At 40.2% G+C, this 122,299-nt stretch overlaps 3 protein-coding genes across 8 annotated transcripts in view; 2 read left to right on the top strand and 1 right to left on the bottom strand.

Annotated features, from left to right (window-relative positions):
* Window positions 1-970: 970 nt before the first annotated feature.
* Window positions 971-80,255, top strand: LOC135209158 (F-box/WD repeat-containing protein 5-like). 6 transcript variants are annotated; one of them, XM_064241824.1, is made up of 16 exons: window positions 971-991; window positions 13,819-13,956; window positions 14,324-14,415; window positions 14,837-14,994; window positions 15,416-15,593; window positions 16,896-17,005; window positions 36,045-36,263; window positions 36,578-36,769; window positions 38,233-38,307; window positions 39,319-39,490; window positions 60,526-60,655; window positions 62,059-62,157; window positions 68,621-68,741; window positions 69,588-69,679; window positions 70,769-70,919; window positions 80,076-80,255. In XM_064241824.1, the coding sequence occupies exons 2-16, from the start codon at window positions 13,835-13,837 to the stop codon at window positions 80,217-80,219; spliced, it is 2,055 nt and encodes a 684-aa protein (XP_064097894.1). In that variant the 5' UTR covers window positions 971-991; window positions 13,819-13,834; the 3' UTR covers window positions 80,220-80,255. The 6 variants fall into 6 exon arrangements, with proteins under 6 accessions (XP_064097894.1, XP_064097891.1, XP_064097893.1 ...); XM_064241821.1 differs by lacking the exon at window positions 971-991 and adding an exon at window positions 10,090-10,265; XM_064241823.1 differs by lacking the exon at window positions 971-991 and adding an exon at window positions 10,090-10,284.
* Window positions 80,256-80,712: 457 nt separating this feature from the next.
* LOC135209160 (alpha-aminoadipic semialdehyde dehydrogenase-like) lies at window positions 80,713-102,694 on the bottom strand. The gene is made up of 9 exons (XM_064241826.1): window positions 102,455-102,694; window positions 99,663-99,770; window positions 97,462-97,570; window positions 96,896-97,113; window positions 84,263-84,478; window positions 83,615-83,794; window positions 82,517-82,676; window positions 81,896-82,125; window positions 80,713-81,056 (listed from the first exon to the last, which is right to left on the bottom strand). The coding sequence occupies exons 1-9, from the start codon at window positions 102,632-102,634 to the stop codon at window positions 80,844-80,846; spliced, it is 1,614 nt and encodes a 537-aa protein (XP_064097896.1). The 5' UTR covers window positions 102,635-102,694; the 3' UTR covers window positions 80,713-80,843.
* Window positions 102,695-111,258: 8,564 nt separating this feature from the next.
* The window catches only part of LOC135209162 (glyoxalase domain-containing protein 4-like), a 12,237-nt gene continuing 1,196 nt past the window's right edge, over window positions 111,259-122,299 (top strand). Inside the window, exons 1-7 of the mRNA XM_064241827.1 lie at window positions 111,259-111,736; window positions 117,150-117,199; window positions 118,339-118,445; window positions 118,791-118,949; window positions 119,432-119,587; window positions 119,991-120,166; window positions 121,338-122,299. The exon at window positions 121,338-122,299 is cut by the window's right edge and continues 1,196 nt beyond it. Coding sequence (XP_064097897.1) covers window positions 111,647-111,736; window positions 117,150-117,199; window positions 118,339-118,445; window positions 118,791-118,949; window positions 119,432-119,587; window positions 119,991-120,166; window positions 121,338-121,487 — 888 coding nt within the window. The 5' untranslated portion in view covers window positions 111,259-111,646 and the 3' untranslated portion in view covers window positions 121,488-122,299. The remainder of the gene's footprint in view (window positions 111,737-117,149; window positions 117,200-118,338; window positions 118,446-118,790; window positions 118,950-119,431; window positions 119,588-119,990; window positions 120,167-121,337) is intronic.

Here is a 122,299-nt window from a genome sequence, read left to right as displayed (position 1 = left end):
CATAGTACTTTCGTATTTCATATATATATATATATATATATATATATATATATATATATATATATATGTGTGTGTGTGTGTGTGTGTGTGTGTGTGTGTGTGTGTGTGTGTGTGTGTGTGTGTGTGTGTGTACATATATAGATGGGAATGTGCAGTTATCTATTTTCTCATCAGACCTTTGGTCATTGGCAGTATCGAAGCGGTTTTGTTCATCTCATCTGAAGACCGAAAAAAAAAAAAAAGGAGATATTTGAAGCCTTGCCAGAGTGTTGTAAAGCCAAGGATGCATTGGCGCCTGAAGAATATGCAGAGAAGGTTCTGCCAGAAAAAAAATATGTATGTATATATGTATATGTATGTTTTTCCTGACCAGTTAACGGCTATAAAACTGTATATATGTACACATACGTATGTGTTGTCTGTGTATATATATATATTATATATATATATATATATATATATATATATATATATACATATATTTATTATTATATTTATATATATATATATATATCTATATATATATATATATATATATATATATATATATATATATATATATATATATATTAATATTTCTAACTAACTTATATCTCTTCAATCTTTAACACTAAGAGCAAAATTGACAGTTGTACCCACCCCTTCAAAATCTATTACATAAACCATACGTGACCTGAAATGACATCTTCGACTTAGAAACCAATAAAAAAAATAGTTAAAAAACAAAAAAAACCTATTTCCTCATTCACCTCAAGATCACCAATCCGGTTTCACAGACTTTCGGCTGCGTCGTAACTCCTCGCAATGGGCGCGTGTCACCTGCAAAGTAGGACAATTAGGGCGATTGCAATCAACAAGGGGAATTGCATCGATACCCGGCAAGGATCCTGGAGTCAGGATTTGTCAGACGACGCTGCCGTTAAGGAGTGGATCTCTCTGCGATCCTTGATTTTGCCAGAACTTCCGTGAGGTCATTGGATCCTTTATATCAGTAAGAATGTACTGGAAGTGATAATAGTTATTATTATTATTATTATTATTATTATTATTATTATTATTATTATTATTATTATTATTATTTGAGAACCTTTGTGCTTTTATATATATATATATATAGATATATATATATATATATATATATATATATATGTGTGTGGTGTGTGTGTGTGTGTGTGTGTGTGTGTGTGTGTGTGTGTGTGTGTTATGTAAATAAATTCCTTGTGTTGAAAACAGGATACGTCTCGAAGTATAAAAGGCCCATTGTAACGCTCTGGTTTAAAGCTAATTGCTATATTTTCGGTGGAAGTTAGTCCACCGAAATATAGTCTTTAGCTTTAAAACAGAGTGTTTGAGTGGGCCTTTTATACTTAAGATATACATATATATATATATACTATATATATAATATATATATATATATATATATTATATATGTAATATATATATATATAATATAATATATATATATATATATATATATCGTCTTCTTCTTCTTCTTCTTCTTCTTCTTCTTCTTCTTCTTCTTCTTCTTGCTCTGAATTGATGAAATTAAAAGAACCTCAACAAGCAATACATACTGAGAAAATTTAACGGATGTCATTATGACAAGGCTATCAACAATGAGCAATAACCTCGCTCAAAACCTATCAAGGATTAGGTGGGAACTTAAGGTATAGGCAGTTCTGTTACATATCACGTGATTTACCTCTGAGATAAATCTTAAATAGATAGATATCTTTTCCTTCCATTCCTATCCTTTGTTTCCCAGCGGTCCCGATAATACGCTCTTATCAGACGCTCTGCGGGCGCTCTCGTACACCTGACGAGAATCCGCGCAGGCGCAGTTTAGAGATAAACAAACCACTCGTCGGTGACATGAAAGCGCCGGGTATTTTTTTTATCGGGAGATCGGAGTGTGTTTTCCTCGAATCGCCTCTCTCGTGTTGGTTCGGAGTTTTATCATCTGCGAAGGGGTTGTTTTCATTCACATTTAGGGGCTTTCCGTTGTTTTCAAAGGGCATTTTCAGAACACTGCAAAATCTACGTAATTCTTAGTTCAGTCATCTAGTTTTATGGTGTTACTGCTTGGAATTATACTCTTGTTTTTCTGGATTTTTCTTCTTTTTTCTTTGAGGTTTTGCAAGTGTTCGTGTCATATTCCGTAATGTTCATATCAAAATTTGTTTTTTCGAGTACTGTTCATACACATTGCCCACGTTAGGCTTATGTGTCATGCTAGGTATTTAATCTCATACATAGATTTTGTGGATTTACTTTTCCTTCTGTAGATTACTTTTACTTTTGTAGATTACTTTTACTTTTGAGGATTACGGCAATTTTCTAGATTACTTTTACGGACAGCTTTTCGTATCGGTTTTCGGTACGTTGTCTTGTTCTTATGGAATATATGGGAGTCTTCTTTGACATATTTGTATAAGATATACTGCTGACGAAACATTTTCATGGTTTTTACATATTGTGACAGGGATCCTCCTCTGAATAATAATAATAATTATTATTATTATTAATTATTCTTATTATTATTATTATTATTATTATGTAATATATTATTATATTATATTATTATTATTATTATTATTATTATTATTATATTTTTATTATCATTATATTATTATTATATTTATTATTTAGTATTATTATCATTATTTTATTGTTATTATTATTAATTTATCAATATTATTATTATTATTATTATTATTATTATTATTATTATTATTATTATTATTATTATTATTATTATTATAATATATATATAATTATATATTTTTTTTTTTTTTTTTGCTCTATCACAGTCCTCTAATTCGACTGGGTGATATTTATAGTGTGGGGTTCCGGGTTGCATCCTGCCTCCTTAGGAGTCCATCACTTTTCTTACTATTTGCGCCGTTTCTAGGATCACACTCTTCTGCATGAGTCCTGGAGCTACTTCAGCCTCTAGTTTTTCTAGATTCCTTTTCAGGGATCTTGGGATCGTGCCTAGTGCTCCTATGATTATGGGTACAATTTCCACTGGCATATCCCATATCCTTCTTATTTCTATTTTCAGATCTTAATACTTATCCATTTTTCCCTCTCTTTCTCTTCAACTCTGGTGTCCCATGGTATTGCGACATCAATGAGTGATACTTTCCTCTTGACTTTGTCAATCAACGTCACGTCTGGTCTGTTTGCACGTATCACCCTATCCGTTCTGATACCATAGCCCCAGAGGATCTTTGCCTGATCGTTTTCTATCGCTCCCTCAGGTTGGTGCTCGTACCACTTATTACTGCAAGGTAGCTGATGTTTCTTGCACAGGCTCCAGTGGAGGGCTTTTGCCACTGAATCATGCCTCTTTTTGTACTGGTTCTGTGCAAGTGCCGGGCATTCGCTTGCTATGTGGTTTATGGTTTCATTTTTCGTATTGCACTTCCTACATATGGGAGAGATGTTATTTCCGTCTATCGTTCTTTGAACATATTTGGTTCTTAGGGCCTGATCTTGTGCCGCTGTTATCATTCCTTCAGTTTCCTTCTTTAGCTCTCCCCTCTGTAGCCATTGCCAATTGTCATCGCTGGCTAGTTCTTTAGTCTGTCTCATGTATTGTCCGTGCATTGGTTTGTTGTGCCAGTCCTCTTTTCTGTCTGTCATTCTCCTGTCTCTGTATATTTCTGGGTCTTCGTCTACTTTTATCAGTCCTTCTTCCCATGCACTCTTTAGCCACTCGTCTTCACTGGTTTTCAGATATTGCCCCAGTGCTCTGTTCTCGATGTTGACGCAGTCCTCTATACTTAGTAGTCCTCTCCCTCCTTCTTTTCGTGTTATGTATAGTCTGTCCGTATTTGCTCTTGGGTGTAGTGCTTTGTGTATTGTCATATGTTTTATGGTTTTCTGATCTATGCTGCGGAGTTCTGCCTTCGTCCATTCCACTATTCCTGCGCTGTATCTGATTACTGGCACTGCCCGTGTGTTTATGGCTTTTACCATATTTCCGGCATTGAGTTTTGACTTGAGTATCGCCTTGAGTCTCTGCATATATTCTTTCCTGATCGTGTCCTTCATCTCTTGGTGTTTTATATCCCCTCCTTCCATTATTCCCAGGTATTTGTATCCTGTCTCATCTATGTGTTTGATGTTGCTCCCATCTGGTAGCTTTATCCCTTCAGTTCTCGTTACTTTGCCTTTTTGTATGTTGACTAAGGCGCATTTTTCTATTCCAAACTCCATCCTGATGTTCCCAGATACAATCCTTACAGTCTGGATTAGGGTATCTATTTCCTTGATGCTCTTACCATACAGCTTGATGTCGTCCATGAACATCAGATGGTTGATTCTGTTGCCTCTTTTCTTGAGTTGGTACCCAGCATCCATCTTCTGTAGTACTTTTGTCATGGGAATCATGGCTACTATGAGGAGTAGTGGGGACAGTGAGTCGCCCTGGAAGATCCCTTTCCTGATATTAACCTCTGCTAGTCTTATTCCAGAGCTTGTAAGTATTGTATTCCAGTTGAGCATTGTATTTTTGAGGAAGCTGATAGTGTTTTCCTCTGCCCCATATATTTTCAGGCATTCTATTAGCCATGTGTGTGGTATCATGTCGAAGGCTTTCTTATAGTCTATCCATGCCATGCTTAGGTTGGTTTTCCTTCTCCTACTGTTCTTCATTACCATTTTGTCTATCAGGAGCTGGTCTTTTGTGCCCCTACACTTCCTTCTGCAGCCTTTCTGTTGGTGGGGATGGTGTTTGTCTCCTCTAAGTAGTTGTATAGCCTTTCACTGATGATACCTGTTAGTAACTTCCACATTATTGGTAGGCAGGTGATAGGCCTGTAGTTACTGGCTATATTTCCCTTACTCTTGTCTTTTTGTACTAAGGATGTTCTTCCTGTGGTCATCCATTTGGGTGCATGGTGATTTGAGATACAATGCTGGAGTTGTTCTGTTATTCGTGGGTGTAGGGCCTTGAAGTTTTTGAGCCAGTATCCATGGACTTCATCGGGACCTGGGGCTTTCCCGTTTGGCATTTTCTTTAGTTGGTGTCTGACTGTGTCTGTCGTGATCTCTGTGAATCTTTGTTTTATTCTCTCTGTTTCTTCTTCCTTGACTTCCTGGAGCCATGTTGCATGTTTGTTGTGTGATACCGGATTGCTCCATATGTTTTCCCAGAGTCTCTTACTTGGTTCGGCTTCAGGAATTTCTGGGTGGTTGTCTTCCCCTCTTAGTTGGCTGTATAGTCTTTTCTGGTCGGTTCCGAATAGTTTGTTCTGTTGGTATCCCTTATTCCTGTTCATTATTATTATTATTATTATTATTATTATTATTATTATTATTATTATTATTATTATTATTATTATTATTATTATCATACTTTCGTAGGAAAGTTGCCAAATGTTTCCAGGTGAAATATTCTTCCATTGTCTGATCCTTGGCAAAGACAATCATCTCCCTGAAATTAGTACGGTACAAATGGTTTACGAAACACCAGAGAAAACTTTATAACTTACAGTTGTTCCATAAACATTACCTGTAACAGTGACTTCAGTTTAGTAAAGTGTATAGGTGACCAGTTGATCCTAGAAATATGTAAGATTAAAAGACATAGGCCTATACTCATTTCTCCAGAATTTTACCAAAACCCCCAAACAACGTAAAGACATCACCTTACTTTCTCTCTCTCTCTCTCTCTCTCTCTCTCTCTCTCTCTCTCTCTCTCTCTCTCTCTCTCTGCCACCAGAAGTTGTAAGCAGCAACAGTGTGGAAGAGTTTAAAAGAAAGCTAGACAAAATCGTCAGGACACTGTGAATGAACAGTAAAACCTGCTCCTACAGATGAGTGAGCACATGATGTCTCCTTGGATGGACTAACAAGTCTTTGAAACTTCCTAATCCTTGTAACTCCTTGTAACTGTAACTCTCCTTGTAATTCCTTGATATTTCTTGTCCCTGCTAGGAACTTTTTTTCGTATTCAGTTTTATCTTTTAATATTTATCATTATTCAAAGCCTACTGACCTAGTAGTTACTAAAAGCAAAATGCTGTTTTTTTTTCTTTACTCTACATAAACAAAGAAGAATAGGCAGGCCCTTTGAACCGGCAGACAAGAGAGACAAAATTTTCTTGAAAGTCGTCTTAGAGGGGCAGGTTTTTCTTAAGCATCTTTTTTTAATGTATGTCATATAATCTCAACATTTCTTTGGCCGTTCCCACAACATTTCAAGAAACCGCTGAGGTACAGAAAACCAAAAAAAACTATTCTACAAAAAAAGGAGAATAGCAAAAACATAGGAGAAGAAGAAGTAGGAGAAGAAACTGAACCACCAAGAGATGAATAAATAAAGACTCGAAAGAACTGGGGAAAAAAAAAAGAATGACCTGAATAATAAGGAGAAGGAAAAAACAATGGAGGGTATATAAAAAAGGATATTCTTAGGCCAGCGTTTTTAATCACCGTGATGCTGCTTCGAGGTAACATCCTTTACGTTAACTTATGCTTCATCAACTAGCTGAGAACAAGTAGCCCTGTTGAGGGTTTCAAAACAGGGACAGAGACGAGAGAGAGAGAGAGAGAGAGAGAGAGAGAGAGAGAGAGTTGCAGGACAATGGAGAGATGAGGGTAGGGGCGGGGAGACTCACGGGATAGGGAGGAGGTAAGATGTACAGAAAGGAAGAAGAAGCAGGAAATGGAGGGACAGCAGAAGAGAGAGAGAAGAAGAAAAGTAGAAAATAGAGGGACAGCTGAAGAGAAAAGAAGAAGAAGAAGAAGATGAAGAAGAAGAAGAAGACTCAGAAAATGGAGGGACAGCAGAAGAGAGAGGAGTAGAAGAAGAAGAAGAAGAAGAAGCAGAAAATAGAGGGACAGCAGAAGAGAAGAAGAAGAAGAAGAAGAAGAAGCAGAAAATAGAGGGACAGCAGAAGAGAGTGAGAGAAAGAAGAGAGAAAGAGGAAAGGTAGATATAGGGTCTTAGAGCTGGAGCTAAAAATAAAAAAAAGCATACATACATAGGGAAATACCCCCATACCCTAGAGATCGAGAGAGAGAGAGAGAAATAGAGAGAGAAAGAGGTGGAGGGGATCGGGGAGAAGGGACAGGAATATACTCTAGTCTCCAAGAGAGAGAGAGAGAGAGAGAGAGAGAGAGAGAGAGAGAGAGAGAGAGAAAGGCGTAAGGGCCCGTGACAGGCAGGAGGCCAAGCACGGGAGAGGTCATCTAGGAAAAAGGTTCTTCTGGAGACGGAGGGAGGGTGGGGACGGGGGAGGGGGTGGAGGGCGAGGGTGACCGTCCGTGGTTCCCTGACACCTTAACAACGAGACTTGTCTTCGTCGCTCCACTTTGGCCCTAGACGATTTTTCTCTTCCACTTTTACTATTCTTTTTCCATACCCCCCTCCCCCTCCCCCTCCCCTCTCCCTCTCCCCCACCCCGCAACCACCCCCGTTTGCTACAGCTATATATATATATATATATATATATATATATATTATAATATATATTTATTATATATAGCATTTATATATATATGTACACTCGTTCATACACTATGTCCCGGATTAGTATGTGTATGTGTACGTGTGTATGTACCTACCTGTCTGTCTGTTTATCTTTGCGTAAGATGGACAACGGGGTATTACAAAAAAAAAAAAAAAAAACTACGTCTTACGTTAATACATCATGACTTCATTGACGTATTTCTGTTTTATTGTCTTTTACTTAACATTTCTCTTATTTTATTTTATTCCGGTGGTAGGAACGAAAGAAAGACAAATTAATGCAAAAAGGCGTCAAATACGTCTATTAGGAGAAGAAATAGTACTTATAGAAAACAGAACGCATAAAAGCATCTATAAAGATTTTCAAAATTTTACCTTTATTTATTTATTTATTTATTTATTTATTTATTTATTTATTTATTTATTTATTTATTTATTTATTTACCTTTGCGTACATCATCAGTCTGTTGATAATTCCCTTTGCAATGCATTATCTCGTCTACTCTTTTACACCCTTTGTGTCCATCTTCATGTGCATTAGCACGTTCCAGTACTTTCCAGTTCTTTCCAGTACTTCCCTCTGTTCACTTTAAATAAATAAGTCATCATTGTCCTTCTTCACCCTTTATCAGCAGCCCCTAATCAATTTCATTAACGTCAGCATTCTTCCTATTCTTTAGGCGTTATGTTATTCGGCCACCATACTTCATTATACGACAGCAATCTCCATAGAATTCATTATACGTCAGCATTCTCCATATTCTTTAGGAATAGTGTCAGCATTTTCCTTAATCGTCAGCATTATCCTTAATCCGTCAGTATCCTTCATTATACGTCAGCAATCTCCATATTCTTTAGGCATGGTGTCAGCATTATCCTTAATCCGTCAGTATCCTTCATAATACGTCAGCAATATCCATATTCTTTAGGCATAGTGTCAGCATTATCCTAATCGGTCAGTATCCTTCATAATACGTTCATAATACGTCAGCATTCTCCATATTCTTTAGGCATAGAGTCAGCATTATCCTTATTCAGTCAGTATTATACGTCAGCACTCTCCATATTCCTTAAGCATAGAGTCAGCATGATCCCTATTCTGTCAGCATTCTTCATTTACATTGTGGTGTGTCAGCATTCTCCCCAGCCAACTGTAAGGAAGAGGTCGTCATGCACTAGGTAAGTAAGAGTCCTGGAATAAGATCTAAAACGCTGATTAATTATTATTTGTCCAGGAAGTGTGGCTCTCAGAGTGCCGTACGGAATGGAAACGGTGCTTTATTCCATTAAATGTCGTCCTGACATGACAAAAGATTAAAAAAGAATAAAAGGAAGATACCAAATTTCCAGACACCTTTTCTACTTTTCCTGTGCATATAATTATGGCAACTAAATGCCTCCTGCGGATTTGGTTGATTTCAGAAGTACTGGAGATCAATTCAGCTCTAAAATTCATTATTTATTTCAATTACACATAAGACTAAATCACGGAGCTTTTCCTAAAATGCAGAACTTTTGCAAAACAAAGTTAACTATCCATTTACAAAGCGCTCCAGGCCAACTTCTCTCCCTGGAGTTATATATATTGATGGTTCCAACCTTTTATTCAAGGCTGAGAATGAAGACGCCCACTTAGGACTCGTGTAAAGGTAAGAGAACAGAAGTCTGACACCTTCCCTATATATAAAAAAGAAAGTGAGTCGCAGGATAGGCGAAAAATTTAAGTCAACAAGGCGTATACGAAAGATATATATATATATATATATATATATATATATATATATATATATATATATATATATATTATAATATATATATATATATATAGAGATAGAGAGAGATGATGAGAGAGAGAGAGAGAGAGAGAGAGAGAGAGAGAGAGTATGTATGTGTGTGGGCCGACAGCCTCTACAGATATAAATATAGTATATATTATATATATATCATCATATATATATATATATATATATATATAGATATATATATATATATATATATTATATATATATAGAGATGTATATATATATATATATATATATATATATATATATATATAGAGAGAGAGAGAGAGAGAGAGATGAGAGAGAGAGAGAGAGAGAGAGAGAGTATGTATGTGTGTGTGGGCCGACAGCCTCTGCAGAATACGGATATCTGATGTAAATAAACAGATATCCCGTAAACAGAAAGTGCCTCACCCAGAATGTGAAAGAGATTCAGAGATGTTTCGTGGCTAAAGAGACGCAAGATTATACTCAAAGTCTGTAGTAAGTTTCCGAAAGATGATCTGGAGCTGAGAAACGATAAGCAGGTGATAAAAAAAGAAACGACAAAAAAGCGCCAAGCCGATAATGAAATCTCTCCTAACGATTTCACATTAAATACAAGTGAGAGTCACTGTGTGACATTCGCGATGCCAAATGTCTCCTGAAAATAAAAAAGAGAGACGGGGATTCTTCTGCAGTGGGTAAACACCATTTATTTTCAATCTAATCACGAATTTCGTTCGTTAACGAACGTTCTGCCATTTTTATGCGCATAAACACGAAGGGAAGAAAATGCGTGATGCACTGAGCATGACAGATTGTTTTAAAGGAGGCCAAACGAATCCAACCGAAGACCAGGTCATTGGGGATGTGTGTCCCTTACCACTCCAAGATCGGAGGAGAAGTCATTTAACATACTTGCGTCTTTATTCGTTTAAAGAAGTTTGCAGCGCTTATAAAGCAGTCTCCACGGTCATCAGAAGTTCGCAAATGCACAAGAAAAACCTGCAACACCGGTAAATTGTAAAGATATCTGCAAGTCCTGACTCGCAGATGGCATCTCGTTTTGTGGCTGACATTCGAGCGCACAATATCCCCGGGGGCAAATTGTGCGCACCTTGTATATTTTACAACGATTACCTGTGTGATACTACATCCTTCACCCATACATAAACACCACATCATGTTACTGATATTGATGAGTGCCTTTAAAAATGTCACACTGGGCGAAAGAACAACAATTTCCGCGCATTCTCTCGTCAAATTCCCGACGAAGCAGAACGGAAATTCCGCCATCTAGATGTTTTGCAGATCGGTTGAATAGGCCCAGGGACAGAAATATCAGCTGTTGACTGTCTAATGTCCAACTAGTGTTTATTCCGCAGCAGTGTCCCGAATATCTGCGGATTTCGACGTTATATGAGTGAGTTGAAGGCCACGGGTGCTGTGAGGATATTCTGTTAGGACGTGAGGAAGGTATTAGGTCATTTTACGCGTCGTAAATTCGATGACAAGGGAACTGTGGAATATGTTGAATCGAGAACTGAGGAAAACAAAGCCACCTTAGGCCAGAGCCTTAATTGGAAAAAGGAAACATTCGCTCCTTCCGTCTGGCCTCTTTTCGCCTCGTATCCTTAGGACATTATTGAATAAATGATTCCTCTCATTTATGGCAGGAATGGTAATGTCATTTCTCGTCTTTATAGCGTAGCGTAACTCCATTTTCCAGGACGTCTGTGATTTTCCAGGACGTTACAGCTCGCACGTAGCAGCTATCATTTCGATGTTACTTGATTTTCTTAATTTATGGAGGACATATCGTTTTGTTTTTATTGAGGATATATCGTTTTGTTTTTTTCAAAAATACTTATAATGCGCATAGCCAACCCTCTTACCTACTGTATGTGTAATTAGGTAGGTATACTGTACCTGTATAAAGTCATAGCCTCTACTAAGGCTTTCTGCTATACTATTCACACGGACGTTTACCAGGCAAGAAGTGCCTCCACCTGTCCGTGTACGTGACTGGCAACTGTAATCTCACGAAATCACAAGGAGAGAAAATAGATGATTAGATTAGATAGGTTACACACACACAAAAAAAACAGATTAGGGCTAGCCTACCTAGCTAATGACAATTACCTGTTAGGGATATTATAGCCCTTACATCCTACCCTAACCTGACGTAGGGCCCAATATCCTATACCTGGCTTAGTTATGTAGTGGCAGCTTTATCTTTGCCCACCTAGAATTCCCTCTCCCCCGCCCTCCCTGCCCTATCCCAGCTATAACCTTAACTATTGCTAAATTGTGGCAGTAGCTGTTGAATTTAAGGAATGTATCTTAAGTATTCAATACTGAGTCAATCTGTGCTGTGTTTATATCCCATGCAGCTCTGGCCCATAGACTAAGCATCATACTAAAGAGGTTTTTCATCATATCATAGTGTCTTGGAACCATTACAATTGGTTGTGTCCTCTGATAACTGAACTGTATCGTATGGAAGACATGTTAACTGCTTTTATGATATATCTTTTCAAATTTCACTTCGTTCAGTTCAATGTACATACAGTATAGCCCTCCACAGAGATGATTCCCTCTCTGGCGGACCTAAGTACGTATTCAAAATAAGTTGCTTCATATATTTTATAATTGTCTTTTAGTGTTTTCTCATTAGTATCATAGCTCCTGCGGAATGAGAGTCTTTAGTTCATTTTTAAATTTGCTTTCTTCTTGTATGATCTTCACTTCAGGCTGTATTTTGTTGCATAATCTTGGTGCGCAATGTTCAAATGCTCTCTCACCTGACTTACAATTTGTTCTAGGTTCAAATAGCATACTGTTTATGCTTCATTTTCATGTCTGATCACAATATTCATTTCAGGTCTAAAGAAGCTTAAGCAGTTTCTCAGATATGTTGGTTCACCATATTTTATTGCTTTAAAGACTAAGAAGTATTTTGTATTTTATTCTTGCATGTAGTGGGAGCCAATGTAGCTGGGGTTATTCTGTCATGGTAACATAATCCTTTTATTAATCTGGCTGCTCTATTTTGTACTCTTGGCAATTATCTTAGTAAGTAGGTAGGTAGGGAGACCGTAGTATATAATGTTACAGTAGTTAAGCCTCGAAAGTATTTGGTTACAAATTGCTGTTTTGAGAGTATAATTTTTTAAATATTTTCCAATAAATGCAATGTTTCTAATAGGATAGTTACAGGTTTTTACAATATGCAATACAGTGTCCCCCCCCCCCCCCCCCCCCCCCCCCCCCCCCCCCCCCCGATAGTTGGAACCCCCTATAAAAACGTTTAAAACTGCCTATTTTTTAGTTAAAACTCGAGAAAAACCCACTGAAAATTTTTACACCTGGTTTTTATAAAGTTTTATCTCAAAAAGTACATTTTATGATAAAATTGTTAAGAAAAAAAAACAGGAATTTGTGGATATTTCTCATAGAAAAATACAGCGAATAGGCAAATTTCCCACAAGTAATGGGGGGATATCTTCCAGAGAGAAATCCGCGAATGCATAAATCAGCAAAATGTGTGAGTCTGCGAATCCGGAGAACATGAATACAGGGAACCCACTGTAAATTATTTTTCATCAACAATTTACTATCAATAATTACTCCTAAGTTCCTTACTGCTGCTACAATGTTTATGAATGATGAGCCATTAGTTATTCTTATGAAGTGTTCATATTAATGTAGTGCACTATCAGATCCAAATAGCATATACTCAATTTTGTCATCAAATTGGAATGGGTCAGATTCCCTTCAAAAGGTGTCCATCCTAACATACTCAGACCTACCATTCTTTAATGCAGCTTAGGGTAAAGGGACCGAAGTGACGTAGGTGCTTTCTTCCTTTCTTGCAATCCCATAAATTTTCTGAATAAATAGGTTTATTAAAAATAGATTTAAATAACCCTGTTGCAACAAAAGGGATTCATCCTAACTTAACAAAACCAAGGATGTTGCATCTTATTTGACTTTATAGGTTCCCTCATTCTCAGATATTTCATGGTGGTAAGTGTTGTGAGAAGAAACTCGTTTTACACCCTTCCATATCTGTTATGACTTTTCAGGTTTTACATTACTGTACCTTCACAATTTACTGTACCTTCACAACTTCTTGGGTGGCAACTTACTCCTACAGGAAAATAAGATTTGAAACACTTACCGATGAACAGGACATTAGGTCTCTGGTCTTAAATTTGGATTGTTTTTAAAGAACATATGAGAAATTCTGTTGTACTCAACAGAAAAATATGGTCATTAAATATGAATTGAGACATCCATTTTCCTACCACTCTAAGTTACAGATATGTATGCCTGTACTGCTCATTATTATTTACAGTAATTCTGTTCTGGTGCTTTTGGTAGACAGTCATAGAAACACAGTATGCAATCATTTTTAAGATTAGGTTTTTTCTTTTTTGGTATTGGGCTTTGTGAGATTTTATTTTAAAAAAAGAATTTAACAGTTTTTATGTTTTTCACTTATTTAAACAGCTGTACATTTTTTTCTGTGAAATGTTAGTAAAATGTTATTGATTTCCTCATCAGGTGACTAGGGACAAAAATGCCAAAGGTGTTCAGAAGGGCAAGGGGGCCAAACTGGAGCTTGCTCCCCGACAGCATTCTCCTTCATATCTTCACATTTTTGGATTATTCAGACATACCATATGTGGCCCGTGTATGCAAGTAAGTTGTTGTTCTCTGGTAAATTAACTTTTGTACACACATGGAAGGTAATGTTATTGTGGGTTTTTGTAATTACATCAGTTATGAAACTTCAACTTTTCATGATATCTGTTAGTTTCAAGATGTTTATTGTTGTAAGGGATTGAGTAGTAAACAGTATACAGCTTTAGTTACTGTATTAATTATTTTAGTATGGATTTGAGTACTAAGGATTCTACTTGCACTGGGAGACAGATTCATATTTTGTGTAGATGTATGGTTCACATGTTGGGTATCTAGTGGTATTGAAATAATCTTCTTGAAAATCCAGAAAATCTTCAGATGTATGATTAGTTGACATTTTATTTTGACTTTTGTTTCATAACAGGTCATGGATGCAGGTATCGTATGATGAATTCCTCTGGAGACACTATTTTTATAAAGATTTCCAGGTTGATCCAAGTGTTCCCATTATGCCAGGTGAGCTTATACTTAAGCCACATTCTTCACTGATATCTTGCAGGTTGTTTTTCATTATTGTACTTACTGAAAGCCTTTTTGTGTACTATATCATTCATGAATGCGTTGTGTTGTTACTTTTGCCTTTGGTAGTACATTTTACATAAGATTTTCAAAATCTTAGCTTTGAGTGATGGAATAATAGCTAGCCTTTCAAAAGCCACAGTAATTGTCAGTTGTTTTAAAAATCTGAATATCATTGTCCATTCTAAGCACAACTAGACTTCTAGGACACCTCTTGATGTCTGCAACTTACGTATGTTTAAACGAAAGGTAAATGAAATTTGATATGTTGGAATAAAGGTCTTGCTTTTAGACCTTCACATTTATTCATTCCTTTGGCACAAGTTTGTAAGCAGTAACTGGGTCTCTTAACCAACAGGTGCTGTGTCTTGGCGTGCAGAATATGAACGTTTAGTTGAAGAGACACCTGTAGTTTTAATGCAGGAGATATCAGAACACAATCACCAAGTTCTTCATGTGTCATTTTCGCATAAAGGGGACGTATTTGCCACTTCTTCCAAGGATGGATATATCATTGTAAGTTGCTGTGTTTAGTAAGGAGAATATTTTTTATATCTTTGCTTTCAAATAAAATTATGTAAAAGTAGGGAGAGCATTTGAAGTTTTCATCTTTGTTGTAGCTCAAGCTATGATTAGATTAAAACAATGAGTAGGCATAACTTGAATTTCATTTGGTTCAAAAATTTTAAAGAAATTGTGAATAACAAGAGAAGTTGCACTTATCCTGATAAAGGTGTTTCATATGTAGCATAAGAATATTATTTTTCATAATGAAAAAAGTCTGATTTATGGGTTCAACAGCCATGTTTCGTGGATGTTATTTTTATGATGTACTTAACTGACCGAAGAGTACAGTCTAACATTTTGTCGGTCCAAACAGTGATTCTCCAATAGAATTAGTATATATTGTTCTCCTCCGGTATCTCTTACTCTTCAGGTATGGACCAGCACACACCCAGCCGAAGTCAAATACTATAGGGATATGAAACTACATTCTTGGAAATACACTCAATTTTCACAGTTTAACAGTTCAGACACTTTGCTGTTGGTGTCAGGTGTTCATTTCGGAAACTACAACAGCACATCTGGAGAAATAGCAGTCTTCAATCTAGAAAGTTAGTAGTTTAATTTTTTTGCATGCTTTCAATACTTAAGCCCATGAAATTCTTTTGAGAAAATCATATTTTCTTCTTTGCTGTACTTGAATGAGATATGCAGAATGTCTGAAAATAAGGCAAAACTGCAGCATAGTATTTCAGTAGTCTTCATTTCTCAAAGGAAGTCAAACAATAGTAGTAGAAGTATTGGCTTAGAATTGGATACACTTTGATGCTTAGCCCCCATCTGCATTGCTTTATGCCCTTCACCTCTTGCGCAATTTCTTGAACTTACATTGTTCCTTTCTTTGGTTCTCCTGAATGATCATTTCTGTTGGACGAGCCACGTGAAAGTCTAGAAATGGGATGAAATGGTCATGTTAAATTGGTCGCATTCCTAACTCATATATTTAGTCTGAACAGGTCTTTGCAATGATCATTGCAAAGACCTGTTTGTATTGTTGACAGTATAGCACTTACTCATATCTTTCATGGAGGAATTGAAATATTATTATGGCAAAGTTACATATCTATGCTCAGTTTTTTCCATCTGTCCACCCGCCTGTGGTGTTTGCGTATGGTAACACTGCGTCCCGGGCTTTAGATAGTTACATTCAACAATAATAACAATATCCTATTTTGAATATTAACGATGTAATTCGCATACAGTAAATTATTAAAACACTTTTCAGTTGCAAATGTACAACCAGATGTCCTTTTATTTACCTAAAACTTGTACATAGCGTAACTATCTAAAGCCCGTGACGCAGTGTTACCATACGCAAACACCACAGGCGGGTGGACAGATGGAAAAATACCAAGTATGTATAGTCATTTATTGTAGATCAAGAATGGTATAGGTGAATTTCTCTCTCTCTCTCTCTCTCTCTCTCTCTCTCTCTCTCTCTCTCTCTCTCTCTCTCTCTCTCTCTCTCTCTCTCTCACACACAATAAACACAAAGCTTTCAACTTAAATACTACATTCTCTCTCTCACTCTCTCTCTCTACTATCTTCACTGTCAAAATGAAAAAAGTTATGTATTAACACTCTCTCTCTCTCTCTCTCTCTCTCTCTCTCTCTCTCTCTCTCTCCTCTCTCTCTCTCTCGTCTCTATCCTCACTCTCAAAATAAAAGATCTATTCACTCTCTCTTCTCTTCCTCTCTCTCTCTCTCTCTCTCTCTCTCTCTCTCTCTCTGTAAAGGCAAATAGCCCTTTAAAAGTCAAGAACTGACTCTGTGATTTGAGTGACCTACTCTTAATATTAATCAAGTATTTTTTATGTTTGAAATGACTGAATTTCATGCTCTCATTTCCACAGAGGACTTTCAGCTGCAATGCCGCGTACTCAACAAGCCGTACGATATTTTTGGTACTTGGTACAATGATCAATATTTAATCTCTGGTGACCTTCATTGGCTAGCACACCTGGTAAGATGTGTTGGTTTTTACTTCTCTTTTTTGTTCATGAAACTTACCTGTCAGATATATATATAGCTGTATTTTTCCGAATCCGACAGAAATTTAAACACTTACGACACACGCAGTGGGAGTCAGGTGGTTAGTACCCATTCCCGCCGCTGGGAGGCGGGTATCAGGAATCATTCCCATTTTCTATTCATAATTTTTCTGTCGCCGGTGCTGAAAACACCTGTTTTCAGTACCTCCGTCTTAGGATTTTGGAAACTTCATTGCCGCTAAGTATCCTAATTGTCTTTTGATTTATTTACTTGGATTTGTGGCTAGGCATACGCTATCTTAAATTGATTTGAATTTGATTCATTTTTGCATAAAATATCTGAATCTAGTTAGGCTAGTTTCAGACGGGGTTGTCTGCAAAGATAGGGTGTGGCTACCGAAAGCTTCGGTAGATTCGCACTTGGTATGTACGAGGGGTATGGGTCTTGCTTCTTTGTTGAGATTTTGTCTATTCCGTAAGGAAGACGTATGATTCGTATGTACGCAATTAATCAGTAAACATGTCTAATTCCGTAAGGAAGACGTATGATTCGTATGTACGCAATTAATCAGTAACAAAAGTCAGGGTAGTGAACCTGCTAACCTTCCTGTAGACTTTATTTTGCATAACCCTGTAGTATGGCCTACGGGCTATGTATATGTCTACGAGAGATGCTCGCTCTCCTTCATTGCTGTGAAGTGCTACTTCTGTAATTGTTACTCCTAACCCTGCAGTGTTGCCTTCGGGCCCTAAGCAGTGTCTGTAGAGAAATTGCCCTTTCTCTGATACTCCTTCGATTCGTAACTTAGAATCGAAAGTGCTTGCTTTAGAGTAAAAGTGAAGTGCAGAGTGCAGTGATACCCCTTGTGTAGTGGAGGGTGCGTCAGATCGGCCTCGTTTTCGCCTCTAGGCCGGGATCTCTGCTTGACTCCCCAGAACCAGGGAGAGAGCATGTCGAAAGCCGAAGGAGGGTTACGAGGAACCCCCACCGATCTGGCGTGCCTTCGGCAGTTTCTGATGAAAATCCCCAGACTGCCTAAGTGCGTGCACGTGCACGAATCCTGAAGGATTGCTTCTCGTCCTCCGAAGAAGTCCTCCCCGCGCAGGGGTTGGAGCTTTCGGATGGACTCGCGCCCTCTAAATAGAAGCTTTATAGAAGAGGACGCTTCACGTCTCTCTCTCTCTCTCGTTATGCGTTTCAGTGAGAAGTAAAAAGGCGAACGTCGCCTGAACTCATGTCGTCTTTCCACCGAGAAATACGTAAAAGAAGTTCCATAGTAGCAGTAAGCTTTTGAGAGCGGACGCCCAAGCCAGGGGCGGGGCGCGCGGGTGCACGCCAAGCGCGCGCGCAGTGGACGCCGAGCGTGCGCGCCAGTGGGAACGCCCCGAGCGCGCTCCAGTGGACGCCGAGCGCGCTCCAGTGGGACGCCGAGCGCGCTCCAGTGACTCCGAGCGCGCTCCAGTGACGCCGAGCGTGCACCAGCGCACGCCAGTGTGTCCCCGCCGGCTGACGTTTCTGTTGAACTCTTCAAGCTCTTGTTTTCAGATTTGGGCTTAAAGAATTTTTAACCTCTACCTTCGATGATACCTTCTACCTCACCTGCAAAGAATGTGAAGTAGGCAGTGCTTCGGAGTAAGCTTAAAGTGAACAGACAACTTCTTCTTCGAAACCCAGCAAGACATCGGGTTTCGTGAATTCAAGAGGTCTCTGTCAATTAATATTGCGTTTCGCATAGGTGGATGGAGTTAAGGAAAGCTCAAGGGAAATTCTCGTTTGCTCTACCGCAAGCTTTGCCATTCTGCCAATAAATTTAAGTTGCCACTACCGCAGTCAAGACTTTGCGATAAGGCAGTTACGGGTTATAAAGGCTCGATTTCCTGCACGTCAGGACTCTCGGCAACGTTCAGTAGGATTCTTGCAAAGGCACTCATCAAAGTACGCTCTTCAGGAAAGCGCAAGACAGGACTAGGACGCCTTTGCCATACTGCCAATAAATTTTAAGCTTTAGCAGGCATTAGTTGTGATACGGGAGAGGAAGCTGGTTGGAGAGTTTCTTCCTCTTCAGGATAATTTTGCCAGCTTTTTAGCCCATCTGAAAGGGCTTTTCAGATGATAGATTTTGTTAGTTCCTAGTCGGGACTACGCTGCCGAATTGAACATCGTCGTTCTACCTGACGTAAGCCCAGTCTCTTAACAGATTTTGCCCCTTCCTCGTTTGAGACGGGAATCGGAAAATAAAATGCTCGACTTCCTGGATTACGTTTTGTCAATTCAGTGACTTTCCCCCATTGACAATATACTATCGTTTTGTCAAGTAAGTGGGTATCCCCCCTCATTGACAAAAATATCTCTTTGTCCCGTAATGGGTTAGTTCTCATGACAAACATCTCATTAACTTGATATTGCGTAGCGAATAAGCTCTTATTGACAAGATTCGGAAGAGCTCTCATTCGTCATTCGCAGACTCGTACAAAAGAAATAGACTTGTAGACTACGTTCAATGAACCCTTATGTTCCAATAACATAAGAAGCTTGAGCTGATGCTGATCAGATTCTCCTAAGTTTTGTTCATGAAACTTGCCTGTCAGATATGTATGTAGCTGTATTTCCGAATTCAGCTATATATATGTCTGCCAGGTAAGTATGAACAAACTTTATTGTGATATAATTTCATATTTTGCCTTGCGTTATTTTATTTCTGGTTGGTTCAAGTCATATACGCTTGCTGTAGTTACCTCTTCGGATGGCAACCGAGAGGTCTATGGTCCATTTTTAAGGACATTTAATCGTTACTCCCTGCAGCCTTCCAGGAGTTTCCGATTTATCTTTTACCGTTGTATGGTAGTGTTCTGACGACACAAACGCATCTATATATTTAGCGTTTTCTGTTTCGCTTAAATATACCAGCTTGAGAGTCTCTTTATGCTAAAAATAACGGACCTTTTTCTTCATAGAATAGGGTAGCTGGCAACCCAGGCATAAAGTTAAGAGACGACTATGACGGACGATCGTAAGCTGCTGCTGTCACTGTCTTCTCCTCCAGTCCAAACGAGCCAGTACCAACTCGTTCGCTGTCATGCGCGGTAGGTTAAGTCTCTCTCTCCTGCGGGATTGACTGACTAACCGTATCTCTGTGCTGGCAGTTACGTCTCTCTCTCTCCTGCGGGATTGACTGACGAACTGTATCTCTGCCCTACAATCACGGACTTTAGCCTAAGATTGAGGGGATTTCTTACATGAATGAATAAACATTGCATTTATTTGCCTTAATATGTTCTACAGAGATATCTTACTCCTTTCGGTGTCTCGTTACCGCACGGTATAGGACTACGAGTCTACCACAACATTGCACTATTATATGCTCTCTTGCTTAGGCAAAGCGCAGCCTTATTAGGGAAGTAAACATACTGTGAGGGAATGGATGAGCTTGCTGGGGACCATTTCCTTCCTAAAGAAGTTTGTTTCCCTGAATAGACTGCAATTCAGACCTCTACAGTTTTTTCCTACCGGGAAACTGAAATTTTATTAAAGATCTAGGAATGATTCTGAACATCTCTCGGTGCGTTAAGTATCTCTTGAGGTGATAGAAAGAAGGTGCCGGACATCTGGAGAGGGTTTCAGATGTCCTGGATCATAATCTGAAAGAAGTGGAAGCAATTCAGTCGTCCCTCCAGTCCTCGAAACGAGTTTTTGGAACCATGGTCCATATCAACTCTGATCTTCCACAGCTCTCTCATATCTTAGGAAGTATCTTCTCTCGGTCCCGGTTCGGATTTACGAGAAAGAGCCTATTATAACAACAGGCGTAGAAATGGAACGATCCTCTAGAGTCTAGAGGTTCGTTACAGGATTGCAAAAGTCCGTTCGAATCGTCTCGATCGAAGGCAGCAACTACTGACTTCCGAGTGGAAATCTTTCTTTAGAAGTATGTTTGAGAGTTGTGGAGACTTTAGGGACGTCCTTTCATTCATCTCTTCGCTAGGTTGAGGACGAAGAGGCTTCTTCTTCTCTGCTCCCTTATTCTCGATCCGGAAGCGGTAACATTAAACGCCATCCTTATGATATTGAACGGGGATGGATGTTTAGTCTCTTTTCCCCTTTTTCAATCGCTTAGGGAAATGTAATAAGATGATTTATATCATCACAGGGAGCGACAATGACGCTAATCGCCCCATGTTGGCCTTCAAGACCCTAGATTCACAGAGGTCACGTCCTTCCAAGGACCTTTTCCGAGAGAGTCGGTCTCCTTTAACACGAAAGGTACCTATAACCTCTCCGCTCTGAGTCTGACTACGTTCAGACTATCGAGATGTTGACAGCATAAGATTGCAGTCTTCCCTTTCCGTTGAAGAATGGGATAAGCTGGCAGTCACAACTATTAAAGAATACGCAAATATGTTGTTGACGGCCTTTGGGCTCAGAGATTTGCTTCTGTCAAACAACAAAGCCCTTCACGATCTTTGAGTTCTGTGAAATCTCGAAACTCGCTCACCATCTACTTTTTGTCTCACCTGTTTTCTCGGAGTCAGACACTCGTGCGAGATCAGGAGACATATAGTAGCCCTGAGTTTCTTGTTGACGAAGTCGGTTGCGTTTATACACCCCCGATGATCGTTTAACATGAGACCAGGTTGACTGTCAGGCATTCGTCCTTCGGGACTGAATGCGCCTTTTTGCTCCTCGCTCCTTTCTCCTGGCACCAGAAGCTCGAGTCAGGAGTGGCTCAGGAGTTGATTCGCTAACGACGTTGGGTTGCGTGATACACCCCCCAAGGTTTGCTTAGCTTGAATCGCCCAGGCAGTCCAGACATCATCCTTCAGCGAAGAATAGTGCCTTATGGTCTTCAGGGTACAGCCTTGCTGTCCTTGATTCGTCTGACTGGTCAACTGGTCGGTCACCTGACGTTAGTACAGACGGACTGACTGTGCATAGTCCAGATCGAAGCTTTCAAGATGGAACTTAGACATAGTCTGAAGTTCTTGATGTCAAAGCATTCGAACATCTCCTACCTGTTAACTTCTTGCATGTGATCAGGAAGGCATTTTTCTAACCACCCTAGATACGACAAAGAGGGTCAAGTGAGATTTTAAGCCATCGTCACAAGTTTTGCTTTAGAGACAAGGCGTGTGCTCTCTAAGCTTTTCGTTATGGCCTAAGAATGGAAACCCGTTTTGTCCTTGGGCCGGAGCTTGGAAGCAAGGATGGCACAAGTTAGGGGGCAGGAGCCAGAGAGAGTCCTGTGCCCTGTCAGGTCTCTCAAGTTTTATCTACATAAAACTCAAGAAAGTCGAAGTCGTACGGACATCTGCAGTGTTCTGAAAAGACCAGACTTGCCCATATCGAAGAACACCCCTGGCTTTATTGTTAAGGAGGATCTCTTTCAAAAAAGCTCCTTCTTTGTGTTGCACAAAGATTTGAAATCTTTTGATTTGAATGCTCACGACGGTGAGGGCGCGGCCCTCGGAAGCATTTTCAACAGAGCATGGCACTCAGCAACATCCTGAGTACCATGTTTTAGCGAAGCAACTCTGTGTTCAATTCACACTCCCTGCGAGATGTGAAGATGGCATATGAGATCTGCTGCTCGCTAGGGCCATACGTGTCTGCAGACACAATCTTGGGGGCAAGAAGTACCACTCATCCTATCCTGTAGAAAATGGTTAGGAAGAGCTCTTAATTTAGTAGTTGAGTCGCCGACAACGGTGACTTCTTAACTCTTAAGCCTTAGTTAACACACCTTAACTTTGGCTAGGTGGGTCAGGTGATGATATATATTTTTATATATATTTATTTATTTTACTTCTTAGCCCTCATGGTATGGTCAATATGGTCTAGTCACGTCGTGGTCTCGCCCCTGTTGACAGATCATCTGGCGTGCACCAGCTATATAGGTCTCTACCTCGCTGGCAACTCTAGTAGCACAAGCAGACTTACGCGGCAGTAACCACGAAGTCAGCTATGCTAACAGGTAAGGAATCAAGATATCAATTATCTGCATATATATGTTTCCTAAAATCTTCTATTCTGTCTACTCCCACCACCAAAGGTGGGATTCAGCTATATATATATCTGACAGGTAAGTTTCATGAACAAAATGATATTGTAATGATACAATTAAGTTTGTTCATACTTACCTGGCAGATATATATAATCAAGTACCCACCCACCTCCCCTCAGGAGACAGTGGAAATAAAAATTATGAATAGAAAATGGGAATGATTCCTGATACCCGCCTCCCAGCGGCGGGAATGGGTACTAACCACCTGACTCCCACTGCGTGTCTCGTAAGTGTTTAAATTTCTGTCGGATTCGGAAAAATACAGCTATATATATATCTGCCAGGTAAGTATGAACAAACTTAATTGTATCATTACAATATCATTTTTTTTCTTTCTTTCTTTTTTAAGAATAGCTAGACATGCCATTTTTTAAAAAAAAAAAAGGCAAGAATTTTTTTCATCTTTTAAGTGACTTTTGAAATTGTCATTGATTCAGATTTTTTTTATCGAGTATTATATTTTCTTAACAGGTTCACATTCCCTTATCCGAAATCCTTGGCATCAGCTGTGTTTTGGTATTTTTATTTTTTGGGATTTCAAAATGAAGGTTGCTCGGTAAATACAGTTACATTTCATTAGCAACAAAGCAGCATCAAAAGGAACTATAATTTGCGTGTATATGTACTTGTGCATTATCCAATTTTGTGTACCAAGCAGTCCATAAAATTTTGTCACAAAACATGATTTCATCACATATATTTATGTATAGTGTGAGATGGTTTTTCAGTCGATTACACGAGGCTATGTGCAAGTTTCTTGTTCCATATTGTATATCAAGTTAGCTTATAACTAATTAATAGGTTTGAAGCAAAAAATTTTTGGGTTAAATGCAAGACTTTATTCCTTAGATTAAACATAAATTTTCATACATTCAACTTACCTGTCAGGATATACATAGCTATCGACTCCGTCGTTCCCGACAGAATTTCAAATTTCGCGGCACTCGCTACAGGTAGGTCAGGTGATCTACCGCCCTGCTCTGGGTGGCAGGGCTAGGAACTATTCCCGTTTTAATAATCATAATCTCTCTGTCGCCGGCTGTATCAACATTGTTGTTACTTCCTCCTGACTAGATTTCGTTTTTTCGCAAGCTTTTGATCATCTCTCGCTGATATTTGGTGACGTACTTGGATCGTTGTTTGGCATTCGCTATCGTGGACTGTTTTTTGGACTTGGTTTTTGGAATTTGTGAATATGTCTGATTCTAGTGTTAGTTTCAGAGTGTGTGTGAATGAGGGCTGTAAGGTGAGGATTCCGAAAGCTTCGTAGATCCTCACACTAGTTTGTAGGGGTGTAGAATGGTTAAATGTTCGATTGAGAATACGTGTAATGAGTGTGAGAATCTGAGTGCACAAGAGTGGAAGAATCTAACTTCTTACTTGAAGAAGTTAGAGAGAGATAGAGAGAGGAACGGCTTATAAACCCGCAGAATGTCTGCCTCTCATGATTTACTGTCTAGCTCTGTAGCTTCTTCCTATGATGATAATAACCATTCTGTTTCAGCCCGTTCACAACTTGCTAATCCCTCTAGTTCTGCTTCGAAATAGCAGAACTTAGAGCTTCCCTTCAGAAAATGCAGGAAAAAGTCGCAGCATTGGAAGGTAAGGAAAGTGAGTGCAGTGATATTAGTGTCCCCAGTGTAGTGGAGGGGGCGTCTGGTCGTCTCTGCGACGCTCCCAGGCCTAGACCTCTTCCAAGCTCCCTGGCCCGGAGGAGAAGGAAAGTCGAAAGCCGTACGGGGGTTGTGGAGAATCCCCAACGATCAGGCGTCCCTTCGGCAGAATCGATCGTATCGACTGCCAAGGACCGCTATAAAGAAAGCATCCTTAGAGAGTGCTTTTCGTCGTCGAGTTCGCCTTCGCCGAGAAGAGGATGGAGGAGTCGAATCTTTCCCGTCCTTTGCCAAGAAGGAGGGTAAGAAAGAGCATGAGCTCAATTCGAGTCCAGTCCCGAGCGCTTCTCAGAAGGAGGAGCGCCTTCGGTAATAAAGAGGGCGAGAATACAGTCAGACTCTGGGTCTGGAAGAGATCCTAGAGCGCCTTCCAGATCTCCCTCTCCTAATGCGGAAGATTCCTCAACCAAGAAAATTTTGAAGAATATGCAAGAGCAATTAGCCTTGTTAGTAGGAACTCGTGATAAGGAGCCTACTCGTAAGAAGGATGATAGGCTTCCTATTAAAAGATCTAAATACCTATCTCCTGCCAGGCGCGACGCATCCTTCAGGGGAGTTGTCGCACAGGCGGCCATCTCTGGGGGGGGGCGGTGCGCTAGACAGGAGAGAGGTAAGAAAGGAAGCTACTCCTGTCAAGAGTAGGGCGCCAACCAGAAGCCAGACTCCGAGTAGGCGCAAGAGCCAGTACAAGATTCAAGATCTTCAATCAAGCGCCAAGAGTTAGCTGAAGAGGAAGATCCTGTTAGAAGTAGAGCACTTGTGAGACGGAAAGCGCCTACTAAACATCAGACGCATGCTAAGGATCAGGAGTATTCGGAACGACGTACTCCTACAAGACACCAGGAGTTTGTCGTCGGGCCTAGATACTCCTCCCAGGCGCCAGGATGTATTCTGAACTAAATACTCCTCCCAGGCGCCAGGAGTATTCGAAGCTTATACTCCTCACAGGCGCCAGGAGTACTCTCACTTAATCTCCTACCACACGCCAGGAGTATTCTGAACAAAATGCGCCCTACTAAAAGCCAGGAGTATAGGGCGCTTTGCGCCTGCCAGGCGCCAGGAGTATTCCAGGCGCGTTACTCCTCCCAGGCGCCAGGAGTATTCCGAAGCTTATACTCCTCCCAGGCGCCAGGAGTATTCGGAACTTAATACTCCTACCACGCGCCAGGAGTATTCTGAACAAAATGCGCCTGATAAAAAGCCAGGAGTATTCGATTTTTGCCTGCTTGCGCCTGCCAGGCGCCAGGAGTATTCCAGGCGCGCTACTCCTTCCAGGCGCCAGGAGTATTCGAAGCTTATACTCCTCCCAGGGCGCCAGGATGTACTCGGAACTTAATACTCCTACAACGCGCCAGGAGGATTCTAAACAAATGCGCCTACTGAAAGCCAGGAGTATTCGAGGCGCTTTGCGCCTGCCAGGCGCCAGGAGTATTCCAAGCACGTTACTCCTCCCAGGCGAGATACTCCTACTGTACACCAGGCGCATTCCTCGTATGAAGAGCCTGACACTCGTAAGAGAGTGAAGAAGAGTCAGTAGAAAGAAGAGAGCCTTCTCCTTCGAGCCTATCAACCCAGAAGATGCCTCGGAGGACGAAATGAAGGAAGGATCTTCTAATTATAAAGTTCTTTCGTCCCTTCTGTTGGAGGAATATGGAGACTCTTTGACGCCAGCTGCTCCCCCTTCGCCACGATCGCAGTTTTCAAGCACGAAAACACTCAAGTCTTCCTCTTTCCTTAAAATGAAGCCTGCCATTTCTATGAGGAGAGCTCTACAATCTCTTGACTCCTGGTTCAAGAAGAAGAAGGAGTTAGGAAGGACGGTCTTTTGTATGCCTCCCGCTAAACTTACAGGGAGGAGAGGAATTTGGTACGAAACGGGAGAGGATATGGGATTATCTCTGTCCGTTTCAGCTGAGTCAGACTTCTCGAGTTTGGTGGATTCGTCGAGAAGGCACGCCTTGAATGCAGCGAAGGTTACATGGGGGCTTTCGGAAACGGACCACCTCATCAAGGGACTTTTTCATACTTTAGAAGTTTTTAACTTCTTAGATTGGTCCCTTGGGTTCTGGCCAAGAAATCTCAAGAAAATGAACAACTCGACCCAGAAACCCTGAATTGCATCCTCGCCTGCATTGATAAGGCTGTTCAGGATGGATCGGCTGAGGTATGCTCTCTATATGGTGCAGGAGTTTTAAAGAAAAGGGCGGTGCACAGTGCTTTCCTCACGAAGGCCGTCTCTCATTCACAGAGAGCCGCCTTATTGTTTGCGCCTCTCTCTGAAAACCTTTTTCCCGCGCAGTTGGTGAAGGACATCGCGCATTCTCTGACGGAAAAGGCCACCCAGGATCTCCTTAAACAATCCTCAAGGAAGAATAGGCCTGTGGCTAGTGAGGAAAAGAAAGTGGCTCGCCCAGCTCAGAAACAGCCCTTTCGAGGAGGTCTTCCAACTAGACCGATCGCCAGAAGGAAGTCAACCGATAAGAGGGGCAGGTCTTCCTTCCGTTCCTTTAAGAAAGGGAAGTGAAAATTCTGTCCTCCAGACACCCGTAGGAGCCAGGCTACATTATTTTGCGAAAGCCTGGGAAGACATAGGAGCCAACACTTGGACGATGTCGATTATCAAGAAGGGGTATCGCATCCCATTCAAGGACATTCCTCCCTTGACAACATCTCCGAGGGAATTGTCCGCCAGATACAGGGACCCTATTCTGAGGGATACTCTTCGTCAGATGGTGGAACAGATGTGGGACAAAAGAGCAATAGAACTTGTGCTGGATTGCAACTCCCCGGGGTTTTACAATCGCTTGTTTCTTGTAACAAAAGCCTCGGGGGGATGGAGACCGGTACTGGAAGTAAGTGCGCTGAACAAATTCGTCGAACAAACACGTTTCAGCATGGAAAAACGTCTGCCTCAGTCCTTGCAGCACTGCGGCAAGGGGATTGGATGGTGTCCCTAGACCTTCAGGACGCATACTTTCCACATCCGATCCACCATTCGTCGAGGAAGTACCTTCGATTTATGTTCGAAGGAAGAAATTATCAGTTCAGGGCCCTGTGTTTCGGCCTGTCCACGGCTCCTCAAGTCTTCACAGACGTATGAAAAATGTAGCAAGGCACTTCATTTGAAAGGGATAAAATGTCTCCCTGTACCTGGACGACTGGCTCATCAGAGCCAGTCTCAAAAGCAGTGTTTGGAGGACCTGCGACAACACTGGAATTGACAAAGTCTTTGGGATTGATCGTGAACCTCGAGAAGTCTCAGATGATCCCCAGCCAGAACGTGGTTTATCTGGGGATTCAGATGGATTCTCGGGGTTTTCGAGTTTTTCCATCTCAAGAGAGAATAAAGAAAGGCTGTGCCACAGTATCGAACTTTCTAGGGAAGGAGCGCACTTCAGCGAGGGCAATGGCTGAGCCTTCTGGGAACCTTTCCTCGCTCGAACAGTTCTTTCTCCTAGGAAGATTACATCTTTCGACCGCTTCAGTTCTTCCTAAGAAGAAGTTGGAGTTGGAAGACAGGTCAGCTCTCGGACACGTTTCCAATCTCGGAAGAGATAAAACATCATTTGAAGTGGTGGTTGGTTCCATTAAAGGAAAACAAAGGAGTGTCCCTGCAAGTACGGAACCCAAGCCTGACATTGTTTTCAGACGCCTCGGAGGCGGGCTGGGTGCAACATTGGGACCCGGCCCAGAAGTGTCAGGCACCTGGTCGGCAGAACAGGTGTCATGGCACATAAATTGCAAAGAGCTCTTAGCCGATTTCACCTGGCGCTAAAGAGCTTCGAACACTTAGTAAGAGGCAAAGTCGTGCAGATAAAAGTTCAGACAATACGACAGCTCTGGCTTATGTCAAGAAGCAAGGAGGGACGCACTCTTTTGCGCTGTACGAGCTGGCACGGGATCTACTGATTTGAGGGCGAACCAAAGGAAGGTAATTCTCCTAACAAGGTTTGTTCAAGGGGAGAGGAATGTGAGAGCGGACAGATTGAGCAGGAGATTCCAGGTCCTTCCCACAGAATGGGACACTCCACTCAGAAGTCTGTCAGAGCCTTTGGCTCCTTTGGGGGAAGCCTCAAATAGATCTTTTCGCCACATTCCTCTCCAAACGGATAGATACATTTTGCTTGCCCTGGTGGAGGATACCCCGGGCTTAAATGCAAGCAGACGCCTTTCTCCTCCTGAGATGGTCAGGAATAGACGTTTACGCTTTTCCCCCGTTCAAGATACTGGGGAAGTAGTCAGAAAATTCGTGGCATCCGAAGGAACCAAGATGACTCTGATCGCTCCGTATTGGCCAGCTCAAATTTTGGTTCCACAGAATGGTGATGAACTGGACAGGGGTACCTTCCCCAGATCTCTTCCAAACAGAATAGATCTGCTCAAACAACCCCACTTCGAGAGGTACCATCAAAATCTACCCGCTCTTGCTCTGACTGCCTTTCGCTATCGAAAGACTTGTCAGAGCGAGAGGGTTTTCTCGCCAGGCAGCAAACGCAATTGCTAGAGCCCGCAGATCATCTACGAGGCGAGTGTACCAATCGAAGTGGGAAGTTTTCAGAAACTGGTGTAGGTCGAAGAAGCTGTCCTCTTCCAGTACCTCTGTGACCGAAATTTGCAGATTTCCTTCTGTTTCTTAGACAAAAGTCGCATCTCTCAGTACCAACTATTAAGGGGTACAGGAGTATGCTCTCAGCAGTCTTTAGAAACAGAGGATTAGATCTAACGAATGATAAGGATTTGCACGACCTCATTCGTTCATTCGAAACATCTAAATCACTTGTACCTAAGGTTCCAAGCTGGAACTTAGATGTGGTTCTTAAATTTCTTTCATCAAATGAATTCGAACCACTTCACACTGCTTCGTTCCGTAATATCACTAGAAAAGTGTTTGTTTCTGATCTCTCTTGCAACGGCAAAAAGAATCAGTGAGTTGCACGCCCTTGAATCAAGAGTTGGCTTCAAAGAGACTCCGCAATTTGTTCATTTCGGTCCCTTTTTCTGGCCAAAAATGAAAACCCTTCGAATCCCTGGCCCAGGAGCTTCGAAGTGAAAGGACTTTCTAGTTTGGTGGGCGGAAAGGAGAGAGCAAGAAAGATCCTTTGCCCAGTTTAGAGCTCTAAAATTTTATCTGGACAGGAAGAAGCAGTTGGGGGTGGGGGGTTCGCAGAAAGGTCTTTGGTGCTCAGTGAAAGACCCCAAGAGAGCAATGTCCAAGAACGCTTTAGCCTTCTTTGTTAGAAGTGTTTATCACGGAAGCTCATAAGAAGTGTCCAGATGATTCTTTTAATCTTCTAAGAGTGGGAGCCCACGAAGTTAGAGCATCGCAACTTCGGTGGCGTTCCAAAGAAATATGTCACTAAAGAACATTTTGGACACAACTTATTGGAGATGCAACTCTGTGTTTGCATCCCATTATTTAAAAGACGTGCGAGTTACGTATGATAAATGTTTTTCGTTAGGTCCGTTTGTGTCAGCACAGACGGTTCTGGGTAAAGGAGAAAGCACCAATCCTTAAAATTATGTACGTAACCCTCTTGTCGGATGTGTTCTCGGGTTTTCGGTGTATGGGAGTGTCAGTAGTCGCACAGGCGGCCTTCACTTCTCTTCATTTTGAAAATCGAGTGGGACATCTGACTATTAGAGGGTACAAAAATTTTGTTATTTTTGTATGTATTGAGTTTCGAGTTTGTGGTTGTTTGCAAAGAGTTTGGGGATAACTCTAGGCAATCTTAGAACTAACACGGTTAGGATCGGTGATCGGGATTGGTTGTGTGCTCCTTAAATTAGTGGCGTGTTGTCATATAAGCGGATGTGCTCCCATTGACAAACGCCAGTTAGGATTCTGTCGAGTAAGTGGAAGAGACCCCATCGACAGATCCACAAGAACTCTTGGCCACAGATCACTATCTCGCTAAGGCTCTTGAGATGAAGCAGACTCCTGGGCAGTAGCCACGAAGTCTTCCATCTAAAAAGGTAGGAACTAAGGTTTATTAATACCTACAACATATGTTGTTTACCTGTCTAGTCAGTTAGTTAGCTGTCTCTTGCCCTCCACCAAAGGGTGTCAATCAGCGAGTTATAAAGATCTGACAGGTAAGTTGAATGTATGAAAATGACATTGTTATGATACAATAAAGTTTCATACATACTTACCTGGCAGATATATACAATTGAAGACCACCCAGCCTCCCCGCAGGAGACAGGTGGAAGAGAGATTATGATTAGAAAACGGGAATAGTCCTAGCCCTGCCACCCAGAGCAGGGCGGTAGATCACCTGACCTACTGTAGCGAGTGCCGCGAAATTTGAAATTCTGTCGGGAACGACGGAGTCGATAGCATGTATATATCTGCCAGGTAAGTATGTATGAAACTTTATTGTATCATAACAATGTCATTTTTCATTCACAAGGTAAAATGTAAATCTTCGTACATTTAGCCAGGCTTACCATGTAATGATGGAAATCTTTCATTTAAATTAATGGCAATACCCTTCATAATTGGTGGACTGGAAAAACAAATTGGTTTTCATCTTATCAAGATGTTAAGTTAACCACTCGATGTTGAGTTTGTCTATGATCGAGTGTGTGTACGTAAGCGCGTAGATGTAGCTAAATTGCACTGTTCGAAACACATCCAGCAATGCTACTAGAGGGAAAGGAATGTAGCTCCCCTTGTTTTTTTTTTTTAAATACTACCATATTTCTCTCATAAAAAAGGGAACCAGTATAAGAACCAGTTCTAGTTCTAACAATTATTGAAGGAATACAACTATGAATAAGTTGCTTTCACAATGTATCCACTTACTGTTAATTACAAAGAAATATAGAAACCACGGGAATCAGCCTTTCCCTCAACCTTAACTACAATAATGAAGATTCGTCCGTCTCCAACGTCAAGTACCAGTTCCAGTTAAGAGTAGGCCTAGATTATTAGCCTAGGCCTATGAGGTACACTTGTATTAGCCATGCCAAGGTTTGAATTGTTATTTATAGGCTAGTCTTGAGTTAATTATCCTAAAATGAATGGTAGCCTCCTGATGTACGTCAGGACAATTTGACATATCAAGACTGTATACAGTAGTACAGTAGTACACCGTACTAGTTTCATAACATTGCAACCAAACTTCTGACTAGTCTGAAAATTCATTACAGTAGAATTTCTACTACTACATGCAAAACACTGGCGTATACAACAGTCGAATCAAGAAACAGCTGTTTGCTGATGTTTGTTACTGTAACTAACACATTTATTAAGAATTGCGTTAGTTTTCTACTTGATAAAAATTTGCTAATTTTCAATGGTGATTTACATAAGTATAGAATAAATTTGTATTCATCCTTACCACTTTGGAGGTGTTAAGAAATTATACCACTATTTACCACTAAATATAAGGTTTTATCTGTGGCTGGAGAAATGAATAATGTGCAGGCCACAAAACTTTTTCGAAGCGGCAGAAGCATAATCAGAAATTAGTGAAATAATTAATGCCTTTACTTCATTTAATTTACTGTGTTAATAAACAAACTTGCCCAGATTTGATAATTCATGAAAAAAACATATCACCAAATTACAGTCCATTTAGCAACTAATGGCAGAGATGATGTTAGTAAAATGCCTGATGATTTTAAGAATGTAAACATTTAGCAACTAATGGCAGAGATGATGTTAGTAAAATGCAATCGCCTGATGATTTTAAGAATGTAAACATTACCAGAATGCAAACGGCACATGATTGCGATGTTCATAAATTACGTATATGATATGGTAATATGATGATAATACATGGAATATAATTGCATACACCAAGTAAAATAACAGTTTTATTAAAATTATCATTATCTTTGATGCAGCTGTATTTGACTTTGGCAAATGGATATATGTTAGTGTAACAACCTAAATGGGGCCAATAGTCTCTCTCTCTCTCTCTCTCTCTCTCTCTCTCTCTCTCTCTCTCTCTCTCTCTCTCTCTCTCTCTCTCTCTTTAAACCTTCAAATAGTATTAGGTTTGGAATGTTACATGATACAAGAATAAACATGGTAAACACGAATTTTTTCCCAGTGAGATTATGAATGGCATTATATTTCATCAGTCGTATTATCTCATCACAACGCTCTACCCACAAAAAAAAATAAATTAGTTTCTAGAGCTTCTTGCTTTTAGAATTTTGGATGAAGGATTGTAAATCTTACAAGTGTCCTGTTTTGTGCAGATTCACCATGTTCATGATAGAATTTTTTTTTATTTAATGTTTTGTACGTACAAACCAATACTGTACATTGCCTTGCTCCACAGTTCAGAATAGTGGTAATCAACACTTCCATACAGTATGCAAGGATATCTGGGGCTGTGATTCATTTGATGGTTCACAGTAGATTTAACTCTTTTTAACTGTAAACCCCTTTTCTGGGCTCAGCTCGTGTCGGCCTATGAAAGTATCCTTAATATCATTCTTTCTAGGTAAAATAGCCTAAAAATTACCAGAGAAAAACAAAATTAAGAAAATGTCAGTAAAACTGACTCGCTCACTCTTAAAAAGAAGTGTCGGTATGAAAATAGGGGCGAGTGTGGAACACTACCACGAGACAAACACCAATTAGAACTTCCTATCAGAATCCCCCCAAGAGAGAGCTGACACCAACGGGCGATGCCGCCTCTACTACTACTACTAGAGGACGCCACGGACAGCAGCGCCCCTAGCGGTCATCCTTAATTTTTAGCACTTGCGACAAGTCGCCATTTTCTTGTGCTCGTACTTCTTTGGATTTTATCCGTACTATCTACGATGGAACGTTCTGCAATTGCCACGGCTAAGTTAAGTAACTCATAAGTAATATTTTACCACAGTTTTATCTTCCGGGTACCAGTATTTTCCTCTTAATAGGTCATATACGGTTCCCCGGTTGTCTCGTGGCGGCCATGCCGCCTCGTAAGAATTCCCGGTCCTCCATACTGGGACTTCTTATACTTATGGGCTTACTTTATCACGTTCATTGTTTTACATCGAGTTTTAGCTATTTCAGCCCTCCTACCATTCTCTTAGCTTGGTATTTAGGGCTATTATTTATTTTCCGACCCAGCATCCCGGCTCTTGCTCTACATCGGCTATCGCTGGCTCCGAGTAGGCGGCTGTTTCTTGGAACAGTCTGCCTCCTCCTGGGTTTCTTTCTCTTTTACTAAAAGTGTCTTTTCCACCTTCGGTGTATTAATTTTATTTAGGGTGTTAGGCTAGCCTAGGTGCTTGTTCCGTGTACTGGTACAGCTTGGTTCACGTGGCCCTACCACGGTTGTGTTGCTCGCGGCCTAGGCCACTTGCGGTCACGTGTTCCATAGCACCTTACCCTGCCCCTTCCCTCCCTTTCTGATATAGGGAGGAGCTGGGGGACCCCTTGGTTGTTATGGCAACCTCTTTCGCCTTCTCTCATCTTTCGGGGAGGTGTCCAGGGTTCTTCCCAGTGGGGGGTATAGGGCGACCACTATGAGGTACCGGGTCCAGCGGGTAGGGTAGTTGGTGAGGAGGGGAGGAGTAGGCCATCCCTCCCTCCTGTCATAATCATGCCATTTTTTTTTATTTTTTGGTGGTAGTTTAATTCCTCTCTAATCTATGAGTTATATGTTCTTTAAAGATGGTTTGAAATACATTTAAATTGCATGTGTAAGCTATACATATATAGTATTATCTGTATTATTATATATGTAGACATGAACATGAATGACAATGAGATTATATCTAAAGGATTTTACAGTATTGAAACTAAAGCTCTGTGAAGAGTAGTTGAAAGCAGATGGCAGGAGAGAGTAAGAAATTATACTTGTAGGGAAGTGACAGAAGTTCCAGAGATAGATGAGAAAATAATGAAAAGGAAATGGATATGACATGTACACTTCCACACAACCCATGGGAAAAGGGTACTTGATAGTGGTACCTGGGTTCTGTAAGCACCAAAGAGTTGCAAGATCCAGACCTACTTTGATGAGAACTGTGAACAAGGGGACTGAAGATGAGTGTAGAATTTTGTTAGTTAAACATCAATAAGATAAGATATGAGTGGTGGAATATCACGGAGGCCCTTGGTCTTACAGCTGCATTGATAGCAACTATATAGTGTTTAAAAAGGGTATATTCAGATGTCAGATTATCGATTATTGTTTAAAGAGCAAATTCGGATATCTCCCTAGATATAACTCTTCAAAGGAAATATGTAGTAAGATCACTTGTCAAAATAGTTCTTACTATTATTGGAAACGTTACTAGTTGTATCTTTAATGTTTAAAGCCAAATCTCACATAGTAATTGTTTGAATACTATATGTACACTTACATTAAAAGTAGTAGCACTAGTAGCAATGTTGGTATCAGTGCTAAAGTTTATTTCCATTCCAAGAACATAACCAGAATTCAGTAGGAATGACTATGAATAACAATATCAGAATCACTTATTATCTGTCATGATAATTGAGTGCATAATTCTCTGTTAGGCAAATCCTTGTGACTTAAGGGTGGGGAAAAAAGCGTATAATTTAAAGAATAGCACAGTTTTACTTTACTGAACAGGATTGAAAGATCTCTTCAGAACACTACAGTGGTTTCTCAGATCACTATTGTTCCCCAATGGGGATGGTGCCATCAGTTGTTAAGTGCACTGTTGGCATTACTTAAGGTTCTTTGTAGCATCCCTTCGACACCTAGCTGTAACCTCTTCCATTCCTATTACTGTAATGTACCTCTGCTCATATTCTCTTTTTTTTTTCCCTGTCTGACTTTCCATCCTCTCCTTCAATTGTTTCACAGTGCAAGAGTGAGGTTTTCCTCCTGTTACACCTTTCAAGCCTTTCTACTGTCAATTTTCCTTTTAGCACTGAATGATCTCATAGGGGCCAGTGCTTGACCTTTGGCCTAAATTCTGTATTCCAGTTCCAGTTCAGATCATTGTTGATAAATGCATTTCTTTAGATATGGCCATCTTTGTGCATGCACACAAAGACAGCAGGTGTGTCTTGGAGTGTGGTGAAAAATGTGACTAGCAGATTGACCTGTAGTTTTATTATGAATATTTTTATTTTATATACTATTTATATATTTTATATAAAGTACATTGCAGTACATGTTTGGATTCCACGTATTACAGTATTTTTAACTCCAATGGAAAAGGACTACTTTGTTTAGAAATATTAATCGATATTCTTTTGTTTGCTCATTAAATATAACAAGCAGATTATGGAAGCCATATCTAAAAGTATCTCTCTTTATTTTTATATTATAGTATTGCTTGTTCTAAAGGTAAGCGCAAGTGTCATTTGGCTCAACAAAGCTTATCAGGAGAACAGTTCTGAGCACCATGCCATCATCAGCAGGTTATACAAGTTCTATAATCGCAATGCATCGAGCGTTCGCACAATTTTGGTGGCCAACTGCCTTACTCAGGACTCACCAAAGGCCTCCGTGCCTAATCAGGAGTCAAACAGTGCTAATAAAGATGCTACAGATGGGAAAAAGGAGGTAAGTTTCTGTGTGTAGCTTACAGTCTTTATTTTCATGAAGTTATTCATAGAACACCAGTACCAACCATATTTTCATAACTAAGAAATTTGGTGCATTCTGGATTTTCATGGTAATGACAATGATAGGAGAATAAATAAGGACATCATCTTTACACGTACCGTGTCTTAGCAGATACGTACAGTAGTACATATATATGTATAGTATGACAGTAAAGGGATTAATAGAACTATAGTAATAACTTACAGCATATATTTTTGCCAACATCTTTCTTTTTATATGTGTATTCATTATTGGTTAACTCCTCCACATAGATTGTCGAGAGAGGCAATCCCCCATCACATAGAGATCTGGGGATTCACCAAGTGTCGGTCACGGAAGACCAAAACGCGAAGCAATTGTTACCTGTTATTCCAGTTCATACAAGTCCCATCACATACACCAAGGACTATAGAGAAGCAGAAGAGAGCCTACCAGATGCTGCCATGGACATGGAGAAAGAATTGGTATGCTTTACTACTGTACTTTTGTGACATGTCTGTCATATTTTCTCACTCTGTTTGGAACTTCTTCAGAAGTTGAAGCGAAGATGCAATGCATTAATACCATAATACAGTCCAACTTGTGTTTTAATATTTTACTTCCATTTTTATTTGTTTTCTCTCTTAATTTTTAGCTTATCTGTTTTCCTAATAACTTATCTCCTCTTTCTCTATTTCCCTTTCGAGTGAACACCATATTCTTGGAAGCTGAGTTTCAAGTCAGTGGCCCCTTAGGGATTGTTCCATATGAGTATGGATTATTTTCTGAAAGATAATGGTAATAATGATAATCATAGCAAAAATATTGTGATTAGCAGGAATTTATGTCATTCACATTGTATTTTTGCAGTAAAATAATCTATAAGAACTAGAATTCTTTGGCAATAGTAAACAGTACTAGTATACCATACAAAATCCATTTATGCTACTAATAAGATTTGCTGGAATCCCTAAGGGGAGCATTAGACTCAGCACCCAAGGAGTAGTGATTCTATGGCAGTCTTTTGGTGACATGTCTAGTTCCATAAGCATCAACTGTAGTTAACAATATACTTCCCTTATTGGTACTTGAGGGCAGTTTTATTATTATTATTATTATTATTATTATTATTATTATTATTATTATTATTATTAATATTATTATTATTATTATTATTATTAACAATTAGGTTGCAGCCCAGTTAGGAAAAGCAGATTGATGTAAGACCATGGTTTCAAAACAGAAAGGAGCCCAGTAAAGAGAAAGAAATACAGATGTAAAGAATGTAAAGAAAATAAAGAACAATTATGTAAAATAAATGAAGACAAATAAAGCAAAACAAGCCTGTGAGTGACTCCTGCCAGCCTGTTCAATAAACAAAAGAAGCATTTGCATCCATTTTGAACTTCTAATGTTTCCGTAGCTCAACTATATGATAGTGAACATTGTTCCATATTTAATTGAGTCACATCAAACATTTGGGAAACTTTAAACATTGAACATTTGCATTGATCTTAAATGGGATGATCTTTTCTGAATGTTTTTTAGTTCATAAGGAATACAGATTATTGCTACAATGAAACCTATTTGCATAAGACAAGTGATACTAAATGAATCGCAAATTATTTTAAATACTACTTGTACATGTATTCAGAGTACAAATGGGTTTCCACCAGTGGGTCTATAGTGAAGTAATGATGTTTTAAAAATTCTGAATTTAGCCTTACCATGATTTTTTAATAAGAAAGAAGGTTGCTGTGTTTGGATATTTCACATCATTAGATCAAGTTACCTAATCGTTTTCTATTTTCTAATGGCTTGTATAATAATATTCACATGGTTTTCCAGTTAAACCGTTTTGTGATAATATTTATATTGAATGGCAATGTAGTACATATCTAGTCTTATTCCTGACTTCTCTTCCATTTAAACAAATGATGTTATGCAGGCATCTCAGCCAGTGTGCAGTGCTCGTGTCACGCCACCAGCATCTCTGTCAAGCTCGGCAGAATCTCTGAGTTGTGTGAGTAGCTTTTTTCCACTACTCTTGATATTAGGAAAACCATCCTAGTGTTTTAAAAATTGTTTGTCTCTTGATTAGTCTATCATCACAAAATAAGCTGTCACAAAGGTGTGTGAGTAGCTATATTCACTACTCTTGATATTGGGAAAACCATCCTAGTGTTTTAGAAGTTGTTTGTCTCTTGTGTTTCATTTATCTTGGTTTTTTTTCCCCATACTCCACCAACCTGTTAATCTTGCGTTCAAGGAATTGTTTAATATGTTAGAAGTCAGACTTGGCGGTGTGGTTGAATTGCTTGATGATGATGATGATATGTCAGTCTTGCAGGGGCCTGTGTAGTTATAATTTAAGTTATTTGAAATGTCTCTTGTTAGGATAATTGATTTATTTTTTATCTTGTTAGCTGGAGTTCCGGTGTTTATTAAACTAATGAAAGTTCAGTATAATAGATTAGTTTAACGAGACACCTGCATTGCATTCTAAGGTCTCAACAAGCACACCTGAAGGTTTCATTCTAAATGAGAGGTGAAAATTGTAGTAAAGGCATTGAACAGCATTATAGGAAGAGATTTCAGGATGAACTTTTAATAATAATGCCTATAATGTGTGTGCTGCTAAGCAATTGTAAAAATTAATCCTCTGATCTGTAAATTGTTTAGTCTATTAAAATTAGGTATTTGCTATTTCGACAATTTCTTAAAATTTTCCCCATGGTTTTACCTAATTAAGTAAAAGACAAAATATTGCACATTGAGTTTTTAGCAAATTTAGTCCCAATAACTATGACAATGAGGACTGGAGTTGTGGTAAACCATTTTCAAATTAATGCATATATGTATAGTAGTGCATCCTTGTATCTGTGTATGTCTGGGAATAAAGTACAGAAAAACAAAACCCTTGTGGCCAGTGCTGAGTGTGTTGTGAATTTATGGTCACTGGTTTGATTATGTTAATGAAATAAACTTGGAGTTGGGGTCTTGCAAAATTATAAAGCAGTTTGTGCATATGCAGGAAGGTATGGATGTAGATGGTGCCCCCTGTAAAGTGAGAAATGATGTCGGATCTGACTTAGATGAAGAAGGTAGCGAGAATAATGCCACGTTTCCAATGTCTTTGGCCGATGATCGGGATAAATACCTTATTTTTACGACAGGTTCTAAAACTTATTCGCCTCATCAGATAGGTAAGTTTTTTTACTTGGTTTTTAAGAATTCCTTGTAGCTTAATGTGTGTGGATTGAAAAAAAATTTTCTTACTACTTTACCTGAAATCTTGTTCACCTTTTGTGCATGAAACCAGTTTCAGTTCAGGCTGGTAACAATGGCCAAAAAGTAGAAATGATAAAATATAACATTTTAAGCTACACTGAAAACTTGATAGGCCTGGAAGCATTGTGCTGAGAGGTGCATTCAATCCCAGTATGTTTACAAACGTATTATATGATGATGGGGAAAACTTTTTGTGATCCCTCCAACAGTCATTCTTCTCCCTTTAGAAGAAATAGCAAAGGACAACAGAGAATGGAATGTGACGGTCAGACATTTGATTAGAAACTAAAACATAGTTATGGTAAGGAGAACTATATTATCTGTCTGCCACAGGTGCACTCTCTTTTTCTCTCTCTCTTTCTTTAATAATGTACTGTATTGTATAACCAAAAAAAAGATATTACACCCACAGAGATTGCATATAGCATTTTTTACATTTTATTGCCACACAAGGGGATTTTGCCAACTATAGAGCTTTGTGATGAATAGGAGGTCGTAAACAGTAAAACTCCTTGGAAGTTCCTTTGCTGCTGGATTTTATTTTTGAATTGCATATAAGAGAAGTTGTTGTAACCAGAACTCTCTCCCAACTTCGAGTCCCATAAGCCACACCTGGCTTGTTACCACTAGACCATCAACATCATACTCAGTTGGCTGCTGCTAGGTATTTTATGTTAACAATTATTACCCTTCAGCACCTGAACTATTAGGTTTTTGCTTAGATTAACAAAAAAACCAAACAAATAAGTCGTACTAAGTTCCCCAAGGACATGTACATAAGTCGTCATCATGGTAACTTTCATTTTCATGTATGACACTTACCTGGCAGGTATATATATAGCTATATTCTCTGTTCGCACTGGCAGAATTTTCAAAACTCGCGGCAACCGCTAGATCACTGGTAGTTCAGGTGATCGCCACCCCGCTCCCGTGGCGCTGGTGCTCGGAATCATTCCCATTTTCGTCAGATTTTTTTCTGCCACTGAACCGGCAACATCGTTGTTGGTTCCCTGCTAGAATTCGAAACTCGTTAGCTGACTTTCGCTGTACTTGGATGGTTTATTGGGTATCGTATTGGAAAGTTGGATTGGCAATCGCGATTGGAAGTTATTATAATGTCTGATTCTGGTATAGTATTTCGAGTGTGTATGAAAGAAGGGTGTAAGGTGAGACTGCCGAAAGCTTCGGTAGACCCTCACACAGTATGTAAGAAGTGTAGAGAGGTTTTGTGTACTTGGGATAATAGATGTAATGAGTGTGAAAGTTTAAATGAGAAAGAATGGAAGACTTTCACCAAATATGTTGAAAGACTTGAAAAGGATAGAGTAAGAAGATCGGTGTCTCGGAGTGAGAGGTCAGGTTCTTCTAGTAAGGCCTTGAATAATTCTGTTATTTCTCCCCTTCTTCCCAAGTAGAAGTTGTTAATCCTTCTCCTCAGGTCTCTCCTGCGCCCGCTGCTGTTTCTGAGGATACTAATATTGTGAAAGTGTTTGCCGACCTTGAGGTCAATGGGCGATCAGATTCAGCGTCTTACAGACAAAGTGGGTACGATTGAAAGTGTCAGTGTAGTGGAGGGGGCGGCTGATCGTCTCACTCGTGCTCCTAGACCTAGACCTCGGCCAAGCTCCCAGACCCAAGGGAGAAGGCATGTCGACAGTCGAAGGGAGGCGAGAGGGGTTCCCTTACGATCAGTCGTCCCTTCAGGCAGTCCTGTTGCGTCCCAGGCTGCAGCAGTGCGCCGTAGAAAAGGCGACACTGGGAAGTGTCTTTCCTCGACAGATAGTGCTGCGTCAGGCAGGTATGGACGTTATGCGGAAGTTTCGCGTCCTCTGAAGAGGACGCATAGACCTACGTCTTCTCAAGATGAGCGTTACCCGCAAGAACGGTGGAGTAGTCCCGAGATTTTCTCTTCTAGTGATGAGGAAGAGGTGGTTCCGATTAAAAGGAGGAGATCCTTTAAGTCAAGACAAGACGCAAGACCTCATGTGTACGACGGTTCTCGGGATAGGAGCTCTCCTTCTGAATACGGAGCAGTCTCTCCGATATCTTCCCCTTATCGTAGAACTCAAGATCGAGTTTCTCGTGTTGATGATCCGTCTCGTCTTCGTTCTCCGCTTGCTCAGACTTCCCGCCAGGAACTTCCTTGAAGAGATGCAAGGAAGGTTAGCCGATTTGGTTAAATCGTGGGGAACATCGGAACTTCCTCCTACGAGGCGTAAGGACGCATCTCTCCCAGTCAAGTCGTCTAAGAGGACGCATGATGGTTGGCCTCCTTCTCGTCAGGCTTCGGAGTCTCGGGTAGGACGCAAGTTACGGGAGCAGGACGCAGGACGCAAGTTACGAGAACAGGAAGCAGGACGCAAGTTTTCGGAGCAGGACGCAGGACGCAAGCTTCCGGAACAGGACGCAGGACGCAACCTCGGAGCTCAGAAGGACGCAGGACGCAGGCGGCAGGAGCAGGTTTCTTCACGCGAGGTTGGAGAAGATTTTCTGCAGCAAGACCTGGGTTTACAGGATGTGTCTTCGGCAGAAGAGGAAATAGAAGACTTAGAATCTGAGGAAGAAAAAGAAGGTGAAGCACCTTCTTCAGATTATAAGAAATTGACGAATTGCCTTCTTTCACTTTTTGGAGGGGATTTTCAGCCTGCAGCTCCGACATACCATTTCCCCTTCCAATTCTCCAAGAATAAAACTCCGAAGAAGTCCTCGTTTTTGAAGATGAAGTTTTCGATTACGGCTAAGAAGGCTCTTCAAAGAATTGATACGTGGTTGAAGGAAAAGAGGAAGCGGGCAAGACTGTGTTCTCTTTCCCTCCTGCCAAATTGGCATCGAAGTCCGGAATTTGGTATGCGACAGGGGAAAATCTCGGCCTGGGAGTGCCTGCCTCCTCCCAGGGGGATTTTTCCAACATTGTGGACAGTTTCCGCAGACATGCCTTGAATTCGGCCAAAGTGTGGTGGTCTCCATCAGAATTAGATCATCTCTTGAAAGGGATTTTCCGGACCTTCGAGGTTTTTAATTTTCTGGATTGGTCCTTGGGAGCTCTGGGACGAACAGTGGAAGATAATGAAGCAACGGCTTCTCAACTCCCAAGCAGTATTATGTCCTGCATGGACAAAGCCTTAAGGGATGGAGCGAATGAATTAGCATCTCTTTTCACCGCAGGAGTTTTAAAGAAAAGGTCACTCCTATGCTCTTTTGCTGCTAAGGGCGTTTCTAACGCCCAGAATTCCGAATTGCTTTTTTCCCCACTTTCGGAGCAATTGTTTCCTGCGGATATTATCAAGGATATTTCGCTTTCCCTAACTCAGAAGGCGACGCAGGATCTGTTAACTTCCTCGGTAAGGAAATTTTTACCCAACAAGGTAGTTAAGAAGACCACTAAGGAATCAAGGCAAGCTAGTCAGCCCTTTCGAGGCAAGTCCTTTTCTCGTCCGGCCTTCAGAGCAAGAAGAGCTCCGTCCAAGAGGGGTTCGAAACCCAGTACTAAACAATGAACAGCAAGTCCTTCAGACATCAGTAGGTGCCAGACTCCAGAAGTTTTGGGAGATTTGGCAAGAAAAGGGAGCAGATCCTTGGGTAGTCAAGGTGGCCAAAGAAGGTTACAAGATCCCTTTTCTAAAGAGACCACCTCTTGCGACATCGCCAAGAGAGCTGGGAGCTCACTACAGCGATCCAGGGAAACAAGAAGCACTACAAGAACAAGTTCTTTCTATGCTCAAGAAAGGAGCAATAGAACCTGTTCTGGATCACTTATCTCCGGGATTTTACAACCGGCTGTTTTTAGTAGCAAAATCCTCGGGGGGATGGAGACCAGTACTGGACGTAAGTCAACTCAATTTATTTGTGGAGAAAACAAAATTTACGATGGAGACGACCGATTCAGTACTGGCAGCGGTACGTCCAGGGGACTGGATGGTCACCCTGGACCTTCAAGACGCATATTTTCATATCCCAATTCATGCAAGATCCAGGAAGTACCTGAGATTTGTGATCCAGAACAGGATTTTTCAGTTCAAAGCCCTCTGTTTTGGACTGTGCACAGCCCCACAAGTTTTTACAAGAGTGATGGCGAGCGTGGCGAAGTGGCTACACATTCTAGGAATAAGAGTGTCTCTATACCTGGACGATTGGCTCATAAGAGCCCAATCAAGAAAGCAATGTCTGGAGGACTTAGAAATGACGTTAACATTAACGAAAGAGTTAGGGTTGATGGTGAACTTAGAAAAGTCGAATATGAACCCCAGTCAGGAGCTAGTTTATTTGGGGATTCTGATCTCCTCAGTGACTTTCGGGCTTTTCCGTCTCCCAACAGACAAGATCTGTGCATCCGGAAAGTGCAAGCCTTTCTAGAGAAAGAACAATGTTCAGCACGAGAGTGGATGAGCTTACTGGGGACACTCTCGTCCCTGGAACGGTTCGTTTCTCTAGGAAGGCTTCACATGAGACCCCTACAAATATTTTCTTGGCCTTGAAGGAGTTCAACGCGGTGATTCGCAACAAGGTGGTACAAGTCAACGCGGACAATACCACAGCTCTGGCGTACATCCGCAAACAAGGAGGGACACATTCAATCTCTCTTTGCAAGTTGGCGGAGGAGATCCTTCTTTGGGCAGAGAAGGAAAACGTAACCCTTCTCACCAGATTCATTCAAGGGGAGAAGAAATGTGAGAGCGGACCTGTTGAGCAGGGAAGGTCAAACTTCTATCAACAGAATGGACGCTTCATTTAGAAGTATGCCAGAGTCTGTGGAAATTATGGGGTCGCCCAGTGGTAGACTTGTTTGCGACAGCAATGACGAAGAGATTGACGACGTATTGCTCTCCAGTCCCAGACCGTCAAGCAGTCGCAGTAGACGCCTTTCTTCTAGATTGGACGGGGCTAGACGTCTACGCCTTTCCCCCGTTCAAGATATTAGGGAAGGTTTTGAAGAAATTCAGGGAGAGTCAAGGGACAAGAATGACTCATAGCTCCATACTGGCCGGCCCGAGATTGGTTCACAGAGGTCTGGAATGGACAATAGATGTACCAAGGACACTTCCAGCAAGAGTAGATCTACTCAAACAGCCTCACTTCAACAGGTACCACAAGAACACCCTCGCTCTGGGTCTGACTGCGTTCAGACTATCGAAAGACTTGTCAGAGCGAGGGGGTTTTCTAGAGAGGCGGCCAGAGCGGTGGCCGGAGCTAGAGAACCTCTACTATTAAGTTGTACCAGGCGAAGTGGGAATCTTTCGCAAGTGGTGCAAGAGTCGGAAGATTTCTTCATCCAGTACCTCTGTGACCCAAATTGCCGACTTCCTTTTATACTTAAAGAAGGAAATAAAATTGTCAACTCAGACGATTAAAGGGTATCGGAGTATGTTGGCTTCTGTATTTAGACATAGAGGTCTAAATATTACAAATAATCTAGATCTGAGAGACCTCATAAGGTCCTTTGCAACAAGGAAGGAGCCCCAATACAGAGCGCCTTCCTGGAATCTCGATGTGGTCCTGAAATTTTTAGGAACTAGTAAGTTTGAACCGATGGATCAAGCTTCGTTGAGAGATATCACAAAAAAGACCATCTTTTTAGTGGCATTGGCCACAGCTAAAAGGGTGAGTGAGCTGCAAGCAATTAGCAAACATATTGGTTGGAATCATGACAAAGCGGTTGGCTCTTTTCAAGAGGGGTTCTTGGCCAAGAACGAGAATCCAGCTCATCCATGGCCAAGGTCGTTTGAAATGATGGGTCTTTCAGATCTAGTAGGACAGGAACAAGAGATAGTTCTTTGTCCAGTAAGAGCATTGCGCTATTATTTGCATAAAACCAGTAAGATTAGAGGAACTTCAGAATCACTGTGGTGCTCTGTGAAGGACCCTAGCAGAGCAATGACCAAAAATGCTATGGCCTTTTTCCTTAGGGAACTAATTAAAGAATCTCATATTGTTAGCCAAGAAGAAAATTTCGGCATCCTTAAGGTTAAGGCACACGAAGTGAGAGCAGTAGCTACTTCGTTGGCTTTTAAAAAGAATATGGCCCTCAAAGATATCATTGAAACGACGTTTTGGAGGACTAATTCAGTGTTTGCAAGTCATTACCTTAGAAACGTCAAAACAACGTTTGACAATTGTCAAACGTTGGGTCCATATGTATCCTCAGGAGCAGTATTGGGCAAAGGAGTTTCCACCCCATAACTTACTAACATGCTAGGTATTTTAATGAAGTGGTGTTGTTTTTACGGTTGTCTGAGAGGGTGATTTCCTCTTCAGTCTGTGAAGTGTAGTGTGTTAGGTTAGTGTTTGTGTGTGGTTCAGGTGGTCTAACTTATCCTAGCATGAATGCCCGTGGTAAGAGAGGGCTAGGGTTTCCTGTCAACAAATTGGTCCCGTCAGTTGTCAGACCCTTGTATTTAGCTTCATCAACTAATAGGTCACGTCCTAGTTGGAAGCTACTAAGGCTTAGCAGGCTTAAGAGGCAGGAATGCTGAAGTCAGCTACCTTAGCAGGTAAGGAATCTAAGAGTATTTTTAAATTTTTTAAAACTCTTACAATGTTGCTGTCTTTGACCCACCTCCAAATGTGTCAATCAGCTATATATATACCTGCCAGGTAAGTGTCATACATGAAAATGATGTTATTATGATATAACAAAGTTTCATGTATACTTACCTGGCAGGTATATATAATTAAATTCCCACCCACCTCCCCTCAGGAGACAGGGTTCAGAGAGAAAAATCTGACGAAAATGGGAATGATTCCGAGCACCAGCGCCACGGGAGCGGGGTGGCGATCACCTGAACTACCAGTGATCTAGCGGTTGCCGCGAGTTTTGAAAATTCTGCCAGTGCGAACAGAGAATATAGCTATATATATACCTGCCAGGTAAGTATACATGAAACTTTGTTATATCATAATAACATCATTATCAGCACTAAAAAGATAAGCAAGAAACTTATGATAGGCAGTTTGTAAATTGATGTGACTCTGTTGTCAAAGTCTGTCCAGCCTTTTGGTTTCATAATTTTATGAAAATGTATCTTAGAGGGAACAATGTTGGTTTTTTTTTATTGTTCAAGAACCATCAAGTTTCTTTTTTCTTTTGAGTTCAAATTTAAGGCAAATATAATTTCGTTAGTTTTAGTACAGTTTTAAGGCCTGTCACTTTTTGTGAAAACTAGTTTAATGTATGACACTTACCTGGCAGGTATATATATAGCTATATTCTCTGTTCCACCTGGCAGAAATTTTCAAAACTCGCGGCAAACGCTAGTAACCTATTAGTAGTTCAGGCAACCACCACCCCGTCACCGTGGCGCTAGCGCTAGGAACCGTTCCCAATTGGGCCAGATTTTCTCTGCCAGCCGAACCGGCAACATTGTTGGTGGTTCCCTGCTAGGATTTTCATTCTCGTTGCTGACTTTTCATGGATTTTTGGTATTGTACTCGGAAACGTTAGCTTGGCATTCGCTTTGGATTGTTCTTTAAAGATGTCGGATACTGGAAGTATGTTTAGAGTTTGTGTAAAAGAGGGGTGTAAGGTAAGGTTGCCGAAAGCTTCGGTCGACCCTCATACTATTTGTAAGAAGTGTAGAGAGAATGTGTGTACTTGGGAGAATAGGTGTTTTGAATGTGAGAATTTATCAGAGAAGGAGTGGAAGATATTTATGAAATATGTTGAAAGGCTTGAGAAAGATCGTGTAAGGAGATCTGTTTCTCGTAGTGAGAAGTCGAATTCTTCTAGCAAAAGGAGTGAATGTGTTTCCTCTCCAGCTCCTTCTAACGTAGAATTGGTAGTTCCTTCTCCCCAGGTATCTCCTGCGCCCGCTGCTGTATCGGAGGAGGCGAACGATACACAGATTGTTAAGGTGTTCGCTGCCCTTGCGTCCATGGGCGACCAGATACAGCGACTTACGGATAAAGTTAGTGCTTTTGATGTCAGTGAAAGTGTAGTGGAGGGGGCGTCTGATCGTCTCTCTCGTGCTCCTAGACCTAGACCTCTGTCAAGCTCCCAGACCCAAGGGAGAAGGCATGTCGACAGTCGAAGGGAGGCGAGAGAGGTTTTATCGCGGTCAGGCGTCCCTTCGAACAGTCCTGTTGCAAGTTCCCAGGCTGTTGCAGTTCGCCGCAGAAAAGGCGTAACTGGGAAGTGTGCGTCCTCGGATCGTTCGACATCTGAGCGGGAACGTCGGTATGCAGTTGTGTCTCGCCCCCTCAAGAGGACTTTCAGGACATCGACCGCTCTCAGAGACATGCTCAAATCGTGAGGCTTGGAGTAGTCCGGAGGTTTTGTCCTCCTCGGAAGACGGGGACGCAGTTCCGATCAAGAGGAAGAGGATCTTTCGTTCTAAAGAGGACTCAGTACGGCCTTCTCGTTCTTGGATTTCGATGAGAGACTCTCCTCCATCTTCTTGCTTGTCTTCCCCTCGTCTTTCTCCGTCGGGTAGAGTACAAGATCGCTCTCCGTTACGTCGCAGTCCTTCTCGTAATCCTCCTCCTTCGTCCTCTGCCATTCAGGAAGATAGTACGAAGGGTTTCTTAAGGGAAATGCAGTCTAAGCTGGCAGTTCCTCGTTAAGTCTGGGATGCTCCTTGTTTGCAGCATCTTCGAGGCGGAAGGACGATTTCCTTCCCGTTAAGTCTTCTAAGAAGACGGAAGACAACGGATGCGTTCGCCGAGGATGTAGGACGCGCTGCTCTACGAGGACGGGCGATCGCTTGGTTTTTCAGGACGTAGAACGCAGGAAGAAGAAGATGGTTTCGGAAGAAGCAGGACGCAAACATCAGGACTCGGGATCAATTGTGGATGCAAGACGCAGGCGGCAGGAAGCAGATGTGTCTACGATGGACGCAGGACGCAGGCGGCAGGACGCCGATTCTTCGTTAGCCGCAGGACGCAGGCGGCAGGACGTTATTCCGTCAGCGAAGCGTCAACATGACAGTGATCTGCAAGACATTTCTTCAGCAGAAGACTTGGATTTTGTTGAGGAGAAGAATACGGAACCGTCTTCGGATTACAAGATTCTGACTTCACGTCTGCTTTCGATTTTTGAAAGGGAATTCAAACCAACGGCTCCGTTATCTCCCTTATCTCAGTTTTCCAAGACTAAGACTCCAAAGAAGTCCTCTTTCCTTAAGATGACTCTGTCGATTTCGGCGAAGAAGGCCCTTTAACGTGTGAATGACTGGATGAAGGATAAGAAAGAAGCGGGGAAATACTCTTTCGCTTTTCCACCAGCTAAGTTAGCATCGAAGTTCAGGAGTATGGTACGCTTACTGGAGACAAGTCTAGTGGCCGGGAGGACCTGCCTCCTCCCAGGGGGACTTGCTCCAGTATTAGTGGACAGCTTCCACAGACTAGGACCGGACGTTGCAGTCTGCTAAGGTCTGGTGGACTTCGTCCGAGTTTGACCATCTTTTTAAAGGGATTTTTAGGACTTTCGAAGTCTTCAATTTCCTAGATTGGTCTTTGGGAGCACTGGCGAACTCCCTAGAAGAAGAAGATTCGCAGGATATGGAAGCGGCTAAGAGCATTATGTCCTGCATGGACAAGGCTCTGAGAGATGGAACGAATGAACTGGCTTCTTTGTTCACAGCAGGAGTACTGAAGAAGAGGTTGCTGTTGTGTTCTTTCGCTTCAAAAGGGGTTTCAAACTCTCAGAAATCGGAGTTGCTGTTCTCTCCCCTTTCGAAACAGCTGTTTCCTTCAGAGGTGATTAGGGATATAGCTCTCTCCCTTTCTCAGAAGGCCACTCAAGATCTTCTCTCGTCTTCGGTTAAGAATTCTTACCATCCAAGTTGGTTAAGAAAACTCCAAAGGAACCTAGGCCTTCACAACAGCCCTTTCGAGGCAGAACGTTCGCTCGACCCACCTTTAGGGGTAAGAGAATACCCGCTAAAAGAGGAGCCAAGACCACCTCTAAACAATGAGATCTCAGTCCTCCAGACGACAGTGGGAGCCAGACTTCAAGGTTTTTGGGAAGTTTGGCAGAACATGAAGGCAGATCCCTGGGCTGTCAACGTAGCTCGGGAAGGGTACAAGATTCCTTTCTTGAAGAGACCTCCTCTCGCAACATCTCCGAGAGCCCTCGGGGCAAATTACAACGATTTACCGAAGAAAGCGGCTCTGTGGGAGCAAGTAGCTTCCATGCTAGAGAAAGGAGCCATAGAACCTGTTCTGGATCACGAATCTCCGGGATTTTACAACCGGTTGTTCCTGGTTGCAAAGTCCTCGGGAGGTTGGAGGCCAGTTCTGGACGTAAGTCAACTGAATCTTTTCGTAGAAAAGACCAAGTTCACTATGGAGACGAACGATTCAGTGCTGGCAGCGGTACGTCCAGGGGACTGGATGGTGACCCTGGACTTACAAGACGCATACTTTCATATTCCGATTCATCCAGGAAGCAGGAAGTATTTAAGGTTTGTGATTCAGGACAGGGTCTTTCAGTTCAAGGCCCTGTGCTTCGGCCTTTGCACAGCCCCCAAACAAGTTGTTCACGAGGATGATGTCCAATGTGGCGAGATGGTTGCACTTAAGAGGGATCAGAGTGTCTTTTTACCTGGACGATTGGTTGATAAGATCCCAATCAAGAAGTCAATGTCTGGAGGACTTGAATCAAACATTGAACTTAGCAAAAGACCTAGGTCTTGTGGTAAACATGGGAAAGTCTCAATTGAATCCCCAACAACAGATAGTTTTATTGTAGTGTCTTACCGAACAATTATAGAGCCGTGATTTCCACGAGCGGCAGGATACTAAATTCAAATTTAGCGCGTCGGCGTCGCCAACACTGGTGGTGATGACGTCATCTCCCTCCACTCGCGGGGAGAACCAGGTACAACTGCCCAGGTGAATCCAATTCTTTTCCTGCCGGCGTCCGGTGAACATCGGTGGTCGGTGCGGTTGGATGACTTTGCTTTCGCTTTTTTTTTCTTGTGGATTTTGACCTTCGGAATTGGTGAAGTACTCTTTTTGGCGTTGTTGTTATTTTGCTTTTTATTTAGGCGTTGCCATGTCGGATTCTAGTCCGTCGGGGAGTTAGGTTTTGCATCTCAGGATGTAAACTAGATTATCCAAGTTAGAGTATGATTCTCAACACTAATGTGTTAGTGTAGGACAGGTTTGTTCACAGAATCGAACAGTAACAGTTGGTAGTGATTGGACTGATTCTCAATGGAAGTTTTTTAGTTCATACTCGGAGAAATTAGCTAAAGACAGAATTAGAAAAGCAGCGCTTAGGGAAAGTAGACTTAGCTCTGCTTCGTCTTGCCGATGCATCTTTTCCTTCTGTTTCTCCTCAAATTGTATGTCTCCTTTAACTACACCTCCTATTCCTCCTACTAATCCCACTTCTCCGGCTTCCCGTGTAGTTTTCTTCCAGACACATTGCCAGTCTGGAATCGAGGTTAGATCAGAAATTTTCGGTACTAGCGAATACGGTTTTGCAACTTGGTAATTCAGTTAAGACGTTTTTGGAGAAAGCGGCTTCAGGTAAGAGTGTTAGTTGAGGGTGCGTCTGTCCTGTCCTGACACGTCTCTAGACAAAGGTCACTGTCCAGCTCCCCCGCAACCGGGGAGAAGACATACCGGAAGTCCAATGGAGTCGATCGGATTTGCCCACAGACAGGCGCCTCTCTTGTTGAGCCTGTTGCGCCTCAACAGGGCTCGGTTAAGCGTTGGAAAGGTGTTGCGGTCAGACGCCTTTCGAATGATTCAAGCATTCGGCTCCCCCCTCCCGGTCGCGCGGCGCTCTTGGCGAGATTTCGCCCGTTTCGCGTCGCCCTTAAAGAGGCGTTCAGGCGCCGATTCTTCGCCTCCTCCAGTCAAGCGGTATAAGGAGCCTGAGAGTAGGGTTGCGCCGCGGCCGTTAGCGGCTCGTTCGTCGCCTCAATCTGTGCCTTTTTCGGCTCCATCTACTAGTAGAGATTGTGGTTTTAGCGCTGTAGCTAGCAGTTCTAAGGGTGTTTCTTTAGGCGCTTTTCGTCTGTTACGCCTGATGCGCCTGTTTTCGCCTCGAATTTCGGCGGCTCCGAGCGAGGCGCAAGTAGTTTTTCCGCCTCCTGCTGAACATTTAGGCTCTTCCAAGCCTACGTTAACTGTTTTTGATTCGTCTCTGGCGCCTTTGCGCAAGCAGTTTAGAGATGTTAACCAACTGGATGAATGAGTCCAAGGGTGGTTCGAAACCTTCAGATCCGGTTGTAGTTCCGTCTACTTCTTCGGCGGTATCGGAGAATGAAGAAGAAGTAGAGGAGGAGGATTCACATACCCTCTCGTGTTATTCACGTCTCCTTAGATTTCTTCTGGTATCTTATCCAGATTATTTTGAGAAAGCGGCTCCGCGCTCCCCAACTTCGACTTTTTTGATGAGGAGGAAAACTTCAGACCCTCTCCTCCCAAAACTTGTTCTATCTAAAGCGGTTAGACCTTCGTTGAAAGAGACTGAGAAATTGATGTCTATAAAAAAAGAGACTTAGGAAGGCTCTTTTTGCTTACCCTCCCTCTAAGTTTGCTTCGTAAGAGGTATAGGTTTTATGTAACTGGGAAGCTCCTTCTCTGGGAGTTCTGCCTCCTCCAGGGAGACTTCTCCAGTTTAATCGACTCCTCTAGAAGATCTGCTTTCGCCGCAGCGAAAGTTTTCTTTACAGCGCCTGAGTTGGACCACGTTGTAAAGAATCAATTTAAACTTTTGGATTGGACTATTGGCGCTTTAGCGGCCAAGATCGAAGACTGTCCTTCTCTTTCTCAGGAGTTAGCGGAGGATTGGATTGGTGTTCTGTCCTGTGCGGACAAATCCATTAGGGATGGATGTGATGAGTTAGCTTCGCTCATCGCCTTTGGTACCCTTAAGAAAAGGCAACTTGGTGCTCCTTTGCTTCTAAAAGGGTTACTTCCCAACAGAAGTCTGCTCTCTTGTTTGCTTCCTTTTGTGAAAGATAACCTCTTTCCAGACGATGTAGTGTTGTCATTTCGTCTGCGCTAGATAAGAAATCTACTTCGGATTTACTGGCACAGTCTACTAAGAGACCTAAAGCTCCTGTGGAGACTGTTCCTTCGGTTTCTCCTCTGGCCCAAGTCCTTTTCGAGGGAGAAAACCCAAGCGCTTCTTTCGGCGCAAGTCGAAAATTTTGGCGACCTCAGTCTAAGGCCTCGGCCAAGGTTAACAAACCTTCCAAATGAAAGCTCGGTTCTTCATGCACCAGTGGGAGCCAGGCTGGCTGGCTCTGTTTTGGGAGGAATGGGAAAACAGAGGAGCAGAAGCCTGGGTAGTGCAAGTACTCAAGTTCGGCTATCGTATTCCTCTCGTTTCACCTCCCTCGCTCTCACCTGTGCCAATTCCATTCCAGGCATACTCTCCGGGCTCAGACAAATTTTCTGGCGCTAGCCGCAGAAGTGGAAGCGCTTGTTCTCAAAGAAGCGATAGAACAGATAGAAGGGGATTTTCCTCCAGGCTTTTACAATCGCCTTTTTGTAGTTCCCAAGTCATCATGGGGCTGGAGGCCAGGTTTTTTTGGATGTGAGCGCCCTGAACTTGCATGTCCAGAAAACAAAATTTCATATGGAGACCACTCGGTCCGGTTCTGGAGTCCATCAGACAGGGGGATTGGATGGTCTCTCTGGACATGCAAGACGCTTTTTTTTCACATTTCCGATACATCGCGAATACCTCGAAGTACATGAGGTTCATGTTCGAAGGCAAGGTGGTTTCAGTTTCGGGCGCTTTGCTTCGACTAGCGACCGCTCCTCAAGTTTTCACCAGGGTTCTATCCCCGATAGGAATCTGGCTGCACATATTAGAGTAAGAATCTCCCTCTATCTGGACGAGGGTTGGCTTCTCCGGTCGGAATCAGAGAGTCGGTGCATGAAGGACCTTGGAACAACTCTGGATCTTGCCAGAAAGTTAGGAATTCTGGTCAACAAACAGAAGTCCCAGTTGGTTCCATCTCAGAGCATCCTTTATTTGGGGATGATTCTGAATGCTCAAGTTTTTCGGGCTTTTCTGTCCCCGAAGAGGGTTTAAGGCTGTCTGGAGACAAGTTAAGGAGTTCTTGGACAAAAAGGTAAGTTCTTTGCCAATCAGTGGATGAGTGGCTCCTGGGCAAAATTGAACGTCAGTGGAGGAAATCTTGTTTTTGACGTTGGGAAGACTGCCACATGAGACCTCTGCAGTTTTTCCTGAGAGCCTCTTGGTGCAGGAAGACACAACCAGACTCGATTACCTTTCCTGTCACAGATCAAATATAAAAGAGGACCTAAGGTGGTGGCTCTCTAGAGCAAGGTTGGAAGAAGGGTTAGATTTACGACCCATCCTCCCGAACCTACAGTTCTTTTTCCACGCATCGGACACAGGTTGGGGAGCCCTACTGGGAAATCAACGGACTTCAGGAGCTTGGTCGGAGAAGGAGAAGAAGTCCACATAAATGTAAAGGAACTGTTAGCAATTTTCTTGGGGCTCAGACAGTTTCGGAGCTTAGTAGAAGGTCGAGTAGTGCAGTGCATTCCAACAACTCCACGGCTCTCTCGTACGTGCGGAAACAGGGGGGGACTCAAGTCCTTTCTCTGTACGAAGTAGCCAAGGATCTCCTCCTGTGGTCAAACGAAGCGAAGGTTCAGCTAGTCCCGAAGATTTGTTCCGGGAAAGATGAACGTCCTGGCGACGAGTTAAGTCGTCAACAGCAAGTGTTACCTCTGGAGTGGACTTTGGACAACAAGATTGTCAGAAACTTTGCGCCTTTGGGGACGACCGTCAATTAGACCTGTTCGCGACATCAAGGAACAACCGTCTTCTCTCTGTACGAAGTAGCCAAGGATCTCCTCCTGTGGTCAAACGAAGCGAAGGTTCAGCTAGTCCCGAGATTTGTTCCGTGGGAAAGATGAACGTCCTGGCGGACGAGTTAAGTCGTCAACAGCAATGTTTTACCTCTGGAGTGGACTTTGGACAACAAGATTTGTCAGAAACTTTGGCGCCTTTGGGGCGACGCCGTCAATAGACCTGTTCGCGACATCAAGGAACAACCGTCTCCTCTCTTTTGTTCTCCAGTCCCAGATCCTCTAGCTTGGTCGGTGGACGCAATGCTGTTGGATTGGTCGGGTCTGGAAGCTTATGCATTCCCTCCCGTTCCCTGGTCGGTTAATAAGAAGAGGTGCTGAACAAGTTCATTTCGCACAGCAATGTAACACTAACGTTAATCGCTCCCTTTTGGCCCAGGAAAGAGTGGTTCCGGACCTTCTCCAGTTGTTAGTAGACTTCCCCAGACTTCTTCCTCCAGAGAAGTGGCTTCTCAAACAACCTCACTTCAAGAGGTTCCACCAAAACTTGTCCGCTCTAGCCTCTGACAGGGTTCAGACTGTCCAGAATCTTGTCAGAGCGAAAGGATTTTCAAGAAGAGCTGCAGAAGCTATCGCTCGTTGTAGGAGAGAGTCTTCTAACCAAACTCGATCAAGGGAAGTGGAGAATCTTCAGAGAGTGGTGTAGAAGTGCTAAAGTCTCTACTTCTGCGACCTCTTTAACAGAAATAGCAGAATTTTCTTCTATTTCTTAGGAACTCTAAGAAACTGGCTCCTTCGACGATCAGAGGATATAGAGCCATGCTCTCTTCGTTTTTCGACATCGAGGTTTGGATATTTCCTCCAATTCAGATCTGTCGGACCTCATTAGGTCTTTCGAAACCACTAAGCTCCCGCAAGATACAGTGGCTTGGAACTTAGATGTGGTGCTTAAGTTCCTCATGGGGCCACCGTTTGAGCCTTTGAAGTCGGCTTCACTCAGGAACTTGACTAAGAAGGCAATTTTTCTTATTGCATAGCTTCTGCTAAGCGTGTCAGCGAATTGCACGCTATAGACAAAAGAGTCGGTTCTCTCAAGGCAATGCTGTATTTTCGGTATCTTTGACCTTTCTAGCCAAAATGAGAATCCTTCTAATCCTTTGGCCGAGAGTTTTGTGGTAAGGAACTTATCTGATTTGGTTGGACATGAGGGGGAAGAAAGGCTCTTATGTCCAGTCCCAGGGCTTTAAGCAGTACTGTTTGCCACTAAGGGTATTAGAGGACAATCTTCTAAGCTCTGGACCTCGGTTCAAAATCCCTCTCGTCCTCTTTCTAAGAATGCTATATCGTTCTTTATTAGAGAGCTTATCAGGGAAGCTCACTCGCAGTCCGAGAACGACAATCTTTCCGTTCTGAGAGTTAAGCTCACGAGGTTAGAGCAGTGGCAACTTCTTTAGCATTCAGAAAGAATTTATCTTTAGCTTCGATTCTTCAGAGCACGTTCTGGAGATCGAATTCGGTTTTTTGCGAGTCATTATCTCAAAGAGATGGAAACGGTTTTTGAGAATTGTAAAACGTTAGGTCCGGTGGCAGTTTTCTGGCATGGTGTTGGGAGAAACGGCACGGGGTCGTCACCTCTATGCTAACTTTTCACCTTGAATAGGTTGTCGAGTTCAAGGGAAGCTGTACTGAGTACCTGGGATACTCACCAGTCTGTTAGGTCAGATTTTACAATGGTTGGGTATATATGTTTTTGTTTTTAAATCTGGTGTTGGTGACAAATGTTTTGTATGATTGAATTTCTGGTCTTAGCCCAGGGCAAGGGCAATCTTTGTTGTTACTATCCTCCGTCAGTCAGCCTTGACTCGCTTGAACTACGGAAGGATTCCACTCCTGTAGAGGCTAACTTTGGTCAAATTCCAATTCCTCTACAATAGTAAGAAGAGCACCGACCAGAGGGAGTAACAGTCTGCTGTAGCTCTCTTACAAAGGTAAGGTACAACAGACACCTTGAGTGTTTACTGGTATTGCAATAAATGTAACCATTTGAAAATACTAGTGGTCCACTGAATCCCACCTTCCCATAAATGTGTAATCAGCTCTATAATTGTTCGGTAAGACACTACAATAAAAATGAAATTTTCATTAGTTAAAATGAAGTTTTTATTGTTATACTTACCGAACAATTATGATTATACCACCCTCCGCTCCCCTTAGGTGGACGGACGGGCAGAAAGAATTGGATTCACCTGGGCAGATTGTACCTGGTTCTCCCAGCGAGTGGAGGGAGAGATGGACGTCATCACCACCAGTGTTGGCGAAACGCCGACGCGCTACAAATTTGAATTTAGTATCCTGCCGCTCGTGGAAATCACGGCTCTATAATTGTTCGGTAAGTATACAATAAAACTTCATTTTAATAATGAAAATTTCATTTTATTTGGGGATTCAGATATCGTCAGTGACTTTTCGGGCTTTTCCGTCCCCCGAAAGGCAAGCCCTATGCATTTGGAAGGTGCAGGACTTTCTAGAGAAAGACCGATGCTCAGCAAGAGAGATGGATGTCTACTGGGCGCACTCTCTTCGCTAGAGAGGTTCATTTCTTTAGGAAGACTGCACATGAGACCTCTACAGTTTTTCCTGAAGGATTCATGGCCAAGAAAATTGCAACCGGATTCCTTCCAGTTTCTAATTCCTGCCGAAGTGAAGGAGGAATTAAAGTGGTGGCTAACTCCAGGCAGGTTAGCAAGAGGGATGTCGCTTCAGCGAAGAGCCCAGACCTCATCTTGTTTTTATTCCGACGCGTCGACGCGGGTTGGGGAGCGACATTAGGCCCTCAAGAGGTGTCGGGACTTTGGAGCAAGGAAGAAACAAGTTGCCACATAAACAGGAAGGAACTGATGGCAATTTTCTTGGCCTTGAAGCACTTCAGAGAGTTGATTCGAGACAAGACAGTGCAGATCAACTCGGACAACACCACGGCTCTGACATACATCCGCAAACAAGGAGGGACTCATTCTTTTCCCCTCTACAAGCTGGCAAAGGAAGTTCTGCGGAAGAGGAAAGCGTTGTGCTGCTCACCAGGTTTATACAGGGGGAGAAAAATGTGAGTGCGGACCTGTTGAGCAGAAGAGAACAACTTCTCCCGACGGAGTGGACTTTGCACATGGAGGTTTGCCAGAGCCTGTGGAAGTTGTGGGGCCGTCCGGTAGTAGATCTGTTTGCGACAGCCAGAACAAAAAGATTACCAACCTATTGCTCTCCGGTTCCAGATCAGGAAGCAGTGGCGGTCGACGCATTCCTGATGGATTGGACAAACTTAGATGTTTACGCTTTTCCTCCATTCAAAGTACTGGGGAAAGTTATGAAGAAGTTCAGGGAGAGCCAAGGAACGAGGATGACCTTAATAGCTCCGATTTGGCTGGCCCAAAGTTGGTTCACAGAGGTACTGGAATGGACAATAGATACGCCAAGGACTCTTCCTCTAAGAGTAGATTTACTCAGACAACCCCACTTCGACAGGTTTCACAAGAATACCCTCGCTCTGGGTCTGACTGCGTTCAGACTATCGAAAGTCTTGTCAGAGCGAGGGGATATTCTAGAGAGGTGGCCAGTGCAGTGGCTAGAGCCAGAAGAACCTCCACAATTACAGTATATCAGTCGAAGTGGGAGAATTTCCGGAAGTGGTGTAAGAACAGGAAAGTGTCTTCATCCAGTACCTCTGTGACCCAAATCGCAGACTTCCTTCTATACTTGAGGAAGGATTTGGGTTTGTCAGTTTCGACAATCAAAGGCTATAAAAGTATGCTACCCTCAGTGTTTAGACACAGAGATCTAGACATCTCTAATAACTTAGACCTTAGAGATCTGATTAGGTCATTTGGTACCAAGAAACAACCCCAATGCAGGCCACCTGCTTGGAACCTCGATGTTGTCTTGAAGTATTTAACCTCTAGCAAATTCGAGCCTTTAGAGAAATCCTCTCTGAGAGATGTTGCTAAGAAAACTATCTTTTTAGTCGCTTTGGCAACGGCTAAAAGAGTAGTGAGCTTCAGGCCATATCGAAGAAGGTGGGATGGAGACATGGCAACACAGTGTGTTCATTCCAGGAAGGTTTCTTGGCCAAGAATGAGAATCCGGCTAATCCTTGGCCAAGATCCTTTGAAGTTTTGGGTCTTTCTGAGTTAGTGGGTCATGAGCAAGAAAGAGTTCTCTGCCCAGTGAGAGCATTGCATTTTTTTTTTATATGGAAAGAACAAGAGAGATCAGAGGGAATTCTTGATGCTCTTTGGTGTTCAGTTAAAGACCCCAGTAGACCCATGACGAAGAACGCTCTAGCCTTCTTCATGAGAGAGTTGATTAGAGAAGCTCATATGTTGTGTCAAGAGCAGAGCTTTGGTATTTGAAGTGAAGGCTCGTGAAGTCAGGGCAGTTGCGACTTCATTGGCTTTTAAAAAGAATTTAGCCCTCAAAGAAATTATTGAATCCACATATTGGAGAACTAATTCAATATTTGCGTCTCATTATCTTAGGGCATATTCAGACAAACCTTTGATAATTGTCAAGACGCTAGGTCCATACGTGTCCTCTGGTACAGTATTGGGCAAAGGAGTTACTACCCCATAACCTTCTTTTAAGCTAGTTGATTTTATTAGGTGATGGTGTTTGTGTTTTTTGGTCGTCTGAGAAAAGTGTTCTGTACTTTTATCAGTCTTGTTAGTATTATCTTGGTGTGGTGTGTGTGTAGTTCAGGTAAATGATCTATTACTAGCTTGAATGCCGTGGCATAAGAGGGCTGTACGGTTCTGTCAACACATTGGTCACGTCCAGTTGTCAGTTCCAGTCTTAGCTTCTTCAACATACAGGACACTTCCTTGTTGAGAGCTCCTAAGGATTAAGCAGGCTTAGAGGCAGGACCTATGAAGTCAGCTACCTTAGCAGGTAAGGAACCTAGAGTTTTAATAATATTTTAATAATATTTTTATACTCTAATAATGTTGCTGTCTTTGACCCACCTCCAAATGTGTCAATCAGCTATATATATACCTGCCAGGTAAGTGTCATACATTAAAATGAAGTTTTTATGTTAAAACAAAGTTTAATGTATACTTACCTGGCAGGTATATATAATTTAATGCCCACCCTCCTCCCCTCAGGAGACAGGGTTCAGAGAAAATCTGGCCCAATTGGGAACGGTTCCTAGCGCTAGCGCCACGGTAACGGGGTGGTGGTTGCCTGAACTACTAATAGGTTACTAGCGTTTGCCGCGAGTTTTGAAAATTTCTGCCTGGTGGAACAGAGAATATAGCTATATATATATATACCTGCCAGGTAAGTATACATTAAACTTTGTTTTAACATAAAAACTTCATTTTTAAAAACAAAGTACAATTTTATGGTTTTGCTACAAAAATCAGTATGGAAGTTTAATTTTAATGGTCAGGTTACTAGGACAGAGAAACCTTTTACTCTTAACTAGCCCAAACTTGATGGAAATAGAGGAAGGAAAGTGGGAAGGATAGACTAGCTCCTTAAAGAAAAATTTTAAGAGTCAGGGAGAGTAGATGTAAGAAGAGGGTTCTGAATTGTGGCAGTAGAAGGAAAAGGAAAAGTAGTAGTCACTTAAATACTTGGTCCAAGGAATATTGATATGCACAGTGGTGGCCTGTCTGTATTATAAAAATGCCTGTAGGGAGAAGAGACTTTTTTTTAAACTCGGTTTAGCAGAAGCCTAAGTAGTACCTATGGAAAAGAGACTAGCAGACAGACAGGCCACCATATACCTACAGGGAATATATAGGATAGATAGGAGAGCCATGATTGTTCATATAATGTGATTTGTGACCCTGTTTTAATATTACTTGTATAAGTATTTTTTTTATTTACGCAACATCTACACTTACACATGAATATAAGCATTTTCTGTATTTAGTAGGAAAAACTGGTTGGAATTTCTCAGTAACACCCAATATACATATTGGATGTTAATGTATCTATTATGCAAATACCAATTTCTGCGTTTTTAAACAGTTGAAGGGGATAGAAATCCATGAAACCTTATCTCATGATCTTGATCCTCAGATTGTTAAACTTACTCTGTGGTCATATTTAAGTGTTATTTCAACTGATTTCTGATAGTATTTTACTAGGGAAGTTTGCTTTTTACAGTACCAAATACAACTGTGCTGAAATGGAGTTGATTTTGCAGGCTTCAAAAGAATAAAAACTTTCACTATACCTACGTTTTTGGATGCTGGGCCAGGCCTTCGGGAGAGGATCCAGCAACAAAACCATGAGAGAGAGTTAAGGAACTTAGGTCTATTCCAGGAGCCAAATTGGTATGTACACAGAGACGGCTTGATCTTGATGATTAGTGTCTCCCATGTACAGTGTCACTTTTGATTCCAGATGTATTTATTTCGGTCTTGTCTTTGGTTCCTTACCACTGAGCCACTCAACCATCTTCAACTTTTTATTAGCTTCTGGGGAATTCTTTTGTAAGTCTAGAAATGATTCTATCAACTTTATCATTCTGCAGTCTGCCCTGTGCTTGACAAGAATTCTTCCAGACCAGGCTGTGGACAGTGAAAATATGGCGTGGTTTGGTAAGACTGTATAAATGATAATCCATCCATCATCTAACAAGACCTCTGGTGTATTTAATCACTATTGAAGCAAGAAAGAGGAAGAAAGTAATTCTGAAAAAATTTTCCAAAAGATTTATTCGTATCCTTACAGTGAGACTTAGTGCATAGCAGACTATGTCATTATCCTGTAAAGTTGGTGTTATGATTGACATTTCATGAAATTTCCAGTAGAATTATCAGCAGATACGCTGTACTGAAACCACTATGTTCTAACTTATGAAGGAAACTGCAAATTGAACGGCCTTGACTTGGTAACATTGAATATCTGCTTCACAATTCATATGTGATTTTCTCTCCACTGTAATTGCTACCAACTTAAAGAATTCGAATGAGTTAGCTATCCAGGGATTTTATGAAATTAAATTGTTAATGCTATTGTACTGTTGCTCTATTTTCTGCTTTCCTGTTCTTCACTTGTCTTTATAATTCTCTTTTATAGTTTTGATTTATTTTCTTATACATTGTACGTACCTTTCATATTTTGGATTTAGACTTGACATTGCTCTTTATTGCCTAAGCAGTGGTTTGGAGGTGAAAAGACCCTCATGTTGTTTTCTTCAAGTATATGAACCAGAAGTCCTTCATGAGCTGGAAAGCTTAGTGGAAAGACACCAAAGGAATGCTGTTGACAGAGAGAGCCTCAGAAGCATTTTCAGAAATACTTTATAGCCCCATAAACTCACTTATTCAGCTACTTTGGAGTAGTCATTGAGTCATACACCACCTTGTCCTCTGTGGATTTTCTTTGTGTGTACAGTTGAAATTAATGGTATATCTAAAGAGTTCCACAGGTTTGCTGACTTTGTTTACCTCCATATAGATCATTTATCAGGAATAAAGAATAATTTGTTCAGAGAGTCTGCCATTTTTAAGTGCATTTCAGTTTTTTAAATGTCTTTTTTATTTTTAAAATTTTTGCATTGTAGAATAATGTAAATAACTGATACCTGTCCAAAATTGTGTAGCTTAAACTGAGCATAGAATTCATTCCCAATATTCCATTGTACGTAATTATGAGAGTAAAAGCTTTACAATTGAAAGACCACTGATGTAAAACTAATATTTTTTTATATGGTATACATGTTTTTTTCCAGGCTAGATTACGATTCTGTTGCTGACCGATTTGATGAAATTGATCACCTAATTGATCTGAATGGACACATTATTGGTATGGGACTTTCTCCTGATCATAGGTAAAATTTTACTTTTTTGTATAGTGGACACGGATTCTTGTAGGTTGTAATGTATTTTTATCACAGTAGTGATGTAGTTTACATATGCTATATTATAGTAAGAGATTGCTTAATTTTTTAATATTCATAACAGGTTTTCGGTTCATTGCTGAAGTTTTCATGACAGATGTCTGTGATTGATTTTGTAATTCTTTTTTGGATAACAAGAATTGTCATAGACATCATTATGTGGAGTGAATCTTACCCACTGTTAAAGTTAGCTTTATCTTGAACCATTTGGTGCGATCAACATTAAAAAAAGATCAAAACACGCTCAACATTTCTAAAAAAAAAATCAAAATACACATGGCTAACGTGCTTGGACTGTGTAGTCATCTGTTTCCCACCAAATGGTGCTGGAATGTTTACATTCTTGTCATATTTCTTCATGCCAACCTGTCGTACAGATGGTCAGATTGGCATTGTAGTAATATTTTGACAATTTCTGGCTAATTTTCTCCTGTATAGTATTGTGCTTGTTTCTGTTTTTTGCCTAATGTCATCTACAACAAGCAGAGATGAGAGCATTAGGCTCTATAGGAAAGACTTTGTGAAAACCAAATGTGTAGATTTTACAAGATGATTTTACTAGATGACCATATAGCCTATTTGCGCCAGCTGCTGAAACACGAGCATGGTTCTCTTTACATGTACGTAGAGTTTGAGTGATCTGATGAGAGGTTGTAAATTTTGTGTAGTATTGGAAGGTGATAGAGGCCAATATTTACATAGACAATTAGTTAGGGTGCACTAGTTGCCTATTCAATCTATTCCTTTTGTCTTCTGGTGTTGATTCTCCTCCTCTTTTAACCTACCTGATAGCCTAGGTTAATTCCTCTCTCTCTCACTCTGCTCTGCCTTATTTTGCTCCCTAGGTGGTTCAGGAGAAAAATAATAATTTACATACATTCTTTTATCATTTAGGATTTTGATAGAAAATATTAGGGCAAAGATCACCCATGCCCCAGTTTTCAGCCTTTTTTGGTTTTTGCCTCAAGGGAGAAGGAGTTGCAGCCTTGGCATTTGTTTGTACCCCACCTTTGGACAGCCCTGTGTTAGTAGTTTGCCTCCTCTATTGGGAACCAAGGTTCTGTGCCCTTTAACACATCTCTCTCAACCATTTTTTATCTTACAACCATTTTTTCCAGTTAGGGTTCAGTGCTGAGCCACCGAACAACTCCCCGCTGAGTTTTGAGTTTGTCTTTCTCCTTCGTTTGTCTTTCTCCTTCGTTGGCTCCGGTGTTGCCAGCTGTGACAACCTGAAATCTGCTAAACATAGCAGTTTTTCCCCTAAGTTAGCAACACTGGCTGGCTCCTGTTCAATCCCTTTTGGAGAATGTATTGTGATGTAGGTGGACGGTAGAGTTAGGAATTCAGACATACGTATTATGTTTGCCTCAGTCATTCTGAGCTGTGTGTCAGTTCTGCTGTTTTCTTTTGCATGCATCCTGATATCGGTCTTTGCTGGCATTATGTGGTCCTCTGGTTAGATTTGAGTAGTTTCACAGTGGCCTTGTTTCAACCGTGATTTGGTTGATTCTCCCTTAGTAATAAAGCAAGTGATAGTTTGCGCTGTTTCATTTTTGCTTCCTTTTGTCAAAGCTGAATCCGGTAACCGGTGCTCTTTAATTTACTTCTACCTCAGCTCCTGTTAAAACAAATACGTAAGAAGTTAACACTGATTTGGTAAGGTGAATTATCGTGAATATAGAGCCTTTGGGAGATGGATGAATAGTCAAAGAAAAACTGAAACAGTTTAGTGTAAGCTGGCTCGTGGATGCCACTGCATCTTTTTCCAGTTTTGAAGGTGCTTAATGCTGGGTTATGTTTTACATATGCTATTATATGCTTTTCATCCTCCTCTGTTCAACTTGCAGTTTCTAGTTCTTGGACCTAGAAAGCAAAGACTCCTCTAATAGGTTAAGTAATTTGGCCTAATTGTGAAGCGAAAGTACCCCCAATTTTTTAGGCTATGTTATTAGGCAAATAGGTCAAAAATCAACATAGGCTACAATACATTAGGCTAAGCTATCCCATATTTACTATACTTTAGACTAGGGTAACATAGGCCTAAATCCTATAAGTTAAGCATTCATACCTAAAAATAAGTACTGGCCTAATGGTTTTGTGGCCAAATTTTGGGACAGTGGTGGATATATCAAAATATAACAGATAAATGATACGTTTAAGATATGAGATGATAATAGTTACATTAGTCTTGAAGATGATAGACCTACTTCCAAGGCTAATGGGAGGAATGTCTTATTCCTTTTGCAACTCTCTTGTGAAGTAAGAGGAACAGTTGTGTAAAATCATATAGGTAGCCCAGCTCAACCATTAGCAGCTGTTTTTGACAGTGGTCCATCTGTCTCCTTAACTCCTAAGTGTTAGACCATCATGGTCCATCATTTTCTCATTAACCCTTCATACCTTAAATTCTCACAACAGGAGTTCAGAAATTCTGAGCACTACCTTTGAAGTCTTCCTTCTAGGGTCTAGCCCCTACAGCCTTTTTTTTTTTTTCTTTTTGCACCCACATTCCATGTAGAATTTCCCAATTTACTCGCAAGTTCTGCTTCAGTAGAGTTCTGGCTCACATTCTCAGTGAAAATTTATGCATGTAACCTTAACTGAAGTTTAGAACTCACAGTTCAAGTAGGATTGTGTGGATCCTCAGAAAGCCATGTGCAGATTTTCTGAAGTGACTGATAAAGTGTCAAGTAGAACTGACTGGTAAAGTGTCAAGTAGAACATTTGATAGCGATGGTTCTCAGGTAAAGATATGTCGTACTTTTTGTTATATTTTACTCCCATCAAACTCCTGTTATTCTTCTCTCCACACTTTATACAGAATAGTTCAGAGTTTGGAAGGGTAGTTTGAATGGTTGTTATGCAACAAAGCCATTGAGTCATGGGCATGTCTTGTCTCAACAAGATTACTCATATTACTCTCTTCTCAGTGAGTCATTCAGTTGGGTCTTGGCATCTTTTCAGAAGGGCAAAGGATAAATTCTGTCAATATGTAGGACATGTACTTACACTTCCCGTTACTCCTTCAATTGAAGTATTCTCCCATATTTGGACGACTGGTTCGTTTCTCACCAATTTGTTATGATAAGAATAATAACATCTCTTGTTGAAAGTTTTTTTTTCCCAACAGGTAGAAGGATAACAATTTTCTACCAGTGGCGAGAACTGTATGGGTTGGCCTGTAGACCCCAAGAACCTTTACACTGTCCTCAGATGTCTTGGAGGCAGATTGAGGGGCCATTCTGAGGAACATTCGATGTCAGGAAGTGGAAGTATAAACATCCTACAGCTCTTGACAGTTTAGTCTTATGCAAGTCTCAAGTCTTACTTTAGATGGCAAGAGGAGACACTCAAGAAACTTGGACAGTATCCAGCAACTTCATTCTATTTCCTCATTTTGTCCTAAAAAGAAACCTTGGTACTGAAGACCATCTCAGCAGTAAGGGCAAGGTCTCCTGTCAGATAATCTCCTCTGCCTTAGGTTTGCCAGTTGTGGAACCTTTAGGGAGACCCAAATACTCATCTGTTCACAACTGCCCAAAATACTATAACAGTTTACTGCCCTCCATACCAGGATCCTCAGGCATGGGCAGTGGATGCCTTCCTTGTAGAATTTTCGAATTTAGACCTTTTGGTTTATCCACTGTTGGCAGTTTTTGAGGAAATACTAAAGTTGTGAACTTTGCAGATAACAAAGATGATTTTGTTAGTGCATTCATGGCCCCAGAGAAAAGTTTCCCTAACTTTCTTTCTTCGTGGTAGGTGTTCCTCAACTTCTTTTCATCCAGGAGGGATCTTTTCAGACAGTCTTATTGGAAAAGATTCCATCAAATCTCCCCATATTTCTTCTCAATGCGTGGAGATTGTCAATTGCCTGTTGTAAAAGCTAAGGGCATTTCTAGAATGGCCAAGGAAGCAATCCTTAATGTAGAAGGTAGTCCACTGTTAGACTTATGTATCAATAACAGTGGCTAGTGTTTGATCTTGGTGCTTGTCCTAAGTGATATCCAGCACCCGTTCCACTAGATATCTTGATTTAAGCTCTACCTGTTTCCCAATTTCTCAGTTACACTAACCAGTTTTCTGTCACAGTGATCAAGGATAACTCTTTACATTGCTTTAATTTCTGCATCATGTTTATTAGAATATTGCTCATAATTTAAAGTTTGAAGAGGTTTTCAATCTTTTGTGCTGGCCGTTTTGTCTTCCAATCAGGATTTTCGATTAAATTTTAATGTAAGCTGTTATGGGCTTTTGACTCGGGCACAGGTGTAACCAGTACTACTAGATAAGAGTCCGTTTTTTCCCTGTAAGGATCCTCTTGAAAAGTCTTGTTATGAGGACTTTACTCCATGTTGTGGTTCCAACATCTGGCGACAATACTTACCAGTAAGGATCACACATCAGGCAGGAATATTTAGCCTTTTTGCCCCCTTTAAAAAAACTTTTAGTTCACATGGCTTTGACTGTACGCAGTTTCGTTGGCTGCATGAACCCACCATCCTTATTCAATGTGGTAGTTGGTAAACTTAAACAAGGTAAGAGTCAGCTAACGTTAACAGTAGGTTAAATTGATTCTAAATATAATTTCATGATGAAATTAATTATTTGGATACTTACCTACTGTTAAAGTGGGAACCCACCCAACCTCCCCACTTCTTAGTTGGTGATCATGAAGAAATAAGACAAGAACGTTGAACATTCCAGCACCATCTGATGGGAAACCGATGACTACAGACAGTCCGAGAGTGTTAGCCAACTGTATTTTGATTTTGTTTTCAATGCTGATCACATCAAACATCATGAAGATAAAGCTAGCTTTAACAGTAGGTTAGTATCCAAAAAATTTTATCATGAAAATTATCATTATGTAATGAATACTCTCTGGCTCATTATTTTATAGAAGTACTGCCAAGCACATGTTCCATTTTGTACATAGATTGTGCATCTACATGAAATTTTAGTACTACACTATGAATATGCTGTTGCTTGTTATCGATAATTTGGTAAATTTGTATCACCATATGTAGGCACAGTACTTTTTTATGGTTTGCTGTGCAAAGCACAGAATATATTAGTCAGTACTTAAGGGTTCTCTGTAATAACAGTACGTATATCTGTATGCTACTGTGCTTCTTTTTTTTTCTCCTTTTATGACTTTCAAAGTAATCACATTTTTTTTACTGTTTTCACCTTTATGAAATACAATTCTGTGAATCCAGACCTACAAGGTTGGAAATTTGAATTAGCTTAGTGGTCTGACAAAGCTATCTTATGGCAACTAATTTCATATCTCCTCGAAGAATTTTGTGATTATTTATTGAAAAGTACCAGAAGTATAGTTATTTTTCATCTTTGGACTAGGATTTGGAAGATTTTAGGCAAAGATGATCCTTGTAATTGTTCTGGAAGTATTTTGACTTCACAGTTTGAAAGGTTCCAAATTTTAAATTTTTAAGGACATTCTCGCTTTTCTCCAATATTCTTGTGACCCATCTTGCATACATACTTCAGAATGGAAAGAGGACATCATTAATGAAGTGCTATGTTGGCTTCTTAAATAAACTGTAATGTTCAACAAGGATTATTCAGTTTGCATTATAAAGTTATAGTAAATTAGATTTGAAATCAGGACAAAGCAGTGTCATGTTCATGTATTATCTTTTTCATTGCGGTGCTATTTTTTATGGAAGTAGTTCAGGTTATTTTTGTTTATATAATAGTCAAGATGCCATAAGAAGCACAAGCATATAAAATGTGTCCAGTTTTAGAAAGTATACATATTCCCCCCAAAAAATTATACTTTGAATATTAATACTGAAGAATTTTGGACTTGTTGGATATTATGGAGTTATCCAAAAATGTATGAAATAAAAGTTAAGTTTTTTACTTTGGAATCTAGGAAAATAATGTCAGAAATTTGTAGACCAAAGACATTGGCACAGTAACAGCACTGGAATTGTTAATTTTCATTGGCAATCAGTGTATGTTGCGTAACTGTAAACTGAGCCAAAGGTCCGTTGCAACTTCCCTCTGCCCCAGTTGCATTGCTTTCTGACATTTACTTTCTTCCAGTCCTTTTCAACTTTCTCACTTGCTAACAAAGTTCTTTAACCTTAATTTTTCTTTTGGCAGTATATATATACTGATATTTTCATTTCCTTGTATCTGTTCAGAGTTTATTGTTATTTGAACTGCTGTTCGTGCATCTGTTTGCAGTTTTATGGAAGGAATTAAAGGAAGTGAAGTATGCAATTTAGAATGATGAACATAATGCATCATACTGATTTTTTATCTGTGTATTGGATGGGTGACATTTAACCATTTACAGTTTGTAAAGTGCTGTCTTGTGGCCAGAAATATAAAATTACAAGTTTTCCTCTATACATTTTAGGTACTTATATGTCAACAGCAGACCATGGCAAGCTAATTGCGTCATTGATAATCCCCTCAGTCCTCCAAGGATTGCAGAAGGAATAGATCTGCACGTAATTGACCTCACAACATTAACTGAGGTAGCTATAGTTCTCAAAGTTTCCTCTCAACCTCATGATTACCATCATCATCAATACAGTGCATAATTTTTTAAAATCTTTAGAAAAGAATATACAGCCCATAGTGATTTTTTACCTTATAGCAGAAATACAAGTACAGTAGTGTAATAAATTGTTCATAGAAGGGGTCTTGAGATCTTACAAAGTTTCTTATCTAGTGAATTAAACACTAGTCACGAATTGTGTACTGACTACCTTACTTACCAACATTAATGTTACAAACATTCATACAAAAAAATGTGACAATATCTGTACAGTATAAAATACAGTACTACTGTGTGTAGGGTAATGGCTGTAATTTCTTACAAAACTGCACCATTATCTGTCTTGTTTCATGCCACAAGTTATTTAATTTATTCTGCATCACCAAGAAAAGGAACTGTATCTTCAATAAACTTCATTTTATGTACTACTTGGATATTGCAATTTAGCACATTAATGTTCAAGATCGGATATGGCGATTTAGCACATTCGGTTCAAGATTATGTAAAATCATATCTTCCAATTCTCAATCATTTGGATTCTGATGACATAAGATTACATCATCCATAATTGAAAGATCATTGGACTAGCTTTGCTTACCACATCCTCTTTGTCATAAACAGTTTTGGGGTTTGTACAGTTTTTTAATGGAAGGCCCAACAAAAATGAATACATATTCAGTCATAAGACATAACTCTAGTAGCCACTCCAAGTGAATATGAGGTGTTTGTGGGGTAGGCAAAATTGGTGAAATATCATAGTCTTACCATAAAAAGTGTAGAAATGCGAGCTGGGAAAATTTTTCATTTTATATTTATTCAACAGGTTGGAACAATGCTGCGATCTCATAAGGCATACACACCCAATGATGAGTGCTTCTTTATATTTTTAGATGTGTCACACCAATTTGTTGCAAGGCAAGTGAAAAGTTGAGATTGTTTTACTAGTGAAAGCTTCCTGAAAGTTCCTGAACTTGAGTTATTTCAGTCTTATCCTAAGTTTTCTTACTTACCTGTCTAGCTTTACCTTGCCCCAATTTTACCATTTCATTTAAGAACAAATCCTTTGACTAATGCCCAAAAAGTGTGTTGCTTTTTGTCTTCGAGTTTTTCAATTATTTTGCTTTTTTGTAATATTACTGCTTAACTTCTTTTGCCTTGCTTATCTCCAGTATTTACCCTTCACAGTCTCCTTATTTCAGTGGTGGCATTTACAGCAATACACATTTCAACCCTTGAGATTCTGATTACTGCAATAATAGGTCACAGGACCAAGGGCATTCTGGGAACTACACTACCCCGTGACCTGGTACAGATGCCAATAGTCCCTGGATCTCAAGTTTTTTATTAATTCTACTGGTTTCCAGCTTGCCGCTAGTATTATCTTAATGTTAAGACCGAAGGTTTGTTTCGTATATGAACAATGGTAAGCTAACGTCAATGCACAAGTCTGACATTTCACTTCAGTTGGTTGACATTATTGAATATACTTCTGTGGAGTCCAAGTACGGCATTTCACTTCCAATTAACATAACTAGCGTTATACTACTACGAAAAGTAGATTTACAGGGAGCAGTTAAAAAAATTGCTCTGCCCATAAGCTGTAACTGTAATCTGCCATTGACAAGTTTTGTGATCTCTCAGAATCTCAAGGGTTAAGATCAAATTGTGTAGTCACATCGTTTTCAAGCCCAAGTGCTGTTGCCATCAAAAGAAAATCCTTGTAGTTAGCTATATGGGAATCTAGAAATAAAATCAGTAGTCCAGTTAAAGCATATAAATGCTTTACTAGTTTCGTTAAAGCATAAAATTGCTTAACTTTCTTTAACATTGATGTAGACATTTACAAATACTTCCATGCTTCATGAATATATTTTGTTTCCATTCTTCAGGAATATATTTTGTATGAATAGAAGAGTAATTCACTCAGTATTTCATAGTATTCAAGTTGCCTGCAAATAAACAAAGTGCTTGAAAGCCTTCTATAAAATCCTTTTCTGTTGATAGTGGTGCAGAGGATCGACATGGGTACATTTGGGAGAGACATTATGGTGTCTGTCTTGCCCGCCTTCCCCATAAAGATGTTGTGAATGCAGTGGCATTCAATCCAAGAGATCCAGAAATGCTAGTTACCGTCAGCGACGACCATAAGATCAAGGTGAGTCCAAGTAACAGGGCTTGCAAAGTTTATCAGTCTTTACCATTATAGAATATATTTGGTCTTGGACATTACTTAACACGGGTGGTTCACTATAAAAATCCCTCAGAGAGCAAAATGGAATCTCTGTATTGATATATACATTCACAAAATTTTCATTTAAAATTTTTATAAGTTATGTTAATATGACCTGTGAACAAAATTTTATGGAATTGTTTTCACAGGTTACCATCATCTGTGAAAAAAAATTTCATTTTCACAGGTCATGTTAACCTATTTTATAAGAATAGGTTAACATGATCTGTGAAAAAAATTTCAAGAAATTATTTGCACAGGTCATGTTAACCTATTTTATAAGAATTTTTTAAAAAAATTTTTGAAGATATCAATATATAATTCAATTTTGCTATTTGAAGTATTTTTTATAGTGAACCACCAGTGTTGGTGGTAGTGGTTCTCCCCCTGCGAAGACAGGGGCATCCACATCTGTTACAGTATCTCCTGAACCCCAAATCGAATCTTCAAAGGACGAAGCAGTAAAAGAATGATAGTAAAATCTTCATGGGAGGAAGAAGCAGTCAAGAAGAGTTTGGTAAAGAAGAGCCAGGATGAGAAAGAAAAGAAGTGGATGCCGCTCCTGAGGAAGCAAAACCTTCTTAAGATGGTGGTGCCAACTTCCTTCTATATCTCCTCTTCTGAGGAGGCCGGTCAACACATCCAGGGCATGGGCTATTTACCCTATAAGTTAAGATCTACACCCGATACTAATCGAACGAGGGTCTTTCACAAAGGAAGGCAAGAATTGGAAGCAAGGATTACTATCAACCCCAGGGTATTTTCTCTAGCGTTGTGGCGGAATCACAAAAAACAAGTAAACTCCCCACAGTTACGTTAATCGTACCAGCTAACAAAATTCCCCACACTCACACTTTCCCATTTACGTTACCTTTAACCTGCAGGACAATTGGTTCAATTAAATACCAAACACACAAAACACAAACAGGTACTCACCTCTGGCTTCAGATACTCAGGACTAGGCTGTGCTGTCCACTGGATATAGGCTATAGGCTAGCCGACACACAACCACCGCCGACAACCAAACACAAACCAACCACCCGAGACCCACAACCCCACAAAATCTCAATAACCCGACAAATCACTGCAGACGAACACCAACAGCCTGGAAGAACACGACAACCACACAACTTCCCCCAGCACAACCACCCGCCAAAACCAACACTGCCCCAACCACCACTCACAGATACCTAAATGCACCACAAACCTCTTCAACCTCACCACAACCAGACAGACACACGCACAACAACTTCACCACCCCAAAAATCTATCAAATAACACCAAAACAACTAAACACCAAAGGATAACTGCTGCCAAAACCGACACTAACCTCACCAGACGCCTCACTGCTTACGACTCTCATAACAGACTTCCACTGACATACTCCAGAGCGCCACAACAGACATGCTTCTGGCTGCCATTTAACCACTCCCATTCATTCTTCCACCAATATCTCTCTCTCTCTCTCTCTCTCTCTCTCTCTCTCTCTCTCTCTCTCTCTCTCTCTCTCTCTCTCTCTCTCTCTCACACAACCTTTGGAGATGTCAAATATAAACTATCATTACTCCTCCATATTACCTCCCCCATTACATTTGACAACATCTCCTTACACTCACAACATCCACACTAAACTGCCTTTCGCAACACCCAAGGATGCTCAGATGCAGGCCCCCTGGATCTTGTTTGAGGACCATCATACACTCTTTCAGTTACATCGCCATTCACTTCTTCCAAACCACTTTCTTTCAAACTCCCATCATCTCCCTCGCTACCATCCTCCCAAATTCCATTCACTACTTCACCAATGTCCTCTAACTCTGGTTCCAACATCTCCCCTATTTCGGCCACCATACCACTCAGTTCATCCATACTTCTGTCAAACTCCTGCAAAGACTTATTCATCCTATCAACTACCTCCTCACTACTCAGTTTCCTTTTCACTGAAGTCTTATTTGTCCCTGTCAACTCAAACCCACATACACTACAAGTATCATTCATTCGTAGCACACGCTTTATCAACAGTTTGCACCCTACCACCAACCCCCTTACCATGCCGTTCATGCTTTTCCCTTCTACTTCCCCTCTCCACACTCTTCTGTTTTCTTCCATACTCAACCAACACCAACTGTCGATCTCCCAGACCAATTTGTTCACTGACAGTCGGCTCATACTTATTCACCCTCAACCACTCACTCATTGCATTCTCCCGAACATACTGTGGTACTTCCCTCCACTTACGGAGCTGGTTATGGTGTGCCCTAACCTCATCCATTCCCCCACCTACTCGCAATTTCCCCAAAACATAACTCAATCCACTTGGTCCCACTTTCAAAATCTCAAAAGGCCCTTCAAATTTCTCCCTTACTTTATTCACATTCATTCTTCCCATCTCAACCACCTTTTTCAACATTTTATCCCCAATCTTAAAACTCTCAAACCTTTCACTCACTTTCTTCCACAAATCCCGATCACCTTCTGACAGACCCAACCGCGGTCTGACAATCCTTTCAAAATTTAACACATATTTACAAGGAGACATACCTATACTCTTCTGCAGTGTGGCGTTATATGCCCAAACTGCATGTCCTACATACATATCCCAATCCTTGTCGCCCTTCCTCATCATTCGCAAAATCTCAGTTATCGTCCCAACAGTCCTTTCAGCCAACCCATTCGCACTGGGCATATACGGAGTAGAATACACGCACAATACCCCATTCCTTCAACATTTCTTCAAATTCCCATCCCACACTCATGTCCATTATCACTCAACATTTTTGCCGGCTTACACACACACATGGGCAACATCACTTGACCCACCATTCGTGCAACAGTTTCACTCCTCTTATCTTTGATGGGAACCACATAAGCAAATTTACTCATGTGATCCATCATCACAATCATCCCCACGTGCCCTCTCGCGGACCTAGGCAAAGTAACACAATCAATCACGAGCATTTCAAACGGCTCTTTCATCTGCAATCGCAACACAGGTGGACTTGCATGCACACACTGATATTTTCCTCTCTGATAGTCTTCACACGTGACAGCTACATCCACACAAATCTTATTCAACCCAGGAGCATACACTCTCTCTCTCATGCATTCCCACAACTTATTTTTCCCCATATGCCCAAACCAATCATGCACCAACAAACACATACTTTTTCCCATACTAAAACACTTCCTTGTCCTAACCCATGTATTCTCACACTTGTAGACTGCCTTTTCACTTCCCAATCACATCTCTCAAGTTCACTCACCACTGACCCACTCACCAAGGAAACTTGTGCCCCTGTGTCAACCAAACTACAGTACTACTATCATTTACTTGGACAAACGTCACCATTTTCCCTCGAGTCCCATGCATACACACATTCACTACCACGTCCACCTGGTTATCCACATCACAATCCTCCTCATCACATTCATCCTCAGTTAATTCCCCATTTCCACAATTGTGACTCAGATCCCCTTCACAGTCCCTTTTTGTAACCAACCAATTACAACCTCGTTCCCTGCACTGAATCATCAAAACCCCACGTTCATTACCTGTACTCACCCTTCCTCGATATTCAACCGGTCTGTCTCATCCAAAATACAACACTTTTATTCCAAACAACTCAGCTACTGCTGACAACAATTCATGCAACATTTCTCCTTGCCCACCCTGTTCCTCCGCATATGCCACTTCCTCCTGCACATCACTCATCAACTTCTCTCGCAACTCATTCACACTACCGGGTACCTCTTCAACCAGACCCTTACCTTCCAAGTTTTTCAATGCTGAAAACAAACATTCACACACACTGTCATTCCCTTCAAACCTCTCTTTTACAACCATCCCCTCAGGTACCATATTCGGATCCCAGTCACTTTTCACAACACCACTGTCCTTACCATGCATCCTAGACATCGTATCAGCGATCACATTTTTACTCCCCGGCACATATTCTAAGCTAAAATCAAACTCACTCAAATCCTCAATTGTCCTCGCAATCCTAGCATTCAGACTTTCCTTCCTGATCATATAAAATAACGGCCGATGATCTGTCCTTATGACAAATTTTACCCCATACAAAAACACTTTCAACGCTTTCACACAAAACCTTATTGCCGCAAGCTCCTTCTCAACCACCGAATACTTCAGCTCTGCTTTATTAAAAGCTTTACTCACATACGCAATCACTCTCAATTGTCCCTCCCCATTCACCTCTTGCATCTGCACCAAGCATCCTCCCATACTAAACTTACTAGCATCAGCATACAACTCAAGCTTACTGGCATCCTCACTATAGTCCGGAAAAGCCAAGGTGACGTCCCTAGCAGCCTCCTCTTTCAATCTCTCAAATGCTCCCACCATTCGCTCATCCCACCTCAGCTTAGTACAATTTTTCTTCCCAGTTCATTCAGTCAACGGCTTCCCCATACCCTAACAATCCCTAACAAACTTCCTCCCGAACTCAATCAAACCCAAAAAACCCTTTAACTCCCGCAAGGTCCAGGGACGTGGAAACTCCTTTAATTTTTCCACAAACTTTTCACTCTTCCTTGCACCACTCGCACTCACCTTATGACCCAGAAATTCCACTTCCCCAGCCAACCACATACACTTCTCCAGCTTCACTTTCACTCCAACCTCTTCCAACCGTTCTAACACCTTCTCAAGCAGTTCCACATTCTCCTCAACAGTCTCGCAATCAAAACGTCATCTATGAACACAGTCACCTTCCTTCTATCAAAACCAGCCAAAACTACATTCATCACCCTCTGGAAGGCAGCAGGCGCATTAGCCAATCCAAAACTTAACCTCTTGAATTGATAGTGGCAGCTACCACTCGAAAAAGCCGTAACATGCCTGCTCCCTTCCTCAAGAGGCATCTGGTAATAGCCCCTTACCAAATCCAATTTTGTGAACACTCTCATCCCATGCATCTTATACACACAATCAGACACCACATTCATCGGGAATCGCTCCTTCACAGTCACTTTATTCACCTTCCTGTAATCTACACACATCCTCAAACTCCCATCTGTCTTGCATACTGGGACTATGGGACTATTTCAAGCAATCTCGCTCCTCTCGATCACTCCCACTCTCTCAAGTTCCTCACACTGTTCCTCAATCTCTCGGGCAATAGGCGCAGAAAAGTGTCGGGGACGCTGATATATGGGGGTATAGTCATTCAAAACTATCTTGAACTCTGGAAGCTTAGATCCCCCGAAATCCTCGTCACCCCAACTCAACGCACCCCACCTATCCCACAACATCTGCATCAACCGCTCCCTCTCGTCATCACCAACATTTTCATCCACCTCAATTCTTTCTCTCAACTCATCATACTTCCACTCATCACTTTCTTTCATGCTACCTGTCAACACCCGCCGCACCCTAACATATCTTTCGTTATCCACATCCACCAACGTATACAACAACCCCACACAATCACCTTCACATATACCGCACACTCGCTTTTTCCTAACACTCGGCAATGAGGCCACAAAAACCCGAGGATTCTCCATATCCAAAATCCCGTCGTACACATCCACACCCTCAACCACATATGCACACTTGTCACCTTTGACAATCCCAAGACTATCGGGCCACGCAACTTTCACACTAACAACTTCTCCAACTTCTCGCAGCACTTTTACACTCTCTTTCGCAACCAACGGCACTCCCTTCCATATTTTACTGCATTAACCCCCTCCAATCCCTATCCAAGTAACAAACTCTCCATGTACATTCCCCTTCCTATGCAACTCAATCATATTCCTGCTCGGATGGACCACCATCCCACACTTCTTCAGGAACCTGTATCCTAACAACATATACTTATCACTCATTCCCTCGATCACATAAAAGTCACCTTCATCCATCACTACCCCTTCGATTTCTACATTATCACGCAACATTCCCACCACATGCATACCTAAATTTCCTATTCCTCGTACCTCCCCTTTGCATTTCCTAATTTCACACTCACTCCGCAACTTGTCACATCCATTCTTAAAAATAAAAACATTGACACTGTACCCAGTATCAATCAAAGCAACCAAACACACCCCTTTGCACCTCACTTTTACACTCATACATTCATGAGCTCTTCCTCCAAACCCTTTTTCATGCAACAATCCTTCACGCACATGCATCACTCTTACTGACCTTACACCAGAGGACTCACCCAACTGAATCCCCTTTGTACCTAGTTTCCCGAACTCCCAACCTGACTCACCCTCTTTCGCCTACACACACTCACCACATGACCTTCCATTCCACATGCAACACATTTTGCCCGTTGTTCCTTACACATCCTAGCATAATGACCATTCTTTCCGCAATTACCGCAAACCTCAGTCACACGAGTACCTCGACATCCACTTGCTATATGCCCTACTTGCCCACACCTGAAGCAAGCTCCCAACGCCCACCGACATTCATTCTTCCTGTGCCCTAGCTTTCCACATCTGTAACACTGCTGCTCTCGTTCACGACTAACAGACCCCACTCTTCCAACGCTTGCACTCCGATATCTCTTAGAGCTAACCATACTCACGTTACTGGCTCTAACACTCCTATCAACCACTCGCTCTGCCATTCGCTTTGGCCCTTCCAAAACTGCCTCCCTATAGCTCTTAACCTCTGGTATAACATCAGCCACTTCAGTCCTAACACTAACATTTCTACTCTCTTTCATACACCTATCGTCCATCGCATTTTCTCCTTACTCTTCAGATTTACAAACTAATACACACACTCAGGCACAGTCACTAACAACTTCCTCATCAACTCTCTACACTCATTTATCCCTTCATCCCCAAACTTTTTCCTGGCTAATGTTTCCAACCTGCACACATACATCGACGACGACTCACCAACATTCTTTCTTACCTCATCAAAACCATGTTTTCTCCTATATCTAACACTACTCCTTATCCTCTTCGCCTGTTCCATAATCCTGGCTTTCACACTCTCATAAGGCACATTCCCCACACTCCATTACCCCATACATATTCAACAAAAATCCCTGTCAAAAAGCTACCCAACTCTCTTGCCCAGACACTCTTGTTATCCCTATATTTTGCCTCACAATACCTTTCATATTCCTTAAAAAAAATCCCCTATGTCCCTACTACCATATTCCTCGTATTGTGCACATTTAGGTATCTTTCTCATATATACAGCCTTTCGTACTTCCCGCTCACTCTCGCTTTCACTACTAACATTCTGATCCCTCTTAACCTCGTCCGAATACAGCGAATCAACTTCCATACTAACATCCATGCTCCTGATTACGCTCTTCTTACCCTTCTTTCTACCCACCTGTTTCCACTCACCGCTATCTAAATCACTCTCAGCCCTTTCCCAAATGTATTCAGTTCTAGTCTCATCCCGTCCGTCATCCTTACTAGCCTTCTTTCCCTTGGTCGTCTTTTTTCCTCAGCCCCCTTCTTATTCTTGTCCTCAGGTTTATCCTTATCCTGTCTCTTTCCCTTCTTTCCTTTACCTATCCCTTCTTTCCTTTACCTATCACAAACAAGTCACCTTCGTCACTCGTAGTTTCATCCCCTCACTCTTCCACTGTCTTTACCACTTCTGGCCTATCACAAGACCTAGTAGGCCTACCTCCTACAGCTCCCTCTCCCATGAACCCCTTCATCAACTCCTGCACTGCATTCATCATCACTAAGAATTTTTCGTCCATTTTCTCAACCATTCTCTCTTCCGCTCCTTTCACTTCTTTCATTTCCACTTTTGCACTCCTTAGCATTCCTCTCATTTTCTCTAACTCGCTCTTCAGCTCCTCACACTCTACCCTCAACCTCTCATTATCCACTTCCAATTGTCCTCTTACTTCCCTCTCCAACCTCAACTCCTCCTTCAGCCTCTCCACCTCACTCAATCCTTCTATCCCAAACTTTCTCACCACTCACACACACTGTCCTAGACCAATTGTCCAGCAGCTGCCACACCAGCAGTCCCTGTTCGGGCGCCAAAAAAATTATGTGGCGGAATCACAAAAAAACAAGTAAACTCCCCACAGTTATGTTAATCATACCAGCTAAAATTAACCTGCAGGACAATTGGTTCAATTAAATACCAAACACAAAACACAAACAGGTACTCACCTCTGGCTTCTGATACTCAGGACTAGGCTGTGCTGTCCACTGGATATAGGCTAGCCGACACACAACCAACGCCAACAACCAAACACAAACCAACCACCCGAGACCCACAACCCCACAAAAACTCAATAACCCGACAAATCACTGCAGACGAACACCAACAGCCTGGAAGAACACGACAACCACACAACTTCCCCCAGCACAACCACCCGCCAAAACCAACACTGCCCCAACCACCACTCACAGATACCTAAATGCACCACAAACCTCTTCAACCTCACCACAACCAGACAGACACACACAACTTCACCACCCCAAAAATCTATCAAATAACACCAAAACAACTAAACACCAAAGGATAACTGCTGCCAAAACCGACACTAATCTACCTCTCTCTCTCTTCTCTCTCTCTGGAGATGTTGTCAAATATAAACTATCATTACTCCTCCATAGCATTTAGTAGTAAGATTAGAAGGGTTTGCATACACAAGCAAAAACTCTCAAAAAGATCAAACCAGCATCCAATGGCGTATGCAGGCAGGAAGTGGACAACCACCGGCTTTCAGGGGAGAGGGTAACAGCAGCAGCACCTATAAAATAGGTTGGGAGAAAAACTGACGTTATACTTCCAAGATAAGGGTATGGGAGGTTGGCTCTTCCTCACTGCTATCTTGGTCCTCTCCCAATGACACCAATTCCTTGTAATTTTTTAACAAGACTCCAGCTGGCACTAGATTAGTTTTCCCCTTCATGTTAATATTTAAGAGAAAAGGTTTGTTCTGTAAATGTACAAAGGTCGTTTCCTTACTTCTTTCACAAGTATAAAAAATAATATTTTCAAGATATCAGGTACAAGATTAAGTTGACAACTGTCCATGTATGCTAGGAAGTAGCAAGAATTCCTTTATTACACATCAATTCTTAACTTGGTTGGCATTTCTTTTTACCCTGTAGGTTTGGAGGTCAAGGAGAAGAGCCCGAAAGTTGCATGTAGATCTAGCCGATGCAGAAATTGCCAAAGAACTTAGATTGAAAAGCCCACGTGGAGATTCAAGTGTTGAGTGTTCAGAGTATATGAATCAGTTGCACATTGGTTGAGTTTTTGTTTAGAAATAAAGTTGTACTTAATGTTTGCTTGCTGTGTATTCATAAGGAAACCTTTGTGGTGTTGGAGTTCTGGCATTCCTATATAATTTTGCATCTGTTCTACTCTTGTGTATCTTTATCTCATTAACAGGCACTTACTCTAGTAATTTGCATCAAAACTATGTAAAATCTAGTTTCTAAACTAATCTGAAACTAAGCATAAAATTAGCTTATATGAGCAATAAGTCTAGTCAAAAGTATACAATAAGAATACCTAGCACAAGCAGGATATGAATTTACTTTAAACTGTCACAAATGTACAGCTTCTGGTCAGATGAAAATCAGCGTTTCAATGCAGAATTCTGTTAATAGTTAAATCTGAACATTTTTTTTCAGCCTTCATGTGTCCACACAAGTATTGGTTTGAGTTTCAATTCTTTAGGTTTATGTTGGTTTCCTTAAATATAAATAGTACTAAAATTACCAGGACAAGCAAAGTTTGATCTTTGGTATCAAATGTGGATGTATGACAACCACCACAATTTTTTTCCATTTATTAAGGTATGTGAAATACAAAAGTTAGAATCTATAAATTTAAGGAGCATAAAATAATTTTTATATAAAGTTTCAAAGAAATTACTCAAACTTAATACCCTGAGCCAATGGTAACTCTTTAGTGTAATTGATGGTACAAGTAGAGCGTCTCATGTACTGCTTCCATGAATCTGAGCCAGATTCCCTGCCGCCACCAGTGTGTTTCTCGCCGCCAAATGCACCTCCGATCTCGGCACCGTTGGTAGGAATGTTGATGTTCACAATACCACAATCAGACCCCTTGGGACCCAACCACTGCAAACAGGTTATCTCTCATTAACAAAATATGTAGTAATTTCCTTTGAAAATTTCCAAAGTTTTAACATTTGCCCAGTAACTATTATACCCATTCATCACCATAATGCTGTTAAGGGTTGCTGGATAAATTATGGCTGTTTGGAATATATTGGTATATAGAATTTAGGCCAAGTGCTGTGACCCATGATGCCACTCGGCACTGAAAGGGAAAATGACAATGAAACAATTGTTAGAGGGTGAAAGGAAAAATAGGAAAGAAGGTACAGACAAGGAATGAAAGATGGTGCATCTGGGCTTCATGAAACTGTAAAGAACCTTAAGTAATGTCTACAGTGTACCATAATTTATCCAGCAACAGGGAGATGTGGCTGTTAGCACATTTGGAAGTATTTTAATCTACTCAAAGTCTATTAACTGATTATGGTGTCTTTAGTCTGTCTAGAAAGCACCCTTGAATCCCTTCATACAACAAGAAATATTTTCAGGATGTTGATAGATTGAAAATTCATGACTAATTTTTGGTAAAAGTAAAAACCAACATCCCTCTCATAGTCTTCTCATAGACTTAAGACTAGATAACATCACAATAACATTGTTTAATTCTCAGCAAAGGCTACCATTATCTATTAAGGAAAACTGCATTTAGAATCGCAGAAATCTGTATACTATATTAAATTGCCAGGAAATTACTAAGGACCCTCCCAGGGTGCAATCTACAAAATTTGGCAGTTTGTAACCACTGAAAAACATCAATTTTGACAGGACTACATTAAAAAAAAAAAAAAAAAAAAAAAAATTTTAAATAAAATTAAGTGAAAATCAAAATGATTTCATACCTTGAAAACATTTCCAAGATTCTGTGTGAAGAGAGAAGAAGAAAGTCCTTGTTTGACCTCATTGTTCCACCGGATGGCCTCATTAACTGAAGAACACTTAAGAACGTACACAATTGGTGCAAAAGTTTCACGGTGGACAACAGGGGCATCGTGAGAAAGGCCAGTCACAATTGTGGGCTCAACGTAATTGCCTTCACGTTCAATCACTTTGCCACCAAACTCGATCTTGCCTGTTGCAGATAAATTATCTTTTATAAAAATCTTTAAAAGAACTGACAATTAAGTGTGACCAGTTATACCCATTTTACATTAAATTTCAGAAAACATTCCACAAAATGTAAACAAAATTTCAATATATACTCTATTCTGTACCAGGTCACCATTAACAATCATCATGTAGACTGACAAGCCATAAAATAAAAACTCCTTACGAGATTACCATTAACAATCATCATGTAGACTGACAAGCCATAAAATAAATACTCCTTACGAGATTACCATTAAAAATCATCATGTAGACTGACAAGCCAAAAAATCAAACAAATTGAGACTGATACGAGAGAAACCCTGACAAGCAGCTTGTCTACTAGTTTTCTAAACCATACAGACATTATCACCTACCTCCTTGTGCTTGTGCATCCTTGACTGCAGAAAGGTAACCATCGATGCCCTGCTGAGAATGCATTGGACCATACAAAACTCCATCATCAAGAGGGTCACCAACACGGGGCATGAAATTGCTGTAGGCTTTCACCAAGCGTTGGACTATGGCGTCATGTACCTGAAAACCAAACCAGTTTTAGAACTTAATACAGCAAACTTACACTAGTGAGATAAAAGACAGACTACAAAACCATTTTAAACACGATGAGTAGCAGTTTTGCTTTTACTGCTAGTACATAAATGCTTTTCTGGTATACAGGAAAATCTCACAGCTGGGTCTGGCTCAAATGCTTTTCAATGTTGAATGAGGAAGATTGTAAACAACATAAAAGCCACAAATAACCGAAGGAGATTTAGACAAACTAAAACAAAGGTCTAGGCTCCATAGACCAATATATAAGAATATAATATACACCTTAAATTTTGTCATCCTTGGCCCTAACAGTCCAGCCTAAAATGTATATTAAGCACACCCTTAGACCAGGTGAAATTTAAGGATGGCCAATTTAAAAAAAAAAAAAAAAATTCTATGGAAAGACATATGCACATGGTATAAGAAATAAATTTTTAATTTTCTATACCTTTCACAGAAAGTTGAACGTAAATATTTCCAACCCTGTGCAGGGATTCTTTGACAAAGACAGACATAAAAAATATGCTTATTTTACCAAGAAATTTTTCTAATATTTTTTTTATTTTATGTAAAATTATAATTACAGCTCTCACACTATCATAACAGATAAGAACTAATATCTGTAATATCTGTAACAAATTCTGAGTATATTTACTGAAAAATATTTACCACATTCTTGAATGGGAATTGTATACAACATTCCCCTTCAACATAAAGGCAAACTGAACTCTCTCTCTTGTACCAATTAGCTATTATAGTTGCTGTAATGCCCATGGAAGTAATCTGGACGCTTTTCCTGCAAAATTCATTCAAAACAATGGATTGTCAGAGAACAATCCTTGGAATTTACCCTGAAGCTATTAAGTAAGTAGTCGTCATTTGACGACACCCACTCACAAAGGGCTAATACAAAGGGTTCCTACCTTTTCGTGCAATATTAATCTGCGTGTGGTGGTGCATCTCTGACCTGCTGTGCCTGCACATGCAAACAAGGAGGCTCTCACAACCATTTCTACGTCAGCATCTTCATCAACAATGATGGCATTATTGCCACCCAACTCCAGCAAGTGTCGACCAAAACGTTCTTGTACCATCAAGGCAACCTATGTGAAAATTAATATTCTACAGTAAAATATAATTAATTTTTATTTGAGGAAATTTAACAAAACCACAGTCCAACTTGCAATGGGCTGACCATGCAATATTAAGATAAAAATCTCACCAGACCAAGACGAATGAATTTTGAAAAAGATTCCTTGAGCTGCTGATAACAGAAATTCACAGAATGTTTTAAGAGGGAAGCTAGACTCCTTTTTTGCGGCACATTCCTTTTACACATAAGGGATCTTTCAAATTTTTTCTCTTCCCTTAGCTCTAGATAAAATAGGCTAAACCACTAGCTTTAAAATAAAGGATAGATGTATTTCAGCATTGTGAAAATGTTCAGTGCACACAAGTTAAAAATATGAACAACAAAATACAAGGAAGGTGGTACTTTATAAAGGAGAGATGAAAACTAGACTGGATAAACCGTTTTTGAAATATGGCTATACTACATTGAATAAACTTACTTTATTTCCAACATTTGTTGATCCAGTAAATGAGACTAGAGGAATTCTTTCATCTTTGGCAATTGCAGCACCAACATCAGCACCACCGCAACACAGGGTAGAAATGGCTCCAGGCAAGTTATTCTTTTCCAGGACAGATGCCACAATCTTCGTAGTAGCAACAGACGTGAGAGGAGTAGTTGGTGCTCCTTTCCAAAGGAGGGTATCACCACATACCTGAGGGTAAAAAGTTTTTAATACTACTAAACTGCTAACTTGAGCAGTATCCAAAATAACAACCATGAAATTTATGCTGAGTAGAACACCTGACTAATACATAGACTAATATGTACTTCCAATCTTTTTCAAAGGCCACGTCTAGAAATGAAAACTTTCAGAATTCAATATTAAATAACTAATGATAAAATTAATTATTTGGATACTTACCTACTGTTAAAGTAAGCTTTATCTACACGCTGTTTGGTGCAATTAGCACCAAAAAATGATATTGTTATTGTACAATAAAGTTTCATACATACTTACCTGGCAGATATATACTTAGCTATAGACTCAGTCGTCCCCGATAGAAATTCGAATTTCGCGGCACACGCTACAGGTAGGTAGGTCAGGTGATCTACCGCCCCGCCGCTGGGTGGCAGGAATAGGAACCATACCTTCTAGAACCAGATTTTCTCTTCCACCTGTCTCCTGAGGGGAGGCTGGGTGGGCCATTCAATCGTATATATCTGCCAGGTAAGTATGTATGAAACTTTATTGTACAATAACAATATCATTTTCATACATTCAACTTCCCTGTCAGATATATACTTAGCTGATTGGCACCTTTGGCGGAGGGTAAGAAACAGCTAATTACTGATTAGACAGGTAAACAACATACGTTGTAGGTAATAAATAAATAAAAACCTTGGAGGTAATAAATAAACAAAACCTTGGTTCCTATGTGTTTAGACGAAGGGTCGACTTCCTAGCTATTGCTAGTAGTCTGCTTCGTCTCAAGAGCCTCAGCGAGGATGTGACCTATGGCTGAGAGTTCTTGTAGATCTGTCAATGGGGTCTTATCCACTTACTCAACAGAATCTAATGGTCATTTGTCAATGGGGTCTTATCCACTTACATGACAATACACCTATGCCTAGGGGCATAATTAAGGAGCACAACACTGATCCCGATCACCTGATCCTAACACGAGGGTTTGTGCTTAGTTTGAAAAGAGCTATCCCCAAACTCCTTTCAAACAAACCAAAGAAAAAAAACACTATGTTAACATAAAAATTAACTCACTTAGTTAAGGATCAGTGTCGGCTCCCTATCCCTGCAACATATCCAAAGACACGTAAAACCAAGAGAGAAGGATCTCTCGTAGGTCAACTTGACCTCCTTCGGGCAAAGGGAAGTCAACACAGAGTTGCATCTCCCATAAGTTACAGCTAATATGTCCTTCACGACATATTGTTATGTAACGAACAAGAATTCATAAAAGCTCGCACTTCAAGCGCTTTTAATTCTCAGCTGTTTGAAGGAATCATCAAGTTATTCATGGTGCTTTAGCAATCACACTTATTTCAAAGAAGACCAGGGCTTCCTTTGAAATGGATCTTTTCTGGATGAAGCCTAGAGCCTGGCTTGCGCCTGGGTGGCGCCTCGCGCCTCGTGTCTGGCTGGCGTCTCGCGCCTAGCTGGCGCCTCGCACCTGGCTGGCGCCTCGAGCCTGGCTGGCGCCTCGCGCCTGCCTGACACTTGCTTGGCGCCTAACTCCTGGAAGGCGCTTTTCGCCTGACTCATGGCTGGCGCCTGGCTGACTCCTCTCCACTTGCTGGAGCTTCGAGCTTGGTAGAGTCTCGAGGATGTCTGGCGATGCCCACATCGGACACTCTTATCTGTCCGATTTGTTCGCCTTTAGCGCATCTGCGCTAGGTTGGAGGCCCCCTCTTTCTCTTCATCAGACAATGACAGTGTTCCTTGAAACTGTCTGCCTCTGGCGTTTTTTACGCCTGTTTTGGCATATGGCACCTGGTTGGCGCTACATTGTCCAAAAGTCCTGAACGTCCCCAATAGTTTATCAGGAGACTGGAGAAGAGTGGAAGAAGTTCTTCCACTTTGAGCTTTGGCCTCTCCGGCAAGGGGAGGTGATTGTAATCAGCTACATCCAGTAGACGATAGGATATCTAACTGTACGAGAGATAAGAGTCTTCCTCCGAGGAGGGTCCTTCTTGAATACTTCCGTGCTCACGAGATCTCTTCTTACATGTTGAAGGGGTGTCTCGTTGCAGAATCTTCCCTATCCTTGCCCGAAGGAAGGGAAGAAGCCTGGAAGTCGAAGGAGACTCAGAGCTGAAATTGGGAGTACTCCTGATTTCTAGCTCTTTATTGTATCCCTCTGAACACCTTCTGGGAAGCATTTCGAGCCGTCATCGCATTCCAAAGACTCTGTAGGCAAACGTTTGAACCATTCTACTGTAGATGAAAACGTAAGTACCCTGCCTGGACAACGAAACCTCTATCTGAAAACATTGAATCAGGAATAGGGGGTTTTAGTTCTTTTGCCAGACATACTATGCTGGCAAGAACCCATTGCCTAATCTCCATAGAATCTGATGCGAGATTCTAATGCTCAAAAAATTCACTTGTCTTCTTGATCGTTTAGGACCAAGAGAAACAAAGAATTCCCTCATAAAAATTTCTCAAAGAAGTTTGATGAGGAGCAGTTCCATCTTGTCGGAACATAGAATCTGTGGCCACATAAAAGATCCCATTAGAAGTACATGATATCCTACTCTTGTCATATTGAGGTATCGTATAAGATCCCGAAGATCTTAATCCTCTGCTATCTCCAATCCCTTTATAGAGACAGAGTATAGCCTTTTACTGCGTTCTTTGATAGCAGATATATACAAAGGTGATTCTTCCCTCTGAAAGGGAAGAAAAAACCGCTATGTGGTTCACAGAGGTATCGGAAGAGGACAGTTTCCTCATTCCCTCTAGCACGATCTGCAGCAATTTTATATCTTGTCCATGACTATTGTCATTTACCTTGAAAAATCCTCTCATTCATGTCCACTTCTGGTCAGTCTGCACGCAGACAGACTCAGAGTGGAGAGGTTGTTAAGGTCCATTTATAATAGATGCTAATAGAATATTCAGACTGTCTTGGAAAAAAGACTTCCAAAACATGCTGTGAGACGAACGTGACCTCTGTGAATCCAACCTCTCTAAGGCCTCTGTGAATCCAACCTCTCTAAGGCCAAAATGAGGCATAAAGTATTATCCTCACTTTCTTTGACACCCTTTATCTTAAATTCTGTAAAGAATTTATATTTAGGGGAAAAAAGACTAAAGTTTATTCGGAAGACTGTTCATCTTCTACCTTGCTAAGAGATCTATGAAGAAGACTTTTCGCAGGTTCTCACAACTCATTGCAATAAATGTTAGACATACTTTAACAGTTATTATCGTCGATCGAGAAGGTTCTCACGGACATGCAAAATCTTGCATCGAACCTCTTAAGGATCGTTACATTCCCTGTCTGTTTTCCAAATAGGTTCTCTTTGTTAACGCAAACAGGAGCGAAAAAAGATTCTCGATGCTCTTTGCGATATGAGAGAGTCGTGGAATTGGCCTAAGTGATTAAATGGGTAACGAAATCAGGAACGATTCTTGCCGTTACCGAGCGTGCTGTCTTGAGAGGCTACTGGACTCTTAGGTTAATAACTCGCTAAAACGAGAAAATATCTTGGATGGTGCTCTTGGCTCATTGCGCCAGGCTGGCGCTTTTTGGCGCATTGCGCCAGGTTGGCACTTCTGGCGCTTTGCGCCAGGCTGGCGCTTTCTTCTAATTCTCTTTATGTTATGTGCCAGAACATCTGTACCTTTATGGTACCCGACATCCTTTCACATGTTAATTCCGTTCTTAGTAGGAAAAAACTCTTATATACGTAGTATAGTCCATTCAGGGAAACCATTTCTGCCACGAAGAGAATGTTTCCTATCCCATTCATCCATCTTCTCTTGAGCAATATCCGATTCTAAAAAGGTTGTGTGCGTTTCTCGAAAGACTCGACCATACCGTAGTCTTAAAAGTGAATTCTCTACTACATCCATCTTCTCACTAAGCATGTATTCTAATAAGCCATGCTTTCGTAAGCATGAGAGCATTATATAATATAATGTTCTGCTGCGTTAGAATCCTTTAATAATGTTACCTACGGTAAACAGCATTGAAAGGTTATAATATCTTTCTTATTGAAAGCTTCTTAGCAAAAGGCAGACAATATTTTATTTATGTTAGCTTAACTATCCCCTCCATTCGAGACCAAGTTCATGATTGTAGGGGGAATATACGGTTAACCATTCGATCCCGTTGGAGAGAGAGATGTAACCGAATGCTCATGACCGAGAACTGGATGGTACTGTATTGGCCTTAGAATGACAGCCCGGCAGTCTCGCTTGCTGCCTGGCTGCATTCATCATGAGTTGCCAGTTACTTCATTCAATGAAGGAATATAATAAAATTATTCTCGAGCCTAAGGAAGCTCTTAATAATGCAAATTTAAGCCAAACAACCTTTGTTAAATACCGAAGCTGAGTAGGTATTGTCGTAACAAACCTTTTAAGCGAAGTCCTTACCAGGAAAATCCTGTAAGGATATAGATAATTCCGTAGCGAACCACAAAGGCAACTATGGTATGCGTATATGACTTGTCATTCAGTAGTCGTATACAGCAAGTCTTGCTACTACATTCTTTCCTCTCCGATTCAGAGAGGAACGGAAATCTTGCCCTCTTCGTTCTTTTCATCACTAAACACGAATTAGTATTAGTCGAGAGAGATCGCAATGAAAACTCTAGGATCGAAGAGAATCCCTCAAATTTTTATTCTCTTGGATATAAGGCCGTATTCTACGCCTCTATTATCTGGAAGAGCCTCTAATCAATGAATGAGAGCTCGTACGAATCTTGTTCAATTTGCAAACGATTGCCACTCTTTCTGTAAATGGTTGGTTGCATTATTTTAGATGGGGGAAGATTTTAATATCGTCTTATTAGTAATGAACTAATTTTATCCAATAAAAAAGGTCGCTAAGGTCTTATAAACTGAGAGACCTGCCCCCTTATTGGCTTCCAATTCCGATCCATCTTCCATTTTCTGTCCATCAAGTTGGGAGAAGAATGAGCAACCAGAGGAGAGCGCCTGCTTTCATAAGGTGAAGAGCTTTTAGCAGTACAGATTCTAACCTGATAAGGGCTACGGCCGCCTGTGCGACATCTTGAGTCCCCGCCAGGAAAAAAGCCGATCTTGCTCTTGCCTTTACTTGCATTAAGACAACTCCCGTCCTTATCAGAAGAAGGCCACGAATGTCTTTCACCTTTCGCAGAATCAGGCTCTAACTCCATCTCCGATGAAGATCCTGGTTTATAGTTTCAGGCGCTGTGCGCCTCATCTCAGGCGCTTCAGGCGCTTTGCGCCTCGTTTCAGGCGCTTCAGAGGTTTCAGGCGCTTCAGAGGTTTCAGGCGCTTTGCGCCTCGTTTCAGGCGCTTTGCGCCTCGTTTCAGGCGCTTTGCGCCTCATTTCAGGCGCTTAAACCTTTTCGCCTCGTTTCAAGCGCTTCAGGCGCTTTGCGCCTCAGTTCAGGCGCTTCAGGCGCTTTGCGCCTCATTTCAGGCGCTTCAGGAGCTTTGCGCCTCGTTTCAGGCGCCTCAGGAGCTTTGCGCCTCGTTTTAAGCGCCTCGTTTCAGGCGCTTCAAGCGCTTTGTGCCTCATTTCAGCCGCTTCAGGCGCCTCTTTAGAATCTTCTCGCCTTGTCAGCGATTTGCACCTGGCCGCCTCGTCCGAGCTGTCAAAGACTTCTATCGGACCGGATTTCTTAACGGGAAGAAAGAGATCCTTTCTCCTGGGAGGATCCTTCTTCAAAACTTCTATTAACGAAGATATCTACTGTTGCCTTTCTCCTAGGATCTTCGTAGAGTCGTCTTCTTTCTCCGTATCCGATCTAGGGGAAGGAGGAATTAATGAATAAATGTCTTTCTTCTTCTCAGGTGGATAGCCTTCCGGAAAACTTTCCGGGATAGAATCCTAAGCTGGCGATTTTCACGATCTTTTAGAAGGTCTCGACAGCTTGTGAGAACTCCACCCTATTTTCCTTTCGATGAAGACTCGGATGATGAAAAAACACTGTTTTAGGATGCCTTTCCAACGGCTATCCTTGGCAGTCTGGGACGCTACTACAGATCCTGCCGAGGGAACGCCCGACCGGTGGGGATTCTCTGAAACCTCCTTAAGGCTTTCGACATTCCTTCTCCTCTGGGCTTGTAAGCTTGGAAGAGGTCTAGGCCTGAGAGCGAGACAGAGCCGATCGGAACGCACCCTCCACTATTTTAGGACGCCTTTCCAATGGCGAACTTGGCAGTCTGGGACGTTCTACAGTCTGCCGAGGGGACGCCTGATCGGTGGGGATTCTCTGAAACCTCCGTGCGGCTTTCGACATTCCTTCTCCTCTGGGCTTGTGAGTTTGGAAGAGGTCTAGACCTGGGAGCGAGACAAGAGCCGATCAGACGCACCCTCCACTTCAATGGGGAACACTATATTCACTTCTTACCTTTTAAGAGCTCGCTTTTGAGCTACATCCATTATCTTCAAATTTGCATATATAAATTTGTAGTTTCTGTGGAGTAAGAAGGTGATGAGGATGCAACTACTACTAGTACTGCTAATACTCTAACTGCTCGTTAGCACAAACGCTATTAAAGCTAATAAAGTAAGCATATCTAGTTATATGCTTTTCTGACTTCCTAAAGTAGGAAATTAGAGTTTAATATTTCCTCAATAAAGTTGTAACCTTTATTACATGTAATAAAGAATAAATATTAATAATTCCCTTTATTGCAAACTATGAGTGTACCGATAATTTCGGTAGTTTCACTTAGTATTTTCTTCGAAATTTCGAAGCGAAATTCATTAAAAAGTTAATAAAAGCGTATGCCGAACCAAAGACCCAGTACTTCCCTGCAAAAGACAGCCCAGAAGATCGATGGCGATGAAACACGAAAATCAAATCAGGAGGAACCGTAAACGAATGTTTACATTCCAACCGATAGAGAAAATCAGGTTCTAGAAGGTATGGTTCCTATTCCTGCCACCCAGCGGCGGGGCGGTAGATCACCTGACCTACCTACCTGTAGCGTGTGCCGCGAAATTCAATTTCTATTGGGGACGACGGAGTCTATAGCTAAGTGTATATCTGACAGGGAAGTTGAATGTATGAAAATATATATATACACTTGGCTACCTCACTAGGACTGTCATTAAATTTCTTCATAACTACCCACTAAGATGAGGGGAGGCTGGGAGGGTTTCCAATTTAACAGTAGATAAGTATCCAAATATTGATTTTTATCATGAAAATTATCATTATTTGGAATTAATCTTACCTATTGTTAAAGTTAAATGACTACCAAATTGAATGAGGATGGTGGGTTAGCGCAGCCAAAGAAACATTCGCCTAAGCACACTGGAAGCTTTTTAAAAGGGAGGAAAAAACTTAAACAATCCTGATGTGTGATCCTTACTGACAAGTACTGTAGTTACACATTGGAACCACAAGAGTGTATAAGGTCCTCATAACAAGATTTGTCAGAGGATTCTTACAAGGAACAAATGACTCCTATGCCTGATTCGAAATCCCTAACTGACAGTCCAAAACTGCAGACAACTACCACCTCATTTGAAGGCACACTCCTTTATACAGTCCATTCATGTTCCCAAAATTCAATAGCAGGATTCTTGACAACTAATAATAAGATGGAAAGCCAAGGTTACTATCATATTTGGTTCAGGAAAAAGTCCCCCCGCTGCAATGATAGGGAGGGTTAACAATGTGGGTTAAAATTGAAAATTTGCAAAAAAAATTATACAAAAATAGTTATAATTCCCCTGAGCTGCAGAGAACCTTCTCTAGAATGTTTTAAAGAAAATAAAAGACATTTTACAGTATACGGTTCTAACTGGATATAAGACAGTCATTACTCCAATGCTACCTAAACAGATAAATGAGGCACTGTCACAAATCTGAAGGGCTTTCAATTCCAAGTCTTTACTGTACGCAATAAAGAAAGAGAGGTTGCCACTAGAGCAAAGCCAAAGAACAATATAGGGCTTGAGGCTCACTAAAATAACCTCTTAATAGGTCTAATCTGGACTTACATTAGACAGCCACTTCTTCATTGCCTACCAAAGCAGTTAAATTAGTCACTGTAACCAAAACTGGGAAGGACTTACAACTCTTAAAAAAATTTTCTCCAAGTAAATAAAGAAAAGATGGGTTGCACTAGAACCAAGGCCCCACCAAGAAAGAGCTTGAAGGTCACTAATACACTTTGCCACAACAAGAGCTAAAAGAAAAGGGTCTTCAAAAGTTAAGTGATGCCCTATCAAAGGGCTTAACTGGAGTGATGTCAACATCTGAAGGCTTACATCTAAAATTCATTGTAACTCCTGAATGGAAGAGGAAAAACCCCGAACAAAAAATAGAAAACCTTTTCAAACTTTACATCGTAAGTAATATTCCCATCAGCATGAAGTAAAACTGAAAGCAATGTAATGTAGGATTCTTGATGTCTCCTGACATAAAACTGCTTTGCATATCTAAGATACTGATAAGAGCTTAAATAAAGATACCTAGTGGAACGGGTGCTGGATATCACTAAAGACAAGCACCAATATTGAAAAATAACCACTGATACTGAAACAAAAATCGAACAGTGGAGGCTTCTAGAATTAAAGATGTTTCCTAGGTCATTCTAGAAATACCCTTGTTATTAACAGGCAACTGACAATCTCTGTACTATGGTGAAATGAAGTATGAAGGGGTTTGAAGGAATCATCTCGAATATGATTGTTCTGAAAAGATCCTTCCTGAACATAGACAAAGAACCTCTACTGCCAGTTAACAAATTGAGGAGAACCATGCCCTTTGGGGCCAAGGATGCACTAACACAATCATCCTTGTGATCTACAAGTTCACAATTCAACTTATGTATGTATACACACATTTCCTCAAACACAGCCAACTGAGGAAAAGCCTAAAGGTCTAGATTCAACCAATTTAGAAGGCATCAACTGCCCAAGCCTGAGCATCCTGGCATGGAGGGCAGTAAACTGGTAGTGTAGCATTTTGGGTAAACTTGAAGAGGAGGAGATTATCTGAATGGAGACCTTGCCCTAGGACAAAACAAGGAAAGGAATGAACTCTGTCCAAAGGATAAGGCAGTTACTTCCTAGCCTGAACAAATTTCTTGATTTGTCTGCTTGTTGTCTCGTAAGAATCGAGATGAATAAGACTATTTTAAACTGCCAAAGCTGTAAGAGGTTTACACTTCCACTTCCTGACATCAAAAGTTACTAAGAATGGCCCCTCAATCTGCCTCCAAGACATCAGAGAACAGTGTAAAGGTTCCTGAGGTCTACAAGCCAACCTCTATGTTCTCAACAGTGGTCAAAATTGTTAACCTTCTATTTGCAGGAAAAAACTAAAGATATAGTTGATCCTCATCTCCAGATGAAAGATGGACCACTCCTAGGGTTAGGTATAAAACTATTCTCATCATAAAAACAAATTGGTGAGAAACTACCTAATCGTCCAAATACGAGAGAATTACTGTTCTGATATCAGGCAGATGAATCCATACTGCTAAGACTTCAACTCACAGGAAAATACTTTATTTTGACTGAAGGAGTACTGGGAAATGGAAGTAGTACCTGTCATACATGTATACAGAACTTATCCTTTGTCCTTCCAAAAGCCCACAAGGACCAAACTGAATGACTTCCTGAAAAGGAACGACATATAATATAAACAACCTTGAGACAGGCCATGCTCATGGCTCGATAGCCTTGCTGCATAATTACTGTCCAAACTACCCTTCCAAACTGAACTTTTCTGTGTGAAGAGTGTGGAGAGAAGGATATTGCCGAACTGATAGGGATAAAATATAACAAAAAGTATAAAGTATCTGTCCCTGAAAACCATCACCAACAAATGTTCTATTTGACCCTTTGCCAAACACTTCTGAAAAACTATGCAACCTACAGAGGCTCAGTGGGCTATCTACACAGACTACTTGAACTGGAGTTCAAAACTTCAGTTAAGGTAAATTTTCACTGAGAGTGTGAGCCAGAACTCTACTGAAGCAGAGAGAGAGAGAGAGAGAGAGAATTGGGAAATTCTACTTGGAACTTTGGTGGAAAAAAAAAAAGTGTAAGGGCTAGTGCTAAGACTTTCTAATCCCCTGAATTGAGACTTCTAAGTGATGACCTTAACACTAAAGGGTTAAGGATCCAATGATGGACCACTGTCAAACAGCTACTTAAGGTTGTGCAGAGCTTCCTTATATGATTTTACACAATTGTTCTGTTGCTTGACAGACTCAGTTGTAAAAGGAATAAAACATTCCTCCTATTAGCCTCAAAAGTAGTCCTATCATCTTCATTACTAATAGAACTATCATCATCATCATCATCATCATCATCATCATCATCATCATATCATCATCATCATCATCATCATCATCATCTCTTAAACGTATTCTTTATCAGTTCTAGTGAGATATATATCCACCCAAAAGTCCCAAAATTTTGGCCACAAAGCCAAGGCCAGTGATATCTTCGCCTACAAAAAAGGAGAGTGATGTAGAACAAGGAGACAACACATCTACAAATGTATAGTATACGAGGAGTCTTCACTTTCTAAGTCCAAGAACTAGAAACTGCAAGTTGAACAAAGGAAGGTGAAAAACACAAGCATGCAAGACCTAACGTAGCTCTAAGCAGCTTCAAAACTGATTCAGCTCCAGCAAAAGGAAGCGAAAATGTAACTACGCAATCTTTGCATCGCTTAAAATACCAAAGTAGAATACCAGGTGATAGTTGAGACCCCTCAAGTCTAACCAGAGGACCACATAATGTCAGCAAAGAAAGGAGGTACAGTAAAAGGAATAAAAGGTGTTGCAGCTTGGGGCTAAAGGCACGCTGCAACCTTAAGGAACACCTACAGTGCACCGCATAAGGTGCATTGACAGCACTATCCCCCTACAGGGTCCTCTCATGAGGAAAACTAAAACTGGTAAAAAACTGGGGGCAGGGGGGAGGGAGATTTTGGCCCTAATATTTTAATCAAAAACCTAATAAAAGAATGTTTAACTTATAGTTAGTATTTGCCTCCAGAACCACGTAGGGAGCAAAAAAGAAGGGGGCTTGAGCAAGAGAGAAGAGAGAGAAGGAGAAGAGAGAGGAGGAGGAGAGGAGAGAGAGAGTAGAGAAGAGAGAGAGAGACGAGATAGAGAGAGAGAGAGAGAGAGAGAAGAGAGAGAAAATTAACCTAGGCCATCAGTTAGGCTAATGGAGGAGAAGCACAACCAGAAGACAAAAGAAAAAACTGAATAGGCTGCTGGTGTGTTCTAATTGTCTAGGTAAACTATCAGCCTCTAACATCTTCCAATACTACTCCACAAATTTACATTCTCTCATCAAAATACTCAATCTACATTTCAAGAAAACCACACTCAAGCTTGCTAATATGGGCTACATTGCTATTGGCAAAACAAATTATTATTCACAAACTCTTTCCTACACATAGAGCCTAATAGTACTTTCATTTCTGCTTGTTGTAGATGACAAAGCAAAAACAGAAAATCACAATATCATACTGGAGAAATTAGCCAGAAATCATCACAATAGTAATTTCTGAAACTGGTCAACAATGTTTAACACATCATCATGAACAAATGAGGCGTCCTCTGCCAGAAGGGCAAAACCCAGAAATATTTGTTTTGCGAACATGTGGTTTAAAGCTTTGTAAAAACAGCTTGCATGTAATTCTCCCCTGCCAAATGGGCATAACCCAGAATTAAGAGTTTTGAGAAAATGCATGCGGACTGGCTTCCATGCGAGTTTGTACTGAGCTGGCTCTCCTACTGGCTCAATCATACGCCCTTCTGGGTCCTCACACAAGATCTAACCCTATAGTTTGAAAAAGGTTGGATTACGCGATTTCAAGCCTTTATAGCACTGACAGAGCCACTTGCTAACTGAAAACTTTCACCATGTGGTTAATAGTAGTGGCCTCTGGTGCCCGTACCCAGCAATAACTAAAAACCACCAAATTTTGGGTTATACCCTTCTGGCAGGGGACGCTTCAATATGACAGAACATAAATATTCCAGAATCATCTGGTGGGAAACAAGTAAACACAAAGTCAGTCCTTGCAAGTTAGCCAAGTGTATATTTTTGTTTTTTAAATGCAGATTTCACCTAATGGTGCAAAGATAAAGCTATCTTTAGCAGTAAGATTCATTCCAAATACACAAGTTTTCTATGATATGAAAGTCTGTTAGAAACAGATGCTTCCAGGGTAAGTTTCAATTTCACTGATCCTCAAATTCTTTTAAAGAATTTAAATAACCACTACCCGGAATGAAAACTTCATAATTCACAATTACGTCTATGATAATTTTTTTAGGCAAAAATTTTTTGAAATCCAAACTTTCATGACAAGTTGCAATTTCACTGAGCCTCGAAATTACTTTAAAGCATTATATAAACAATTCCAAATATGTAACTCCCATGAAGAAACAAAAGCTTACCATGGCAATAGCGCTGTTCCACCCATACACAGCAACAGGGAAATTGAAAGCAGTGATCACACCCACAATACCCAGAGGATTCCAGTTTTCCATAAGAACATGACCTGGTCTTTCTGAGGGAAGTACAGAGCCACCCAACATTCTGGACAATCCAACAGCAAAATCACAGATGTCAACATATTCTTGTACCTCACCAATGCCTTCTGGTTTGATTTTACCTGAAGCAGAACGGAAACTTACTTATTTGTAATCAAGCATGAAAATATGTACTGTTACTCTTACCTCATTTGAGTTCAAGAATTACATAACTGGAGCAGCTACATGTTATTGCACTTGATATGAAATTAAATCCTTGAATAAGATTTCTATAGAATTAATTACTAATCATGAAAAAACCCAGATTTGTACTGAATCTATGAAATTTGAGTAATGGTATGAACATCTGTCAAAGCTGTCTCATGAATGGCAACTCTGGTAACAGACCACTGAAGAAACATTCCAAAGAATGAATGAATACTCATCAGCAACAGACACTACTAATGGTAACAGACCACATATGTACTAACCCATTTCCAGAGACACCAGCTTCCCTAAGGGCTCCAATTTCTCACGAAGTGCTTCTCCAATTTGTCTGACAATCTCTCCTCTGGCTGGAGCTGGCATGTCGGCCCAGACCTGAAAATGGATCAGCCTATTCTTTAAAACATTAAAATAATTCTGATTTCCAGATGTATAAACCTACGAAAGCATTACATATCTATAAAGTATGTTCTCCCAATTGCTTTTAATATCAGGTCTAATAGTTACTCTAGTACTATTTCTAAAAACAATAATTTCTTCCAAGTCAAATACGTACTACAGCGACTTAACGTGTACTACTTGGGTGGTTTTCTCAAGTGATATGCAAGAATTCATCTACATTAAAGAAAATATAATTGACTTAACTATGGCAAACTTGGTTATACAATCTTTACGGTACGTATACCACTAAATAAAATTGTGCAGAACACAAAAACACCAAGGAGTAAGCCTCTATATACGTACATAAAACAGTACTGTAACCAATTTTAATTCCTTTCAGACAAAGTGGTTTTACGAAACCGTATCCCTGCAGTGAAAAAATGGCAAATTTATACAGGTTATGTTTCTGGTGGAGTCAGGCCTAATTAAACTTTGAAAACTAAGGTTCCAAACTGGCAATCACCATTGTGCAGGGGTTGTGGGTAGCCATCCATGCACACAGTAGCCATAGCATCAAGCTCTCTTCGGCAGTGTCAATGAGGGGAGGTAGACGTGAGAATATACCAGCAAGACACTGGTTTGAATATCTAGGAAAAATACATACAGCCTTTATCTTTCAAATTTCCCACTTGTTCATACAATGATAAACCATCTTTATATAGAGATTAAACCTTGAGGGGAAGAATTCCCCGGAATTTATGGCAGCTATGTATCACCTTGAGTACCAATTTCCCAGTAAAGTAGGTGAGTAGTGGTAACTGACTCTCTTTAGGTAAAGAAATATGCTACATTTGGTAGCCATGTAGCCATATAGCAAGAACTGATATTCGAAAGGCCTACCGTACAGCGCATGCTACATGTAGTCCATGGTAAAACCAAAGACCCAAGCAGAAACTGTAACATCTTTACTATCTTAACAATTACACTGACTTCAAATGCAAGATTTTGTTTTTTAATGAAGCACCCAATCTAAGATATATTATTGTCAGTTACAACCCTACTTAAATATGCACAATGCTAGCCACAGTACATGATTAGGAATTTCACTCCATAATTTTGCCACAATAAGGATAAAAATTATAAAAACGAAATGTAATTTAAGATGCAAGTCAGCCAGCTGAAGACCAATTTGAGGAACAACATTGAAAATATGGCAGAATAAAGAATTTCTGTTAAAGTTTGAAGAGCATCGCAAGCACCCAGGCCTTGAAAAACTTTGGATAATTTAAGAATTATAGAAATTAGACAGATAGCTGGACTGAAGCTACTTTCTCCATGAGCAAAGAAGCTGTCTTTAAGCCAGCTTACAAAAATACAACAAACTACTCAAGCGATAAGTAATAAGGCAGTTTAAACAAAATAGTATACCCATTTGGGTCCACACCTCCTTGGGCTAAACATGAAGTTTAACAGATTTTTATGATGATGCCAAAGCAAAAAATTACCCACTCAAGTTATTCAACACCCATGAGAACAAGCATGAGGCATATCAACAACAGTCTCACCACCCTGCTTAACATCAAACACCATCTGCCATGAGTGTTGCCTTTTTCTTTAGGCTAGACAGCGAGCAATGGAGCGGTCTGGTTGTAAGAAAGATACAATCTCTGCACAAAAGTTTTACCAGAATGCTTTTCATAAAAAAAAACAATTACTATACATAGGCTATTTAGTTTTAGCTGCAGCTCAAAACTATCAACAATTCCTCCAAGTCAAATCAGATCCACAACTTTACCAAAGATCATAAGTCGCTAGGTTTTCCAAGTATACAAGTTGGCAGTCATCACTAAACCAGACTTCATCTTTAATACAAAAATTCAAAACCAAAGAAGGAATAAGTCTTTATTTTGACTGCACAATCTAAGTACTTAAAGAACATGCCCAACTTCCTTAAACTACCGAGACCAAACCTATAGTGTAAAGCCAATTCCTTTACAATCAGCCTGAAATTTAATAATCTTCAGAGTGTGCAACACTTACAAGGAACAGCCTGCTCAATTGTAATCAATGAAGTATATGCACCTACCTCCCATGCCTCCTTCCCTGCTTGTACACAAGCATTGAGGTCATCCAAGGTACCTTGCTGCACCTGAGCAATGGGCTTTTTATTTGCTGGGCAGAACGATGTTACTGTCTGGAAAGAACATCACTATTAAAGCTTTGATACTCAATGCAATGAATATTAACCTATACTAAATGTCATAGGGTACAGAGTCTGGCTTACATAATTATAATACTGATGATCTTGGGATAGTTTGGATCCCTGACAACCTTATGTCTTGACCCTACACAGCTGAAATTCTAAGAAAAATTAGGTTTTAATACTATTTTTTCCATACTGAATACTGAGATGGTTTTCTATAGCAATTGGGATACAACAGAGACTATAAATAAGATTTGCAGCACACCCGGGATTCCAACTGGCTTATAACAGTATGGTATGTTTGTTTAAATTTTGAGCAAGGAGTGCAGAGCTCCTCCTAATGGACATGGGTATAACTATTAGCTAAGGAAGTTGTTTACTTATGATGAATTTGGCTGTATTAACTATGCAGAGGGGCAGGGGCCCAGTCGTCTTAATTTATAAGTCGTAATGTGATTTTTTTCTGTTATATATTTGCTAGTTATGTATTTAGAATTTTTTTTTAATGTGTTTGACCCAAGAAAAATATAAATTATAATATGGGAGGTGGCAGGAGTCTTCCAAGAAATAACCAGGAAGTGTCCTAACCCACAACTTGAATTTGGAATTTCAAGAAAAGCAGTTTCTTATATCAAGCCCAGTGGCATATTCCCAAACTGTAAACCAAGTACCAGAACCTTACCTGAAAAAACCGAGAAGCCATATCTTAAAAACTAACCACAGAATCAACTTTATTTAATCTCATTATGTTTCCCACACCCAAATTCAAATATTTGCAAGAGTTTAAATCTAACCAAAACCAACATAAACATAACATGGCAAAAAAACCAGGGCTGGTGCAACACTAGTAAAAATTAAAAAGAAATACTTCGGTTACCTAGTGCTGCAGCTTGTAATAAGAGGCTCTGATGATACTAATAATTCTGGGATACCTAGATAAGGATCCCTGACATTAAAACTTGACCCTATACAGCTGAAACATTATGAAAAATTAAGTTTTAATGCTATATTTTCACCATGCTGAATACTGATATGGCTATTTACATTAACAGAGGTATAAACTTAAACTTATGACCAGCGTTACTATAATTATCAATATTGGAGGCAGTAGTAAGTTATAATCATTTCTACTAAAACTAGTTTTACAGGTAGTAGTAGTAGTTGTTGTAGTAGTAGTAGCTAAATCTAAATCTGTAATATCGGAATCACAATGTGAATGAAAGTATTAAATTGTATAAAAATATAATTACAATAAGCAAGAAACAATTAACCTTCAGATGATTATTTTCAACTAATCTCTCTCTCTCTCTCTCTCTCTCTCTCTCTCTCTCTCTCTCTCTCTCTCTCTCTCTCTCTCTCTCATTGAGCCTTGTGGGTTAAAAGTGTTAATATGCATCAAGGAGTTTAAATTAACTTACATAATTAAGTCGAGGAACAGTAAAAAAAATTCCTAATAAGAAACATTCATCCTGCTACCGTTACTTTAGGGATAACACACCATTATTTTTCCATCATTAAAACAAATTTACCTTGAAGCCAAAGTTCTAAGAGTAGTTAGCAAAAATACGAGCTGAAATGTATTATTCATAGATACATCGTCCCACCAAGGCGTTATACCATAGAAGTTGTGTTGAAACCACTAAGAGGAAAAGGGGGTAAAGGGGTCCCCATTTTAAATGGTTCAATTGGTGGAATGATGGTGCCTTATGAGTAGTACCGTTTGGAGAGAGAGAGAGCTCATTGCACCAATACTCATTACCTCTCAAGTTATTCTCATATCGCAAGCGATGCAAAGATGCCCTTGGCAAACCATCAATTGACCATGTGGACTTATCGCTGCCAAGCTCGTGAGAGAGAGAGAGAGAGAGAGAGAGAGAGAGAGAGAGAGAGAGAGAGAGAGAGAGAGAGAGATTTAATATACATTAGTCTTAAATTCTTATCACGAGCTTGTTACAAATTTAAAAATCTTACGTGGGGCTGCATATGTGCAGAGAGAGAGAGAGAGAGAGAGAGAGAGGAGAGAGAGAGAGAACCCCTCAGCTATTTAAAGTTTCTTAAAGACCTTAATTACTTGCTATTTAAAGTTATTTGTTATAGATATATGCATGCTATGACACGACAAACATTATAATCAGAATCATCGCAAATTACAGCTAAATATATTATCGAAAAAAAAAAAAAGTAAATGCTCCGCCCTCAGTGATACGCGCCCCTAGAAACAACCAATCAGCTGCTCCTTTGAAGACTTCGGGTGATCTCTTGGCCAATGGGAACAAAGATGTCATTTGGCAAGTGGACAACACCACATTTCCCACGAGATACATAAATAATAATTAATGACAGCTGACCTTGGAATTAAAACTAATTCTAAAAGGGCCCAAAGCTTATTTCTACGGTCATTTTTAACTTCTAAAACGAAACGAACGCCGTTGACTTAGCTATGGTAGTAGCACTGACATACAACGTAACTTGTAAGGTTTCGTCTAAAATTAACTTTCTGCTGTTACACAATAACCCAAGCGCAGCTCTGTATTTAATCATACAATTACCAAGAAAACATGTCGGTGAATAATTTCATTCTATTCGAAACAACTGCCACCAAAACACAACGTACGAACACTTGCAGCAAAGTTAGCCGATATACAAACAGATCTTTCGCTATTTTCGTCTCTTACCTCTCCGTTAGCGAACCATTGCCCGTTGTAGACTCCCTTGTTGGTCTCTCCGAGTCCCAGCTCCTTCAGGAAGGCGTATTTGGGCTCGTTGATGAGATAACCGGCGGAAGACATGGCTCTTGCGAGGAGTAAAGGGAATCGTGGGACCGCCGATGGTAGCCGGGCCAAGAGAGGAGCCATGCCGGGTTTAGCCGCTGAATATCGCCTGGTTAGACTCCCAGGACTGAATGGCCGAGTGGAGCTGCTACACAGTGCCACAAAGTTCAATTTTTGGTCGATGGCCAGATGCCTATTTAAGCCGAATAATAGAAGCCTAAATGCTAAACGCCTTGGGCGCTACTCGATGGAAAAGTTTCTTATTCATTTCAGGGCTGTAATGAAGAATATGAGGGAAAAGTTACAATGTTTACCTTGGCCGTGAAATCTGTCGATGGCAGGTTTTTTAAATAAGGAAACTGATAACTATTATAATCGCCCAAGTTACAAGGACTCGGTTGTTTGTCCGTCTTGTTACAAGTTTGTTTTGGGGGAATCGCTTAGTTTATATCGACTCTGTATCTAATTTGATGATTATTGATCGCTCACAACAGACGAGCCAGTCAATGACTAAATTTAGCAATTGGAAACTGATGATTACCTAATGGAAAATCGAATCTCTCTCTCTCTCTCTCTCTCTCTCTCTCTCTCTCTCTCTCTCTCTCTCTCTCTCTCTCTCTCTCTTAAATAAAGATAGAAATTAACTCCTTTCCCAGAGAAGTGCAGAAATATTGCTTTTATAAAGTTTTAAACTGTTAAACCGAGGTTAAAATCCACCAATTTAGTCTACTGCAAAGCAATTGACGAACATTCACGCAAAAAAACGCAGTTTATGAACACCTGCTTGCAATACGACTAGGTTGTAAGCAGTCAAACTTTATGTTCACAGTTCTAGTGCAAGACTAACATATATCCATTCTTAATGTCAAGAACACAGACATATATATATATATATATATATATCTATATATATATATATATATATGTATATATATATTAGTTTTTGTCCTATCCCCTCTGTATCAGGCTGACTTAAATGTTTCAAGTTGGGAAGATCATACAGTTACCATATGCATTAGTGAATCTATGCAACGCATCTATCTAACATTACATAAGACTTTGAGTATAGTAAACGGGCATGAATCTTACAGTAATGGAGAGAGAGAGTTGCTCCCCCACCAACGGCAAAAAATATTTTTACAGCCTCTTTCTTATATAAATTTTTGTAGCCTAGGCTAACCAAATTCTCTCACTTAGTTTTTTTTTTTTTTATCAGTCAACTCTTTCAACAACGAACGTAAACCAAGATTGGCGTATGATGTAAAGAGCAAGGTTTGGAACAGGTCAGTGTGACGCAGTTAACAAATTAAAAGGATAAAAAAAAGTACTTACAACGTAGTTAGGCCTAACGAACCACAAGGAGATCATTCCCCTCGCGGTACAAACAAAATGCTGCCATATCGCACTTTTCTACTCCCCTCACACATCTCTCTCTCTCTCTCTCTCATCTCTCTCCTCCTCACTATTCTCCTACTCTCTCTCTCTCTCTCTCTCTCTCTCTCTCCTCTCTCCTTCAACTTGAGAGTCAGCGGGTATTACGAAACATGCGGGGCATGTGGTGTCTAAAAATCAACAATCCCCCTCCCCAGTGCCAGACTATACCCTTCCCCACTAGCAGGGCATTGGCACTGGATAAGCCAAGGTCAGCCTTACGCCAACAATTCTTGACAGTGGCTTCAGATGATGGTAAGGTTTTAGTTATCAATTTTAATTTACTAATGTGCTTTCTGGATTTAATTTTTTGATGTTTAGGAATGCTATTATTTCTATTTAAGCAAGATAATTATATTACACAAGACATTTGTGGATTTTTTTTACGAGACACGCCACTGTATTTTTGGAAAATTCCACATGGTCTGTGTCGTTTCAGAATACCATTCAGTCGTTTGCTTATTTACTTGTTTGCTTACATTTACTGTCTGAGTGAAAAAAACCTATTTATTATGAGAGACATTTTCAAAAAACACTGCTTTCATAAAATACTTCTCAGTATGCCTACAAAGAACACATGTGCAGTAATACTACTGGCTAATGAGGGAAACAAATGCAAGGCATACTACTAGTGACATCGTCTTCACATGACGTCATACTGACGTCATGAAACGAAGTCGTGGCGAGAGCCAAGTCGACTTTTCACTGTCATTTATTTTGTCAACATCTACATAAAACTTATGACAACGGGATCCTTTTTATTTCGAGTTTAAATATATTGTTACAATTTAGTAACTAGGAAAATATTCCCGAGACTGAGACTTTCAATATCTTTCAACAGAATTATGATAATTCTGTGTTCATAAATGTCTTCTGGGATGATAATGTACGTATGAGAGAGAGAGAGAGCTGTTGTGTTCATACTCCAACGGCTTCTGTAACTGCATAGTAGCCTTGAAGATGTTTTGTTTCGATTTCTGTCTGCTAATATAAATATATATATATATATATATATATATATATATATATATATATATATATATATCTATATATATATATATATATATATATATATATATATATATAATATGACACCGACCGTTGGGATTCTATAATCTTACTGAGGTCGTGCAGAAATCAAACGCTCTGGTCTGAATTAACACAGGAACTATATTCTAGAGTAACTTGCACATACTAGGCCCAAGTGAAAATTAACTAAAATCACTACAGTAACAGCGAGTTAGAGACTGAGGGTGAACCGCCAGAGGGCGGGGAGGGGGATGTACTATGTCTTCCCCGTCTTGATCGGCGCGTCACTGCTGCCTGTCCCTCAAGGGGACGCCTTGGGACTTCTCTCCCTGTCCTTTAATTCCTCACAACACCCAATGTCTTCCCTCTTTGGCGTGATCGGTTCTGGCACCGATTGGCTGATAGGCCTAAGGTGCCAGAGAAGGTGACGCTAAATATCTACGAACTTTTGAGGGGTTGCTGGGTGGGTGAGAGGAAGGTTCCATTTACTGCTGAGAGAAGATGACCGTTGGCTGGTACTATGATGGCGTCCTGAGAGAGCTCAGGGTTCCGGGAGATTCTTACAAGTTACAAGCCCTCTAGAGAATGACTTATATATACGTAAGCCATTGGGTGAACTTGAACAGATAGATTTGCACGATCCGCAAAATAAGACTATGACAGTAACAAAGATGCTAGTTGCTTTCACTTTTTATATATGATATATATATCTATATATATATATATATATAAAGATTATTATGCCACAGATCTGGCCCATGACGTGAAAATGCAAACTTAAATGGGAGATGGTGGAGAGAGAGAGAGAAAGCAAGGGAACCTCTCTCTCTCTCCACCACACATGGGCCTTAATAACCCCCACCCCCACAACAACCGCCCACACCCCCCGCCCCAACCCCAACCCCACACGCAAAAAGTACTAGTCCCAAGTCTGGATTATTAATATTATTCATTAATATTATCGCTTGAACTTCTGAAGTTTCAACTGCACGACTTCAAAACAGAAAGGTTTAAATATAATTTGCACCAAGCCTAGGGAGTCTGGCAAGATGAGCTTAGAGTCCAAAAGAAAGGAAAAAGTAACAGATTTTCGAAAAATTTACCCAACAAAAATGTCGAAGTAAGTATTTACCAAGAAAGAACTTCTGAAAATAATTGAACAACTTATTACCTAGTAACATATTGTTCAAGATTTTAAGCCAGAACCAAGAAAAAATAAAGCCTTTTACTCAAGTTTAATGCATCTATGTCTATATACAAGTTGCCCCTTCCACTTTGGAAGAATCCATTCTCTCCATTCTCTTGAAAAAGCTATCTCTTCTCCCATTGGTTCTTGGAATTACCCCCTGCAGAGCCAACACTTCAAAAGGCCTGGAACCCAGCAGCCCAGTCTCAGCAGAACTCCAGACCTAGGAGAGGTCAGATCCCTTGCAACTGACCAGAAGCCACCTTCTCCCCCCTTTGCCTGCTTCCCCATGCTCTCTGGGAAGTCCCAGGCATATTTTTAAGGTCCATAGTGCCGGGAGACATCAAGGAGAAGAATACCAGCCTTCAATATCCAGGTACTGTAGGAGGAAGTTCCATTTCAGTCAGGGAATTGTTTTTACCTTTGTCTGTATTTCATTTCCTTTTCCAAGGCGACTTGTTAAGCTCTCATCCGCCCCCTCATCTGGGCTCAATTCTGTAATTACTCCCCTGTGATATTAGTAACATCCCCCCTAGTGAATTTAAGCCACAAAATAGTTTTATTTGTGTAAATTTCCCAGTCATTTCATTTCCCCCATGAGTGCCCTTTTTGATTGAAAGAAAGCAGTGAGTAACGTTCGCCCTCGTGTGACTCCAGCCTTATGCCTGTGTCCTCTATTTGCAGACAAATGCTGTGCCTGGCTGTGGTAGAAATTGGAAATCCTTGAAGCTTGCAATCTTAATCCGTTGCGCAAATCTCTAAACGCCGTGACTGAATTGCTCCAACCACGTGTTCTGGTGGATCGAAAAGCAGTTCCCCTTTTTGTTCCTGGTCCTCTGTAAATTCATGTAAATACAGCGCTTTTAAAACTAGAGTCCAGCTTTTATGTAAATTCCTCCCTCTTCAGTAAGATCGGCCTTATGCCTGAGTAGTTTAGTTTTTTTTCTCTCTCTCTGTTCAGACCCCTCGTCCTCCAGTCAAGGCCAATATTTTCAATGTTAATTGTATTTCCTGGGAGTGATCAAGGTGGAAACTGAATATCTATCGCTAAGAATAAATTGAATTGTTTTTGGTGATGCCTGCTAGTTTTGCATTCATGCCTTGAAGAACACCACTAGATCAGAATTTTTCTTATTATCATTGCTAACAAGAAAGTGTTTCTTTTCCATTTCCGGTTTTATATCATTCCTGTTTTCTGTGGAGGTAATTTGTAACCTTGCAGCTTTTTCCACAAAATAATAATAATAATAATCAAGGCAAAGCAACATGGACTTAAGGGATAAAGCTACCAGATGGGAGCAACATCAAACACATAGATGAGATGGGATACAAATACCTGGAAATAATGGAAGGAGGGGATATAAAACACCAAGAGATGAAGGACACGATCAGGAAAGAATATATGCAGAGACTCAAGGCGATACTCAAGTCAAAGCTCAACGCTGGAAATATGATAAAAGCCATAGACATATGGGCAGTGCCAATAATCAGATAGCGCAGGAATAGTGGAATGGACGAAGGCAGAACTCCGCAGCATAGATCAGAAAACTAGGAAACATACAACAATACACAAAACACTACACCCAAGAGCAAATATGGACAGACTATACATAACACAAAAGGAAGGAGGGAGAGGACTACTAAGTATAGAGGACTGCGTCAACATCGAGAACAGAGCACTGGGGCAATATCTGAAAACCAATGAAGACGAGTGACTAAAGAGTGCATGGGAAGAAGGACTGATAATAGTAAACGAAGACCCAAAAATATACAGACAGGAGAATGACAAACAGAACAGAGGACTGGCACAACAAACCAATGCACAGACAATACATGAGACAGACTAAAGAACTAGCCAGCGATGACACATGACAATGGCTACAGAGGGGAGAGCTCAAGAAGGAAACTGAAGGAATGATAACAGTGGCACAAGATCAGGCCTTAAGAACCAGATATGTTCAAAGAACGATAGATGGAAATAACATCTCTCCTATATGTAGGAAGTGCATTACGAAAAATGAAACCATAAACCACATAGCAAGCGAATGTCCGACACTTGCACAGAACCTGTACAAAAAGAGGCATGATTCAGTGGCAAGAAACATTAGCTACCTTGCAGTAATAAGTGGTACGAGCACCAACCTGAAGTAGTGATAGAAAACGACCAGGCAAAGATCCTCTGGGACTATGGTATCAGAACAGATAGGGCAATATGTGCAAATAGACATTGATTGACAAAATCAAGAAGAAAGTATCACTCATTGATGTCGCAATACCATGGGACACCAGAGTTGAAGAGAAAGAGAGGGAAAAAATGCATAAGTATCAAGACCTGAAAATAGGAATAAGAAGGAAATGGGATATGCCAGTGGAAATTGTACCCATAATCATAGGAACACTAGGCACGATCCCAAGATCCCTGAAAAGGAATCTTGAAAAACTAGAGGCTGAAGTAGCTCCAGGACTCATGCAGAAGAGTGTGATCCTAAAAACGGTGCACATAGTAAGAAAAATTATGGACTCCTAAGGAGGCAGGATGCAACCCGGAACCCCACACTATGAATATCACCCAGTCGAATTGAAGGACTGTGATAGGCAAAAAAAAAAAAATTAATTAATAATAATAATAATAATCGTCATTCATTAAATAATGAGGATGAAAATAAAGAATAAAGTCCATGGTCATTTTAATTTTCTAATATTTAAAAACTTATAGCTTTTCGCCTTTCGGAGCTGAGCAGGACGTCTATGTAGCTTTCAGTATAGTTTTAGATATTATTACTGTTAGATATTATTATCAATAACTTTTAAAAACAATTCAAGCACCCTTTGAGCACCAGCTAGCGAAGCACTTCTGGTGGAAGACTCAACTAAAACTTGGTAGTGACCAGGTCACCAGGCAGCCAGTGTAACGTGTAAGGTGGCCTCACACTAGGCCTTTTTTTCTCCAGCAGCGAGCCATTGCTGCCAAAAATGGAAAACCAGGAGCTTTTAGCTCGAGATTTTTGCTTCCCAACTGAATGGGAAGCAGCGAGCCACGAACCGCAAGCGACCACGTATTGTAAACAAACAAGATGGCTGCTGCTGATAGGACGTACTCTCAGACCTTTGGCTTCTCTTCTGAGCCACTCTCGAACCCACAAACGTTTTTTGTTACTCTTGCATTCACATAAGATTCCAAGAAAACACATCACTGCAGCACATCTTGCAACAGTCTGACAATTTCTGGGTGCCATGATGATATCAGCTGATCAGTTTTGTTTACTTTTTCCTACTGCTCCTCGTAATCACGAGGTCCTAGTGTGATGATACAACATTTTTGCTTGCGAGCATCGGCTGGATGCTGGCCAAAACCGCTAGCAAGAAATGACTAGTATGATACCAGCTTAAGATATAATTAGCCCTGCATCTAACCTTATGTAAGTAAAACCTAACGCACGTAATTCTTCACAAAAGTGAATAACTGAAAAAGTAAACCAATAAATCAATCAGTCAATAAGTGTGTCAATGTCTAAACTTCAAGCAGAGAAACGCAAACCTATGGTAGGAAGCATCAGTCCACGGTTTGAGAGCGTGGATTGTACGGTTGCCTCTTGCCTGCTTAAGGAAGATAAATAAGAGAAAATAAAATGGCGCCACAACTATTCTAAGTCAATCAAGCAATGATTGAAAGGAGATTGGGATGAGAATGGATGTCCTTCCTTTCACTGTTTCCTAAGGTAAGAAAACTTTTATTTCTATTCAACAGGCAGGTGAGACATCTCTTGGGAAATGACCTCAATCCTTAAGATGCTTATACTCCAACAGTCAAATACTATTTGGTTTTTATATTTTGAGATTGTTTACGATACTCTTGCTGTGTTAAGGATCGTTTTATTGTTTCATTCACTGTCTATCAGGACTGTAAGATAGAGAATAGCCAATGTAAATATTGGAAATAAAGCTTATTATTATATTATTGTGATTGCCGATTCATAACGTGACATATATACTAATGTTGATATAGGAATGAAGTATTTTTTTACGTATAGCTCTACTGGTGGCGTTCTTTAGTTTGAATTTGGCTCCATTTGCATGTCAGACTCATAGTTCTTGCGGTCTGCCACCTATCGATTAGTCATCTTACTAATATAGTATGTTGTTGTTTAAGATTAAGCTGGCTTTATGCCAGCACGGGCTCTTGCTCACAGAGCAGCCCGTAGTAATATAGTAAACAGCTAATCCATATTATAACTACTCGACAGGTGGCAGCACCTGACAGACTGTTACTAATGCCGCCAAACAGCAGAGCTTGCATAGCGCAAAAAACAGCTAGTTCTAGCGGGTTCAAAAAAACTCTTGTTAATTTACAAATTAACAAATGCATCAGTTGAGTATTATATTTGTAAAAATAGAAGTGACGTAATTGTATTAACTTAATCAAATGCTGATGTTGTGGGACTGTCCAATCAACTACATATGTAATGAAAAGCGAGAAAAGAGAAGGCTAATCTTGAACTCATTGTGCTGTTCCAAGTATTATAAACGTCCCCCAAGAAAAAACTGCCGTGCTTAGGATATTCCTAAAAGTATGATAGGGAAAACACGGCCAATGAAGGAAATTTTAACATATATCAGGTTCGTTAAAAATTTATTCAAAGATAGCGAATTCTTCAAGCTGGTTTGGCAGATTTCAGTGTGACATTTGACCCTTTATCTATGTTTGACCCGCTATATCGTGGCCCTGTTCCACCACGTTTATATTAAAGGACGACACTTACAGAAGTTGTTGACCCAGCTTCATATTTTAAGCATGTCTACATTCCTGTTTCTGGGGGTACATTGCAAAAAAAAAAAGCATATACTTAGCTATTACGCGTAGATGTCTTTCCTAACTTTGACGAGGGATTACTCGTCAAAACCACCTTGTTTCTCTCACGATGTACAAAGATTTAAAGCTGCCCTTGGACTATGTTGATAATGAAACAATGAACGTCCGGATTCCGGCATGTTTTAAGTCAAAACATGGTTATACAAAAACATATTACCGACCAGTGTGTACCGGTAACTTACCTAAGGGCGGATGCGGTGTTCGATCATGTGGCCTCGGGTTACGTAGCGTATAGTGAAAGTATACCTCGGTATATCAGGCTATATAAGTCCATTTTGATTTAGAATTTTATTCTAAATAGCATTCTTGGTAAATTAGGTTCAATCCATTATCAAATCTACACTTTGTATCCACATAGTTACTCATCTCTATGGGAATCTGACATTTATTTACCACTGGGACGCTCTTCTTGAAATTGGAACAAGAACTTTGGACTTTGGTTTCATAAGGAAGGAAGAGAAAAATACCGTATGACAGTTGTAAAGTCACAGGATTTAACCAACCGAATCCTTTACCGTACAGCAGCGACCTGCCATCCATCTGTCACTTCTGCTTGGACCAAGAATTATTAGTAGGAATTATGGCTACTCGTCGTGCTTTGCATTTTGTGTTCAAGATCGGCAACAGAAAAGCAACCGCTGATTTTTATAGGAATATTTTGGGCATGAAGGTAAATAGAATTTCCGTACTTTTTATGGTGGGAATTGAATAGGGATGCTGATGACGTTGTCAGGATATGTACCTAGTCCCGGTGGTTAGTCAAGGGTAACCTAAATAATTTCCTCACCAGATACATGGGACATTATACCTATTTGGTATTACCTAGCCTATATTACAAAACCAATAGTAAAAATGTACATTAGCTACTACCTAGTAGCCATGTTGGTATGCGTAACAGGTTGCAAAGGCAAAACTAATGACTACCTTAACGCATAGCCTAGTAGGTAAAGATGTGGTAAAGGCAATTTAATGGGGCCCATCCTAACCACCCCTAGGATGGCATCTATCCCATACCTATACTAGTATGGCTGGGGCCTACAATATTCTTTGACAGCCCCCTCCCCCCTCCCCCTCCCCATGGTGAATGCTGTTAGGTATACCTAATCATTGGGCAGAGAGAGATATGCTGGGTTGCATTTTAACTTTATTTTCCTTATCCTAATCTAATCTAGCGTAAGATGCTGGGTCAAAGACTGTGGGCCCAGGAGATCCTAGAGAAAACCCTCAACTTCAATAATGAAGGCATTGTTTACTTTAATTTTGTATGTTTAGCATTACCTACCTATGCTCAAATTACCTATTTAGACTGTTGGGATCTGAATTTTATTAGAAATGTGGGTATTTCTACAGAAGCAGTCCGCACGGACTGCAAGGAACGTAACCGTGGATACAACATCCACTAGAGATTGGGGCGTCCAATGTATTTTGCCGTGTTTAGTACTGGCTCCTGGGGATTAATTACAGTCGTGTGAATAAATATTATCTAAAATTCTTGTTCAGTAGGTAAAACTGCATAGAAAAACCGCAACTGCCATAGTCTCGGCCGCCGCAGATAAGTACCCTAGATCTGAATAAAGGTGGCTTACTTATTACCGTAACTTTGCTTTTTAAAATTTGTATTTATGGAAGAGGGAAGTTCAAACAGCTTGGTTGTAAATTTCTTTTACTACCTAGCTATTTCCCTTTTTTGGGGGGTCAATCAGTTAATCTAAGTTATCGAGACATGGCAGGTACTTAGCGCTGAATTGCAGTTTCCTATGGTATTTTGGTTGCTTATTAACAATTTAACGTTAGTTAGCCGGTATATCTATGGCATTTGCGGTTTTTCTATGCAGTTTTACCTACTGAACAAGAATTTTAAGTAATATTTATCTTGACGATTGTAATTAACTTCCCTGGGGCCAGTAATAAACATGCTGAAATTCATTGGACGCCCCAATCCCTAGTGGATGTCGTATCAGCGGTTACGTTTCTTGCAGTCCGTGCAGACTGCTTCTGTAGAAATACCAGTTAGCCTATTGGGGACGGCTGTAATTAACTGAGAATTTACCTTTGAACTCTATCCTACAATAAGGGGGACCGATGGGATTGCGGGGTTTTGGGTGGGGTAAATCACTTGGGGGAATTATGCCATACAACTTTATCCTATGGTAAGGGGGGACTGATGGGAATGCTTGGTTATGGGTGGGGTAAATCACTTGGGAGAAGGTTTTGCCATGTTATTGTGTTATTTCCTCTTGTTTATGACATTTGGAATGTGAAATACGAGAAGAAATAAGCAATAAATAAACCGAGAATAGCCGTTTCACAGGCAAAATCCATTTACTACTACTACTATTACGATGTCGAATGCTACCACGCATGCGCCATGTTATAGGGGAGCTTTAAGTTCAGACACCGACTCCTAAGGGAGGGAAATGGTGGGGGGATTTAGCGGGTGACATATATTTAACCAGTCATGTTGCAATATTAACCCTACATTGGGATAGGACCGAGTGAAGAATTTGCCGGGATTCATAACATTAGGTTACATATACAGGCAGTCCCCGGGTTACGACGGGTTCGGCTTACGACATTCCGAGGTTAAGGCGCTTTTCAATTATATTCATCAGAAATTATTTCCAGGGTTACGATATCTACAACGCTGATCTGGCAGAAGAAATATGACACCAAAAATGCATAATAATCAATATTTGAAGGAATTTTTTTGATGAAAAATGCAATAAGAATGCAGTTTACATAGTTTAGAATGGACCCAAAGCATTAAAAGTAAGGTTTTCTTAGGATTTTTGACAATGTTCCGGCTTACGATGATTTTCAGCTTACGACGCATCTCAAGAACGGAACCCCCGTCGTAACCCAGGGTCTGCCTGTATTCCTTATCCTCCTTTGTTTTATAATTGTGTTATATTATTTCAAGCTTTTATTTCTGTTCCGTTTATCATAATGTTTGTTTAATATGTGATGTATTCACCTTTCAGTAATTTGCTTATTGTTTTTTTGTACCATATTGTTTATAGAGAAAAACTAACTGGCTTTTATAGATTGATAAAATATTGTGAAGTGGAAAAGTATGAATGTAAACATGAAATTTTGTGGAGGTTAACTTGTTTTGTGATACAGAAAAAAAAATATACAGAATTACTAATAGGGTTGGAAAATTCTAATGTGGCAAACTGCATCTTTTGGGTGACCTTTCAGTATGTCAGAACATACATTTTGATAACCTATTCAAGTTAGGATTTTCAAGTGGTTTGCATCTGTTAATTTTTATCACAGAATTTGATGGAGAAGCAAGTTCTTTTAGCATAGGCCATCAGCATATAGATTAATGTGTTCATACTGAATTTAATGCTTGGACCTAGTAAAGGCTGGGTTGATATTCAAAAGAAAAGTTTTGATAGCCTATTCTTTAGATCAGATTTGGAATTTCTTAATCTTTGGTACAGAAGAAATGAAATGGGGTAATTATTGTAGCTTCATGTCATTAGGAAACATTACTGTACCACATTACTAGAGGAAAAATAATTTAGTAGATGAAGAGTTTCTTTGCCCATTTATCATAAATACATTGGTGTACGTACATACTACATGGGTATTTGTATGAGTATTTATAAGTATTCAGGCCACAGCTTTTGAAGTGGATTAATTCTGGAAATAACGTTTGACGTTGATTGTAATTTTGTCTGAATTTTCGCCATTTTGAATAGTGGTAAAATTGTCATCTAACAGTGAAGGAAACCACATTCAGACGTTATGATAGGAGAGGGAACCACATATCTTTAGTTTTTATGGGAAACTTTTTTTTGAGATATTAAAACTTATGAGGTCAAGTTAGCATGGTTGTAAATCAGTGACACAACCAGAAACTAATTCCTAACTAACCTTATGTAACCCACCTTGGATTTATTTTACCAATTAATGTTACCAATTTCACTCAGTCATTAAGGCTCCAGAAGCTAGTGACAGAACAGTGACATCAACATTTGACTCCATTTTGGTAAGATGAAAAATATACTGTATTGGTGTAATGGTGCAAATACTTAAAGAGCTTCATATAATTGGTGGTTTTTATATGATTTTTTTTTACTGAGTTCAGACATATTTTAAAATACTATAAATTACATATGGATATATTAATAAGATTGAGCTTTAAATCTAAGTTAAATTAAGATGAAAATATTTGGACTTCTTCCTTCGTAGGTAGCAATATCTAGATCCAACTCCTTTTTCCCTGTAGAAGTGCAGAGGCACCTTCTCGTATTGCAGCACTGCATAACACTGCTTGGCACGTTAGACCTTCCCTTGCGAGTTTCTGATGGTTGCCCACATGTGATGCAACACGTTAATTCATGTTCTTATTTGATATCTCCTCTCTCATATTGAAACCCTGAAAGGTGTGACAGTGTTGTAATAATTTTAGTGGAAGATCAACAGAATGAAGTTACCATATTTTTAATGGACAATTGATAACACAAAGAGAGTAGGAATCTGTTCACTTCAAGTAACTAGGTGTGACCCTGCATGGATTGGCATTAAATGAGCTTTTCTTATGTGTTCTGTTTCGTAAGACTTTTATATCACAAATATGTATGTGTTTACCTTCGAATGAAATTAAAGACCAAATTTGGAGTTTGTTACACTATTTTTCAAGTTAATACTGTTCACAGGTTTTTTTTTTTGCATAAAATTTATAGTCTCTTTGGTTATGTCTATTTTCTTGGCCTGAAATTTATTGTCTCTTTGGTTATGTTTATTTTCTTGGAGTTTTTTCTATTTTAGTTTACGTATATATGATTGATGAAGAATGGAGCCCTAGAACAGTATATTTTTTCTTTATTCAGAAATATGTAAGCATTGTAGTACAGTATATTACTCTTATGAAGCTTGGTTACCAAGTGAATGCCCTTTTTTCTCATTCTGTATGATTGCACACAAAACTTGCTCATGGTACATGTGCAGATGTAACTTAGTGATAATTGAAATAGATTATTTTTTAGCAGTCTCTGTTAGCAGTCCCTGTCAGACTCAGCATCAATGGAAATATGTAAAAATGAGGAGGAGTGGAATGGAGAGGAGAGGACTGAAACTCAGCCTAAGGAAAACAAAGGTTACTGTGACTGGAAAGGAAGCATAGGAAAAAGGGCAATCAGCAAAGTGACCATGTGATAGTTGTGGGAATAGGGTGTGGTTGAACAGTTCTCTGTACTGAATGTAATGGATGGTGTTGGAAGAGGTTGGTGTAGAATACAAAATATATATACTTATAGTAAGAGATTTCTGAATTTCCAAAGGCATTGGAGATGCATTTCGGGGAGATGAGGAGGGAGGTAAGACTCCTGTTGTGACAGATGGGTAGGTAAATCCTAAGGGAGGTAGAAATTTCCGCTACCTCTGCGACACACTGAACAACTATCTGAAGCAGGACTTGAGAGAGCATTAAGAAAGAGTAGCTGGTACGAATGGAGAGAGGGTAGACCACTGGAATATAAAAATGTTCCCTTAGTATAGACAGCAGACTTACCATGGGTATATAAAGTCCTTACGTACAGCAGAAACATGATCACTGACATTGAAAATGGTTGAAATTTTAAAAAGGTGTGATCATAGAATATGAAGATGCATGGCTGAAGTATACGTAGTAGGAAGATCGCATTTTGAATTAAGAATGTAGTATCAAGATGATGAGGTAGTTTGAACATCTAATGAGGAGGAAGGAGTAACAGTTAGTCAGGAAAGCAGTGCACATGAAAGTACATAGCAAAATGGAGACTTGAAGAAAGATCAGGAAATCATAGAGACAGGGGAATAAATGGAGACCTATAGACCTGATGGGAGTTCAGGCAGAAAAAGCAAAAGACCAAGAAGAGGGAGAACTTGTCTTATGTCATATCTCATAAAGAGAAAAGCTGACAAAAATAATTATAATACGGACGATGATGATGTAGCATCATTTTTAAAACTACATATGTTAGTACAGTACTAACATTTAAAAACTTTCCCCAGTAACTTTAGCCTCCAGTAGGGTAGTTTTTAAGTCAAATGTGTGAAATCCATCATTAAATCTGTGAATTCTTTTGCAGGTGCTAAGGCATGAGGAGTTTGAGGAAGGATGTAAAGCAACTTGCAATGGGTAAGTTTTAAGATGAGTAGAATTCACATCTGTATATAGTAGGTAGATAAGAACTCAAAATATGTATTTCATAAAGCTGAGCTTCCATACATATCGTGTTGGTGAGTACATTCTAGACTGCTCATTTTTGGGTATTACGCAAATTAACTTCCCCTGACTTTGCAATAATTGGATAATTGAAAAGAAGTCATAGGCTAAATCACTTCAAGAATCCAGTCCCCAATTTCCTTTTTTATCAATTTGCTCCCATGTAGGATGCTTCCTACAGTATTCTTTGCTTGGTGTACTATACTGTAGGCACTATTAAAAGTTCCATGTTGTCTCTCTCAGGCCTTGTAGGTGTGTTTCTTCTATCAAGATCCTTTCTATTCCCACCGGTCTACACTGAATTTTCTCCTTGTTGGAGATTGTTTTCCATGAGCTATGATTCTTGTATGGATTAACTTAATGATAAAATTATTGCATAATAGGAATTGTACTTTTTATTAGAGAACGCAAGGGCTTTTAACTCTGTTGTGTTAGTAATTAGTTTATGGGAGCTGCAATAGATAGTGGAATTGTGTTCAGATTTATAGTGCAGTAATTAAACTAAATTCTGTACTGTATAGTTAACTTCAGAAGTGTATTCATGTCTTGATCATCCACCATCAGATAGCTTTTCTTTCAAGGGATCAATGTGAGCACATTTATAATTTCTGTAAGTGAAGAATCTTTGTAATGGTACTGTATATGAAACAAGACCATTTTATGCTTTAGAACTGAATACGTACAATAATATTTTTTTCGCTGTACAGTAATCGTTTTAGACACATAATAGTGCAAAATTAATCATGGTGCAGAATATATCGTATGTATCTGGTTTTTAAAATTATTTTGTTATATGAATACGTACAATACTAATGACAAAGTTAAGAAACCATTCTCTTTCTCCAGAAAAAAATTCTCCTAGAGTGACTACCTTCATTACAACCATCACATTTGAATTTTCATGTAGTACTTTTAATCATGTCAAACAAGGATATTGTACTGGGTTAGTGTTTTGCCAGCAGGTGACATGATTGTTTAATTAGTATTTTTGTTCATGTAACATTAGCCTATTCTAATTTGTATTTATTTATTTATTTATTTTTTTTTTGCAGGCCCTACGATGGTAAATGGAGCAAAACCATGATTGGGTATGGACCAGAAGATAACCACTTTGTGTGTGAATTAACCTATAATTATGGAGTGTCCAATTATGAACTAGGTATAGCATAACATTACAGTAGAACACCAGCAAATTACAAAGATTTTTCATGAACCATTTGGGTATAATTAAGTTTCATGATGCATTATTTTATAATATTATTAGTTCTTGCGATATGTAGTACTTTTCCATATGTATTATACTTTTAAACATGCAATGCCGCTAAAAAGTTTCAGTAGTATATACTGTCATAATTACTCCCTTAAATCACTAACAAAAAGTCATAGGGCACCGCCAGAACTAAATTAGAAAGAATTGTTCCATGTGAATAGGGTTCATCTTCTGAATATTATTAATAATAATAATTTATTAATATTGTACTAATAATAATAATACCCCATACAGGAAATGACTTCCTTGGTCTGTACATTGAATGTTCGGAGGCCATCGAAAGGGCTAAGGCCAATGGATACCCTGTGAAGGAAGAAGGGGACTACACAGTGTTAGAGGCTCCTGGTGGCTATAAATTCTACATAATTAAGAAGTCAATGCCTAAGGATAGAGGTTAGTGGACTTGAGCTGTCTAAATATCTAGCAAAAGTTTTAATAATAGTAGATGTAGACTTTTCATGGTGGCTTTGTATGTGGTGGTGAATAATTTTAATGTGAGATTTATTAGAAATTAATTTTTAGCTTGTTCATATAATTTTTATCATTCCATGTATTTATGATATTTATGACAAACAGAACTTTTAAACAAAGTTTGTGCTGTACATCATAGAATTTTTTTATATACGTCTTTTAGGGATAGTACCTGCTTGTTCGTGTTATTATATTTTTTGCGCGGATTTTTAAGAGGTAAGTTTCTCAGTTAAGAAATACTATTCAGTATTACGTACTTGATAATGTATCCAAGGAGATTTTGAATTCTTTTATATTTCTTTTCTTTGTGAGGCTAAGTAAGATCTAGACCTTTTTATGTTAATTTTTGTTCACATGCCATAGATCAAAATGGGTAATGATACCAAATCATTTGAATATTTCAGATCCTGTGCAACAAGTGGTTCTAGCAAGTAGCGACTTGGAGCGTTCTGTGAAGTATTGGAGGGACTTAGCTGGTCTTACGTTGTACAGTGAAGAAACTGGCAAAGCAACTCTTGGTTTTGCCGACAGTCAAGCTAAACTCGTCTTACAATCCATTGGTAAACTTTTCTTACTCATAATGTGTCATATTCACTTCAATGTCTTACTATCACACATGGGCTGCCTTTAAGTAAAGGTCTGTGCTTGCATAAGTCTGGCTAAATCTGAATCAACCAACAACCAATCTACTCATAAGATCGTGGTTTAATGGAAAATATAGTACGTACATACAGTATAGTTGATGTTATGATATATAAGGTCACCTCCTCTAATATATATTTTGTTAATCATTATCTTCATTTTCCATATTTCAGCAACTTTTATTTTTGCTCATACAAAGTTGTGAAGTTACTTCCTGATTCTGTTCTCTTCAACTTAATTCGTTCCATTCTATTAGAAGTAGATCCGTCATTGTCTTAGTGGTCAGATCTCACTCATTCCCTCTTCCTTCTTTTTTTTCAGGAGGACCTGTAAATCATGCCAAGGCCTTTGGGCGGATTGCTTTTGCAGCCCCGGGTGCTGATCTACCTGGCATAGAAAAGAAGATGAAAGAGGCAGACCAGACCATAATAACCCCTTACATTTCTCTAGATACCCCTGGCAAAGCCACTGTGCAAGTTGTGATATTGGGAGACCCTGTGAGTATCAGTATATCAGCAGAACATGTTACAATTTATTTTGTGTACGTATAGTAATGTTGATTAGCGTCATTAAGTTTTCAGTTTTTATAACATTTTAAAACGTTTACAGCTAGTGCTTACTGATGTACTGTATTAATACTTTTGAGTGACAAAATATCTTGCACTTATTTGTTTGAGCTCTGTATGATATCAGATTCTAAGAAAATGTATTGCTATGAACAAGTTATATGATCACAGTCCCATGGATCACACTACCAGCATGAACTGTCACATACAGACAGTGGCCTACCAAAAGGGCCATAGTCTGTACATCGGAAAAGTCACTCTTCTCTGTTTGGAAAATGAGGGCAGTGTGTGTCTAGAAGCAAACAACACTAAGATTATGAACATAATAAGACTTGGGACTGTGTGGAAAAATCAGTTTTATATTTTAAAAATTCAGTTTATTTTGACTCTTAAAAACCCAACACTTTGTCATAGTCTTGAAGTGCATTAACTCCTTTTCCTGGTATTCTTAAACAGAAAAACCAACATTCTACCTACTCATCTGGGGTACAAAGTCCCTGTATTGGCAGATAATTGTACCAAGTTTGTTGGGCAGTCTGAACAGACCTGCTAACTTTGCTCCCAGAACTTGACCAGGTCTCGATTTTCCTTAACTGTTTTTCATTTTTTGGGGGTTCATATTTATATTCCATTTCCATATCTTGGTGATTATTTTACCTTGATGATTGTATTTTGTGTAGAATGAGCTTTTGATAATAAGTGCCCTCATTAGTGAGGGTTTTTAGGCAAAATGCAGACAACCCCTCCTCTCATCATCTTGCACCCTTATTTTTAATTCAGTCTCGGAATAAAGAACATAATAGCCTTGAAAATGTATCCTTCTTTGACCAAAACTTTTTAAAAGGGGAAAACCAACTTTTGCTGGTAGCCAACTTTGCTATTCTGATTTTGTATTTAGAATTACACAAGTTGGCTGTGTAAAAGTTTATCAAAAATAATTTTTAAGGAGAAACTTGTGAACGTTTTTTTTTTTTTACAAAAATTATATATGAAGCTTTACTACACTGAAGATATTCTAAAGGAAAAGACTATATTAGGTTCTTCTCTATGTTTTACCTGCCAGTGGGTTTTTGCTTGATAATCAACTTTTTATCACTTTCAGGATGGCCATGAAATTTGCTTTGTGGGCGATGAAGGATTCCGGGAACTGTCAAAGGTTGATCCCAAGGGAGAAAGCCTCTTAGATGAAGCTATGGAAAAGGACAAATCTGATGAGTGGTTTGCTAAGAAGGGTGGAAAGGCATCTGCTTGATGTGAACCATCAGCAGAAAGAAATATTGAACAGATGTTAAATACTCATAAACCGAATGTACTTCAAAGCAAATTAGAGATTAATTATTGGCAGAACTTTCATTTTTGGATGTCATTTTTAATAAGATAGCTAAGGTTTCTATTAAAGTATTAAGCAAGACAAAATGATATTCTTTTTCAAGCTATTATTCAGTTATATGATACTGTGATACTGAAAGTGTCCTTATGTTGAATCAGTTTCTTTTTTCAATACAGTAATACCTTGGGTTACGAATTTAATCCGTTCCAGAACCTGCTTCGTAACCTAAAAAATTCGTAACCTAAATGGATTTTCCCATAAGAATGTTATAAAAAGCAAATAATGCGTTCCACCCGACCATGAATAACCATTTCAATTCATATTTTTCCATTTATTTTTGTTCACTAAGGTTGAAAATTCGTGTAGGAATTACATAAAATTATAAAATTGAAGAATGAAATTAAATATAAACACTAGATTTAATATGCATGCACAGTAAAACCTGGACTTTACCTTTGGCGAGTGTGGCTGCTGGCTTGACGGAGACGGGAGGAGGGGAAGGGTGAGGAGGAGAGGGTTAGGGCTTGGGGGGGAAATCTCCCTCCGTGAACACTTCTGGAAGACTTTCTGGTTCTTTCTCTAGAGAGCACCGTTCACTACGATCACTAATTTTACGCTTACGCAACACTATGTTGTCTTTCACAATTTTGAAAAAATATTTTTCTATGAGCAAATTTTCTACATCGTCGAGAATATAAGGCCGTTGTTTCGTCAATACTGTGACACCTTTTGAT

The sequence above is a fragment of the Macrobrachium nipponense genome, chromosome 37 (genome assembly GCF_015104395.2).
Source record: "Macrobrachium nipponense isolate FS-2020 chromosome 37, ASM1510439v2, whole genome shotgun sequence".
NCBI lineage: Eukaryota > Metazoa > Arthropoda > Malacostraca > Decapoda > Palaemonidae > Macrobrachium > Macrobrachium nipponense.
The sequence above is the reverse complement of the archived record's forward strand: the minus strand, read 5'-3'. Positions and strand labels throughout refer to the sequence as shown.

Coding starts and splice junctions, on each gene's coding strand:
- LOC135209160 (XM_064241826.1), bottom strand. CDS start 102,634: ATGGCTCCTCTCTTGGCCCGGCTACCATCGGCGGTCCCACGATTCCCT. Junction 97,114..97,461: donor GCTGGTGTCTCTGGAAATGG/GTTAGTACATAT, acceptor GTTCTGCTTCAG/GTAAAATCAAACCAGAAGGC. Junction 81,057..81,895: donor ATCTTGGAAATGTTTTCAAG/GTATGAAATCAT, acceptor ACCTGTTTGCAG/TGGTTGGGTCCCAAGGGGTC.
- LOC135209158 (XM_064241824.1), top strand. CDS start 13,835: ATGCCAAAGGTGTTCAGAAGGGCAAGGGGGCCAAACTGGAGCTTGCTC. Junction 17,006..36,044: donor TTCATTGGCTAGCACACCTG/GTAAGATGTGTT, acceptor CTTGTTCTAAAG/GTAAGCGCAAGTGTCATTTG. Junction 69,680..70,768: donor TCACACCAATTTGTTGCAAG/GCAAGTGAAAAG, acceptor TTCTGTTGATAG/TGGTGCAGAGGATCGACATG.